Raw genomic sequence first — 144,179 nt, 5'->3', positions numbered from 1 at the left:
GTTGAAGTATTAAATATTAATATTCTTTTTCATCAATATTTCATTATAGTTGCAAACCTAGAGTGGGATAAGACAGCTGGAAAGACTGTGTGATATTTTGCATCATGAAGAACAAACGTAACTACCCTCTGGCTTCTGAATAAATAATCTCTTAAGCACTAAGTTCAAACAGACACAGAGAGAACATCCCTCTTGATCATATATGGTTAATGGCTTTTATTTCTTCTATTGGAATACTAAATTTTGGCTTCATTAAAAAAAGTCTTGTTACCTTGTACAACTTAAAATTCAAAGGTTGTCAACATAAAAAGAAAATTAAAAACTATTTAAAAAAAACTTTTTCAGAAAAACTATGAGAGCCTTTAAATTATTAATAGACAGCCTTAATAAAGTTAGATGATGGACTGCTGCAGAGAAATGTATGTAAAATGTCATTCACATCCTGGATCAGGATGTGCATTGGGACTATTCCTGGCCAACAAGAAACAGACAGGTCTCAGCTACCTCTCAGCTGGGAGCCAAGACACTCGATAAACCAATTTAATTATCTGTGATACTGATTTAAAGATGAAGGAATGAGATATTCATTCAACTCTCACAGTCTCTGAAAACTTGACTAAAATTACACTGAAAGTTTTGCTTTGTTTTGTTTTTGTAAATATACAAACCCACAGGTTATGGGGAAATGGGATAAGAGACAAGAGCAACAAGATGCTGAAGAGTGGAAAGTTGACTTAGCAAAGCTGTTGTCGGAAAAAGCCAAGAGGCAACTCAGTTTGTACCAGTGAACACTCAGAAGGCCCGAAAGTGGTGGCAGGCCCATGGTATATAAAGTCTATACTACAGCAGGTTAGAAGAGTTTTCTTTTTAAAAGATTTAACGGATCAAGTATGCAATGTTTGACTATTTTGAGAGATTTACATAACTCAAAATAAATGTAGAATTTCCTTAGGTACAACCAATATAGGTAATTTGATGCCACGTTAAATCTAGAAAAAAATGAAATACTAATTTCACCTAGAATATGAATAGATCATCCCTAGTGGACAATTCTTGGTTTTTGTCCACCTCTGTTCATAGGTCAAGCCAGTCTTCATTTGGGGTATCATTTGTCTTCTCTTGGGACACTATTTTTCAACAGCCCTTCCTCCACACCACCAGTTCCAAATCCAACCAAGGTGTGTTGTGCTCAGGACACCAAATTCTTTGGTTGCTCTGGGCCAACCAAATTCTTCATCGCTAGAATAATCAGGAACAGTGTGAGGAAAAGACTACAAAGGGTTGGAGTCCGCCATCATGAGCTGTGATCTTGTGAAGACTGTCAGGCAGGCACGCTAACTGGGCCTCTGGGCCTTCTGCCTTTTAGATCTGGTTCTTCAGCCTTCCCTGGCATCCTATGAACTCCCTGTATCCTAATATTATCTTAATTATCCAAAATCTGTTCCTGTGGCTTACACCCAAAAGCTCTAACAGATCTGGGTAGAATTTATTCACAGAAAGTAAACTAAGGAAAAAAACAACAACTTGATTTGAACAAATTTCACACTGCATAGATTCATCAGACAGTATAGCTATATGAAACCTTAGAGTTCGTGGAGCTTAAACTTTTCTTATACATGTGAAAAAAATAAAGCTGAGATGAAGAGACTAGAACCTTTTTCCATTGTCATACAGCGGGTAAGTGGCAATACTTAGAATGAAATTGAGGTCTGCTGATATGAATACCAGTATGACTATTTGGATTGGGTTTTTTAAATTACTTTTGTTTCATTTTTACAAACCTCTAGTTCCTGGAAGTGAAGCTGCTATCCAGTAGCCCAAATGTGGTGCCTCATATGTCCAAATTAAATGATTATTGTATTCCTTGACCAGTCCCTGGCCATGATTTATCCAAGTACCTAAAAAGCAAGGTAAGTAAAAAATACCAGTTAGTTATAGTTTACATCTCTTTAGAACTGATAGGAGTTTGCTGATAGTTATGTATAGAATACTTAGCAGGATTTTTTCAAAGATTATGAAAACTGTAGCAATATATTATCATGACATAATATACATATATCATATATTACATGGTAATAGAGTACATATAATATATAAAATAAAATAATTTCAATGATATGTTATGAGTACAGGAAATAAAATCATTATAAGTAAACTAAAGATGTAGACATATTTAAGGAAATCATGACTCTCCAAATAATGTTTAAATTGTGCATATTGAGATATATCTTAAGGATGTGAAAGGTGAAATCTAATTTTGTCAATAGGTGGTTAATTATCACCTGTTCTGGGATTCTGATTAAACAGATATACTATATATTGTGTGCAAGTGTCACATATGCGATAAATCAATTCAAAAATTTTGTCATTGGAAGGTACATTAGAGACAAAGACCTTTGCCAGAAGGAACAATCAGAAATCAGGACTCAAAGCAGATATTTCTCTTTAAAGTGTTTTAAACAACTCTCTCATTCAACATATTAGGAAATTGAGACCCAAATACATTAAGTGATTTGTTCAAAATCACACTGCTGGTAAATGATTTAGAACCCAGGTCTGAGAGCTCTCAATCCAGTGATTTAGAGTAATATACTACTGGGATATGGTGATTTATAATAAGAAATATATATTTGGTCTTAGTGATGTAGGAGATATTTTGCTTTGAGTGCCGGGATCCTCGTGAGACCGAAGAATGGAAACACAGACCAAGGAGAGGTGAGGAGTTTTTTTCAAAAGAGGATAATTTATTAAAAACAAAGAATCAGAACTCCCCAGCGGGAGGGAGTCCTGAATGGGGGTGCCCAGCGTGGGGCAAAGGCTTATATCTTCTCTTGCCCGTTTGAAGAAGGGAACTGGCGCCTTCTAATGAAATTCGTCTACCAGGTTTGTTCTGTTTGCCCATCCTGAAGGAATTTGCAAAATACCCCACTCCTATTAGATCTGCTCCGTTTGTCAAGCCAAAAGGAATTTTATGTTTAATCTCAAGGCACTGTTATATTTTGTCCAGGAGGGAAGGAATAATTTCAAAACCTGAAGTTTCAGAATATGTCTGTTTTTTGTTTATTCCACCAGGGACCTCCCTGTCTACCTGAAAACATGCTAACTAACCTGTCTCAATCCAATAAGTAAATTATCTCCTTGAGATCTGTTCTAACAAAGTATTGAACTCGAGGAGAGGGTCACAAGAACCTCCAGAGGGTTTATAGCTAGTTGGTCAGAAGCACAGGTGATAAACTGGACTTGTGATTGGTGTTAGAGGAAGAACGGTGGTCTTGCGGGACTAAGCCCTTAACCTGTGGGATCTGATGCGAATTCCAGACAGGTAGTGTCTGAATTGAATTGCAGCACATCTAGCTGCTGTCGGAAAACTGCGTGGTGAGGGGTTATAGACACTGCCATATTTGATGACCAGAAATGAAGTATTGAGCATAGAATGGAAAGTTGAGTATAAAAGAAAGAGTTTTTCCTGTGGACAAAAAAGGGGCTGCTGTAATAAATCATAAATTCCTAACTGGGTAGGTCATGGTGGGTAGTCACAACCCAGGCCTATAACTTCTTCAGTGAAAGTTGTTTAAGCCAGGCTTGCCAATGGTTCTTATGCATGTAGGTTAACACACCTTTGAAATGCCAGAGGTAATACCCCCCCCAGAAGGTGTAACCACCCTCAAGAAAGCACATAATCTCTGTAATCCAATCACTGCCTTGCTTTGTCCCACCCTTATGTAATCTTCCTTACTTTCCCTCAATTTCAGATGCAAAAACTGCAAAACTGTTATTGCAAAACTGTTATTCTCTGGAGCATCTGAGATCTTGCTTCCAGTTTTGACTCAAATAAACTCTTATAAAAATTCTCTACAGGTTTGGACGTTTCTTATGTCAACAATTATTTGGCATTATACAGCAGGATTCTGAAGCCCACCCAGGACCACCCTGCAGACCTGGACCAGGTGCCAGGTGTCAGCAGGGGCTCACTGTGCCTCATCAGCTCCCCATTTCCCATTGGGTGAACTTGGGTGAGTCTTTTCATGGAATTCTGGGCCTCCTTACTTTATCTGAGCTATTTTTAGAAAATCCTCAAGGTGGATATGAGTTGAAATAAGCAGAAGTAAAATGGGTGGCTGCCTCTAATTTTGGCTTTTAATTGAATTGCTCACCGGGAGTCTGAACAAAACCTTTGTTGGTTAAAGGAGAGACTGAAATCTCTTTAGCTCTGAAAGAGAAAGAACACTTGCTTCCCTAACCCAAATAGATAATGAGGCGACAATAGTTGTTCAGATCCCCAAATTTTGAGTGGCGGAGATGGGTGCCACGAGGCGTCCAGTGTGGTAACACAGCCGATCCCAGAGAAGCTGGCAGAAGCCCTGGGGAGAAGGGCAAGATGCCCTGGAGTGGATTCACCCCGAGAAAGACAGGGGCTCATGTCTTGGAAAACATTGCGGTTCTGGCGGCAGCCGGTAAGCTCTCTCTGGCCCTCGCTTGGGTATTCTTAGGTGACTAAGAAACTTTGTGGGGTTGCCTGAGAAAAATTTCCTCTAAGCATGAAGCAGTCCTGGATGGATATTCACCTCATTTGTTTGATCTGGAGACGTACACGTAAAGGCTGGATTTACTTAGAGGTTTGTTCAGATTCTATAGATTTCGAAATTAACATGGGAAATCATCCAGGCCGACACGTCCCACGACAGTCAGCCTCCCATTTATAACTAAGATGGCCAAGATGAGGACCCTTTGATACTTCTAAATTAATCTTTTGTGTGCATAATTAGAAAAATCTGGCTATAAAATTAGACAGAATGAATGGAAAACATATTTAATTGGTGTCTCATAGCTTCAAAAAAAGGATTTGGATAAATGTAACCTGTGACGTAATTTAGGTGTCAACTGAATTCTTTGAGGTATTAAAAATGGCTGTCCTTATTTTAAAAGGGGGAATATCAGTTGGAACTTGACAGATAGAAATTGTAAATGCCTCCAGAGTAAAATTTGGATCCAACTGTTCTTTTATAAATTAGTGAGTTTTTCTTATAGCTAAAAGGTCTTTGTGTCTATCTGTATGTGTGTTTATATATATGCATGTTGTAAATGTGAGATAATTTTCTACCTCTGGATGGTATTGTTAAAATTTAAAGGCAAATGCCTTCAAGGATTGGGTATTCTAAAATTCTAAAAAAGCACTTAAGTGCACATGATTTAAGATTAATGCCTAGTAAATAAAAGCTAGTTTAAGTTTGTTGATTTAAATAAAAGACCTCTTTATTTTTCATGGGTTTTACAAAAAATAAGCCCATGTTAAAATTGACTTTGATGTCTATGAAATTTTGTTTCTAGATGTTACAAAGACAGTTTGGCAGATTTGTGAAGGTAAAGAATGCTAATTGCTTTTACTTCTTAGTTTTCATTAGAAATTGAGGCTGTGTTAGAATCTCAATATATGTAGAAATAACTTTGTGGTGTTCCAGAAGGGTGCTTGGAACATCTCAAAAGATTTGAAATTGCATGGGACTCATTTTAAAACAAGTGATGAAAAAACTTCTAGGAGATATTGTATGGGTAAACAATGGTTATAAATTAAACAGTCTGTAAATTAAACAATCGGGGTTATGGGTAGCTCAAGACAGCCACTTGGTTCTTTCCCGGCTCCCTGGCAAACCCCCCGCCCCCTTTTTTCCCCAGTTTTTGCATTTGTTCATTCATCATAGCACATTTAAGCTGGACTTATACAGATGAAAGAACTTATGAGCTGACGTTATTGAAAGGAGACATCTTACACTATTGCCAAGGTTTGATAAAGTCACTTCAAAAAAATGCCACAGTGCTAACTGCTTCCTTTCACAGCAAGCTCCCAGGAGACAAAGACTTTAAAGATCATTCATTGTCTGCCACCTGGAGATTTCATTTACTGAAAAGGACATCAAACAAACATTCCCCAATCTTGTTGGAAGCGATCTTATCAGGCTTCTAACCACAAATGGACCTCTAACCTGTCTCTGACAGTCACCTCCACTTACAACAGCCATCAAAGACTCCTCTAGGATGAGGAGCTGTCAGTTAGACAGCTCCCCCAACACGTCAACAAAGCCTGTATATCTATGGATTGATGCTTAACTCAGAAACCAATTGTTTGTCTTTACCCGTATGCTAATGATATTAGTTACAACAGTTCTTTCGGTTTTTCTAGATAGTCCAACTGTTGTGATTATTGAACAGGTATTAGGTAGATTTTAATGCTTTTTTTTTTCATGGCTTATGTAAATGTTATACTAGATGCCAAGTTTAGAAAAATGAGAAGGAAAGGAAAACTCGGATCCTGATAGTTCACAGGATAGAAATGATCCAGTGTTTCATTTGTGCAATGAAGGCCATAAGATCTGACTGTCTTCCATTTACCTGCCTGTTCCTTTTTGGGAAAATTTATACTTAACTCATATTCCATGGTTATGACACCGCCCCAGACCCAGGGGTCAATAAGACAACGTTGATACTGAGACCTCCTAGGAACGAGGCTTTCTAGTGCTTTCAGGCCACTCTATCCAACCAAAAGTTTAGTCATCAATGCACCCCTCAAATTGATTTATGATCAAATGGGCAATTATGGATAAAAAGGGGGTTCTATGGAAAGTATCCTCACAGGATGATCTGATCAGAAATTCCTAACTGGGAAGATCATGGTGGGTAGTCATGCCCCAGGCATACAATGTCTTTCATAAAAGGTTTATCTTTGCAAGTGCTTGCCTTTAAAATTTTAATAATACCATCCAGAGGTAGAAACATATAGAGAAACACAGAACAGCTGGACCCAAATTTTGTTTTGGAGGCATTTACAATTTATATCTATCAAATTGCAAATGACTTTCACCCTTTTAAAATAAGAACAGCCATACCTCAAAGAATTCAGTTGACACCTAAATGACATCATAGGTTGTTACATTTATCTAAATCCTCATTTTGAAATTTTGAGAGAGACCAATTAAATATGTTTTCTATTCATTCTGCCTAATTTTATAGCCAGATTTTTCTAATTGTGCACACAAGATTAATTTAGAAGTATCCTCATGTCAGCCATGTTAGTATTAAAGAGAGGCTGATTTTCATGGTGGGACTTCTCTGCCTGAGAGGCACGATTTCCCATGTTAATTCTGAGATATGTAGAGGCTGAACAAATTTCTAGGGAAAGCCAGCCTTTACTGCATGTGTGGACATCACCAGACGAGTCAAGTGTGGTGAATATCCTTATAGGACTGCTTCATGCTTACAGGAAATTTTCTTCAGGCAAACCCTGAAATTCTAATCACATAAGAATACCTGAGCAAGGGACAGCAAAAGCTTACCAGATGCCACCAGAACCACAACACTTTCCAAAGTATAGGCCCTTCTCTTTCTCGGGGTGAACCCATTCCAGGGTGCCCTGCCCATCTCCCTGGGGTTCCCGTCAGCTTCTCCAGGATCTGCTGTGTTACTGCACTAGACCACTCCGGGCACCCATCTCCACCACTCTGGATTTGAGGATCTGAAACAACTTGTCGCCCTGTTGGCTATTTGGGTTAGGGAAGCAAATATCCTTTTTCTTTCAGAGCTAGAGAGAGTTCAGTCTCTCATTTAACCAGCAAAGATTTCATTCAGCAATCCAATTAAAGCAATCCAATTAAAAAGCCGAAATTAGCAACCCATTTTGTTTTCTTTCCCCTGGGTTAACTCAACCCTTAATCCACCTTGAGGATTTTCTAAGAATAGCTCAAATAAAGTCATGGTCTGCTACGTAAAGCAAGGAGACCCGGAATTCCAAGAGAAACTCCCTCAAGTTCAACCGATTTGAAGCCGGGAGCCGGTGGTGCACAATGGGTCCTTGTTTGTTTCTAACACCTGGTCTTGGTCTACAGGTTGGTCCTGGGTGAGATTCTTTAGAATCCTACCAGACTGTGCCAAGGAAATGTCGGTATAAGAAACATCCACATTCGTAGACAATTTTTATGAGTTTATTTGAGCCAAACTGATGACATATGTCAGGGAGCAAGATCTCCAATGCTCTGTAGAATAACAATTTTGCAGCTTCTTACATGCATTTGAAATTAAGGAGGGAATGAAAGGAATACTACATGGAGGTGGGGAAAAGCAAGGATTGGATTATACAATAGTTAAGATTATGTGTTCTCTTGAGGTTGGTCAAGATTTAAAAAGGATGGGTCTGGAAGGGTGGTCACAAATTAGAAGGAGGAGGTCAGAAAGGGTAATCACGTATTAGAAGGGACTTGAAAGGGTGCATTTCAAAGGTTCCCTTTTTTGTCCATGCTATCTACCTTTCCAGTTACAGTGAAATCTCATTTCAAGTCTCCTCTGAGGATCGTCTACTCCCTATTCTCAGTCCACATGATTAGTTTTGGATTACATCCCCACCTTCAACATGTGATCTACTCCTAAATAAATCTGTGCATGCCACTTGCCACAAAGGTCTCTGTCCTCAGATGGAGATGCAAACTCCCTTCTACAGCTGCAGTAAATCCAAGGGCTTGTGCAATAACTACTAGGAAAATAATGTCTGTCCACTGGATTTCAACCTGGGAAGGTATAAAATTAGATCTGCTACAACCTCCTTGGTATTCTAAAAGGAAATCCGATCCCAGAAAGGTATTAACACAGAGGAAACATGAGAGAGGAAAGAAATCAAGTCCTGTGAAACTGTCTAGGCTTTGCACCATGACTCAGCCAACACAGTTCTACTCATGGCCTTTTCAATTGTAGACTGATCATTTCCTTTTTTCTTGGGAGGTGGATAACTTAAACACTCTCTCCTTATTTACATTGGAACACAAAAACAAAACTAAGAGAAGTAGAGGAGGAAAAAAGTAATTCAAGCAGCCATTCAGGAGGCTAAACTTGGTGAAAAAAATTGATATCCAAGATTTTTTTTTTTAAATAATCATTCTATTCCTTAATAATAGAGTGTTATTGGTTTTCATAAAATTAGCGTACATTCCTCAACTGCTTTAACCAAACTTTTAGATATATGTTTAAATATATACCTGTCAAAACAAAAACCCATAAGAGCAGAAACAATTTAAAAAATATTTATTCTCAAAATGTTAGGGAATATAAAAAAAAGCATAGGAATATGAGTAAATAATGCTATTTCTTAATGTAATATATTTGTGTCATCCCCCCAGCCCAAGTTGTACTACATTAATCAAATTGGAGCCAATGTGAGTGGTTGACAAAGTGCTTAAAATTCTAACTTACTGATTTAGTGCTCTACTGAAAACAAAACATTCAACTATAAATGACATTTTAATATGTTTTAATATGGCATATTAAACTTCATAGTAAAACTATAGAAATTTTACTTGGCAATTATCCCTCAATAAAGCTGAAAAAAATAACACAGAAACATATTTCTAAGACCAAATATTCAAAAGAAAAGAATTCAGAATATTTTTACCTAGATCACATACCTGTGTTCATATCAAATGTCCAGGCAGGTATGTGATCCCCTGCACTTACATCATTCGTATGCAGAAGGGGGAGAGAAACTTGAATAGAGCCATCCACCTTTAATTCTTTTCCTCCAGAATATATTTTCACACATATTGCAGCAAGAGGAGTCAATTCAATGCTTTCAAAACCTAAAAGTGAAGACAGTTTATTAAAATCTTATGTAAGACACAGGTTGTAGTTATGTATTAATGACATTAACATGGGCCTAAAATAACTAGTTCCTCTATTTCACCCAGGGCTATCCATTTTAGTATCAAATAGATACTGAATCCTCATTAAGGACTTTTACAATATAATTTCAAAATACAACATAAACAAATATAGGCTATCCTTGTGTAACAATGACAAATGTATATGAGCCTAGAGATCTAATTCTCTCAGAGTTATCTGACTTAAAGGCACTGGATTCTAATTCAATGTTTTTGAAAACCTACAAAACCAATAACCAAAAAACACCTTACTAGTATCATACCCAAATAAAGGTTCTACCATACCACATCATCAATGCAGATATGGACCTAAAACACCTGTCTCTCCTTTTCCCAAGACCATCTGTTTCAAGTATTAGACCAATAGACTCAGCTGCACTCCTTAAAGTTGCCTTACATAAAGAGCACTTGGATTCAAAATGCAATATTTAATATATAGGTTTGGCAAACAAAATCACTATGTGACATTGTTAGCTGATAAAATTACATATCAGCTATATATATATATATATATATATATATATATATATATATATATATATCTTTATGTATATTTGATTAATAACACTATATTTAAAAGAATTAATATAAACGTAGACTTCAAAATTAGTATTACTGTATTATTTAGGCTTCAAAATTTGAAAACAAGGAGAAAAGAGATGAACAGAAAAATTCATTATTTTGTTTTGACTAAGTATTCTGTTTTGACTAAATATTCTGTTTTGACTAAGGTTTTAAAAATTTGATTATACAACTTATAGTATACTTTTTTAAATATCAGGAGTTACCTATATTTTTCTGTTACTCAGGGGGAAAAAAGCAGAAAATGTCTTTGTTTTGTTTTTTAAAATATTAGCAATGCCAAATAAAGTTATAATATACACAAAACATTTATAATGAATAAAATAATGTGGTTATAGATAATGTTAAAGTTACAAATTTCCTGCAAATAATTTGATAATTTTATGTTTTCGAAGTCATTTATTAACACATTAGAAATAGTTGAATTAAGTATACTTATTACATATTATTTACTCTTTGTGGCTGAAATTTTGAATCTATGGCTTAAAATTAGAGTTTTGTTCATTCATTTAACAAATATTTACATCCCCTACTGGCACCATGCACTCGTTTAGGTCCCAAAGATACGGTGAGTACATGATCTCTTACATGTCTGCAATTTTTTCCCCATAGTCCTCATTACTATCAAAAATCCTTTTTTCCTTTCTTTACTCATTGTCAGTTTTCCCCCCATGCATGACAGAAAGTACCTCACCAGCTCTTTAAGGAAAATATGGAAAGGCAATAAAAATATGCAAAGCCACTTCTTTGAGGAGGTGATGTTTGAGCTATGGTCAAATGAGAAGGTGCCATCCATGCAAAGACTTCAGAGAAGAGCTTTCCAGGCAGAAGAAACAAATGCAAAGCCCCCAAATCAAAAGTGATCTCAAAGAGAGGGGGAGACGGAGGGGGGAGACGGAGAAAGCAGACCACAGGGCTGGAGGCAGAGAGGTGGGACCTTAGAGGCCATAGAAAGGAATTCTCATTATTGCTACTATGTCATCTGGTATTATCAGTTATCAGACTACTGGCTGACTGAAAAATTTAAATATAAGAGAATTTTCTCTTTTAAACTGCCTGGAACACAGATCATAAGATGAGCAAAGTAATGCCATACAAATTTTGCTGACTAGTATGAGTAAGTGATCCAATGTAAGCACAAATAAAGTATTATGTAATTTGTGAATTAAAATCTCTTATATAATATCAGACTATTTAGTAAAGCAAGCTGGCTTTACTGAAGTGACTGCTGTTAACCCCCACACCCCCTCACTGCAGACAGCGGCTTCAGAGATCATACGCAGCTGAAACTGCTGAGATCAACACCCTACTACTGGGGATAAGGCCAACTCAAAGAAGAAAGAAACAAGGAAGAATAGTACTAGGGAAAAAAGAGACTAAAAGACAATGAGAAGGAGTAAACCTTTATTAAAAAAATAAAGTATTTTCATATGCACAGAACTCTAGAACTGTGCAATCCAGTATAGTAGCCACCCGCAGCATGTCACCATTCAACTTTAAGTGACATTAGCAGTGTAGTTCCTCAGTCACCGGTCATGTTGCAACACCTCAATAGCCACATGTGACTAGTAGCTACCACATTGGGCAGAGCAGAAGAACTTTCCAGTTTAACAGCATTGCTCTACAATTTTTAAAATGTTAGCATTCTCAGGATAATTGGAATGTTTAATGAATAATCTCGAAAGCAGGTGGTAGAAGAACGTTAGAGGGCAGAGCATATTCTGATCCCTTTTCACTATGTGTAATGAGTCTTGTCCATAAAAACCCTCTAGTGCAGGGGTGTCCAAACTGAGGCCCGCCGGCCAACTGCGGCCCATGATCCATTGTTAATTGGCCCACAGCAAATTCCAAAAATATATTTAGTTTACTTAAATAAACCAGGTGAGGCAATATGTGCTTCACCTCGAGTGAGTGGCCCGGCTATTTGTGTATTTTACCGTATATGGCCCTTGGTAAAAAACGTTGAAAAAAGTTTGCACACCCCTGCTCTAGTGCAACAGAAGCTTCATCTGTGACAGCGTGTATTGGGACCATTCTTGTCAATGTTTTTGTTTTAAGCATCTTGTAATTTACATCTGGAAAATTTCGGCAGATGTCTTAGACTGGCTTCTTCAAGAAGCAGACCCTGAGATAAGCACCACTGAGACAGTGGAGGAGTAATATGGAAGAAAGAAGGGAAGGAAGCCAGCACAGGATGTGTTAATGAGCAGGACATCACTGTGGCAACTCCAGCTCAGTCTCACTGGACAGAATCTGGCTTAGAGTTGTCCTAGCCAAGGCAAAGAAACTGGAGTATTTACGTACTCTTACCTGTCATTGGTTGAGAGCTTGCCCCATGTGAGAGCCAAGCCTGCTTCCTGGACCAGGGAAGGCCCTTAGGCAGTCACAAATGTGTGCAGCAGGAAACAGGCTTGTACTAGAAGAGTTAGGGTCATCTTGGCTAGGGTAACTGATAGCATCAGCTATCCCAGGTTAGAAAAAACAACAAACATATCTAACCAAAACACCCATATACCCTTATTCCTCTAATTTCTGGCTGTTTCTCAAATGAAATGAACCAAAAATTTGACACAACTGAAACCATCTATTACAGATTGTGTTAGGTGACATTAAACAGTGGAGTTTCAGTTATGTTGCAGCTAATAGTAGAAATGGTGGAACAAGTATAGATGTAGAGAGAGAATATAGAGTACTTATGGCAATTCTCATAGGTGCATTGTTAAACAAAATGTAAAATTCCATCATTCCCTTGACCTTTAGATCATGACAACTTTGTATAAATGTATTAGTGCTATTCAATCTGGAATAGATGTATTTTACTCATAGAGAATACCAAATATATACGAAAAAATATTTATAATTGCTTACTCCAACCTATTAACTTTTTTATATTTAACAATTATTGATACTTCTGATCAATTTTATAAGAATGAATAGAAGGTCAAATTATAAAAAGATGTGTAAACTTCTTTAAACCAAATTTCCATTTTTAAATGTATTTTTTAATTTGCAAAGTTACACAATAATCATTACTATTTTCAATATCATTTTTACCCCTTTGGATAAAAGTATCCTGTAAATGAAATTTCCATTAATTTGAAATAATGTATGCAGAAGACTCTGGCATCATCTTACTTTCATTGAATAAAAGGGAATTAATGGCTTATAACCATTTTAATAACTAGATTTATGTTTCAATAGTGACATGTATCCTCCAAAGTTTAAATAAATGTCAAATATCTATATGTTTACCAGTATTTCATGAGAGCTTTATGTACTATTTCTTATACATATGATTATATTTTATAAAAATTAGACAATACCTGATTTATTAAGAGTAATTCCAGATGTATACAGAAAATTGTCCACTTTCAAAAATTGTTGCAGAACTGTAAGATAGCCTGTAACGTTGCTAATATGATGGTTGTCGGGTAGTTTAATTAAGGCTTTTGAAAACTGAACGCTTGGTTGAGATTTGGCATCTGGAAAAAGGAAACCTCATTATAAATAGATAAAACAAATCCATATTAAGTACAGTATCATTAGTCAGGACATTCATTATACTTTAAAGGAAGCAGTTATAACTATTTCTAAATGTTACTAACATTTCCTCACATAATGATTTTAAATTAAGAATAAAAAATTTTCCCTTTTGATAGATCACACAAGGCACCGTTAGCCTAGAGACTGCTTAATTCTGCTGCCCAGAATTTCTTCACCCTTTTTTTGAGTTTCACGTTAGGAAACCACATACTATTTGTAGCCCATATGGTTCACTTGGAATTTCATTTCTGTAACAGGAGTAGAGTTAATGGTGCATGCCAGAATGGGCTAAAACCAATCAAAAGCATCTCGTTATTCTCTTATTACACTGATTTGGTCAACAATGGGCCTTGTGACAACCACAGTTAATGAGATGCAATGTGAGTTTTGCTTGGCTTTCTAACAAAAAAAGACTTACTTTTTCCTCACTGGGTTTTATATAATCAGGTATATATCCAGGAGTTGTAAAAGCCATCTTGTGACCAAAAATGCGAGCTGGTTTAAAAACTGAGACAATATTTAAGGAGTGGATAATTGAGAAATGGAGAGAGAAAAACTAGTTCTCAATTATTTCAATGGAAGCCCTGAGCAAGCCATGTCTAAAGTTGGTCCAACTCCTATACTTATCAATTATTTGAGCAATAAATAAATAAATAAATGCCTCTTTTGGGTTTAAGTTGATTTAGAGTTGGGTTTTCAACTACTTGAAACAGAAAGTGCTTTTGCTGATATTCAGTCATATATTAGGTAGATGCAAAAGTAATTGTGATTTAAAAGGTTAAAAATAATTGCAAAAACCACAATTACCCTTGCACCAACCTAATACTTAAGTGGATTAAGTTCTCTATCAGATAACTAAACATGCATTAGTCTTCCAAATGCCAGGCACTCAATTTATGAATATTATTTAACATTAATAACTTTGAATCGACTACCCTCTATTATAACTTATGGAGTGAGAACTCAGTAGCAATATTCATATTTCTGTAATCATCGTATCTTATATAACAATTTAAGAGTCAACTCTTAAATCATTGAAATGAAAAATTATCCGACATCAGCTTTCGCTTTGGACTTTTTAAAGATGACTGATAAAGACAGAAGTAATAAATTAAAATTATTAGTATCAGTTTTTAAAGAATTACATGAGAATAAATGATAAATAGAATAATGTAAGATAATACTCAAAATCAGTGTATAGTTTACTTTTTATATATGAAACTAGAAAAATACCTGGAAGATAAATAGGTAAGGGATATAAAGAAAAACAGCACATTTATAATATATTCTTCTTACTTGGTTACGTTGTTTGGAGGCACAATCTGATACCTTCTGATAAGTTACAGATACTATCTACAACTTACACATTTAGAGTATGTGGCTTAATAATGTTGAAGCTCCAAATTTCATACAACTGAAAACATGTACAGTAAGGGAAGCATCTAGCCGAGTTTCTCAAAGGTTTTCTACATTCCTGAAGTTTCCAACTTCTCCTGCTCCTTTTATTGCAAGTATATTCACATACTTGCACTATACAAACTGAACATATGTCTGATAAAATCTTGGAAGGGAAAAATATAAACATTTTATGGGAGTTAGGAAATGAGGATATGTTAGAAACATCCATCCTTTCCTGCATGGGTTTACCAATGGGTCAACTCTCAGGGAAATAGGGCAGTAAAAGGAACTGATCTGAGAATTCAAAAGGGCTCACAGTGTTGTCATGGATACGTGCCAAGGCATGGACATCCTATCCAGACAAATGACAGCTCCCCATTGCTTTGTACAGTGGCAAAGGAGTGGCACATGGACATGCTCACACCAATCCACTTCCATATTCTAGCAGAAATTACAATTGTTTATGGGGTTTGAAGAGGCCAGTAAAAAGTAGGAATGTGTCAAAACAAATAAAACATGGAAGAGGAACTGTGGAGAATGTGATTTCACAAAGACCCCAGCTGCATAAAATGTGGCTTCTCTGCACGTACATAGTTCCTGTTGACTTTTCATCCTTCTACACACAACTTCACATCCATCCATTCTGCCACGCACCAGCAAAGTCAGCGGATCAATATTCTCCAAATACCTTAGCATTTCAAGAGTAACAGATTCTACTGCCACATTCAGTAAATTACTCCAAGAATAATCAAGCCCTAGTTTAAAGTTTTCTTCCAAATAATAGTATTAGGTTTTCTTTTTCAATACTTTAGGAATAAATAATATAGCTTCTGAAAATGAAGAGAACTTTCAAAAACAATTCTTTTTACCATGACTCTCTTATAAACTCTACTTTGAGAATTTTCTGCCTTTACCAGTTGTTCCTATTATGCTTTAGTCCTAAACATTAATTCCCCAGTCCAAAAGAAAGAAACAAAAAAGCAAATTGTTATCATTTATAGAAGTTTTATATGCAGTAAGAGTCACAAAATGCTGAGGTTTCCCTTAAGGACTAGTTCAGGGAGCTGAGGAGGTGAGGTGAGGATGAAACTACCATCTACACGGTTGGCAAAGCTGTACTGAAGGACACAGCTTGAATCAGATCCCAAATAAGGCTTCTTATATCCTTCCCCTTGGAATATACAAATTGGCCAGTATGTCTGCTGGGCAGATACATAACTGCCCAGTCTTGGGCCTTTCCCAAGATTAATGCCAGAGGCAGGAATGAAGGTGACCTGCACATTAGAGAGCCCCAAAGGGCTGAGCTGTTCTTCCACTTTCACCGACCAGTAAAGGCCCGTGAGAGATGTGATTTGGAAATAAGTTCAGATTCTCTTTCCAGTATTTCCAAAAGTCTAATGTTCTTATCTGAGGAGCTAAAATAGTAAGGGAGAGAATGATTCCCACTACACACACAAAAAAAATACTATAGCTTGATAGTGATACAAGAATCAGTTCAGATCAATTTATAGTCAGTATTAATCATCTCTGATCAATTTAGACTTTTCCCACATTATAATCAACACTGATTCATTAGTGAAGTATAGTTACATAATAACTATTTTAAGTGTTTACTTTCTGAGTAAAAAGTGTTGTACTTACCAGCCAGTTTTCCAGTAATTAAAACAGTGTCTTCAAATAGCCATATATTTGCTTGGCTTTGCGGAAACAGTGAAAGTGTAACTGATGAATATACTGTGAAATATAGCACAATTAAAATATTTTATTAAACATGGGAGGAAAACAGACAAATATAGCTCTGTTCCCACAGGTCCTAAAAAAGTGGGGAAAAGCTAACTGTAATAGAAAAAGCAATTTAAAAGCCAGGAAGGATGACTGCAAAATATGATGGAGGAAAAACAGAAGGACCACAATAAAGTGAGAAGAAAAGACTGAGCATCCTGATTGTATTTTACTAATCTTTTCTATTTCATACAGTAGTTTGCACCAAGGTGACTAACAATGCTCTCTAACTAACCCTACATGTATACGATCAAGTTAAATACTTGAATAACCTTCTGCTATATTCTCTATATAATTATTACTTCCTTCCTTTTTTTTTTTCCCTATCTTATTGGGGAAGGGGAACAGGACTTTATTGGGGAACAGTGTACTTCCAGGCCTTTTTTCCAAGTCAAGTTGTTGTCCTTTCAATCTTAGTTGTGGAGGGTGCCGTTCAGCTTCAAGTTGTTGTCCTTTCTTTCAGTCTTAGTTGTGGAGGGCGCAGCTCAGCTCCAGGTCCAGTTGCTGTTTCTAGTTGCAGGGGGCGCTGCCCACCATCCCTTGCGGGAGTCGAGGAATCGAACTGGCAACCTTGTGGTTGAAAGCCCACTGGCCCATGTATGAATTGAACCGGCAGCCTTTGAAGGTAGGAGTATGGAGCTCTAACTGCCTGAGCCACTGGGCCGGCCCTTCCTTCCTTCTTATATTAGGTTGGTGCAAAAGTAATTGTGGTTTTTGCAATTATTTTTAACCTTTTAAACCGCAATTACTTTTGTACCAACCTAATAATTTTTAAAATCTCTTTTTCTTGGCTCCATGATTCAAGGTTCTCTACATCCGCTCTTCTTAACTTCCCATGTAAGGGTGCAAAGCTCTTCTTCACACAGTATGGTTTGCCAAACAGACTCTGAGTTGGCAAATGAAGAAAATGTTTAACACACAAAATGATTCATAGGCAACCATTAGTAGTAACTCAGGACGGGGTTGAACCAACCTACAAGAGTAGGCACCTGAAATAACTGGTGGGATGAGTAAGTACAGATCACCAGAAAGACAATACTTATTTCAAGATCAGGAGCAAGAAGCTGGGACAACTGATCACCATTTTTATAAGCAAGAACAAATCAAAGAAGCTTACCAATCCTGAAAAAGAAAAATAAATTTTGAGGAGTCACCCAAAGCACAAGTTCTTATTTGGTATCACTCCTGTATGCTATATAAGTATTTAAACTTAATAGAAATAACATAATATCCCCAAAATCACTTAGGAGAGTATAAAATACATTGCGTGGGAATATTGTTAATAATTTGAGATGTTTCCAAGAGCTCTAATGGAAAAGACAGGATAAAAAGTATACAATGATGTCTGGGCAGATGTGAAACAAAATATACTTTTCTTCTACAATAGAAAAAGAGAAGTAGCTACCAACTCAAAGTGTAATTTTGGTTCACAATACATTAACATTTAGACCGATTAAGGGATTTATTAGCTTGGAGAGGAGGTGACAGGTAGTAGCTTGAACCTGGAGATAATTCTAATTAGGGCATTAGCCCCATATTTGGATACTTTCTTGGTTTCAGGTAGCTTAAAAGCGGCAGCTTTTTAACGCTATTACACCAGGTGAATCATTCTGAACCTCACTAAAACTTACATTCAGATTTCCCTTCACTTAAAAAAAAAGTTTCTGATTATAAAAGAGATGTCTATCACTACAGAAAAATTGAGAAATACAGAAAAGGATAAGAAGAAAATGATGGTCATCACAATAGCAACACTGAGACAACCACTATTAATAATTTAACATAGCTCTTCCTAGATTTTCCTGTGATTTTTTTTTAAAATAGGGAGTATATTATTGTATACAGAATATTTTTACCCTGATTTTTCACTTAAGACAATATCATAAGCATTTCTGTCCCTCAATAGGAACTTTTTGAACATTTTTATGGTCACATATTTCATTCCTTGAAGTATCAAGATTTACTTAACCGCTACACTAATACTGCATATTTCGGTTGTTTCCATTTTCACTATTTGTACAAAAATAATATTTGAATCAACATCCTTGTGCACATTCTGTCAACTTTACTTTTATGTCTGTTTTTAGGATAGATTCCACACAGTGGAATACTCGGTCAAAGAATAGAAAGATTTTGAAGACACTGACATACATATTTCAAAATTGTTATCCAGATAATTTTGCTGATTTGTACTTCCACCAACAGTGTTTGACAATTCTGGTTATACCTCACTCGGTCAATATTCAGTATGTTCATTTCTTTAAAACTTTTCTAATATGGAAAATCTAAGGAATGTGTATTTCTTCAGCGTACAAATATTAGACTATTAGGAGACAAAACATTTTGTCACATTTACTAATCATTGATATTTCCTGTTTTGAAAATTGCTAGGTCCTGATTTTGTCCATTTACCATATTTAGGCAGGGCCTTGGTGTTTTCTTACTGATTTGTATGAGTTCTTTGCATATTAAGGATATCGCCCCTTACTGCTTCATATTTTTCCTATCTTCACATTTTATTTTAACTTATTTTTGATGTACAGCTGTTTGTTTTTAAATACAGTCAAATCTACCTTTTATGACATCTTTCATTGATTTTAAGTTTAAACAGATCATCCTGGTAAAAATCAGATCATTTATTATTTTCTTATTTTTAATATGATTTGATTTTCCACACTTGAACTCTGAGCAATATATTTTGGAATATGGATCCAAATGAATTTACTCTAAATAGTTAACCAGCCTTTTCCAACGATTTATAATGGTACTTTATCATAGATTACATTTTTAATACATACAGGTACTAATATCTGATTTGTACCACAGTACAATATCATATAGTTTTAATTTTGTAGCTATTAATATTTTAGTAGCTAAATAATATTTAAGTTATCTGGAATGGCAAATTGTCTCTAGTAAATCTTTTAAAACAAGATTCTCAGGTATTTTTACACATTTTTTCTTCTTTTTTTTTTTTTTTAAATTTGGGCCTATTTACATTCATAAATTATTTTGCCAAGTTTTTTAAAAACACCTTAAACTTTTAAATTAATTTGGGAAGAACTGAAATTTTTACAGTATTCAGGCTAAGAAGAAGTATAATGTTTTCCAGTTATCTGGGGTTTTAATTTATTTGGGTTTTCTTTAGGTCTCTCAGTAATATTTGGTGGTTGTATTTTCCCCACACAGTTATTTGACATTTTCTTTTCAGGTTTCCCTGCATATTTCTTGTTCTTGTTGTTGTTGAGAGGGATCTCTTTTTATTATTTTTCATAACTAGTCATTACTTCTGGTACATAAAAACATGTATTTATTAATGCTACTTTTGCAATCAGTAACTGTTGAAATTCCATTATTACTGTCCACTAGGAGCACAACCCCAACATCGTAGCTGGGCTCCATGAATCCTTTTTGCCCCTGTGTTGGCCCATTCATTACATATGCTGCTAAGTAAATTCAGTTTCCAAACAGCTTACACTCATTTTGCTCAAGAATCTACAATAACTGCCTTATTATTCAGCACATACATCTAAACTTTTTGTCTCATCTTTCAAGAACATCTTTTCATCATGTGACCCCACTCCACCTGGCCCACCCTGCATCTCTCTCCATCTGTTGGGCCCCTCAATGCCACCTGCAGATAAGCTTTGGTCTTGCTCAGGATTCCTTCAAGCCTTTGTAAAAGGAAACCTCATATTGACTTCACATAGATAGTTTCATTTTCAGCTTACCATAGTAAGCGATTCCCAAAGCTGAGGAAAAAAAAACAAACAAAAACATTTACATGTAGTGAAGGCAAAACACTGCTTAAGTACTTACTTGGCATTCTTCCGGTCTTCCAAGGCAGAGGTGTCAACACATAGCCATCTTTGTAAGCAATAATGGTTAAGCTGAGTCCTAATTTATAGGGTACTCTTATCAACACTGCTCCATTGTTTTTAGTTACTGTGGAATTTGTCTTCGTGTAGTTTACAAACACTTCTACAACTGCTTGACTCAGGTACTGGCGACTGATGATGTCATTCACCTGGACTTTCAGCATAAACACAGACACTGAAAGAGAAAAAAGCCAGACATGGCGCTGTTATATGTTAGATCCTAGAGTACATGTCACTGTACTTTAAAGTGCCATGCAGACATCTGAATAACAATACAAAACTTTTGATAAATTTAGGAAATACATATGTATGGACAGATTGATAGAAAGCAGTGTGAAAACATTCCAAAGTCATTATTCTTCCTAAAACTAAATAAATTTGAATTTGTTATTAATAAGGCATGGTATAACTACTCCATTTTTTCTCCTGCCGACTACAAGAAGAAAGGAAAGCCATGAATAACAGAATGACAGATGTTCTCTCTTCAGGAAAATACATTTTTACTTTGTCTCACTACTTTTAAGCCAGCAAGTTATATAGATTTAACACTAGTGTTAACTTTAATTTTGACTAAATCAGAATTCAGTCAAAGTTCTTAGAATAATAAGCCATGTAACCAAATCCATTAGTGCATGGCTAGCTTCTTCATTTTATTCTGTTGTATGGAAAGCATGGGGTGCTTTTCAGTTTCAATATACAAAATATCGAACAAAAATCTTTCTCTAAAATATCAAAAAGTATTATCCACTAAATACATAAGAAAACACATTGACATAATAAATTAAGAAAAATGAGGAGTTAAAGCTTCTTTCTATCTAAACCTCCAGTCTACTCTTTGAGTACAAATCTTGACAATATGTTCATGGATTTACCAGTGATAATGCCTAGCTTTAATAAAAAAAACTCTTATCATCATGGAAATGCCTTCACAATGCCTGTATTACAACATCTTTGCCAAAGATGCCTTCCCTTCCAATAAAAATGGGCTTTGGAGTCAGTCAAGGACCATCTCTGCCACTCCCTAGATCTGTGACCTTGTTAAGTTATTCACCTAATTGAGAGCACAGTGACTACTTTTCAAAGTAAATAAAATGAAATGATGCAAATAGTGTGCTCAGCACAGTGTTTGGTTGTCATTTGATATTATTATTAATATATCATATCAGTTCAGCTCATTACTATGATTTCATTCTAAAGTAAATTAAAATGTTTGTAAGCATTTAAAATCAAAACATGAAAAGGAGCTGGGATAAATATATGTTCCTGGTGCCAAGCATTGTATGTATGTTTGTTATAAAAAAAAACAAAACCCTCAACACATCTTTGTAAAATATGGAATATCAAGTCCATTTTACTGATGAAGAAATGAGAATTCAGACAGGTAATGCAAACTGCCCGTCTCACAGATATCAAGAGGTTGTGTCAGCCGTCAAGTGTCCCTATAAATGACTCCAAACCGATCTTTACACCATGTTAGTGAGTCTTGGGGGAACACTACCAAAATTAATTCAAGGAATGTATGATTGCAATCATCACCGAGAACTTAAATTCTTATATAACAATATCAATTAAAAACGAGGCAAAAGGGTTCCCATACACACAGGCAAATGCCAAACCAAGGCTTCAAACTCAAATGGAAATATAACTCTTGGGTAAAAAAATAAAAGTTTGTAATATATATGACATGATGGACTCCTAAACCAAATGTACTTGAGTAGGTCTGCTTACGTAGTACAGAAAATGATTTGTGTAGAGGATAAGTTGCTGCTGCTCAATTCAAAATAGTTCCCCCAGTCTCCTGTCCTTAATTCCCTAGACAGAATTTATTGAGCCACTGGCATAAAGCATCGAACTAATGTGGACCTGACAGATTTTGTTAGGACCTCAAAGTGTGAATTAAGATACACAGAGGCTAATTGACAATGAAAAACAAACAAACAAACCACAACGAAAGAAAGAAAGAAAGAAAGAAAGAAAGAAAGAAAGAAAGAAAGAAAGAAAGAAAGAAAGAAAGAAAGAAAGAAAGAAAGAAAGAAAGAAAGAAAGAAAGAAAAAAGATACACAGAGGCTAACCATTGCTGGAGATGAACCATGTTAGAAAGTCTATGAGGTCCAACCCTTTAGGCTTTCCAGCATTTCCCTGGTCCTTCTCTTTCCAGAAGCTGGGTTGTGCAGCCCACCTGCTGATATGTGAGCTATATCATAATCCCTCCCAAAAGTCCCTTTATTTCTTGTAGCCAGACTTGGATTCTGTTGCTTGATTCCAAAGCAAGCACTTAAATGATATAGGGTACAACTGTAAATCAGGGTATTTTATATGCTACGTTTTTAGAAGAGAAGGCAAAGTATGGAAGGATAATGCTATGTACCAAAAATATGATAAACCATATGAGATGAAGATTGCACATAACGAAAAGATAAGGGAGTTAGGATTTCCTATTCAAATTTAATGATGGCCTTATTCAAACTAAGTGTACTTACAATGGCTCCTTCAACAGCATGTTCAGTGATGGAAACTCAATAGAGAACTTTTATTCATTCATTTGCTGCAAAGACTAATTTCAGAAATTCTCAGACCGTTTGGATTTGTGGACGAATTCCAATGTGTAGTAAGATCTTAGGCTAAATTCGTTTTTTAAAAAAACTGCACATTCCACTTGTTTCATCCTGGTAAGAGTACAGTTGCCAAAATAAGACACACTAAAACCTCCTGACATTCTGAAGCTGGATTTGACTCATAAAATGTTTTCTAAAACATTTTCTAATCCAGAATGGATGATTTTATTTTTTCACATATAATAATGTTAATAAATTTGATGAGGAAATGAATATCAAATTCAGAAAAAACAATTTGCAAAGGTCAAATCTTGGCTACCAAAATTAGACTCCCTCTCTGAGGAGATCCCCTATCTCTGTTCTCTAGCTTGCCTTACAGACTTAGGACATACTGAAGGCCTGACCCGGAGCGTCTTCTCTAGCTCAGACTGGAAAAAACTATTGATGGTCATGTGATACACTTACCAGGACCAGGGCTAGAACTTTTACACAACACAACAATGAAATTGTCCAGTTTCATCCTAATACAAACCTGCAAGACATTTCTCCTGTTTTAAGGCAAGGAAATTAAGGCTAAATTGCACAGTAAGGATATCAGTAGGATTGACAGACGGATTCATCTGACTCCAAGTCCCCAGCATTTCAGTCCACACATCTATCATTGAAAAGCTGTAGGAATTTGGTTTGCATCATAATTTACTAGTTTACTTACTTCCTCCCAACCAGTCTGAGGAGGAAGTGCATTTCGCTGACCCTAAGAGCCTCCCACCCCCCATCCCTCAGCCTGGTTTCTGTGGCCCCAACACAAGTACCAGCAAAAACTGTATTAAAAACAAAACAAAAACAAAAACTTGGCTGAAAGCCTGGCCAAAACAATTAAACAGAGACAAGCGACTCTTTTCCCTTCAAATAAAAGGAAAAGTTATAAAGAACTACCTGCCCAAGATTTAAAATAGGATGCTTCTGACTTTTGTGATGGCAACAGTTTCACCAGACAAACAAAGCTGGTAGCCAGAAGCAACATATATCCATAACAATCCCCCCCCCCACTAGTGCTCTTCTCCAACAAAAGTACGTTAGCATTTAGATTGGGCAGATTCTGTGATTAAACATATGATTTTCAACCAGAGGGGCTTTTATCTCCATAATCTACCTACTCTTTTCCATTGTATTTTCAGCTTTCCACACACATATTATTTTCTCTGTCACTTAATTATAACCATTATGCTTTGCCCATGTAATCTTCTTTTCAATATGTCATCACTGCTTTAAAAGTGGTTTAATATCATGATTTGAACTGCACCCTTAAAAAACATATAATCTAAATGTTGAGAGAAATAAGTAAAAATAAAATACACATCAGTGAGCAAGGTCCTGAAGTTGCTGGTAAGATTTAACTATTTAGCACATAATTACAAGTGCTGTGAAGTAGTGAGAATTAATAAAATTCAAAAGGTAATAATAAATAGGTATAAAGAAATGTTCTTGACAAAGTTTACAGAACCAACACGATATTATGGTTTTGCCATAGATCTACAGAGGTAACTCAAAATCCAGAAAGGGTTAAAAAAATTACCGCTATTTATTTCGGCAACATTTAGCGCTTGAAGTCAGGTGGGCTGATAAATTACAATCCCATTTCTTTTCAAGAGAATTTGACATCATATTATTATGTAGCTCCCATTATGTGGATTTCAGCTGTGCCCATGGAAAAATCACCTTATTTTCAGATTTCTCCTGTACGAAAACTAGCCTTCTTTCCTTTCATGTTTCAAGCATCTACAATAATTTCATTTCATATACAAATCTTTTCCTCTCTAGGAATACAATGCTAAAAATATACTAGGTATATAAAGCTTTTATAAACAGATCAGAGATCCAATTTTTAAAAAATACAATATTTTAACCATGAAATATATTTTTTAAAAACTTGATTGACGTCTATGCGTTCTAATGAGAACTGGAAAAAAAATGAAGAGTACAAAAAGAAAGCACAGTCGGTAACCACAAGATTGCCATGGGGATATGAAAGCCAATTTGGGGAATGTAATCAATAATGTTGTAAAGATTTTGTAGGGTATCCTATGGACAGTTGTCTCATTAGGGAGACCACCTCGGGGATGATGTAGATGCCTGATCACTGCACTATACAGCTGAAGCTGAAGCTGAACAATAATGAATGTCAACTACAATTTTATATATATAACTATATATATATATATATATAGTTATATATAGTTATATATAGTTATATATAGTTATATATAGTTACAAGAAGCGGAGTACAGCATTAGGAATAGAGACAGTGGAAATGTAATGGCTGTGTTCGATATCAGATGGGTAGTGGATGGGGGAGGGGGAGTTGTCACTGTGTGAGGGATATAAATGATAAATGTCTAACTAGTACATTGTTTTGTGCACCTGAAACTAATAAAAAAAAGTTTAAAAAAAAGAATAAGAAAAAGTACAAAAATATAGTGGAATGAAATAGTTGGTTGGTAAAATTAGAAATATTCACCTATATTAATTCACCGAACAAATGTTTACTGACTGCCTATTTTTGGGCAGCTCTGCACTAGCTAGATATTGGGGATACAAACATTAATAAGACACAGTCTTGCCTTGAGAAGTTTATACTGAGGAAACATGTGAAAAAACAGTACTGCACAATTATCTGATACTACCATAAAAGAGGTTTCAAAAGAAACAGTATTGAAACACAGACAAGAACTTTCTATAGTACCTAATATAGTCTTCTATGAAGTTATGTAGAAATTAATTCAGAATCAAAATATGTAACAATTCCTATAATAAGTCTCAATCTCAAAGAGAGATACCGGCACTCCCATGTTCAGTGAAGTTAAGTGAATAGCTAAGATATGGAAACAACCTAAATGTCCATCAGTCTATGAACGAACAAAAAAAAATATGTTGCACATACAATGGAATATTATTCAGCCTGAAAAAAGGAAATCCTGACATTTGCAACAACATGGATGTACTTGGAGGACATTATGCTAAGTATGGTAAGCCAGACACAGAAAGACAAATAATATATGATCTCACTTAGATGTGGAATTTAAAATAGTCAAACTCATAGAAGCAGACAGTAGAATGGTGGTTGCCAGGGGTTGGGGGAGGAGGAAATGGGGAGATGATGGTCAAAGGTAATGACGTTTGTTATACAAGCTGAATAAGTACTAGAGATCTACTATACAGCACAGTGCCTATTGCTAACAATGCTATATTATCTTCTTAAAATTTCCTAACAGGGTAGATCTTAGTTTAAGTGTTCTTACCACAAAATAAAACATAAGAGGGACAGGAGGAAACTTTGGGAGGTGATGGATATGTCTATGGCTTTGATGGTGGTGGACATTTCACAGGTATATACTTATCTCCAAACTCATCAAGTTAAATACGTTAAATATGTACAGGTTTTTACATGTCAATCATATGTTAATAAAGTAGTTTTTTAAAAAAATAAGTATTGAAAATGTGGATTTAATGAAGGTATGACAATTAAGTTCATGAACTCATCCTAGAAAAAGTGCTACATATCTCATTGCTGAATATCACCTTTGAAGTACTCCCCTTGAGAAGCTATGCACCGACGCCAGTGCCTAGTCACCCTTCAAAGCAATTTTGGAACTCTTTTTCTGGAATGACCATCAAAGCTGTCGTATTACACCTTTTATGTCCTGAATGTCATAAAAATGTCTTCCTTTCATTATTTCCTTTATCTTCGGGTAAAGAAAGAAGTCATTGGAGGCCAGATCAGGTAGGTAGGGAGGGTATTCCAATATACTTATTTGTTTACTGGCTAAAAACTCCTTTGTCTAATTCAAGCACAGACAATGCTGTGTGGCTGGTGAATTGGCGTGATGCAAGAGCCATGAGTTGTTGGCAAAAAGTTCAGGTCGTTTTCATCTACATTTTTCACGCAGCCTTTTCAGCACTTCCAAATAGTAAATTTGGTTAACTGTTTGTCCAGTTGGTACAAATTCATAATGCATAATCCCTCTGATCTCAAAAAAGGTTAGCAACATCGTTTTGACTTTTAATTTGGACTGATGGAACTTTTTTGGTCGTGGAGAAGTGGTTGATAGCCATTGTGCACTTTGACGCTTTTCTTTCAGGGTTGTATTGGTACGCCCATGTTTCATCACCAGTGATAACAAGGCCCAAAATATTGTCTTGCCTCCTGAAAAGGTCTTGGTAAATTTCAACTCTCCTTTTCTTTTGTGCATCAGTGAGCTCCTTCAGGACCATTTTTGCACACACCTTTCTCATGCCAAGATTTTCAGTTCAGATTTTCCTAACTATTTCTCTATTGATGTTTACTTGGTCTGCTGTGCTTCTCACAGTCAGGCAACAATTTTGATGCACTATTTCGACGAATTTTTGCAATGTTTTCATCAGTTCTGCTCATTACTGGCCACAATGACCTCTCTTCATCAGTGACATGTTCTCTCTCCTCAGAAAAAGGTTTAGTCCATTTGTACACTGCTGTTTTCTTCATGGCATTATCTCCAAAAACTTGGATTAACATGTCCCTGATTTCACTTCCACTCTTGCCAAGTTTAACAAGAAATTTAATGTTTGTTCATTGCTCTCATTCAAGCTCAGACATTCTCATGATGGTACACAAAAACACACAACAATAATGATGTGTGGCACTGCCACACATCGACATGAACACAGCTGTGAGACACTGATATACCAAAGTTACGAAACCTAACCAAGCTGTTTGTACAGTGCTGCCAATGTAAATGCATGCTGGCAAGTTCTCAAACTTAATTGTCTGACCTCGCAGGATTTCCACAGAAGCCAGCTGAACTTATAGCCAGCTTTTTAGCCCCAAATATTCAGTGAAATTTTGAGCTTAATCCGACCGTTGCCAGTGAGAAAAATTTTATATTATTACAACAATCACAACAAATAAACATTAAAATTATTTTGCTTTAGGAAGTTCATACAGCTTTTCCTTCTTTTTCTTAAGAATATTTAACTTGGAAATTTTGACTAGCGAATACAGAAGTAGCAAAACTTCATAAACACAATGCAACCGTATTACAGCAAAGATTAATTTAAAAATTTACTTAGACTATTACAAAACAATGTTAACAAAGTTGTCTTACAATTCTTTCTCAGTACAATTTCCTTATTTAATTGGAAGGAGGGCGGAAAGTTTAGAAAAGGGTGAGGACAACAAAGAAGCTTATAAAAAGAAAGGACCATGTTATTCTGCATTCTGTAAAGCAGAGTGAAAAGGGCTTCAACAGTTTAATCTTTACAGCATTTCAAACATGGACACACTACCTCCTTCTTTCAAAGGAACAAAAGAGTGCTGAATTAAAGGAAAAAGACTTAGTAAAATAGAAAAGCCTCCTTTTCATTGCTTAAGCACCAGATTGAATCCAAAATGCTGATTGGATTTGGAGTTTGAAAGAAAAAAAAATCTGTGCCTGTTTGAAACAAAACCAAATTTATTTGCAGTAAATTAATATTCATCACAAAGAAAATATCAAATCTAAGAAGACATTACAGAAATAAAATAAAGACATGATCTCCAAAGGTAAAAAATGTTATGGAGCAAACACACATTTTTTACATTAGAAATAGAGCCTAAATGCGTGTGATTCACCCAAACTCATGAAATGAATAACATAAAGAATGTGATTCACCCAAACTCATGAAATGAATAAAATAAAAAGAATCCTTGTAACGTAAGAATGAGCACATTGCAAACCACTCAGTAGGGAACAAATGAGAGAGCTGAGCCATTAGTATTTAGTCTCAGTTCCTGTTTGCATACCCAAAAGGTTCTTTTCCTCAATGGAAAATAGTATATCAGATTCAAGCTCCTAAAATATATTGTCCAAGCTCACTCCTGATTTTTACCATTTCTTCCCAATTTTTTATCCTGCCTTAGAATCACAATTATTCATCCACTCACTCACAAATTCATTCAACATTCATTTATAAGTACTCTATATAAGTAGGCACTTATTGTGGAGTGACGGAAGAACCCAGTGAGGAAAAGTTAAGGATCACTTTTTTACTTATGTGTTTGAAAAATCATTGGTCCTGGCTGCCATGGGACTACTGGGCACCTAACTCACACTGAGGTGGAAGACCCGGCTCCTCTATGGAGGCAAGATTGGAACTGATTTGGAGAAGGGATGTGGGCAAAGGATAGGCCCTGAAACCCAGAATTCAATCACTGATACTCATCCTTAAGATTCAGCTCAGAAATCAACTCCATACTGAGGTCTTCTCTGGGTCACCCCACCCAGTTCCAGGACACAGTACCCAGGTATGCTGAGGGATGACAGGCAGTGCTGTTCCTCTTCCTTTGTACTGATCACTCAACTCTGAGTTATCAGGGTCATGTTTGGCATCACAGATTAAAAAAGAAAAGACTGAAAGAAGTAAGATTTTCTCTGAGAGAACTCAGCAAAATTTTAAAGACTGAGGAAAGAACAATGACGTTAAGAAGAATATGTGAAGACGCTGCCAAAAATAGAAATAAGTGATCTGAGAAAATGTGAGAAGCAGATATTCCTCCTTGGAAAGACGGGAATTTAGCAATTCGTCCAGGAAGCATGTGATGATAGACACCACCCTCCTCCCTCGAGAATGTCCTTGTGTGCTGACGTGCCCCACCGTGTCCCTGAGCTCACTCCCTCCTATGTCCTCACACCTTCTGATCCACGTCGGCCCCTTGCGCTGCTGCCTTGAGCATGCCAGGCATGCTCCCACCTCTGGGTCTTTGTACAAGCTGTTCTTTTCTGTCTAGCATTCTCTTCCCCCAGATATCCAAAGAGCGTATTCCCTCACCTCCCTAAAGTCTTTGTCAAAATTACACTTCTCATAACTCCTACCTGACCAGTCCCCCTAACCCTGTTTCAGCGGTCCTAAGACAACTTTCAAGTTCATTAATTCACCGGAAGGACTCACACTGGCAGGTCATACTCACAACTAAGATTTATTACAGCACAGGATGAAGAATAAATGCACCAGCCAATTCCAGAGAGGTCAGGCACGGGCTTCCAAGTCCTTCTCTGCCAGAACTGCACAGGACACAAGTTCTCTCTTAGCTGTGAGCTGCAGGGACATATACAAAGTGTCTCTTTGCAGGGAAGGCCAATAGAGTCTTAGGGTCCAAGGCTGGAAGGGTGGTGCTGGTCATGTAGATACATTCCTATTAGGTAACCAAGTATGGTAGCCGGACCCCACCATAGGTACACCAGGTATGTATCATGAATTTGTTAAACATCTCTGACAGGCTGGAACAGCGAGTCCCATTGCTTGGGCGTATACAACATCATTCATCAGTAAAATAAGGAACATTGCAAGGGCCACATTCCCAGGAGCTGGCCAAGGGGCAATCATGGTTCCAGCCTCTCCTAGCAACTTGCAAGGATCGAGCAATCAAACCCTCTGTGTTACCATGCCCCTCACATCCTATTTTTTCCATAACTACCTTCTTTATGCATACATAATTTACTCATTATGTTCATTTTCTGTTTCCTCTACTAGAATGTTAGTATGAGGTCATACTTTTTCATTTTATTTACTGCTGTACCCTTATTTTTGAATGAATGGTTGAATGAATCAATGAATTCATTACTCTGATATTATTGAGACCACTGGCGTAGAACCACTTAATAATTGCCAGGGAGGATGCAAATATATATAATAAAATGAGGTAGATAAGTCTTGAAGTGGAGGGTGGGACAAGAAGATGCGTAAGCAACTATTTCTGTGCAGAAAACACTTGTGAATTATGTATTTTAAGAATACAAATTCTTTGATTCTTCACCACTTCTTCCTTCAGTTACTTCTGCAACAGACAACATTCATTCTTGCAATGTTGAGAAAGAACTTCAAAAAGCAAGATTTAGGGCAACCACTGTTGCTTTTCCTTCGAAAAGCAATTACATATATGAAGATTGAGTTCCTCCAAAAATTACCCAACTTTAAATAACTGATTGGAAAAATACTCTGTGGATGGATATATCACCAAAATCGGAGTTGGCAATAAAAATGGAAACAAGTATGTGACAACAAGAATAATGCTACAAGGGAAAAAGTCTTATGTTGGAAAATAATTAAAGACATTTTAAAATGTAAACTTGTTGTAAAATCTATTGCACACAGACTTAGGTTTCTTAATAAGTTGCTATTTGAAAGGAGTAATCCATGAGGAATCTTCGAGTAGTACATGTTTTCCCCTTGATGTTCAAGCATATTGATGATGGTGTATGAGAGAAACAAGGAGACCATTGGAGAACCATCACTGAATGTTCCCTCTCATGAATGTAACAAGGGAAATTAGGTTAGGTGTTAGCCAGGGTACAACACCCCCTTGGGGGATGAATTAAGTATGGATTATGCGAATTGGACACAAAGTCTCTAGCCTCTTTTGCAACTTAATGACTCACTGTCCTTATGTATTCCCAATTTAGCATAATTGATGGACGAGTCTGGAGAACACTGCCATCCATGCTAAAAGGAGAATCAAGCTATTGCTACTTATGTAATTAACATCCTGAAAAGGATTTGGTGTAGCAAACTGAAAATGTCCCCCAAAAATTATTCTGCCAAAATATTTTCCACCAAGTTTCTAGAAAGCATGTAATATCCCCAAACAGCAAATAACAGCAAAGTGTGATTAATATTTTGAGCTGCACAACTCTAAGCCAGGGGACTTCAGTTAAGAGAAAACTCATTGCTGGAGTTACTGTTAACACATTTCTCCAGAATGGGCTAATTTAAGGTAGGGTCAACTCTACCAACTGGGATGGCCAGCAGCCTCCACGCCTTGCCAAGACCTGTCCAGCACGGCCCAAAGACCATCGTCATCTCTGAGCCTAGTCCTCTCTATCCTGCAGCAGGGAGGTTTTCCTTAGCATTGCTTGTACAATGCATTCAAATTTCAAAAACATCTCAGAACGGAAGAATATGGTACTGTAAAGTACTTTCAGTGTAGTGCTTTGAATCGAGTTAAGTGCTTTTTTTTAAAGTACTTATTTTTAGTGGTTTCACATTTTTATGCTGCCAAGAAACAGTGTGACTAGTGTTTTCTGTTAGAATGTATAGAGAGGCTTAGCAAATGAATACCTAAAGCCAATGACATAATCGACCACAACTTAGTAAACAAATCCTTTGAAGTACCTAAAATAGAGAACATCAAAAGCCCAAGATTTGGGGCCACAGTTCCCAAACTGTGCTTGAAGCCATCAAAAGTCACACAACAAACACACAGGGGTGCCAGAAGATATTTTAAATTTTCGTGCACACACAATGATGCTAACATCTGTTGGGTCACCATACAAACTCAGAGTCCATAATTCAATGTACTACATTCAAATGAATGATATTACACATTTCTGAAGTTGGGGGTGTTCAGTGATTGCTTTGATAAAGAGCAAACACTGCATGAAAACGAATGTTGAACAGGACATGAGGATGGCAGTGTTCATTCTCATTCCAAGGTCTGAGAAGTTGTGCAGTGTCTAATATACAAATACATCCCATTAAGTAATTAGCAAATATGTATTATTATTATTATTATTATTTAAATGATTACTAAGTTGCTAGAAGTTGTTAAATTGTTTGGTCACAAAAAAATTACTGAGACGCTAAATGGACTGTGAACCAAGAGAGTTTAGGAACTTGTGTGTTTGGGCAGTCATTTTATGGTACACACTTTTATTAAGCACCTGCTATATGCAAGATCTGTATTAGTCCTTGTGAGAGATACAAATAAATTAGTTGTTTTCAAATATGGGGGTGCCAAAACAATGTATACACATGACTTATATTCATCTTTATTATTGGTATATATTGAGTATTACTATTTTAATACAGTTTTTTTTCCTTTCTTAAAATGTATATACATTTTTTTGGCACCTTCTGTACATGTGTAAAAGAGTCAAATGGAAAGGTGATAGTACCAAGAAACACGCATACAAAGCATTTGAGATTCAGCGAACTGTATGATTAAATTATTCTGGGTAACAATATTACTCAAGAAACTAATCATATGTGAACTTTTATTGTACATCTTTCTAAAAATCACTTTATTGTCTGTAAAAATATTTCGGAAACAATTTTTCTTTGAAAAAAACTCATTTAGTATTGTAAACACACGTATCTACTTAATTATTTTTGAATGCATGACTGATTGCTTGAATAAACAAAGAAATTAAATATTAAACAAAAATTATACAAAACTTTGAGGTTACCAATTTGCACAATATTTTATTATTGTTACCTTTTCCAGTATGCTCAATTCTCTTGGCCTAGTACAGCAGTTCTCAACCCTGTGTAGACATTAAAATCATTTGGGGAACTTTTGCTATATTCCCAGTTCTCACTTCAGCCCAACTGTGTCAGAATCATTGCAGATAGGGTCCAAGGAATTGCATTTTTAAAAGACAGGTCCTAGATGATTCTAATGCACAGCCAAGGTTGAGAACTATTGACCTATGATAAAAAAATGAGTAAGTATATCCTGAAAGGGGTAGGGATATGACCCGAAGTCATCCTCTTTAGTTCAATTGTTCTGTTTCTATTAATATAAAATAATTTAAAGTACTTACCTTTGATTGAAATGGGCATGTACATTTATTCCATGGCTTGCCTTGGTTCCTCTGTTGCATACCCTTAGAGGCACAAGCACGCAGAGAAACAGAGATGCAGGATACTGATGAGAAAGAAAGCTAACCGTGATGGTTACATCTACAGATAGCTATTATTAGCTTGTTTGCTTTTTTAATCACTGATGTCGGCCATTTTCTAATCATTTATTTCTGTGTTCTTCTCATATTCAAACTACCTGGTTAATTCAGGGTTTGGCGTCACTCAATATTTTTCATTAGTTTTTTTAATGTTCTATATAGAAAATTTAGAAAATACAAAAAAATAGAGGAAAATAACTATTTCCTAATCCAATTTCTCAGAAGTTATTTGCCCCCCATCCCAGTACCTTTAAAAGCATACTAAGGGAAAGCAATGGATTTATAAAATTAAGATCATACGTGTATACGTATATAACTGTGTATATGTTTATATAAATAAGCATGAAATAAAGTATGAAAAAACTCACCAAATTGTTAACATAGACTGTATTTGTTGGGTCATGGGGGTGAGGAATACCATTTGACTTGCTGTGGTGTATACAGTGAGCATGACTTATTGGTAGAAAGAAAAAAAAAGCCAATAAAAAATGTCATATGTCATATGTGTTTTTCAGTTAAGATTATATAGTGAATATGTATCCATGATATTAGTCTTCAATATTAACATATTTCATAACTGAAAAACATTCTATGAATTGTTATTCATTTAACTCGTAATGTATGTTTGTTTCGTCATTTCTAATGATTTAAACAAAAATCCATGTATACATATCTTCATTTGAATTTTCAATCACTATTTCCTTGGAAGAAGAAATAATAAGTCACAGGTATAAACTGTTTAAAGCTTCTTGATATCGATTACACTAAAATGCTTTCCCGAAGTGATACCAATTTATACTATAAACAGGAGAGTATTCATGTTTTTATTTTACTGTAGTCAATATATCAATATGACTGCTCCTGTCTCCCCAGGGAGTTAATATGAAAAAATATATATTCAGTAAAGTTTTGAAATAATTCTATTTTCCTTTAACTTTACTTTTCATTCCACCATTGTTATTTTCTTTTCCTTCACGTCCTCTTGATAGGTTGAGAGATCCTCTTACAAAGAAAACTAAATACACAAACAATAGCCTGACAAAGAGCCCAACACATACCATTTTATTGCTTTGGGACTGCATTGGTAAATTCATAGACTTCATTCACAGAAAAATAAAGTGGAAAGGACTTAATAAAATATCCATTCTTCCCATTACAAAGGCTTTCTCTCTTTGTTCTTTCCACATGCAAAGAATGTTTAAATCAATGAAGAGAAAATGGAACTTATTTAGAACATGCCAGACACATACTTCAGCATGTCTTTTAGAAGGCGCTTGAAACCTACTGTCAGCATTTCATTTAAGCAGGATAAGACCCATGTGTAGTGAGTGGTTAGATTTAAATGGAATGAGTCCCAGCATTTCCTCCAATGCTTCTCTGACACCTTAGTAAAATGCAGCATTTTCCCTGTAATTAGACATCTAAAAGGAATACTGACCAGTAAATAGAAATTCAGGTGCTACCAGTAAATAGAAATTCACGTGCCTAAAGCATTAATTAGCACAGCATGAATAGCACAGCATGATGGGACACATGCAGTCTAGTATTAGCAGGTAGCCAACATATTGACAGGCCTGGGAATTTTAAGCAAAATGAATCATTAATTTATTTTTTCAGTGAAAAAAAACACACATGAATTAAAACATCTTAAGAAACAAAGCAGATATGACCATGCATATGCAGTACACATTTTATAAAAAGGAAAGGCTGATAGGTAATATCACAATATTTTTTAAAATTCAGATATAGATTAAATTTACTTAAATATACATTTATTGCATACTGACCAGACAAAAGGTAAAGTGCCAGGTCCAGTGGGAGTATATATCATAACTTCTATTTATTCAATACCTTTTCTGTGTCAGAAACTACGCTCCGCTAAATTTTTATGTATGTTATTATAGTTAATATTACCCAGTTTCTAGGCTGAAGTCATTCCAAATCTAGTGGGAAAGGCATACAAAAATGATACGAACGAATTATTATGGATATATAGAAAAGGGAAATATGAATTCTAAATGAAGGAATGTGGGACATTTCCAAGTAGGAATTAATTGAGGCTGATGTAGAGAGTAGATACATTTTAAAATTCAGAGTAGAGGCAAGGACACTTCAGGAAGAAGGAACAGCATGAGAAAGGCTACCAGGATTAAAAGGGGGAAAAAAGGAAATAAATGCCATATTAAGAGAATGACAGACATTTGTAGCAAGAAAGAAAAAAAAATCTGTTAACAGTGGGAGATGATTGAATTTCATTCCACTGTTTATGTAATGAAAGGTTGAGCAGTGTGTGACCAGACCTTTTAAGAGAGGTATAAAAATTTGTAAAATGCACCTGGAGAGTGAGCAAGTAAAAGTATCTATTGAAATAGTTTAGGATCAAGTAAAGAAAGTCAAAATTAGAAGAGAGGCAATGCCAAAGAAAGATTAGAAGCAAAAACATTTAGGATTTGGAAACTGACATGATATTGACATTGTGGGAAATTTAAAACAATGTGAGATTTTTGATCTTCAATGACTAGGAGAATAGAAATAATAGTCTTTCATTTAACAATTATTTATGGAGCGCCTGATAATTGTTGATCAAGGTGATAGGCACTGACAGTCTGCCAAATAGACCAAGATCACCATAGTCCCTATGCTGGACTGGAAAGACTAGGCTGCAGAGAAATCAACAGGCTATTTGAACTGACAGCCAAGAGTGCTTCCCTACATCAAGTGCTATAGAAATCCAGAGTGGGGACCCCAAGGCAGGTCTGGAGGGTCCAGAACTCCTGATAGAGTTGAAAGTTAAGCTGATACCAGAAAGCTCCTCTCACCGTACGTAGACAAGCCAAAGCTATTCAGACAGGAAAGAATTCTAGGCAGCGTGAACAAAAATGCTGAGACCAAAGATGGCAGAGGGGGGGAACTGCAGACAGGAGAGACTAATTATAGCACAAAATGGGAAGAAGGAGACTGAGAAGAACGAGTGGAATCTGAACAGAGGTACCCATTATAGTAGACTTACCTACTGTCCTTCTGGAAAGAAACATAAATTAAATAAGCTGTCAAAGTTAGTCCATCCTGGTAGTTCTATGATATAACTCAGTTGAAAAGATCTCCCCTCTTTATATCAGCAATTCTTTAATCTTTAATCTCTGTGAATCTGTTGAATCTATGGTCTCTCTTCACCTCCACCCCAACAAAAAATTGTGTATACCCACAAACATACAAAAATTTTGCATGTAATTCATGGGTTGGGAGGTGCGGTCAAAGATTCCCATAAACGAGGGTTTCTAAATTTTGTTGAGAACAACAGAATGTTAGGTGCTTTGCTTTTTTTTTCTTTTCTTTTCTTTTCTTTTTTTTTCTTTTTTTTTTTTTTAACAAGAATGATTGTCCTAACTATCACTGTCAATTTCAAAAATGAGTTTTAACTTTTTGGGTTAACATGGGTCATTTTTCCAGAGACTGTATCGTCTATTTGAAGAGCCAAACAGCCAGGGTCCCAATGCTAGCTCTGTCTCTTACTACCTATGTGATTGTGGCAAGTTACACAGCCAATCTGTGCCTGAAATTAATCTATGAAATGAGAACAATAACAGCACCTAATTAATAGATATACCTCATAAGGTTACTTTATAATGTAATAATAAACCGTGCTTAGAATAGCTCCTGGCTCCAAGTACTAGTAATGTTTGGTATTATAATTCCATATTTGAAACTATGAGTATTTCTTTAGCTTTGAACATAAGTCTCTGATATTTTTGAATTTACCAAGACCTGCTTAGAAAAATTAGCACATATTACTCTTCCCAATTAGTAATGGGGACGCAGGAGTCAAAGAGAAACTTGCTCAAGGTCTCACTGCTAAAACGTAGTGAAGACAGTGTGTTGCCCATTTGAAAACTTTCCTCTTTTTTAAGTAAAAAAACTGAGGCATCCAATGACGTGACATCACTTATTATGGAGGATTCTAGAACATCAAATGGACTTGTATGTAATTCCTTTCCCTATATCAAACAATGCCAAAAGCTGCATAGAGGCAAATTTATTGAGGAACCAGATGCGTTGCTTTTTTTCCATCCCCAAATGTGAATATAAGTTTCTCTGATGAAGCTATACAGTAACACAATTTCTGAAGCAGTCAACTGTAAATAAAAACAAATTAAACATGTAAGAATAAATTCTCACACTCCTAAGGCAGACTGCTCTATAACCATAAGTAGCCACAGGAACAGGCTTTAAACATGCTTAATCAATGTAGGATTGTTCTATAGCCTCAGAACCACAGAATTAGTTTGAAACTTGTTTAATCAATCAATCATTGACTAATTGCCTCACTGAACCATCTTCTGTAAGGCAACCAATCAATGACCAACACTCCCGAGCATCAGCCAATCATAAATGGACTCATTCCAATGATGGTGTGTCTGTGTGTCAACCAAATAGCAAGTCTCAGCTAAGAAGCCAGTTTCTACTGCTAATGTCATCCCACCAACACCTCTGAAAGTCCCCCAATCACTGAACTCAACACTTCCCCAAAACTCTGTAGGGTCAGTTTCCAGCTCTGCTGAGAAAAAAATGTCTGATCTGCATAGCTCTCCCTGTCAATAAATTCAGCATTTTGTTTTTTTCAGCTATCAAATGGTGGTCTCATCCTTTGATACAAAGCATGTTATTTCAGGCCTTAGCAGATACTGAACACAATATTTCCTATATTAATAATTTTCCTAACATTCTTCCAAGTCTAGTACTGCATCCTTCACACCAGTACTAGGAATGACATGGCATCATTTTCCTTATGGATGGTTTTTATATTGAATGCTTTGAAAACAACATTTCATAAATAAAACAATTTAAGAGAATAGAATACACGTTTTAAATAAAAATAATGATGCACTAAATACAAATAACTAAATATTGAATAAAAAGTATAGGTGATTTTTAAATTTTCTAATATTTCTTAGAGCTTATTGAGAACAAAAAAGATATAACTATATACAAGCTTTGAAGGATTTTTTTTAAAGACAAATTATTTCATTTTAAGCTTCTATATCACACCTTACACATAAATAAATTCCATATAAATGACATACTTTAATATGAACAGAAAACTTTAGAATTAAACACAGGTTTTTTTATTTGTTTGTTTGTTTTTTTAATCACATCAGGTTAGGGAAGGAATTCTTAAACCAGATTCATAAATGTGATGATTAATAAATTTTGCCACATTAAGATATAAAAAATAGTTTCCACAAAAGTCTCTAAAAAAACAACGTTAAGAGATAAGTCAGACACTGGGGAAAAAAAATCTGCAGAACATATAAACTACAAAGATTACTATTTAGAATATATAAAGAACTAAAAAAATCAACACGGAAAAAAAACACACCCCAGAGAAAAACAGACAATGCATATAAAAAGACAACTCACAGAAAAGGAAAGAAGAAGAGGAAAAGCATGAAAACAATGTTGGGCACTGTGGGGGAGGAAAAAAAATTGTAAAATAAAATAATTTTCCCTCTTTCCCTTAGAAAGCTCTTCTAGATATTTATCCGAAGAAATCCAAAACACTAAGTTCAAAGGACAATTGCACCCCTATGTTCATTGCAGCATGATTTACAATAGCCAATATATAAAAGCAACCTAATAGATGAATGGATAAAGAAGATGTAGTGCATATATATACAATGGAATATTACTTAGCCATAAAAAAGAATGAAATCTTGTCATTTGCAGCAACATGGCTGGACCTAGAGGGTATTATTCCTAAGTGAAATAAATCAGACAGAGACAGACAAATACCATATGATTCCACTTATATGCGGAATCTGAAAAACAAACAAACAAAACAAAAATAAACTCATAGATACAGAGAACAAATTGATGGTTGCCAGATGGGAGGGCGGTTGGGAGGGATGGCTGAAAAAGGGGAAGAGATTAAGATGCACCAATTGCCACATACAAAAACAGACACAGGGATGTAATGTACAACATAGGGAATATAGTCAATATTGAAATAACTAAGTATGATGTCAGATGAGTACAAGACTTATCAGGGTGATAACTCTACAGGTTACATAAATGTCTAATCAATATGTTGTACACTTGAAAATAACATAATATTGAATGCTAACTGTTGTAGCAAATAAAAAAAAATAATAGAAAGTTCTTTTGGCTGGGCTAATGATCAAAATGGCAAAAGGCAGAATAATAGGAGAAAATCGAGGAGTTGCCAAAACATGATGCTGAATGAAAAAAAAAAATCAAACTGTATAATATGAATGTATATATATTGCAGTTTTTTAAACAGGAATTTCAGGATAGTAATTGATTCTGGGTAATGAGGGTAAGAGATGAGATTAGGGCTTGATTCTATCTTTAATTTTTATTTCTTAAAAAAGAGAGAAACCTGACAACAAATAAAGAAAAAAAGCTAATATTTGATTAATTTCAGTGATGAATACCTGGGTGTCCATTACATATAGACTGTATTTCTACATGTTTAGAATGTTTCATAAGATAAAATTTTGAAAATAAAAACAGAAGTGGGAGGAGTGAATACATGAATAAATATAAAAATACAAATCAAAAGTTTAGTTTCTACTTCCTGCTTTAGGTTTCACCAGCTAGCTTCCCATTTAGAGACAACTGGCAAAAAGAAAAAAGAAAAAATTCTCCTTATTCCTTTCCAGCCACCTCCTTTTATGTAGGCTCTAAAACTGTGGTGATCAAAAACAGGTAATTAAGCCATAAACAGTCAGGAAATAGCCTCTTATTAACTGAGTTTGTCTCTCCTGCCCTGGTGTTCCCACAGCACTTTGAAACTTTAATAGGCATAATATGATATCTTCCTATACTCTGCTAAATTATATTTTATCTATATATGTTTATGTTCTCTCCACCAATAAATATTAGGTATCTTGAGAGCAGAAAACTTGCTCTTCAAAGTTCCTTCAAAAAGTCAGAGACTCCACATGGTAAAGCTTACCTGCACTTGCTATACTGAATTTGAGTGTTATACTATACACCCATCTCTCCATTTGATTGTTTGAATAATTTTCCATTTTTGAATTTCTGTATATCATATTTAATTTTTAATGATGAGACTTTACAGACTAAGATATTGCCACCTCTACAGTAAAAATTTCAAATTCTTTTTCTAATGACAAAGCCTTGAGAGAACAGCATAAGCAGCTTTAGGTTAAGCCCTGAGTGATAGAGGTCAAGTCTTATATTCAGCCAGCCATCAATTTAGACACAGATGCCTCATTAGCCTTCACCACACTTGTCAATCAATTCCACCTAACCAATCAAGAAGCAAACATTTATCCCTCGATCTAACCTTTCAGAAAGCTATTACTGTGAACCCAGTACAAGTCCAGGGTTGAGACTGCCTTCCTGCCACTTGGCAGGCTCTGGAAGTATAGAGCAACAAAGATCAGTCTGACATGGCTGAATCCTTTGTTTTCAGTTACATTTGAAATGGATTAAAAAAAAAAAAATCCTAATCTACTTGCTCCAATTGATTTTTGCCCTATGAGCTTTCTAAACCTTCATGTGTTCTGTTTAATTTTTTACTTTAATTTGAATACAACCTATATCATGACTAAGAATTTTTAGTAAACTCCTGATGAATTCTATTTGGCCTTTATAATTCATGACTTTCTCCTGCTTCCTACTTAGAGAAATAAGAATGGCAAATAGTTTCTGAACACTTTCCTCTTAATATGTAGTTTATAATTTTACTCCATTCTTTCATCCCATCTTTTAATGAAAACTCCTTAGTGTTGTTTTGCTTGTAAATATTGTTAACATTAGAAAATTTTAAGCTGGTTAGATGCTAACCATCATGCCAATTTGAGAATTCAAATGACCTCGAATTTCACAGAACACAATCCTCTAGAACTAATCAATATATTCATCAATTAGCTGCCTCCATTAGGATGTGAATGCCCTTTGCTGTGGAGTAGTAACCACAATACTAGAGAGAAACAATTTACTGCACTTCTGAGGTATGTATTAAAAAATAAATAAGATTTCATTGCTATGCAGCAGAATTCTTTCCTAAAGAGAGTGCTACAAGACACACCATTTTAATGGATAAATAATACTTGCCAGCACAATGCCAAGGCTAGCAACAAGAAAGAAGGAAAGCTGCAAAACATTCTTGTTTTTTCCACAGAGAAGAAACACTATCTTTATAATATGAAGTTTTCCAAAAGGACCACAGCCAATATTCATTGGCTTATTTTTATGCTGACAATATTCTAGCTCATGTTAAGATTTTCTGGACAAAATAATAATAATAATAATAATAATAATAAACTGTTTGAATTCAGCCTTAAGAGCCAATTTGCTTTCTCAGCAAAACAAAAGGAATCAATATAATAGTGAAAACTTGGAGCTCACAGATGAATACCTCACTCTGATTCTTGGCTTTCAAATATATTTTACTTGCTTTAGATAATGTTCCAAAGACAATGTTGTTTCTAGGTTGTCTTAAAAGAAAAACAGTACTTTGATTCCAGGAGATGTTTTAATACTTCTTACTACTGAAACTTTTATGTACTTTTAGAGTCAATTTACAGGAAATACAACAAAACAATAAAAACAAATCCAGCCTCATTTACTAGAAAGTTGTAAACCTGGTGTGTTACCTTTTCTCTCATTACCTACTCAGCCATTAGTAACCTAATATCATAGAACATAAATCAGGACAGAATAGTCGCACTTCTGAAATACTTAATTTACTAAAAATTATCTCTAATAATAACAGTAAATTAAGTTCTAGTATTTCATATACATTAACTTACCAACAATTCTGCATGGTAAGTCCCATTTTCTCTACATCAGAGAAAGTTTAGTGTGCCCAAGAGCACACCTAAGAAGAGACAGAGCAGATTTTGAACTCCAGTTGCCTAAACTCCAAAGCCCCATGTTCTAGCCACCAAATCAATCACCCTAGAATGGTGAAGACATCAACCACAGAAGCACGTGTAAGCGCACAGAAACTGAAACCTCGGTTCTGACCTGACCAACCATACCTGGGCTCTGCTTCCTTTTACAACCCCATCCCACAGCCCCCTCCTCCCACTCCAGGGCAGCCACACTGGCCTTTCATGTCTAATGCACCAAGGCCTGACCTCTCCAACATTACAATCATGAACTAACATTCAGCTAGTCACTGAATTTTTTAAAATGCCAAGAAAAGAAGATAATGATTGGCCTCATTTATTTATTATGCTGTTTGTGGCAAAGAGAACTTCTATTTGATAATTACTGAAGATTGATTAACTAATTGTTTGCAATGGAGATTTAGAAATTTGTTTTTATAAGTCAGAGGCCCTAAAGAAGTATTTTGAAGACAGAAAAAAATTCCTGTTTAGAATCCTAAGGATATCTAATTTAGTACCGTGAATTGAGAGGAAAATGAAGGTGAGAAAAGGAGGGGAGCGGGAGCGAGAGGCATGAGATTATCATCATGGACCAAAAAGTGACAAAACTCAGTGCTAATAAGAGACAGAAAAATAAATGTAGACATGCAAAGAAACAAAAATATAGAAAAGGGAAAGAAAAATGACTCTAAAAAGTGCTCCGGGTTTAAGAATTGTACTTTGATCTATTAGTATCATGATTGATTGACAGTGCTCAATTTTAAAGCATCACATAGCAGTATTCATCTTCCAATTCATTTTAATGCCATCAGCATTTGCCCAAATTCATAAATTTAAGAACAGTTTTTAATTAACACAAATTTTGGAGTACCTACTATGTGTCTAGCACTGTGATAAGCATGAGGACTAAATACATAAACAACACAAGATACTTAGTTCCTTAGATATTTCTCTTAATATATATATAATCATAATGTGTTATGAATCAACATTATGTATTTATTGAGCACTTACTGAGTGTTAGGCATTCTGGAATGTAAATTGGGTGAATATACCTATTCATTCTGAAGGGATTCAGACACGCATGAGAGACACAAAATAAACACACCAGAAACAATTAGAGACTAATTTAAAACAACATATTATCAAGTATTAAATCACCAAATAGAGATTATAAGTGATCTAGTAAAAGAAAAATAATTGTGGACTAGAAAAGCTTCATGAAGAAAGTAGAGCTAAGGTGGTTTCTTGCTGGAGTTAGGAATAGATAGAGGGAGGGCAGTTCCAATGGGTAGAGAAAAGTCTCTACAGATTTAAAATTTGCTTTGACTTGGACTTAGTTTAGGAAATAACATATGGAGCAAGTTAAGCTTTTGGGTTTAATAGAAATCCAACCGGAATTTGCTGCGGCAAAAATGGAAATTTATCAACTCATGAAATACAAGGGACAGTTGTACAAGCAAACCACAGGGATGACAATTATCCTACTGGATCTTGGGTATGACTGGAACCAGGAACTCCATCTCCGTGTACTGGCTTCATCCTTTGTGTTCAAAGGCTATTGGCTCTTTCCACGTGGTGGGGAGCAAGGCTGATAACAACTCTCATGTTTTATATCTTACCATTTCCACCATCAAATATGGATGGATTAGGGTGGCATAAGTAAAAAACAGGGCAAAAGAGGTACCAGATAGATAATTCTAAGTATGTCCACCATAAAAGTTACATGTTAAGAGCTGACCAATGGGAAACGATGCAAGATTGGTAGGAAGTGACCAAAGAACAAAATAAATTGAAAGCCTGGCAGAACCTCTGGTTATGGAGAGTAATGTAGCTAAAACGCTATCTTTCTACAAAACTCAGTCTTACCACAAGTTGGTGGACAAGTAATATAAGTAAAATGTTATTTGCACAAATATCACAACAAAGTGAAACCTTAAGAATTTGCCACATACAGTCTACAAAATTCATTTATTCATTCATTACTTGAAGATCTGTACCTTTTCCTCATTTTTATATATAGTTCCTTAAAAAGTTGTAGGTAATTGTTTTATTATTTCAAAAAAAGTTACTTTCCCACAGAAAATTTCACCCAGATCTTAAGAGAGGCATGCAGAAGGGGATGCCTGTCTTAAGATCTGGGTAGGGATGAAAAGTCAAGATGCATACAATTACCTTTCAATTGTTTCAGCAATACCCCATGTGTATCTGTGTGTGTGTGTGTGTGTGTGTGTGTGTGTGTATGTGTGTACAGACAGTGAGAGAGATAAAGCAAATAAAAACATTTAACACTACTGCATCTTGGTGGAGGATATATGAATGTTTGTTATACTACTTCAATTTTTCAGTATGTTTCATTATAAAAAGTTGGAGAGAAGTACAAGCCTGACAGAAGAGTTCAACTTTTAATGACAACATGAAAGCTTAAGCAAAGAAAGCAGTGTTTCAGGAAGATGCATGCAGTAAGGATGTGCTTTGAGTGAGAGGAGGGAAAAAAATAGGGAGACCTGATAGATTAGTGTAACAGTCCAAACAGACGGAGTGGGGGCCTGGAGAGAGAAAGGGGCTATGAAAATAAAACAGAAGGAATGAACACTAAAGACAGTGTAATGGATACTTAAAAGAACCCAGTGAGTGACAGGTGAGTGTGGGAGAGAGAGAAGATAGAATCAATGATGACCGCAGGTTTTTTTAGGTCAGATGATTAGAGAAAGGATAGAAATAGATAACATCTAAAATGGGAGCAGATCTATTGGGTTAAGGCAATACCTTTCATTAAATAGATTTATATGTGTAAATACAGTTCACATTCTGAATGGTGGTATGTGTGATTTAATCTCCTCATTAGTCTCTGAGAGCCCAGAAGACAACATACCCCACAAGTACCATGAGAGGCAAACATACTGGGACTGGAGCCCGAGGGAGAAGAGCCATTGTCAGTCCATATGCTCCCTCTGTTAAGCCACCTGTTTCAGTGTCTCAGTTCCTCTAGCCTAGGAGATTTAACGAATTTCAGAGTTTAAAAAAAAAAAAAAGTGCAAAAACTACATGACAGGGTGTTTTAAGTTGGAAAGAGCAAACTGATTCTATCCACAATACCTCAATGTACACAGCTTAAAGTGAAGGTGATACTCTTTTTCATGCTTTGGTCATTTTCAGCTAAATGGCCTCTTGCTATGAGTACATCTCTAGATTAACCTTAACGGAGAAAAACTTCATAAATACATACCATTTCTATTAGTTTTCATAAACTTTCTGATTTTGCAGAAAACCAGGCAACTGCTATGTGCTATTACATATTTTAGAAGTCTCAAGATGGTGCAACCACGATCATTAACAAGATATATTTAAAATCACTCACTGCCATGTGGTGGGGTGTGGAAATGAAATCTGGGGTCACTAAAAGGGAAAGAAGAGAAGCCAAGTTGTTTTCATGATAGACTGGGGAAATGGCCAGCAGGCTGGCACAGATGGCTATGGGGGGAAGAGGTTACAGAAGACATCGAGACACAACTGGTCTGTGTTGTCTTCATTTTGAGGACTGGTAGTATGTTAAGAAAACAGCATAATTTGGTCAAGGTTATGTATCATGCTGTTTTAATGGCACAGGAAAATATTTCTGCTATTGTCAACGTAAAGGCAAAAAGTACCAATTCATTTACTAGCTCACAGTAGATCTAAATTGGTAGAAATGGGGCTTATGTTTGAATACTGAACTCAATTCCTTTATTTAAGAAAGGAGGGTGCATCATCAGTCTGGTGTCTTCAAGAAATATGGGCACTATGGGAGAAACTAAATTATTTTTTATCTTTTCTAACAATATGGAATGATGAGCCATAAAAGTAAGAAATACAAAGAATTCTAGAGAATACTTAAGCTAAAGTGGAATATATTGCTATCACAGAAAGAAATGGAAAAAATAGCTCTAAATCAAAAATTTTTTAAAAATTATTTCCTTCTGCTTTTCCACATCACTTTGCAACTCACTTTAAGTGTGCTTTCTTCCAGGAAACAGGCCAAATTACTTCCCTCCAAACCCATGTTTCCACAGAATCCTATATACCCCTCTAATATTGCACTGATCATACTCATATCATATGCAATAATCTCTGTATCTATGTCCATACTGGGTGTTCTCTGCAATAGTGATGATAAAGTGCCTGGCAAATAGCAGATACTCGATGAGTTTTGTTTAAAAAAAGAAAAAATGAATGGAATAAGTCACTGTAGGACTCTTGTATGTTATCTCTAGCCCCATAAATACGCCAACATATGTTGTGTTAAATTTGAATAAATACCAGTTCCTCTTTCCTGCCTAAAGCAGGCATCACTCTTGATCCAAAACCTGTGTACTCTGGCCACTTCACTCCAAAAGTCCTACAGCCTTTACACCACGTAATATCCTTTTTATATATACACTCTCTAGAGAAGCCAGCTCAAGCTTGGGATGAAAGAAGATATTCAATTGCACAAATATTTATCTATGTGGAGCATTCATTTATTCATTCAATAAATATTATATAGGAATTCAGCCCCAAGCAAAATAATTATTGCGCCTGGCCTCACTTGGTTTCCTATCTAAAGACAAACACGCAAATATGGAACAGGTGCCTAGCTACAGATCAATTACATACCTTCAACAAGTAGGAGGTGCTTAGGAGAGTACTATCTCGGATTGGAAAGTCGAAGACAACCTATATAAAAGAAGTTGCATGTAAACTAAGATCCTAAGTTTGGATGCAATTAACTAGGTGAATGGGGGATGGGGAGGGTGTGTGTGTGTGTGTGTGTGTGTGTGTGTGTGTGTGTGTGTTCTGGATCAACTGCTGCAAGCAGAGACATCTGTGTAAATGCCCTAAGGTACAAAACCTGTCACATTCAAGGTAAGAGCACTGGTCCACAGTGATGAAAAGTGGGAGAAGCTGGAGCTGAGACTGGAGTGGTGAATTATGCAAAGCCGTACAGGTCATGTTAAGACGTTCAACTTGGTTCTCAGTGTCATGGGAAGCCAGATCAGATTTTTACTTAAAAATAAAATCATCATTGTTGGGGTAGGTAGATAATCCCCATGGTTGCTTTGGGGAGTATGGATTTTAAAGTTAGGACTGATAACCTGACTACAGCATAAGAGTAATGTGAGCTAGAGCAGGGGCTCTGAAGATGGAGAAAAACTAACAGGAGGAATACTCATGAGATAGACTTGATGTGGTTTGGTGATTGAATAGATGGAGAGGAGGTAGAGGAAGTGGCAAGGACAGCACCCTCAGCTCTCCATTGTTGAAAAGTGGGGCAGTTTATTGGTTTTCAATAACAATAAGGGAGGAGATTTTTTTTATACTGGAAGGGGTGGTGGAAAATCAAGGCTCCAGTTTTAAACATGCTTAAACTGAGATACCTGTGATATTGCCATCATAAAGATGTCAAAATAACTGGTGGATAAATTTAGGAGCGAGCTCGGAGGAGTCTTAGTACATAGATGGTACTTAAAGCAACCAGAGTGGATGAGATCACCTCCTGAAAGAGGACAGTGAGAAAAGTCAGGGGATGTTAAATTAAATGGAAAAAACAAACTATTTTTTTTAATTAAAGTTTATTGGAGTGACAATTGTTAGTAAAGTTACATAGATTTCAGGTGTATAATTCTGTATTACATCATCTATAAATCCCATTGTGTGTTCACCACCCAGAGTCAGTTCTCCTTCCATCACCATATATTTGATCCCCTTTACCCTCATCTACCACCCTCCTCCCCACTTACCCTCTGGTAACTACTAAACTATTGTCTATGTCTATGAGTTTTTGTTTCTCATAATAAACTTTTTTCTACTGTAAAGTTTTAGAATATAAAGGTATTTTAATGACCTATAGATTACAGTATCAAACATTTCATGGTTATAATATTAAGTATATGTTTTAAATATAACTATTGCAAAGCAAATTATTCAAGAGTTACAGGCTTGATACTGTATTATTGGTAAGGAATATTGGTAGAAAATAAAGAGCAGTAAATTGCGTCACTATATTTTCATTGGTCTTTATCATACCTATCTCTAAGCTGCTGGATCCATGAGGGGCACCACATATAGTAACTGCATATAGCGTTCTGGTCAGTGAGCCAGTCCATATATCAGGAAACACAATGGCCACAGTAAGACTTAGACTTGCCAAGGGTGCCTAAGTCTTTTTTACCTCCATGTCTTTGTTCCATGCTGTTCTTTGAAGCCTCAGCTTTCCAAGTCTCAACACATGCTATCCTTTATCTTTGGAACATCAGAATGTGTTGAAATACAAATTTCTCCATTGGGATTTTCAAATGAAAGAAAAACTGCAATATAAAGCTATTTCGCAAAACAAATTCTTCACTCTGCTATTCGCTCTTCCAATGTAATCAGTTATGAGTGAAACCAAGAGAGGTGTGACTCAAAAAGGTAAGGAAAATATGGGTTTCGCTGAGTTTAGAAATTATATTAATTCCGAAAGCCTGGAAGAGGACTGGCAATGAAAATAGCAAATTCAAAGGTGGATTTAAATTGCTGTAGGCTAAAATTACTATTCTGACCCCCAAAGTGTTTAAACACCAAAGGTTAAGACTTGTTTCAGCAGGTGGGGGAAGGCTTACGTTTTTATAAATGCATTCTTTGGGAATTAATAACAACTAGGGTAGGCCCTTATCTGCTAAGACTGACTGAGTTTATAATCAGACCTGGAAGGATTAAATAACTCACAAAGTCATCAGAGCCCTTATTAAGATTATTAACTTAATCTCAGTGACCCTATCCTTCAGTGGACTAGCCAAGGGGCAGAGTTTCTGGGTTGACTGCCAAAGACTTCTGAATAGAGGGTCTTTTCAGGTGTAAGGTTTCCCTCCAGTTTTTCATATAACGAAAGTTGGACATAAAACAATTCAAAATCATGTGATTTATCAAAAGGTATTGGTTTGTGTATTGATGGCCATTTTATAAACAGAATGAAAAAGGCAAAGGATGAAAGAACTGACCAAGGTGCATATTAAGCAATCAGTTCTTTTAAGGGTTGCCTTCTGGCAGGATTGGTTATGTTATTGTCGCGCTTACTCATTTTACCCATTACATGTGCACAATAACAGAAACACTTCACATGTTAAGAAAACACAAAAATGTTACTTGAGTCTGAATGTTACCTTTGTTCTTTTCTTATTGAGTCTACTTACAAAGGCCTAATTAACCGAAGCAGGTTTTATCAACCATTTGGTGGGGGTCAAGGATTCCTTTGAAAATCTTACAGATGCTCTAAACACTAGATAATTGCAGATTGTATCATTAATTTCAGGGTGCTCATGCATCCCCTACACCCTCCACTGGCTCCCTAGAACCTCTGCTGTAGAAGGTACAAGACACAAAGAGTCCCTTAAACATACGGGGGAGAAAAAGATTTACTACTTGTGTGTACTTTCCTCCCACACAAACTTACTTGACCCTCTCTGATACTTGTCACAGTAGGTTATTATAACTCTCTTTTTCTCATGAGCCTCCAAAAACTTTACCTCCTTCACTTTTACATCCTATATTTATTAAGCTTTATTGATTCCCCGCCATTAGAAATACCAGGATATAGAAGCAATTTAAAAATACACCTCTTTTAACTCTTCTGATTGACAAACTTGAATAAGCTGGTATAGAAAGTTTAGATTATAAAAAAGCTCACTCATCATAGTTAAATTTGCTGTGAATGAAATTATCAAATTATCCTCCTTAAATAACAGTTTTATCAGACGTTGTAACTACCACATTTCTTTTATGATGTGGATGTGTTCTAGTTTACATCACACACTTTTCAAATGCTGCCAGAACAAAGCACTTAAGAGGTCATTTCTATCTCATTCTAGTTCCAAGAGCCTATAATTCCAAAAAGTCTTATTATAGTCTGTGAAGTGAAAACTTTTGTTTAATCATTACATATTTTAATGGATATTAGGCATTACTTCATTATAAATAGCATTAGAAGATCAGATTAGTTGTTTCATACATTACTATAGAAATATTTTTCTTGCATATGATAACAAATGAAAGTTAAACTCTGATTAATATTTTTCAAAAATTGCAATTTTGAGGCAGTATTAAATAACAGCTTTTCTGCTAAAATTCCAGAATCTAATAGCACTTTGTAAAGTGTACTTTGGGAAGTACTTATTTTATGAAGATAAGTTATTTGTCTTTAAATGCAAATATCTGGAATATACCGATCATTTAAAAATAAATGAGTAGATATATTTTGTAACTTCAGGTATACAAATTGAATTAATCATAATTCATGATTCATGACACACTTATTGATCCATGCGTGGTTCATTTTACTTAGAAAAATAGTTAAATAAATCCTACTATGCCCATTATTCTCGGTGACACTTTTCCCCTTACACAAAAAGTATGGCCTCCCATTTTACAGTAAATGGATATTCTCTTGGTAATCTTGTCTCAGTCACCCAGCCATTTATAAACAAACCATACTCATGCAAATATGAAAGAACATTAGTAGCACGTTTAAAGTTTTCGAGAAACATAATCTAACTATATAGAGGCACACTTGACAGCTTAAATTCTATTCTTTCCAAAAACACAGGGGAGTAAGCAATGGTGAGATAGGTATCAAAATCCAGTAAATCACAAAATCCAGGACCTTCGAAGCTGCTATTCAACTCCTGGTTATAGTTAACTCCTTAGGAAAAACAGTTCATCCATCTACCCATCCTGTATCTGTCACATTCCTGTTACGAAAAGGAGTAAGTAGGTAGGAATAAAACCAGGGACACTGGTTTTATTTTATTTTAGAAAGGCCACAGGATATAGAATTCTATAACATCCCTGGAGCACTTGCCCCAGAGGTATGTCAGGGAGCTCATGGCATGAACCCAGGGTTGAGAGTGGACATTTCTCCCAGCTTCCAATTGGTCACCTGCAGTCCAACTAACATTTAGGTCCACAGATATGAACTGCTATTGGCTTAGCTATCTAAATGCTCTAAATTTCAGCAGGGATAGCAAGTGAATTAAAGCTATGTGGTTTGTAAATAATATTTCTTTACTGAACAGGAACAAAAATAAACAAAGTACAAGAACAAATAATACTGGCAAATGTTTATTTTACTTTTAAATTATTTCCTAAATTGTAACGATATAGAAACATACTTGAGAAAAAGAGTACATTAAATAGAAATTGAAGTCTCACTCTCATAAGTAAATTAATTTTAAATCTTCATTTCTGTGACGACATAGAACCTTAATGTGGACAGCTTAACAGGCATTATTATCAACTCAAGTTTTCAGAGACGTGTACTACGTTACTGAGGCATTTTACAGTCTTGGTTCAGTAGGTCACTGAGGCTGATTTGACATGTTAGTAATGATTACCATTTCCTTGACACCCTCTACCCTACATGAAACGGCACTCAGAATCACTCATTCATTTCAGGCCCAAGTAAACTGGCCTTTATACTCACAGACATCATGAACATGTATTTAAGACTACTGCCTAGTCCTGATGACATAGACAGTCATAAAAGAAAAAGAACTTAGGCACAGAATCTGATATGTCTTGGACATATGGATCATGCTTACAAAAAAGGCCAATTAAACAGACATCTTCAAACAGAATCTTCAAAGCAAACAGAAGCTGTTTTCTTAAGCTTATGATGTACTTTACTACAGCACACAGCTTTCATAGTTTTAGAATTTTCCAGGTAAACACTCCAAAGCACACTTTTTACCAATAGTAGATGGAAATATTATATCCATTTCCTAGTTAAAGCAATTTGGACAAAAGGAAATTTTAAGACATATTACACTATGCCAAGTGAATGAATGATAATACTGCAGCTAACCTAGTTAGACAGAACATTGAAAGAGAATCAAGTTCAATATTTATATACTTTGGGGGAAGAGTTTTGTTTCAGAAAAATATTTGGTAGTTTCTGTTCAGTCACATTAAGAATATTGAAAAATCACCACTAAAACAAATTGGACTCAAATTTAACACAATGGCATGTGTTTTCCAACCTGTAATCAACACCAAGAAATAGCTCCCTTTGGTTATTAAAATCCTGGAAAGAAATTATAATTACCCCATAGGGGAATATGGCCTTCAAAACATGAGTACTTTATATATAACACTAGATTTCTAATTCCACTTTTCCTATTGATTTTCAAATTCCTTGAAGAACAACAAAAAGCAGATAAATAAATGCTTTCGTGGATGGAAGATTTCAATCAGGTTTGTTTAAATTATTTGTGTTCTGAGAAAAGCAATATAGTTTTTCATACAATATGTCCAAACATAAAGTATGCTGTAATAATCTATATCAAATTTCATTAATGTAAATGAAGTTTTATTAAGTGAGGTAGGTTCCAGGTATATAGAACATAAAAAATATTTTTTTAACTTCAAAAGTGTACCACTTGGCCCACTAATTCCACTCCTCCAAAACGCAACTCCAATACCACTCCAGAGATATGAAGACATGTCCACACAAAGATTTGTACAAGAATATAGCAGTTCCATTTACAATACCTAAAACTGGAAGCAACCCAAATATCCATCAACAGAAAAAGTGATAAACCAAACACAATGGTAATTTATACAATGAAAATACTACTCAGCAGTAAAAAGGAATAAACTATTGAACAGGCAACATCAATGAAACCTATGGAAATTAGAATGAGCTAAAGAAGCTAGACACAAAAAGAGTACGTGCCATATGATTTCATCTTATGAAGTTCTAGAAAATTCAAAATTAATCTATGATGATAACAATCAGAAAAGTAGTTGTCTCTGGATAAGAGGCAGAAATTGCCTGGGAAGGAAGCACGAGGGAACTTTCTAGGGTGATGTAAATGTTTTTTATCTTGACGGGGTGATGGTTACACAGTTATATCCATTTGTCAAAATAGTACAGTTAAGATATGTACATTTAAATGTATGTACATTTTACCTTAAAAAAAAAAAAAAAAGAAGCCCGCATTGTGAAAATGGGTGGAGGTTTGAGTGAAATAATTACAGCAGAATTTGATCGTTGTTAAAGCTGGGTGATGGGTATTGGCTTTTTAAAAATAATTCTATTTACTTTCTATATATTTGACATTTTCCAAAATAAAAAGTTTAAATTATGTATCAGTGAAATATGCAATCAAAAAATTTTATGCTATGAAAATACACCTCTCAAAAGCTTTCTCTATATGCAGAAGATACTAAAATCCAGGGAGATCCCCTGTGTCTGTGCTTCACACAGAAAATTTGAAATGGAGCTCATTATTTTCTCCAGCTCCCCTCACCCCCCCCCAGCATACCTCCCATCTAATGGCCCATCTGAGTGAATATGATATGCTTGTCTCAGCTACCACCAGCCCCCAAATTAATTCTTCCCTGGCCACTCAAATATTTATTTCTAACAAACTTTGGTACAGATGGAGAAATCAGAGCTGCTGCATACACTGGAGAAAATAATTGACTTGATAGATCTCATTAGTCTTTATTCTCACTACCCTCTGAAGATGGTGTTTTGTAATTTAATGAGAAAATGTAAATAAACCGTTTTTAAATCCTGATTTTTTAAATCTCATATTCAACTTTTTCTTAACCTCAGGGTTTTTCTTTTATTTCTCAGCAATACAAAGAGACATAAATTTTCAGAATAATAAAATAAAAAGAATAGTAACCAATATCAATGTCTCTACTATGAACTGATATGCTCAGCATGTACCAGTTCCAAGTGTGTCTTATTAGTTTTCAAGATTTTGCCTGAGAAAAGCCATATAGTTTTTCACACAATATGTCCAAAGAATCAGAAGCACTATACCCAGGCAAAGAAAGAATGAACTCAGGCTCAATCACACCTGTTTAAAGATACGTTAATACCCTCTTAGGTGATAAGAGGATGATAAGTACATTTGAATAAAGAATCTTCCTGACAGAACCTAATAATTGGATTCTGGTATTGGTATCAATCAATTCTCTATAGTCAACATAAGATAAACAATGAAATTAGCTAATACTAAAGATCTAAAATTTATATGCTTTATAACCTCTACTTACAAATATTTCTACCTAACATTTCTATATTTTGTATATACCCCCTACCAGATTCCAATGAAGAATTTCACAAGATGTTATATAACAAATACTCAGAAAGTGAAAGTGATCCTTGATGCCCGCATTTAGTTCTTTCTTTCTTTCTTTCTCTCTCTCTCTCTCTCTCTCTCTCTCTCTCTCTCTCTCTTTCTTTCTTTCTTTCTTTCTTTCTTTCTTTCTTTCATTCAACAAACCTATGCATGCCTATGCATACCAGGTACTTTTCTAGGTACTAGAAACATGATAATTTAATATAATAGTGAACAAAACAAAATTTATGCCCTCATAGAGCTTATACTCCAGTAAGGGGAGACAGGCTTATAAGAAGGGCTGAGAATACTAAGTGCCATGGAGGAGAATCACTAAGAAAGGGTATACAGATGGCTAATTTCATATAGCTGGTCAGGAAAGGGCTACCCTGGTAGTGAGCAAACCTGAAGGATGTGAAATACCAGAATTCCAGGCAGAGAAAATGGCAAAGGTCAGAGCTGTGGGAGATGGCACGGGGAGGGGCAGACAGGGGATCTGGGCCTTTCCAGGCCATTTCCAGGATCTGGGCATCTCCTGTGAGAGAGATGGGAAGCAATGGGAGAACTGTGAGCAAGAAGGTCCTATTTAATGTTTTTAAAAAGATTGCTAGTTGTGTAAGGAGAATAGACAGCAGAGGAAGAAAGGTTAAAGCAGGAAGACCAGTTCAATCTAGAGATCACAATGCACTCAGAGAAATACGTTAACTTCATTTGTTTATAGCTTGTGCTTCATTATATGACTTGATATTCCAATAATTAAAACAGCAATTACTTGCTTGTTCTCTTGTTTACCATGGGCTTGGGGAGCTAGAGTTTTTAAGGGAAAGCAAGAGTCATCACATGTTACTTTTCAGGCTCTAGGCTGAACTATTGGATAGTGGTTCCCTTTTCTCAATCAGTCGAATAGGTAAATAAGACAAAAACTGCTAGTTTCCCAAACAATCACCGTTTTCAAAAACATTACCTCACAAATATCAGGAAACAAATATTTTATTGTGCACACTGTATACAAAAGATTTCATATTATTGTTGTTATTCATAACCCTCATCACAATGTATCTATATTACAGTAGTCAAAGCCATTTAACTAATGTTCCTGAAAGATAAATCGAAATAAAAATATACTGCAAACTATAAAATCCATCAGTACTCTCTGACTTCTGTTTTGTATTTAATTTATGGAATCCCTGTCATATTGAAGACAGGCTCTCAATTACTCTCCTATCTTTAACTTCTTTAAGTTTAGCAATAGCAGCCTCGCCCAAACCATGCTGTTAGCACTAGGTAGGAAAACCACCACACACTCACTGCATACCTTTCAGGACTTGTAGCCACACTTGAGTGTTATTAATTGCTTGAAGAGGGTGTCAGAAACACATGCTTTCCTGCACACTTTGGTGATTTCATTCTTTGCTCAGAGCACTCTGACAAATTAAATCATCCTGGCTGTGTTTGAATCACAGCTGGGATGCCTGAGTATTGCTCTCCGATGATGAGCAAGCAGTACAAAATAAGATGCTGATTCCACTCTTTAAAATCTCATTTTCAGCATCTTGTATAATGTTACTAGGCAGGATTTTAAAACAAAAATAAATGTTATAATATAATTCACTCTGTTTTTGCAGGAATGTAAGCCCTTTGCCAACAAATCAATGTTTTTTTGGTTTTTTTTTTCTTTCCAAATAGCAGGTGGCATCTACAGTAGGGAAGGGAACTGGGGTTGGGTGGGGGTGGGGAGAGGCTATTAAAATGGATAATCCAGCTTTTTGCTTACCCGTGGGATTTTAAAGGGGGTAGAATGAGGCAGGAACTGAGGGGCCCTTACAGCTCCATATACTATAGTGTATTTCCTCACACCCTCAGTGAAGTGTCAAGAAACAAGTAAGGAGATTCCCCTTTCTGGGGGCCGGCTTTGCTGTACTAAGATCACCACGGACTTTATCTTGTCTGTCCCCTCTCCTTTCCCCTTTCTTCAGTTACAAACTCCTATTTTCATTTTGTTTTGTTACATCTTATTATACAGACATTCAAGGCATTCTTGCAAACTGCATTAAAACCTTCCCAAGATAATAAGAGGTAGAAACAAATAATAAACCATTTCTTTCTCCATGTCTAAATTTAAATATTGCAGGCAGGCGGGGTGAAATGATGAAAAGGAGTGTGTGGGTGTCTATTGCAAGATTTTTCAGTCTCTAGGAGAGAAAAGGATAAAGAACCGAATACTGAAGGGATTTGAGAACCGAGTGTGTGTGTGTGTGCAGTCAGGGCAGAGGGAAGAATTCAGGCAGGGGGGGGGAGAAGAAAAGGATCAATCGAGGCAGTCACTCCCCGCCACCCCTTCCGTACCCTCCCCACCCCATTGCAGTGTTTTGTGCTTCCCAGAAGGCTCTTCACCCACGGGGCAGATTCCTGAAACCAAAGCAGAGCCCGAGTACTGGACAGGGAGATTGGAGAGACTGGGGAGCTGGAGATGGGTAGGGATAGGCGATGGGAAACAATCCGGCTAGGGAAGGGACAAGGAAGCCAGCGATGCTAAATGAGATCCCCAGCCGACACCGACAGGCAGGGAGGGCCAGGCTGCTGGACCTACCTGGAACGGCGACGGTGGAGGATGCCCCGGGCACCTCTGGCCTCTCCTCCTCAGCCTCCTCTCGCTGCCGTTGCTGCTGCTGCTGTTGCTGCTGGATGAGGCTGAGATCGGAGCGGCTGAGCTCGGCTCTGGCGGCCGCGGGGACCAGCCGCGCCTTCAGCAGCACCGCGGCCAGGCCAAGGAGCAGGGTGCAAGGGACGCGCCGGCTGAGCCTCGCCATGGCCGAGAGCCAGAGGGCCGCGGCGGCATATTGCGGGGCCCCGGGCGGCGGCGGGCGCCAGGGCTGCGGGCTCCGGCAGCGCCCGCTCGCTCCTTCTAGTGTTGTCTGCCTCGCACAACCTCCCCAGCAGGAGGAGGAGATCGGGAGGCGGAGGGGAAGCAGGAGGTGGGGGAGGAAGACGTGAGCATCCTCGCGCACGTGATGCGCGGGGCGGGGCGGGGCGATCCGGGAGCCCTGGGCCGCCGCTCTGCGGTCACCTGCGGCCCCGCTGCTCCGGCGGGATGCGCTCCGAGCTGTGCGGGGTGGTGGCTGGCCTCCCATGATGAACGAGAAAGGAGAGCCTTTCTGGGGGCTGGTAGACCTTCGTATCCTCCAGCCCCTACTGACGCCCCGGGAAATTTTGCAGAAAGTGGAATACAATTACCCCCACCTAATCCTAAAGTAGAAGCGAAGGTGATACATTGATTACCTCCTACAGCACTTAACGCAGCACCAGAGGATCAAAAAGCCAGGGACTCTTAACCACGCAGGCTTCGCCGCATCACGGCCATCACTGATTAGCTAGAAATTAAACTGCAGCTCTCCAGGCTTTTACTAAACTTCCTTTTTTTTTATGCTCGTGGGAATTTCTTTCTGTATTATAAAATATTGTAAATTACATTTTGTCTAATTGTAGCCCACACTTAATTGTTCAAAAAATATTATACTAAATGAGTACCAGGAGTTTACTCTGTGCTAGCATTTAGTCAGGTGTTTGGAAGAAGAAAGATACAGCCCGTGTATCCTAGGAGCTCACTGCCTGTTAGGACAGAGGAACATGAAAGCAAATTATAATCCAGTGTGGTGGTTGCCACTGGAGAAACACTGCAAAGTGCAGAGGTTGCAATGAATTGGAAGAAATTAACTATGTGGCATATGGAAGGAGGTTATGCAATCCTGGGGGAGGTGGGGTTTATAGAAGAATAAGAGTTCCACACAGAGATGGGAGTAACCAGGTGGACTGAAAAGAGCCGTGTGTGTGTGTGTGTGTGTGTGTGTGTGTGTGTGTGTGTGTGTCTGTCTGTCTGTCTACGTGTGCACAAAGCCCAGAGGTGTTTAACAGGACAGTGTGCTTCATGTGAAGAATGATTGTGACAGAGCCAACAGTGTTTTATATTGAAAAGTGGAGATCAGGCCATTAAAAACATAATAGCAAACACTATAGTGGTACCTCAGTTTTCGAACGTCTCTGTTGACGAACATTTAGGTTTACGGACGCTGTAAATTTTATGGATCTATGGTATCATTAGATAGTAAAATTCACGCTAAATTTGCTGTTTTAGGGGTTGACTTTAAAGGTCTGAAACTGATTAATCCATTTTTGCATTACTTTCTATGGGGAAACCACGCCTCGGTTTTCAAACATTTCAGAACTTGGTCTTCTGGAACAGATTATGTTCAAAAACCGAGGTACCACTGTACTTACTATGTGCCAGGCACTGTTCAAGTGATTTACGTATAACTCCTATAATAATCTTGGATGCTCTATCAGGAAATTTACATTTACACTACTAGTGATTATGAAGTAGTGAAATCAATTAATCAAGAGCGGTGCTACCAGTCTGCATTTTAGAAGGATTATGTTGCTATCAGCAGAGAGGATGGATTATAGAAGGATAGATCCGAGGAGAGGAGACAGTGTTTGCCAAAGCCCTTGTGGAGATGCCAGAAGCTTGTGAGACTGAAAAGGAGAGGAGAGGAGTGGGAGATTCTTTATTTAGAGCAAGAATCAACAGAAATGGTTGACTATTTGGGTGGAGAAGGGAGGAGAGAGATGGGTATGGCTAGTATACCCAAATTGCCAGACTGATCCTGGGTGGCTGCTTATGACATCATCAAGATTATTAAATAATAATACTGACTGCAGAATAGGCGATAAGCCATGGTTTGTCCAGTTGTAATCTCTTTGTTTTTGGTGTGCTCCTGGAACATCTCACAGGACAATGTAAATGGGATATGTGACATCACAACATCATTTACCATCATAGTTGATTCAGCTGATTTGACTGAGCGGACAGTCTCTTTCTACCCTCACCATTCTTATGTATGTTCCTCCCAATGTTTCCAACTTGCTGGAAAAGAACAAACTTCTCAGTAGTAGAAAATTATTCTTTGATGAAGAGTATGAAAACAGTGCCTATATAACCACAAATTAAAACAATTAACAGGCATTGTTCGGACATTATCATGTTATATCCTCAGAGCAATCCTACAAATTAGCTTTCATTATCTTATTTAACAAATGGAAACATTGAAGATCAGAGAGGTTACCGACTTGCCCTAGGATACACTAATTATGTATAACATGTAACTTTACCTTTCTGCATTGTTCGGAACTTTTACCATGAGCTTGTACTGCTTTTTTTTTAGTGATTTTAGACCCAATAAACTATGTGGGTACAGAATCATTTGGAAAATAAATGCCAAAGTGAGGCCCCTACATTGAGTACCGTTGTTCTGTTATGGCTTTTCCTCACCTGTGTGAGCAGAAGCTAGTGAGAGGAAGCTGAATACGGAGATCTGTGTCATCAAGCTGTTTTTGTTGCATTTTCTTCCAACTTACACCTCCCTACTCCTGGAGAGAACAAAGAAATGGAAATGACTCCAACAGCCTGACTGGCAGATCCAGAGGAAAGGAATACTGCCAGGATTTCTGTCATCCTGCCTTATGGTGGCCAAGTAATCATTGATATATTAGAAGCTGATCTTCTGGAGGCAAGCCACTGATTTTATGGCCTCCCATAGAGGGTGGACATCAAATCCTTCAATACTATGGACAGTCGAAAGAGATTTCTGTCAGTCAAAATGGTTTTTAGATGATATTTAAATGCTCCATTATTCATATATCTTATGCTTAATTTCTGTGCAATATACAAAAGCTATCAGATAATGACGCAATCAGGATCAGTGGATCAAAAATGTTGGTCAGAGACATAAAAGTCAACATACCTTAAATATATTTTAAACTGCTTATTTTACCTTAAATGAGTAAATGTCCATTCACTTACTAGTCTTTTGATGTAGTTCCAAGACATATTTTTTTTTTACTCTCTAACCACATCCTAGGGTTTGAAGTCATAAACCACAATTATAACGCACCTCTATGATTTGCAGTTTTAGTTTAAGTGGAGAAGTTCTTTGAAGACATTGACAAGCAATTTGAGTCCCAAATTCTTATTTTCAATTTTCCCCATATTTTTACAATTTTCTAACCCAATTAGTATTAAACTTAGTTTTCATAGAAAACCCTACTTTTCTTTTTCAAATGTATGTTTCATCTATACCTTATAATACATAGAACTGGCAAAAACAAATTTGTGAACACTCACAACTGACTTTCAGCACGCACATAAACAAACTGGTGGGGGCAAAACCAAGCAGACATTCAGGAAGGGGTGTCCTGCTAAGTGCATGTGCCTTAGTGGCAGTCAGTGTAATTTACAAAGGAATGGAAGAGGCTCCAGGAAGTTATTTTCAAGTTCATAATCCATGATACTGTTCATGCTTAATACAATGTAATCATTAATATTACATTGCACTTCATTTTTATAAAATGAAGCACTTCGTTTTTATAAAAATACGACAAGAACCATCAGAAAGTAAAGTATAAAACATACATGTATTATAGAATTGTTCTTCACTTAAGATCGATCAGCACCTCCCCATTGCTCTTAGCAGAAAGTCCAAAATCCCTAACCAGACTTACATCTTTTACACTCTACCACTCACTGCCCAAGCTCATCTTTTAATGAGAGAGCGAGAGAGAGAGACAGAGACAGAGACAGAGACAGAGAGACAGAGAGATCTTTTATTCCCTTGAACTAGATTTATTTGGGTTGCCCCTAGAGCTACCTTCACATATTGAGTTCTTCTGCCTGGAACTTGACTTCCTCACCCCTTTAACTGGCAAACTCCCATAAAGCCTGAACAGCTAGCTTAGACATTACTTCCTCCAGTATACATTTTCTGACACCCTGAGCTTTGATTAGGTGCCCCTGCTATCAGCTTGCATGACATCTCCTATTTCCCCGTAGCACTCTATTATTTAAAATGGGTATTGACTTGCCTGTACCCTAAATAGTGTAGATTCCACAAGTGCCAGAGTCATCATGTTCACAGCTGCCTACACTCCTATGACAGTGTCTAACATTGATTGATTACTTGGTTAATTAAATCAATAAATCAATTTTTAAGAAGCAGAAGTGCTGCTTCTAGAGGAGGGCCCTAGAATCAGACTGCTCTGATATCCACCACTCACAGCTATGTGATTTACACAAGACTCTAGACCTCAGTTTTTTCACCTGTGTAGTGGGAGAAATCATAGCACCTAAAGGAGGCAACCAAATGAGATACTGTAAAATACTTAAGAGTTCTTCGCTATAGAAACTGTTCAGTAAATGTCAGCTATGACTTCTTTTGTTAATAATGTCATATATGGTAATTCTGTTTTACTTACATATATTTTATAATATATATACAATTTCATGCCATATATAGTTGATTCTTTTTTTTTTTTTTTTGGTAGTTATGGTTTATAAAGTCACTTTAAACACTGAATTAGCAAATACTGAACCATTGCTCCTAGGAAGAACATATAGGTTCTAATGAGCCTCTTGCAACATTTTCATCAACCCATCAATACATAACCGTACTTTAAAACACATATTTCTGTGTATAGACACCTTATTTATTTTATATTGTTGTTTCACTAATATTGAGCTCACAGCCAACTGCACTATAAGTCATATCTATAAGACGCTTACATATTTAACACATGTATCTGTAAGGCACACCACAGCCTTCTCGGGCTTAGGAACACTATACAGCACTTCAGCACTATTAAATTGGGTCACTTTAAACAATAAAATCACCAGTGAAAAGTACAAAACTAAAGAAAAAAAATAAAACACACAAAAACTGGCCTTAAATAGACCACACAAAGAACACATGTATCTCAAACGTGAGCCGAAAGAAGGAAGAGCATCATCTTGCTTGAACTCAGCTGGGGATGTGCATGTTGGCAACTCAAATTTTTCACTGAACATTTCTGGGGATAACTGTGAAAGTACTGATTTGAGGCTTACAAATATATTTTAGGCAATAGGCAAATTAAGAAGCATGGAAGCACAAATAATGAGGATCAACTGTATGTGTGTGTGTGTGTGTGTGTGTGTGTGTGTATGTATACATATAATGTCTATATTATATATGATATGTATTCCTTTAGCTGGAAGTAAGAAAGATTGGATAATTATAGGAAAGCCAAATAATTCTGGGACAAAATATGAATGCTATCAAGAATTAAGAAAAGAAGCTACCATTGCAGTTCCAGGCTCCAGGCCTGCCCCAGCATCCACTGGCCTCCAAAGCCCTAGACACCTTCAGACCCAGACTCCAGGCCTGCCTCTGCAGCCCCTGTGGCCTTACACTCCAGGCCCACCCTCACACCAGGCCAGCACCCACAGATCCAGGCTCCAGTGGACCCAGGGCCCAAGACTGCCTCCATGGACTCAGGCTCCCAGGCCATTCCCCACCACCATCCATCAACACCTGAAAATTAAACAGTGTGATACACCACATTAACAAAATGAAGGATAAATATATGATCATCTCAGTAGGTGTAAAAAAGCATTTGACAAAATTCCACACCATTTCATAATTAAGAAAAAAACTCTCAACAAATTAGATATTAAAGGAATGTACCTCAACATAAAGGCTATATACGACAAGCCCACAGCTAACATCACACTCAATGGTGAAAGTTGAAAGCTTTTCTTCTAAAATCAGGAAGAAGACAAAGATGCCCACTTTCATCACTTCTATTAAATATAGTACTGGAAGTCCCAGCCAAAGCAATTCGGCAAAAAAGTATAATAAAAAAGCATCCAAATTAGAGATAAAGAAGAAAAATTGTCTGTTGTAGATGGCATTGATCTTAGATATAGAAAATCTTGACTCCACCAAAACTTAGAATTAATCAATAAATTAAGTAAAATTGCAGGATACAAAATAAACATACAAAAATTAGTTGTTTTTACATACTAACAATGAATTATGTGAAAAAAGAAGTTAAGGAAAAAATCCCACTTAAAATAGCATTAAAAAAACAAAACAAACAAACAAACAAAAACCTTTGGAATAAATTTAACCAAATGGGAAAGATTTGTACAATGAAAACTATAAAACATTGATGGAAGAAATTAAAGAAGACATAAATAGATAGAGAAATATCCCTTGTTCATGGATGAGAAGAATCAATATTGTTAAAATGTCCATACTACCCAAAGCTATCTATAGATTCAATGCAATCCCTATCAAAATTCCAATGGCATTGTTCACAAAAATAGAAAAAGTAAATCCTAACATTCATATAAAACCACAAAAGAATGTGAATAGCCAAAGCAATCTTGAGCAAAAAGAACAAAGCTGGAGATATGACACTACCTGATTTCAAAATATACTCCAAAGTCCTAGTAGTTAAAACAGCATTATACTGGTATAAAAACAGATATATAAACTAATGGAACAGAAGAGGGAGCCCAGAAATAAATCCACACATTTATGGTCAGTTGACCTTTGGAAGCCACTGAAGATCCGCAAGTTTCTTGTGAATTTTATATCAGCAGACCATTGCCATCTTGGTCTAAAAAGGACAGAGTACAAAAGTGAAAAAGCATATTGTATTGGACCCACAAAATTTTACCAGTACTCAGCTGCAAACATGTGCTAAATTCCATGGGGGGAAAGACGATCCAGTGTGGAGTCATGAGTCACAGAGAATTACAGACTTGGGAACCAAATGGAGTTTGCTTGGGATCAGTGACTTTTTTCCTTCTTTGAACAAGAATGTCTATAATTATCATATGCCTGTCCCACCATGTTATGGAGCAGATAACTTGTTTCTTTAGTTTCATAGCTCCATGTATTGAGAGGAATTGTACCCCAGGATGGTTCATAATCCAAACCTTACCCATACCTAATTTAGATAATTTAGATGATGAGATTTAGGTGTTCAAGCTGATGAGGTAAAACCCTTCTAATTTGTGGTTTTCAGGAGTTTGACCATGATGTGCCCAGTTAATGTTTTTTTGTGACTGTCCTGTTTGGGGTTCATTGAGCTTCCAAAATTATAGGGTGCTTTTTAAAATTAAATTTGGAAGCATTTTGGCTTCCAATATTTTATCTGACACATTTTCTCTCTGTAAGACTCCATGTATACCTAGTTAGATTGTCCCACGGGTCATTGAAACTGTTCATTTATTTATTTTTTAATCTTATTTATTTTTGCCCTCTGTGCTTCACTTTGGATGAATTCTATTCATCTATCTAACACAATTCTTTTTTTGTTACCTTTTTTCAGATAACTAACACTCCTAAGAATTCAGACGTCTAGAGAAATATGTCACCTCAATGAGGTCATCCTTTTTGTGCATTATTGCTTGTGTGTGTGATTAAAAAACAAAATAAAAACAACATCGTAGAAGGAAAATATAGTCTATACACAAAAGTGGCACAACATACTCGTTTATTGTACAGTCACAAGTTACACATTGGAAACTAAAGAGAACACTGTACCAGTTTTCACAAATTCAAATCAAGTTAGCAAATGACAAATTTTAGAACACACTCATTTTATGTCTCACCCAATGTGGGTGATCACAAGAGAAGGTAAATAAAGAAAATTACTTTCTATGTTACTTAGGTAGCAAACTAATTTGATATACACAGGTTCCAACTTACTTTAAGAGATTTCAAAGTGTTTCAGAACTAATAGGGAATAGTTCATGTCCAGCCTGAAATAAAATGTAGAATGGACCTTTTAGGGGTAAATAACTTCATTTGTATTTCCACAACAGAATCATTCCTCCTGCTAACGAAAATATTAATAAATCTCCATCTATATTAGTTTTACTAAATTAATGACTTTGAAATTATCTGTATTTGGTTATATTGCACTTGAGAACAATGACAACAAAAATTAAAGATTTAGTACCTCTCCCAAGAAGTTCATTATGCATCAGAAATTACAATGAAATACAAGCATATATGCATGCTCCACGTCGTTAGGTTCATCATTCAAACTAACTACCAACAGGTTAAAAGGGATACTCTCCAAAACACTGAGTGTTACGTCATTTCATTCATCATTTTTGATCCTATATTCAATTTTCAAACTTTATATATATTTTTTCTTATTTATCAAACTACCACATATACAAGCTATCCAAGAGTACAAACAAGATGACACTGAGATAGGCAATGGTCATGCACAGGTATTCCAAGAATGACTTATTCTTCACCACACTCGGCACTATATTCCACAACATGGGAACATCTATCAACTTACAAATTCTGTTTGCCTTATAAAAACCAGTGGATCTCTCATATACTATAATTTTGCCACATAAACCTCTTTTTTAGGGTAATGGTTCACTATTAATCTTTCACAGCCCTCTTAAAGAAGCCAGTATAGTCTCTTTTACTAACATTTAAATTTCCTCTTTACATAAATATAAAGTATTAATAAGAATTTACTATGAATAAGTAGTTTTCATTACACAGGTAGAATTGTGGCACTAATATTTTGATTAATTGCTTTATACTTCAAAATTATTAAGAACTTAATCAGAATTATAATAATAATTACAAGAGAAAGGTAAAGGGAAGAATATCTCTCACATAAATGTGTTTCAAAATATCAATTCTGAAATAAATGCCTATATAAGAAATCAACAATCGTATCAATATTTCTTACCAATATCAAATGCTTTAAATATTCTCTACCTCACTCATGTGTATTTAAACTGAATCAGATTATAAAAATTTTATACTCAAAATGGATTTTAATTCTCATAAATCAAACAGTATTTAAAATATTTGAAAATTAAAATAGTTTCCATAGGATTATTTTTTTGACATTTTAACCAAATATATTCACATGCTACTTTAGGGTAAAAAGAATCCCAAAATTTTCCCAAACATTTTTGTCAAAAAGTAGGCTTTTAAATTATACTGCTACCATATTTTTTAGAGGTATAAACTTTCATTTTTTCAAAGAAAATACTATTGCCTAAGATTACAATTCATAAAGGCAATTTAAAACAGCATGTTAATTGCCAATAACATCTTTCAATCTCCTATATAAGATGATAAGGCCATAGAAAGAATAGATTGTGCAAAAGCAAATACAAACTTTTTTTTCCAAAGAGTGAATTTCTATCCAATATATATTTTCAAGAATGATTGCTATTAGGTGGGAAAACAGGTAGGGTGAAAGTTGTTACAGAACAACTTAATGACTGTCTGGTGGCAGGCCCTAGGATAAAAATACTTTTTTCTTTAAAAAAATTTATTGGTAATAAAAATACTTATTGTGTATGACTAAGATCTCTTAAGCTACTAATAAAATCTATATTACAAAATCTATTAATTTTGAAATTCACTAAAGTTAAATATAGGTTCTTGTCAATGTTCTATCTTGTATAACTCACCTACATGTGCCTTTATTTTATGATTATAGCCACTTGTGTAGGGAATTATAACACAAGACATGGCAAGATAAATTTCAGTTATTTTTAACATGTAAAAAAAATATTCAATTATTTAAGGGAAATACTCATCACTGTCTAATGAAGACAGTAGTTAAAAAGCTATTAAACCCTCAAAATCTAATGCATAACATGATGCAATTGCACAAAAATAGGTATAATTAAGTCATCCCCAGGTTTTGAGGAACTGTGAATAAATTTTCTAGAGGAATATGTGATTTATCACCCTACAGACATATAAAACTACAACTTGCCACCTGTGCAGCTTTTATTAAAAAAATTGTAGAAAATTTATAATAAACCCAAGAAAGTTTTGAAAGGTTTCCAGTAACTTGAATTGATTATAAAAGTACCTTTTAGAAGTCATTTTGATAGCTGAGACTGGTTTTACACATTACACCTTGCTCAAAATGAGGTAATATCCATTGAGTATGAGTAGCATCAGGTTATTGCGAGAAGTAAACCAGTGAGCTACTTTAAGGATTTTAATTCCAAGCATTTCCCATGGGGCTGAGGGGTTGGGTGCAGGTTGCTATAAGTTGTAAAGATCCCTCACTGATCTTGACCTGTTCTCAGTAACAGTTTTGGAAATATAAGAAAAAATACATATATAGGAGGAAAATAAATTAATCCCAACTAAAAACTCTTGCTCTAATTTAAGAACATACTATTACTAAGCAACTCCATCAAAGAACTACCAACATGGTTTTTAAATTTGAATGCTTTTTTTTTTTTTTTGTATTGTAAATGGCCAGATGAATACCATGGGATAAATGTACTTTGGAAATGATTTCCAACTCTATCTGGCTTTAGGCATCATGATATTTAGCTGAAATAAAGCTATTACACAAAAAAGGCACTCTTGATTATAAAACTAATTTTTAGTATAGGTTGGCTTAAAGGATTTGAAATACAACTGACACAAATTGAAATGTAACAAAATGGATTGTAGATTAAATATGAAAGAAATTTAACCACATGTATCCAATTTTCATATTAAAACAAAATACTGTACCTATGCAATTATTGGGAGAATTTTGATGGGGTCAAGTTGTTTTTTGTTTGTTTGTTTTTTAAGTTTACCAGAAAGTAGTATTAAAATCTAAGTTCATGCAATTATAAAGTCTTTAGTAGCTTGAAAACTCAATTGTAGTGTGTAATGTGTATTAGCATTAAGTACCTGTACAAAAGAAGTGGATGCTAAGGTCCAGAATTGGATTGCTTTAGAATAATAACAACAACAAGTAACAAAATCCAACATTCAAACCAGAAATAGTAATTGTAGGAGGTACTATTTTACATAAAGTGGTAACTCAAGCACTACCTGTCTTATGTACACTGAAGAACTAACACTTGAAATTTTTATAATTTAAATATCTAAAAACACACGTCAGTGAACGTGTATGAAATGTATGCCTGAATTTATTTATAATGAAACGGTTGACAAATATTGCTCTCATTTTGTGGTTAATACCAATGGGCACCATCAGCAGTAAAGTCTTGGAATTGGATTCCTCATGAAGGGAACTGAAATCTATAATGACCTTGGTAATTCTAATGGGTCAGGATATAGCATAACTTAAAGAAACAAACAAAAAAAAATCACAGTTAAGTTTCTGAATTTCCTTCACCATTTTCATGAGGTTGAAGCTGTTCCCTTTCTTGTTCTTCTTGAGGTGGCCGAACACGTTTAAAAAAGCCCATCTGTCAGTTGAAGAAAAACTCACATTATTGCCACATCAATGAAGAATATTAAAAGTATTCTAAGTGAGTATGCTATCACCAAGAAAATTTAAATGGCAATTACAATTTTTCTTCCTTCAAATAATACATAACGCTTATCATGCATCGTTATTAAAGATCCTTTTCCTCCTTCCCTGCCTTCTTTTCCATCCTCCTTCTTTCCCTCCCTCTTTCCATCTTTTCTTCTGTTTCTCCCCTTCCTCCCTCTCTTCCTAAGTCCATTACTTACCCTGTACATCACAAACACCAAAACAGCCAGTAACAACAATCCTGCCAGAACTGCTAAAATGATCACCCACACAGGCACAGGCATGGGTGCTGGCTGAATGCCCCAGGTGACATTAGTGGTAACCTGCCAGGGGAGAAAAAGGTTTTGAGTTTTAAAATAGTTCACTGACTTATTCAACAACTACCTGAATGTCTACTATATTTTATTTTAATGGTATTCATATCATTTTCTTTTCCTGTGTATGATAATCTATGATTATATATATCTGGTATCAAAGCAGGCACATATCTGCATAAAACTCTCAGTAACAGGTGAACATCTGGTCACCTCTGAAATGATTTTTAGATAATCCAATCCAGTTTATGATGTGTTGGTCCCATTTTTAATCCTCAAATTAAAGACCTTTAAAATGCCTTCACTTCTTCCAAAATTTCCCCCCTAAAATTTAGTATATACTAAGAATCTCTTACATAGGCCAAGATGCTAAAGTAAAAGGTCTACCTTTAATAATTCTGGGGTAGGGGAGTAAAATAATATTATTAAACTAAGTTATAACCCTATCAAATAACTCTTAGTTACTTTAAATTATCAAAATAGTATAACTGCCATTATTTAAAATAAAATAAAAATATCTATAGCATTAAACTGAGTGTGCTTATTCCACTTCTCCAAATCAATAACTTACTAATGTAGAGTTGAAGATGTCCTCAATTGGAAGGTTCTTATAAGGAAACTCGATGACATTAAATGAAGCAGACGACTTCAAAGAGTATGAATGATTCTGGTTTTCCTTCTGTATGGAAGTAACAATTAAATGATTTCCTAGATATCATACTTTTTTAATTTCTTTGAAAAAAAGGATAAGTTTGCTAAAGGCTGCATCTGTCCACTTACATTCATAAAGGTCTCGGTCCACAGCAGAGACTTTACATACAAGATTGCACTCTTTCCTCTGTCTAGTCGCCCAACCTGGCAGACAATCTTCAAGCATTCAGCAATTCCACAACCCTGTCAAAACAAGGTATATGTTTACAAGAAAAGGTCATTCTATCATCTTGTTAACGTTTGAAAATCAGACATTTTAGTCATTTCATGTGATGGCCAGAGATGTTTAAAATGTACAATATTAGGCTCTAGGAATAATTTGTTATAGAAGGATAATATCTATAATATTAAAAGATTTATTTTTATGGTTAGAACTCAACATTCTTCTGAGAATCTATCGCTAGATTCTCAAAATTCTGGGCAAACCCAGACAATGATTTTAGTAAGACATGAAAATCACACCACAATACCCCTGTGGGAAAGAAAATGAAACAGAGTGAATCTTTAACAGTTATTCCATGTCACACCTGTAAAAATCAAGTGGCATGATGATGGTCTTTGCTACATTCAGGGTTTTTATCAGTGACTTGAAGGCAGGCAGCCAAAGGTAACATATATTTCCATCTTCTAGGTGCTGGCCAAAATGCATTAGACATGTCAGATGCGTACACCTTGCAACAATGCTATCTAGTAAATGGTGCCTCCAGTTGATGACTAGGAATAGAAGCGACCTTTCTTGACCTGACAAAAGGCATCTAGGAAAAATCCATAGCTAACATCATATTCAATGGTGAAAGAATGAATGCTTTCCCTCTAAGATCAAGAACAAAATAAAGTTGCCGACTTACTATACTTCTTTCAACATTGTTTAGAAGGTTCTAGCCAGTGCAATTAAACAAGAAAAAAATATTAAATAAATGCTGTCTCTATTCACAGATGACAGGATCTTACATCTACAAAACTCTAAAGAATCCACAATAAAACTATTAGAGCTAAAAAAACAAGCATAGAAAAGGTGCGGAATACAAGATTAATATACAAATATGAGTTGTATTTCTATACACTAGCACTGAAAACAATCTGAAAATGAAATTAAATAATCAATTTAAATTAATTCAAAATTAAGAAACCTATTTAAAACAGCATCAAAAAGAATAAAATACATAGAAATAATTTAACCAAGGAAGTGTGAAACTTGTAGAATGAAAATTATAAAATATTTTTGGAAGAAATTAGAGACTTAAATAAACAGAAGATATCTAATGTTCAAGAACTGAAAGACTTAATATTAAGATGGCAACACTCAAATTGATAAACAGGTCCAGCATAATCTCTATCAAAATTCCAACTATCTTTTTTGTAGAATGGACAAGTGATCCTAAAATTCATGTGATATTTTATATGAATATAAATTTGTAAGGGAACCCAAATAGCCGAAACATCTTGAAAAAGAAGAAAATGTTGGAGGAGATGGAGTTCCCAATTTGCAAACTAACTGCAGAACTACAATATTCAAACAATTTGGTATTGGCATAAGGATACATGCATAGATCAGTGGAATAGAACTGGAAGCCCAGAAATGAACCCATACATTTCTGGTCAATTCATTTTCAACAAGGCTGCCAAGACCATTCAACAGGGAGAGACAGTCTTTTCAACAAATGATGCTGGAACAACCAGATAGCCACATGCAAAAGAATGAATCTGGGCCCCTACTTCACACCACATTAAAAAAATTAAGTTAATATGGATCAGAAATGCAAATCTAAGAGTGAAAAGTATGAAACTTAGAAAACCAGAAAACTGGTCAAGCATGATGCTCAGGTTTTGGACAGAGAATGGAGTTGCAATTCACTAAAATGTGGAACATTGTAGAAAGAGCAGAGTTGGGAAAACTCAAGGGTATGTTCTTAGAATTAAGTTTAAGAATCCTACCATGTTTCCCCAAAAATAAGACCTAGCCAGACAATCAGCTATAAATGTGTCTTTTGGATCAAAAATTAATATAAGATCCGATATTTATTATAATATAATATATTATATTATATTATAATTTCATACCTGGTAAAATTATATTATTATATTATATTATATTATATTACATTACATTACATTATATTATATTATTATATTATATTAGATTAGATCCGATCTTATAGTAAAATAAGACTGGGTCTTATATTAATTTTTGCTCCAAAAGATGCATTAGAGATGATTGTCTGGCTAGGTCTTATTTTCAGGGAAACATGGTATTACATACTTAAGAGGAGTTCCAATAGAAGTTTGGAAAATATAAACCAAAGCCATCAACACAGACGTGGTATTTACAGCCACCACAGTGAGTAAGATCATCTAGTGCAGCCTGTCTGACAGAACATCATACTGATGGAATCATCAGTATGGACGTATCCACCCTTCTCAAAATAGTCGCCACTAGTCACATGTGACTATTGAATACCTGAAATGTGGCTGGTGTCTACAATACTGGACAGCATAGATCTAAGGAATGAATGCTGGTGGAGCAGATGAGAAATTGGAGCCCTGAGCCCTGGAATCCTCTATAGTGGTTAAAGGTTTGGAAGTGAAGACTAAGAACAAGTAGCCAGTTGTGGTAGAACCAGTAGGTGGAGAACCAGAAGAGAACAGTGTCCTAGAAGTGAATGAAGAGTGTTTCACAAAGGAGGAAAGATTTACTGTGCCAAAAGTCACTGAGCAGTTGAACTGATGAGAATTTGGTGATGTGAAAGTAACTGGTGATTGCTAAGGAACATAATAAACACTATACCAAAGTTCTCTGTTAGTTGATGGTTTGCAAAATTTCAAAATCTTAACTGAGAAGCAACTTTTTAACAATATTGTTATTATATAGGCCAACTCAGCAAAAGTTAAACATAATGCTAATTTTTCTTGTAATGTATTTTTGTTGAGGCCTTCTGGGTTTTTCCTGCAGTACTGTACTAAAGCCTCAAGGATTAGGGTGAGGCCAAGAAACAGGTCAGATGAAGGAGTGTAGTCACACCAAAAAGTTGGAACATAAAATATTTTTTTAGCAATCTACAAAAATAGATCATTTGAAGAAAATCTGGCATTAATGTGACAAGAAACAAGGAAAGTAATAAGACTGAATGGTATAAAAATATATGTAGTTCTTTCAAGCACAGCTGTTGTTATTTTTGAAATGTTCTTTGGCATCAGTTCTATAATCACATATTTTTAAATGTTTAAAGTGCTTGTTGTCAAAATGGCGCTTACCAAAGTGTGAATGTCTCCTTCACTCTGGGTGAGATCCCGCTTAGTGACGAGATGGTTCCGGTCCCCTTGCCCAGCAATTGTGTCATTCTTTTCAGTTGTTTGTGAATTTGAGACCTACGGTTACATTCATACACATGATAAATAATAATGGAAAACATTTTACATTGACATTTCAGCATAAACTGTGATGTGTAATTAATACATAGTGACTGAAAATTTGGTATAACAGAAAATTCACTACTTAATATATTCGGTGAAATGCACAGAAAATAGAATCCTTAATATGTAGAAAAAAGTTACCTTTGCCTAGCCATGATTTTTCTCTCCTTGCATAGCCTAGAGGGGAAACTGACAAAACATACTGAAAGAGCCTGAAATTTCAGTGTACATCTGTAAGAAATGTCAGTCATGAGTATGTATTTTTTGTTTTCTTAACTTTCCTTAGTCCAAATAGTGCAATAGCTTCTTATTCAAACTCATGTGCTAGGACGGAGATGACTATACTCAAAAGTATACAGAATTCCATAAAATAGCATTTTTCTAGGTCATGTAAGTTAAGAGAACCATCATTAAAATGTTTAATCCTATCCCAAGGACAAAAATTTCAAGGATACCCTAGACACAATATTACATGTGGATAAATCACAATGTGATGGAACCAAAGTCAATCTGGGTCACTTAAGAATATCTTCTAAGGCTCACTAAGCACCACATAAAGCTACGGTTCACTGGGCCTTCATAGAATTTGTACTTACTCAATATACAAATAAACAATTTAATCCTTAGTGTGCTGATTATAAACTATTTTTACAGAATGGGTTTGTGGATTAAAATAGTTGTTTTATTTCATGTATTTCTTTTGTAGGTTTAGGGAAAAAAGCAATAAAATATTATCCTAATGAAAAACTGCTACTAAGCACATTACCTTAATTCTCAAAGGGTTGATCTCCATGTCTGAAGTGCAGTTCATTGGCCCATCGATATCATATTGGAGGATGTATAACAAAGTGTTATTGTTATATTTGTAAGGCCACTGAAGATTCAGCATTGCCTTGCTGAATGAACTTGGACCATTGTTTCTCAGCTAATGAGGAAAAGAAAATGTAAATGCTTTCGGCAAAAATCTATTCTATAATCTTTCCCCTACATCAACTTTAGGAATCATTAGCAACAAGATTTGAAACAGCAGACTAATAACCATAGTTATTACAATATTACAACATGACTGTTATTATGCAAAAGAGATCAAACTCAACTTTTTCCTCTAGTGTGTAGGACAGTATGTGTCAGGATGAAAATAAACCAAAAAGGAAAATACAAAAAAATTATTGACAAAAGATGGCACAGAAAATTTTCTTTCGGCAGAAACAAAATTTTGAAGATCTGCTATAGGCATTTTCGATTTTTAGTCAGAACTGCAAAATGTCCATGTGGAAGTACTCAATGACCTATTGCTTTATTAAAGTAGAACTAGTTGGTTTTAAACAACAATTTGTATAAACTGCTTTCTTTAACCACTTGAAGCTACCTGTCTAATAAAAACAAATTTAAGAATAATAGGGAAAAAAATTCAAGGAAATCTCTGGTATACTTCAACTATGCAGAATTTACATAAAACTTAAACAGACTTATTTTTTAAAGGAGCTTATCTCTTTGTTGGCTCTCTATCAGGAATCAGTTAAATCCAACAGCCACAAACCTCATAGATGTGCTGAATAACTGGCCCAACGTCTTCTTCTGTCTCAGGGTTCTCCTTGTGCTCCCAATTTGGAATCGGAAGAAAGATATGATCAGGACTTGAGACTCTAAATAATGACCAAAAAAAACCTACCATGAATATCAAAATGATACGGTCAATTTATTTTTAAGAATACCCTGTATCGAAATGAATAAAATCGGAACTAATAAAAAAAAAATCACTACATATTTAAAACAAAACATATATATGTATGTGTACACACACACACACACACACACACACACACACACACACACACACAATACTTAGTTGAATCTAATGTAACAGGTGAATTGATGTCAATTTGTGTAAAAGTTCAGTACACTTATTTTGTGCTTGCCACTGGCTTGTCTGGTTTATATCCAAAAAATATTTGGGGCTTTCGAATACACACCTAGGACCTTCTTTCTTCAGAAGTTACAGCTCCAGCAGTAAAATCACCACTAAACGTGGAGTGCTTACTATCCAAAAAAAGCTAGAGGGCCTAGTAGTTACTTTAAAAATGTAACTACTTTATAAAGTAGCTTAAATCATGAGAATGAGATACTCAACTCGGTAATCATACTGACCCTCTTATCTCAACAGCAGCTAAAACAGCAAGGTCAACTCTGTAAGATACAACTGGGCTTACTTTGTCAAAAAGATTGGAGCTGAAAAAGAAAAAAGATATATTTAGGACTGAATTGTGCATACTGATCATCAAAATCATAGAGAGGCAAATGGAGTGACACTAAAAATGAACAAATTAAAAGCAACAAAGAAATGAAAAATACGTAAATCAAAATAATTATTTTCATAGCATTTAATTCCAAGATAATGAACAAGTTCTACTTCTTAACAGGTTTTTGTCTCACAAACTCGAATTGACAATAAAATTATTCTTATGTTATAAATATTGATTTTGAAAAGTGGTATAATCAAGTACTTAAATTTTAGTCTATTTTATTCCATAATATCTAAAATATATCACATAATATATTTATACCAAATAATATTTCCTCAATGTTATTATAAATTGAAAAAGTTCTGTTTATACCTCTGGATTTGTAAATCAAATTTCACAGAAGTATCCATCTCTGATTGCTGGTGCACACTGAAACGGAGACCAGCTAAGAGCTGAAGAAGGAAGAAAAGATGGTAATTAAGAGTTAGTTAAAACAGTGTCTAATTAGTGAAAATTCAAATCTAATGTCCAAATAAAAAAGAATGTTCTAAAACAGGGTTTTTCTGAGCTTACAATAAAACTGAAAGTACTCTAACAAAAATTATTAAATCTGTTCTTCCATTAAATCTCTTTAATTTACAATACCTGGGCCAATCCATAATGGAGCCTATTTAACAAGTTATTAATTATATCCCCTTGTAATTATTATCTTCCTGAAAACTACAGAAGTAAATGTTTGTTGAGCCAATGAAAGCACAATAATCACACAATGATTTGATTATAGGAAGCTAATAACTGAACTTGTGCTAACGGAGCCAGAAGGAAGAAACGGCTTTCTGACAAGAGTAACAGAACTTCAAAAGAAGGCATGTGTAGGGCCAGAACCAGAATTTCTCCATACTGCTCATAACTCGATCAACACCAACCATTTTAACTTCTGCAGGTGGAAAATTGTTAAAATGAACTGAGCTACGAGATAAGAGATAGTAAATTTCTTGGGGAACATATATGACACATAAAAAGGTATTTCCGAGAAACTTCACCAAACTGCCTCCCACTTTACAAAGACTGGAGCTGGACATTTGAAATAATCTGGAATTATCTGTGCTGAATAAGCTGTGAGAGGGAAAGCTAGAGAGAATGAGAAAATGAAAAAATAAAGACCATGTTCACTTGCTAATGAAACATTGTGTTAAATATATGTGAAAAAATGGAATTCAGGGTACTTTGGTCAAGCCCTCTTACCGAAGAGCTCACACATCTAGAAATAATGAGTTTTAATGGAAAATATACGTCAAGAAATACGTTATATTTAATTTTTATTCGAAATATATTTGATATATAACATTGTGTAAATTTAAGGTATACAACATGTTGATTTGACACATTTATATAAATTGTAATATGATTGCAGTGATAGTTAGCACCTCCATCATATCACATAATTATTTCTCTTTTGTGGTTGAAATACTTAAGCTCTAGTCTCTTAGCAAGTTTGATGATTATAATACAATATCATTGTGTGTAATCACTATGCTGAGAAGTAGATCTCTAGGACTTATTTACTAATTAGTTATAAGTTTGTGACCTTTACCAACATCTAATAAGAGAGATGTTGTTTAAGGGTAAATATGGAATATTTAGCCCCAGATTATCACAGATCTTCAAACTCCAATGTCTGAGTCTACTGAAAAAGTAACACAAAATATAGTGCCAGTGTTCCTTGACACTAGGAATTCTGCAAAGTGTATTTTGTTTACTTTTTAGAGGATTTGGGAAGCTCCCCGTTGAGTACTTCTTCTCAAGCTCCTGGGCTACCTTCTCCACTAGCTGAAGGGGAGCCTGATTCAATCAGGGTGCTCTTTGACCATGTTTCGGACAACCATATAGATTTCAAGTTAATGAGAGAATTCTATCTCACCTAAGAATGACAGTATTTGTCAGGGCAGCTTCGAGGATTCATTAAAACATTGGTTTAAAATATCCAAGTTATAATTTCAGTCCTTAGTTTAAACCATGTTCTCATCCATTTACCAAAGTGAAGGCAGCTGAAGTGAAGTGAAGACCAGCTTACTGAATACAGTGTAATAGCACAACCCATTATTTTAGTATTTTAGTCAAAACTAAATAAAACTCCGCTAATCACTGCACTCTAAATCAAAACCAATTTAAAGACACTATTTTGAAGTATTTATTTAAAAAATTACCATGGACAAACCCACAGAAAATTGTGCTATTTTCTTTAGAAGAAAAAAATATCCATTTAATTAAAATGGCTTACTTGAGTTCCAGCCTTCATTGGGTTTCCAAGGTCACATACCACCTGGCGGGTTTGGTTTTCTGTCTTAAATGCACAGGAAAGCCTTGCTAAGGCCTTTGATAGAAAAAGAAAAAGATTTGAAAGGAAAATAAATTAATGACCACAAAAAAAAGCAGAAGCCATACGACTATAAGTTCCCAGACAATACTATGCATTTGGATATTTAATTTTCTTGTTTTACAAAGCAAATACATCTATCTGAGCAAATGGGGAGTAAGGAAAAAGTCAGAATTGTGTATAATGCCACATATGAATGTAAAAGTATTTCTGAAAGATCCCTTGAGTACTTAGATACATAACCATATTACCTCTGACAAATTATCTGATGAAAAGGCTTAGACACTTTATCTGTCTGACCTCATTTCAGGCACTTAGCTAGCAATTCTAAACATGTCCTATCAATGCATTATGCAAAGTATTAAGCTTGAAAGGAATTATGTAAGATAGGAACTCTACTGTCTAGCAATTTAGCCTTGGGTAGAATGGCTAAGCTTGCACTACACTAAAGAGGGGAGCAGCTCATAAATGTTAACAAGATCTATGAGTGTATTTCGATTTTTAAAGAGGCAGTTTGCTTACTTCACTGTTGCGGACAACCCCAATGAAATCAGCCTGCGGGGGGATGGAAACAATGAGCTCAGCTTCATAGGCTCCTTCTCCTTGGTTCTGAGCCTTAACAATCAATGTCAGAGGGTTGTCGTCCCCAACATAGATCTTCTTCTGATCTCTACAAGTTAATACAAATCTGGACAATGAAAAAGACTGCATGGGGAGAAAATGACTGCTCAAAGAAACAAGAGATAAATATACAGATGACAAGTTCAACAGTGTCTCAAGATATTTTAAGACTACTTCACAGCTCAACAGAAAACTGGAAATAGCCCGGTGGGTACAAATCCAGTGCTTCTCTAAGTAAAAGGAAACAGTGATGCCATTTGTATATCACTATCACTCATTACTACTACTGAAGAAATTTTATATTTCTTTGTATGTATTTACTAATTCTCTGATCTTTTTCCAAAAAGTTGAATTAATCATGTCATGATTCTCACAATATCCTTAATAATTAACTTATGTATCATATAAATGGTAATCAGACTTCCTTAGTTAAGGGTATATTAATAATAAAAGGTATCTTTAAGAGGATATAATATTACTTTATACCACTAGTTAATGCTGAATGGGAATAGATCTGTTAATCTAGACAACTAGTGAAAATATAGTGCCTATTTTTTAAAGCTCAATATTGACAGATTTACTATTATATAAATCATGAATTATCTTCTAATATAACTGATTCTCATTAAAATATACAATTACTTTGAATAGAAAAATGTGCTCTTTCATTTAAATTTCTTATTATACTATTTATTATTTGCAGAAAACTTACCTATCTACAGAAACTTCCAGTTTGGGTTTACAGACATTGTCTTCACCACAGTCAAGTAGTATATGAGCCTAGAAAAAAATAAATTATTTTTCCTACATGAAAAAAACACCAATACAGGTCACATATATAGTTACATCAATATATATATGAAGTATGTGAATATACATATGCACACATACATATATTTATATAAATTAATCAGCCTATTTGCATACCTGAATGAAAAGGGATCATGGTTACTTACTTTTAAATAGGCCAGTGAATAGTCAATGTAAAGGAAGAAAAAGATTCAAAGATTCATAGGATAATTTGTTGAAGTCCAGAATGTGACTTTATTTGGAGATACGGTTTTTAAACAGGTAATTAAGTTAAAATGGCATCATTAGGGTGGGCCCTAACACAATATAACTGGTGCTTTTCAAGGACATTGAGACACAGACACACACAGAGGGAAGACCACATGAAGGTACATGGAGAACATGGATGGTCATCTACAAGCCAAGGAGAGAGGCTTCGATGAAACCAACTCTGCAGACACCTTGATCTCGGACTTCAAGCTTCCAGAACTAGGAGAAAATAAATTTCTATTGTTTAAGCCACCCATTCTGCGGTACTTTGTTATGACAGTCCTGGTAAACTAATACAGGTATGTCATTAAAATTAATTTCACCTGTTTGCTATCTTTAAAAAAACGTTGCTGAGCAACAAATTTAAAATTACAAATATGGCTCACATTATATTTCTGTTGGATAGCAGAATTCTATAGAGAGAGTGCAGTAATCAAGTTTGTAACATGACCAGTGAAATGAAGGACCCATTTTAAAGAGAAGTAAATAATAAGAACGGTGGGTGGGTAATTAACATAGAAATTAGGGTAAATAATAAAGCTCAGAATGCAAAAGGAAAGATGCCTAAAAGTAAATAATGTTATTGTTGAAACAAATGTAGGACACAAAGGAAAAAAACAATTCAAATAATGAACAATAGCAGGAGGAAGAAAATAAGGAAGCCAAATATTACTAAAGTTAATATTTCCCTCAAAGGGTTTCAAAAATTAGCCTACTTACTTGATTAGCTGGTTTTAAAACTGTTTTGGTATTAAAGAAATTGGTGATTTCAGTAAGTTAATCAAAAGTAATGGTAATGCTAATAAATGATTTCCCAAAAATATAAAACTATAAAGAGAAATTAATTATAATCGCTGTATCAAAACACATAATGTGAACGGACAAGTAACAACATTTTTATAAAGTATAAAATAAATGACAGACCCTAAGAGGCTCAGATGTTCGTTACTAAATTATTAATCAACATAATATTGTAGATCTACTAAAAATAAAAATATAAAGAGTATCAACTAACACAGAACTATGTTTATAAGTTTTATATTAACGGGTAGTCGAAAGTGGGACATACATTATGATTATTCATGTGCAAAATAAAATATAAAATAAATTGTTAAAATTACAAAGACTTTAAAAAACGTTTTCATTTGCCTTATACTGTTACCATATATAGTCTTCTCATATTACATAAAAAGGTATTTATGAGATCATAGAAAGTTAGACAAAGAAATAGACTAAATTAGGGTAAAGCATTCTACAAGAGAAGAAATATTAATCTAAAAATATGAGCATGTAATAAAAAAGAAGTGGAAGAAAAAGGAAATACAATCATAATATTTGAATATATGGGTTTTATACAAGATTTTCTAAAAAATATATATATTTTTTATAAAATTTTATATTGCTTTATTTGCTTTTATAAAACATGATTTATGTGTTACAAATATGCATATATGTGTATATATACTATTTTTACAATTAAAATGTAAATCAAAGATAACATAGATATAAAACTTGTTTAGCAAAATACTATGTAAATAAATTGGTGTTTTGTTGTTTTCCTTGAGTTATCCAACTGTTTTATGTATATGAAATGTGACCCTGTCCTTCTCTCCATATCACTAAGTTCTAAGTGGCTTTAAATAAATCTGACCTGAAAATCCAGATTCCTTCCCCTCTGACTCCTTTGATTAAAAAACCCAACATTATAAAAGCAATCCCTTATGGTACTTTAAAATATGAATTGTAAGGCCACAAAAAAGATTACAGTATAAAAGTAATGATAAACTAAGGAAGAACAGTACCTGTCGACTAACGTTGGCAGGCGTGAACTGGTTAAGGATGGGTTGCAAGCCTGTTGCATCAGCAGCTGTTCTATAATCCAACCGATACTCCATAAAAATAGTAATCGGCGTGAGTTTATCTCGAAATTCAGATTCATCCTAGAAATGGAAAAGCTTCGAATTATTTATGACATCATATTATCTGGACAAATACCTATGTGCACAATACAAAGCCATCTGTATTCATCTCTTTATTCAATTCTACTGAAGCTCTCTGAGAAACCACTTATATAAGAATAGAGTATCCAAAAAGATTACCATTATTCAGTGACAACTCTTAATCATTTTTTTGTTTTATAATATTTGATTCACATAAAAATATACAAGGCACGTTAATAAATTAAGCACTCAAATGCACACCCATTATAACAAACATTACTGATATCGCTTAAGCTACCCATGTGCAATCCTTTCTCTTTTCATCCCCCTGCCTTCCTTCTCTGAGGTAACCACTATTCTGAATTTTAAGTTCACCATTCCCTTCCTTGCTTTCAGCAGTTTTATTATAGTCTCTAAACAATATGTTCTTCAGCTTGCTTTTCTTGTTTGTTTATTTAAAAGGGAGATCTTATATATTCTTGTGATTTGCTTTCTGTTCAACATTCTTAACATTCATCCATGCTGTTTGCATGTAGCTGGGGTTAATTTTTACTGGTGAGTAATATTTCATCATATGATAAATCCACAATTTATTTATCCATTCCATCAAAGTTTACTTAGATTGTTTTGGGCTTTAGTTTTTGCTATTACACAAAACACGTTATAATGATTATTCTTCTATATAATGGCAAGTAGTTTGTCATCTCTATAATACCATATTATTTTTCAAAGTCTTCATAACAATTTATACTACCATTGGCAATGTAAAAGAATTCTCTTTAATCCACATCTTCACCAACTGACAGGTATTCCCAGATTTTGTTTGAATGTAAGATGGTATTTCTTCAGTTATAACCTCGGGTATTTGTCCTGTTTGTTTAAATCATGAAGTTATTGATTCAAAAGCTTTTTCCACACTTAAGTAAAATGGTTATGTTTTTTCTTTTTTTTTTTAGTCTATTCATGTATTTAGTCTATTCATGTATTTTTAATGTTTACTCACCCTAGGAAAAATCTAAGTTGGTCTATTTGTTTTATCTGTTTTATAAACTGCTGAAATTTAGTTTGCTTATACTTGTTTTAGCAATTTTACATCTATATCTTTGTTTAAGACCAGCACGAAATTCTCCTTATTTGTACTATCCTTGACTAGTCTGGGTATCAATTATACCAGCTCATAGAATGAGTTGGAAATAATTTATCTTTTTCTATTCTTTCAAGGAATAGAAATATTCAAATGTCTCATTCTTGATGTTTTGGTAGATATCGCCTATAAAACCATCTGGGCCTTGTGTTTCCTTTGTGTAGAGATTTTTAACTGACAATTCAATTTTTTAAATGGTTTGTATAGTTAAATAAATTATTCAGGTTTTCTATTTCCTTTTATGTCAGCTGTGTTTTTCTAAGAATTTCCTTATTTTGTCTAAGTCTCCTTATGTCTTAGTACAAGGTTATTTCTAATATTCTATTATTTTATTCTTTCTTGTATCTGTAGCTTTCAATGCCTAACTTTGTAGTTTTTTTTTTCCTTCATTTTTTTTCTTACTCTTACATTTAAGATAAATAGCATTTAAGGTATAAATTTACTCTTACACTCTGCTTCTGTGACATCCTACACATTTTGGCATATAGTATTTTTATTAAAATTTACTTCTAACTAAATTTCCATTATGATCTTTTAAAAAATATTTTTATTAAAATATAGCTAACATACAATATTATATTAGTTTCAACATAGTTATTCAACATTTATATACCTAAAGAAGTGATCACCATGGTAAGTCCAACAACCATCTGACATTGTACTATGCTATCACAATATTATTGACTATATTGCCTATGCTGTACATTACATCCCCATCACTTATATGTTTTATACCTGGAAATTTGAACCTCTTATTCCCCTTCACCTTCCCCCGCCTTTTTTAAATTTTTCAAGTACAGTTAAAATTCGATATTATTGTGTATTAATTTCAGGTGTACAGCATTAGTGGTCAGACATTTGTATAATTTAAGAAGTGCTCCCCCTGACTAGTCTAGTACTCACCTGGCACTATACCTAGTTATTACCATATTATTAACAATATTCTCTGTGCTTTACTTTACATGCCCATGACTATTTTGTAACTACCAATTTGTACTTCTCAATCTCTTCACCTTTATCAACCAACCCCCTAACCTCCCTCTCACCTGGCAACTTCAGCTTGTTTCCTGCATCTATGAGTCTGTTTCTGTTTTGTTTGTTCATTTATTTTGTTCTTTAGATTCCATACTTAAGTAGAATCATATGGTATTTGTCTTTCTCTGTCTGACTTATTTCACTTAGCAAAATACCTTCCAGGTCCATCCATGTAGTCACATCATTATGATCTTTTTTTGATTCGTAAGTTATTTAAAATCACAATTCCTAATTCCCAATTAATTTTTTTGTTATTGATCTCTAAAAATTTCACAATATCGATTTTCTATGATTCCAATTTTTTAAGAAGTTGTTTAGACTTCCTTTATGACCTATATATGGTCAATTTTTATATTGTCTAATTGTTGGGCACTAAGTTCTATATAGGTCCGTTAAACCGAACTTACTAATTATGCTGCATCTTCTAATCTTTTTATGTCTTCTTTTTAAAAACTGCATGGCTTATTTCTTTAAATATTTTATATAAATTTATATTCTGTACCTGAGAATTCCAACATCTCAAGCCTTTGAGGTCTAATACTTGTTTGTTGTTTTTTCTAACAGCTTGTGTTTAGTGTTGTTTTTTTTAATGGATTCGTATTTGATTGAACTTAACCTGTGGAAATCATGGGGTCCTTACTACACTGTTAAAGAGAGGCTCTGCATTTACTCTTGCTGGAGTTGGTGTACTTTTGTCCTGGAAACATGTGAGCCTCTTGCAAGTGTCTGGGCCTAATGCAGGAGGTTCAGACACCTGGCTTACAGAAGGCCCCAGGTGAGCATGAAGCCCTGTGCTGGTGTCTGCGATCACAGCTCACCCTTTCCCCGGCTCCATCCTACCCCAGAAACCCTGGCTCACACAACTGCTTACAACTTACCAGTCAGTTTTTGGCAATGAGTTTTTTTGTTTTTTTTTAATGGACTGCTTATTTGGGGGACCCTGGGAATTTCTTTTTACTGTCCTTGAGAGTCTAGCAGTATTTAACAAATTCATTTGTTGTAATTTATTCAGCAGCATTATCATGCAAAGGATATTTGGAATATCCAGTCTACCAGGAGTAGAAGTCGATTTCTCAGGTCTGACATTTTAAAAAGCCACACTACCTCAAGTGTATTCTTCTGTGTTTTCTTTTTGACTTCATACCCAAAATGTAAAGAAAGTAAAAATCATTTGGATGAAAAGAAAATATAATGAGTAAAAAGAAAAGATAATGGAGCAGAAAAGCATCTCTTACCCGCAGATATGCTATCAGTTCCTCACACTGCATCTGTCCCCCTCTTGAAATGGTCATATTCTTGGAGTGACCAGGGGACCTGTTATGGAGAAACAGTGCTCGTCGAATTGCTCCTTTTTGCTTGAGTTTATCCAAAAGAAGCTCCACCTGGAAGTCTATACAAACCAAAGGATTTATAACCAACATAACCTTTATGGACACCTATCTGTCCCAAATGTCTGTATTTCATGTAAATATAGTCTGTATTCTATTTACATGAAATACAGAAATGTCTGTATTTCATGTAAATAAAGAAGTAATTTGCTTCTAATTCATTGAAAATGTCTACACATTGTAGTAAGACCACAACATATTAATTCTGAATAAATATGTAATAATTAATTAACCCAACTATCTCCAAAGTAATGCCATATTAATTCAGACAACAGATAAGGATGGTAGTAAAACAACTATGAGATAGAGGAGAAATGTCTTCTTTTAATTTAAGCTGAGAGGAGGAAGTACAGAGCTTGAAATATATGTAAATTAAGACTTCCACCATTAATGCATGTAGCAGGACTCTCGCTGATTTTGATGAAGAAATGTTTACTAATATACACCCATACCATTCACACTATGATGAAGGAACAGTTCACATCCCTCAGCACGCCTACTCCTACTTAAGCTTCCGTATCAAACTGTCAGATGAATACACGTCCCTCAGGAAGCAAGTGACCATATATAGTCGCTTGGGTCAAGAATCATCTTAAAATGAACATGCAGCCAATAGTCGGAAGCACAGCTGTTAGGATGACTGCTTCTAAGATTCAGGTCATTAAGTAGTTTCTTCAAAGGAGGTGAGAGGGCAGATCTCTAAAACCACAGATCTCTTCCCAGATTTCTCTAAATGTTAAACTTCATGTCAAATTTGGGTGAAAACCCAGGGTTATTTTGCTTTCAGTTCTGTTCCACCCACCCACCCTGCCCTCCATGCTCTTGCCTCGGGCCTCTTGAAAGTGCCATTTTCTCTGTGCTTAATACTCCTCTACACATCCCCTAGCTCTTTTCCTTCAGAAAAGTTTTCTCCCAGTAACGCCTTGCTACCCTATGAGAACTTTCATGTACGAAAACACCCCTAACAGATTCAGTCCTCTTCCCCTGCTTTATTATTACTCCAGAGCACTTGTCACTAACATACTGACAAATCTTGGCAACAATTGCTTAACTCTCCTATCTGGCTCTGAGGACCACATAAACCATGTTTTGAAAGTGAAGAGTTAAGTTGGAGTTTGCTGTGTGGGTAAAATTTAGTTGTCAAAACTTTTTCTCCTACTTCTCACTATTTCTAAATCACCTCAACTCCAGAGATTGCTGGGGACTTCTCTAAGACATAAAATATAAACTTCTCAGTAGATCATCTACTTACAAATGATACTTCTCTCCCCTCGAGCTCATTTATTTCACATTGGTCACTACTTAACTTTCTGAAGATCATATTTACCATTTACTGGGCTATTATATTCACAATGTAAATAAATAAATGTATTATTTCTGAATTGGATTAAGAGTTTCCAAACAAAGAAATTATGTTGCAAATTTTAAATGTCTTTAAACATAAGCATTTAAATAAAAACAGTAACGACAACTATTTGAGAAACTATTCAAACATCCTAAAAGCTTGTTTTAAGTGCCGTGTAAGCAGGATCATTAAAATAACAGAATTTTTCTATAGAACACTTACTAAGTTTCCTGGGAAGTGTTCCTTTGCCATCTGCCTTTAAGCAGAACCTGACGTTAAAACTGTAGGAAAATAAAAATATACATAAATCCTATAATTCAGTTTAGTCGTATTTTGAAATATCACCCAAATCTCAAATTTCAAGTATATAGTTTACACTGTGAAACTTTGTATCTTTTGTCATGTCTTCATATTATTTTTTAAATATGAAACTACAAAAAATAATCTAATTCATTCTTCAGTGATTTAAGCACATTTCCTTTCATAGTACCTTGATGAGGAAAAAAAAAGAAAAGAAAAAGAATTTCCTAACTACCTCTCAAGTTTATAGAACCTGTTGATAAATCTAAATAAGGGAAATGACAGTCCAGATTTAAAATAATGTCTCATTTAATAAAAAGCCCCACCAAAGCTTCCTTTAATTAGCAAACTCCCATAGAACAGTGTTTTTCAGTTTATTTTTGAAGTAAAATTTCCCCAGATTCCATTCATTCTACCCTTCATATATAAGTTCTCTGATTTTTCTGTGGGTGCGGGGGACAGGAACAGTGCTTCCCAAAGTGGGGTGCTCATAGCAATGTTCACAGCATATGGATCAAGATTTTTCATGATTGATTTTATATTTATTTTAACGTGTACAAGAAAGATACCGGTTTCTCCCTTATATTTAAAAATGTTTTAAAACAAAACATGAGTGAACTTAAACAAAAAAATCTTAAGGAAATTTTTAAAATGCATATAAAATGAAAATATAGCAAAAATTATACAATATAGCAAAGAGTAGCATAAAAACAATGGAGACTTGGACTAGAGAGGAATTCAGATATTAAATTTACAAAAATATATTTTACTTTAGAAACTAGTAAAGGAACAAGTAGAAGACCAGTATATACAAACAACATAATATTTTTCATACAGATATTAAATCTGAAAAAGATCCTGTCTTTTAAAAATTAAAATGTTCATGAGCCTGTTTAGAATTAAGTGTAAATAAGTTCTGAGATTTTATTAGCTTTTCCTTCTTTATGATTATAATTCATTGAGCATGCATCACTTAAAAAAATTTTATACTACTTTTTAGCATATTTCTAAAGTCTTCTACATATCTTCTTTGGAACTATATTTCTATAATCCAACATATGACAAAGAAATAGACTATCAACATAGAAACTGCTTTAGCAACAAATATTTCAGCCCCCCACCTTCATTTTCAATTATTTTTATAATAATTGAACCAATAATAACTATTATTAAACAAATACTCATACCAGGAAACTTTAAGATCTGTCCCAGGCAGTGGGCAAGTTTTATTGTCTTGATTTAAAATGCTAGGGTATACTTCAAGGCCAGCATTTACGGTGATAACTGGTCTGGCCCTGGTAAAATTGAAAATAAAAATGAATAAAACAAAAAAGAAAAGAAAGAAAAAAAGTTACTTAAAATGTTAGACTGATACAAGCATTTTAGGTTCACATTCACTGCATACACAGTGCAATGGTTACTGAAGCATTGTTTACAATAGCACAAAGAACAGAAACAACCTAAACTGTCCTAGTTTGCCCAGGACTGCCCTGATTTTAGCATGAAAGTTCCATGACCGGGTAAATCCCTCAGTTCCAGGCAAACTAGGACAATTAGCCAGCCTATCTGAATTCAGTCCATTAAAGCAGAACGGTTAAACAAGTCATGGGATATCTACCTAATGCAATGCAACACAGAGGGGAAAACGAGTGCCGTAAATCCATCTGTGTTAATACGATGGTCTCTAAGATACATCCAAGGTACAATTTAAGTATGACAGGGAAAAATACACAATGTGCAAAGGATGCGTGTACACGTGCGCATGCACACACACACACCCACAATTTTTTACTGCATATTTCTGGTAGGATACACTAGTCACTTATGTGAGAAGTATATTTTTTATTGAATGGATTTTTTATATTATTTGGATTTTTACTGCATATATGTATTACTTCATTAATAGCAATTAAAAAAACTGAAACAATAAATTGAAACAATTAGTTTTCCAAAGTTCAGAGGCACAGGTTTACAAGTTTAAGCTCTGGATGAAAATACAGTAGGTTCAGGCCTGTGAGCCTGTCTCAATCATGATAAATCCTGGAATCTGTATGGACATACGTATGCTGCCGCCTTAAGGGCCCCAGTGAAGCTGAGCCCACTACAAACTCCATTACACAGCAGCAATGTTAGTTCTCCTGCCGGATGAACATGGTCCACAGTAGAATACACATCTTAATCTACTTGGGATGCCAGATGATAGTCTAAGGCATGAGTAATCGATGAAATACAGAGAATAACTGGGAATATGTAGAAAGCTGGGAACTATAGAAATGTGCATTTACACATTGCTCTAATAAAAATATTTATTTTAGAAGTCATTACATACTGCCTTTGTGGTCACAGAAATCTGTGGCACAAACACCATGTTAATTTCGTGTCTCTCAGAGGAAAATGTAAATTCCTATAATTTTTAGAGAGATTTAAAATTCAGGAGAATATCCTGGACATAATTTAAAGGACAAAGAGGCAAAATTCTGAATGCTTTTCTTAAATAAAAAATCTACAGTGTCCCCTACTTTGGGATCTCCTTGAATAAACAATAGTTATCTGCAACAAATCTTAAATAGGAAGAACAAACAAATTGTATTACTTCAAGAAACTTAAGCTGAAATTCAAACACTGATACTTAACTATGAAATTTTCAAATGATTTATAATACTCCTATATTACAGGATACGGAAACACGCTCACCTGTATAACACAGCTCTATCTACACCAAAGGCTCCTACAATTAAGTCTTAAAAGAGAGTAGGAAAAAAATGTTAATAATATTAACATTATGGTTTTTTAAATTCACATAGCATTCTATGAAACTCTCAGTGCATAAGATAAAGATTTAGACATAGTTTCAAAACTATTCATTAAGTGGTTATAACATAACATCTAAAAGACTGAAATATGAACACTGTGAATAAGCTATCATCAATGGCAAACACTCATCATAAAACTAGTCTTTCATTCAGGTAGACAAGAATCTTTCTAATGGATTCTTCACAAAAATCAGGAAGTATATCCCCAAACACACATACCCACAAAGGAAAAAGTTTTATAGATTCCCATGGATTACATTTTTCATCTTATTTATTTTATTTAAAAGCAAAAAAACAAAAAGCACATTACATGTACTTAGAATGGATGCAAATAGCATTCAAATCAACAAAAACAGAATGTATTACTTTTTATATATAATTGGTAAAACTGGTTCACAATTAGGAAAAAAAAATGAAATCCAAGCTCTACATCGCAATATACTCAAGCTAAATTTGAGTAAACCCTTTCAAGGCAGAAAAGCACATGAAAAACCATAAAGACAGGTAGATTAGCTTACATAAAAATTAAGAACTTCTTAATGTCCAAAAAGCAAGTGTGACAAACTGAGAAATATGTATGAGTTAAAGAGTTAGTAGCCTCACTATTTAAGGCACTGCCATAAGAAAAAAAAAAAAAAAAAAGAATGAAAGAAAAAAAAAAGTCTCAATAGATACAGAGAAAGAAACGAAAAGGAAATGCACAACAGTAAATATATATATATATATATATATATATATATATATGCAAATAAAAATGCTTACCCTCAATAATAATCAGAAACTACAAATTAAAACAAATAACATTTTCCACCTATCATATAAAGTTATTTTAAAAGAAACAAAAGATGACAGCCAGTTGGGCACAAATGTGGGAAAATGATCAGTCACTTACTACTAGCGAGTGCTTAAAAAGTGGCGAAACGTTCTTTTGGACAGAGTGGGACTATCATTTGACAATGTGTATCAACAGACTTAAAAAAAAGTGATTATTTTTGACATAGCTATTCTAGAATTTTTCCCTAAGAAAATAATCAGAGGTATGCACCAGAATTATATACAAGGATATACATGCCCTAAATAAGGTTAAGTAAGATATGATACAGCCATTTGATAAAATGGGAAATATAAAATTCATGTTTTTGAAGAATAATTAATAACATGGAGAAACATTTTATGCTATTAACAGTGCATAAAGCATAATTCTATTTTGTTAAAAATGTGTATGAATGCATTGGAAAAATGACTGAAAAATAAGTTTTGCTGTATTTTCTAAAAGTTCTATAGCTATATTGCATTTATAACAAAAATATTCTTGAAATAACACTAACATAGACAAGAATTAATTTCATGTCTTATTTCCAAAAACACTTGACCATACTTGAATATTGAGCTCACATTCATTGTTTCAACAACAAAGGTAGTCTAAGTTTTCTACATTATATTTCATTTAAAGAATAGACCCATTATGACCCTAGATCCATTATAATACTCTAAAGTATATAAGAGCCAGAAAAAGACTTCATGCTTTGTATTGGCTCAAACCAGTGGGCACCTGGGGCAAATTATCTTTCCCAGTCTCTTTTCTCATCCAGAAAATGGTATAATAATGAGCTGAGCTAGATGGTATTCTTCACAAGCCTTACCGAGATAATTAAATTAAATAATGTAGTTTTTAAAAATCACAATGATTAGTCTAGTCCACAAAAACGTTAGGTCATTAAAAACAAAATAAACAAACAAACAAAAAATACGGCTGACATTCAAAAACTTAGAATGAGCATTTAGCTTTAGTTTATAGCTTCTATGATATTTTTCTCTGACATTTCATCACAGACTTTAAGACAATAAAAGAAACTCAGAGCATGTGCTTCATACTGGAAGCTCCTAGGAAATAGAGCTGTCTTTATTTCATATCCCTTAAACAACCGTAAGGGCTTGAACAATACTTGAAACATTGAATTGAAATAATTTATAACATAAATGAAGAGCGCAGTAACTAATACTATTTGCTATCAGGACTGAAAAATCTAAGAGGCTCTATGCATTTTTAGGACAGCACCTGGATATCCATTTTTGTCTATATCTGTGGCTCCTTTCATTGAATAGCCAAAGCTGGGTGGCATGCTCTGAGCAGCCCACTTCCCTTCAAGGATCTGAGATGGTACCGCATTCAAGCCTGTTGATCTTCCATTGAAAATATAAACAATTCCTTTTTTATCTTCACCCCCATATGGAGCAGCAATTGCAATATCTGTAGGGAAAAAGGAGGAGCGGGAGGGGAAAGAGATGAAGAGAAGTAAGAAGAGGGAGAAGCGGAAGGAGGAGGAAGGAAGAAGGAAAGGGGAAGGATGGAGAGAAGGAAGTCTTAGTCATTATTTATGTGAAGATCTTAATATTTATGCACCCATTCATCAAAAGATAAATATTGATTCAAAGTTCAGTATCACACTCTTTATACAATTCAACAATCTAATTCAAGGAAATTCAAGTGAAACTATATGGAAATGACATTAATTTGGAGCCAGATATTCTGGGCCTGACCTTGCACAAATCAGTTAACCTGTCTGGACCTCAAATACGTCATCTTTAAAATGGAGGGGAGAGTGACATGTCAAAAGATTCACCTAAGGTTCATTCTAGCTCTCGACAGTCTAGTTAATTTAGTTGGGCATGGTTTTGGGGTTTTTTTGAAGTAGAAGTCAATCTGGCTCAGAAACTTTAAAGTTATGATTTCGTACTGATCTTGCTCAACTTATATTGAAATAACATAAACAAAAAGTTTGAACTTCTCTAAAAAGAACCAAAACCAAAAACATCAAATTGTCATTATGACCTTTCCTAACTAAATATTTTACAAATACGTCACTTCCCTTGATCTGTGCTGGTAATACCCTAGACAACGCATTCTCATCCTTTGCCGAAAACAGCCTAAGTGGCCTCCTACTTCTACTCTTGCTCCTATAATCCATTCTCCTCAAAACTGTCAAATGTAAATATCATGCCACCTTCCTTCTACAAATCCTTCAATTATTTCCCAAAGCTTTAAATGCTAGTGGCTTGTCCATTTATTCCTGCGTCCCCCCACACCTCTAATTCTAACCCTCACTCACTCTTCTTACCAATCCTGGCCTTTTTCTCTTTCTTAAACAGGCAGAGCTAGTTCCTATCTCTGGGTTTCCACTTGCTGTTCCCTTCTGCCTTAACAGCTCTTGCTCCAGAGATTTCCAAAGTTTGCTCCTTCTGTTTGTCCAAATCATAGATCGAATGCCATCTTGTCAGAGAGGTCTTCCATGGCCACTCTATGAGGCAATGCACCTCACTTCTCAACCACATTTTCCATCTAGGCAGTCAATCACCTTACCTTGCCTTTCTTTGTTTTAAATCCACAGCCTTATTACTCTCTGAATTTCCCCCATTATGTGTTTACTTTCTGGCTTCTCCACAAAACATAAGCTTCATGAGAACAAGGACGTATCCATCTTACCTGTGACAATCCCTAGGTACCAGCCCTTCTAAATAAACTGCCTATTTCCTTAATATACCCAGTCTCTTTCAGCCTGCTCAATGCCACCTTCTCTGAGATATCAAAGACACCTTGATCATTCATCTTTTATATAAGACCATTATATCCAAGAATATCCCAAACACTGCGATGATTGCATTCTAGTGTTTACTTGTTTACATAAAAGTAGCCCATATTGATGCTAAATCCCGTAGGGACATGGATGGACTCTAATTTGTTCTGTCATTTTGGCACCTACCATAGTGCGTGGCTTACAGTACTAAGAATTTGTTACCCTTAAAAAAAAGTGGTATTTAAATTATGTAAGAGTCCTTTTCTTATCCTTTTTCAAGTTTCGAAAGCTAAGCATAACTTCTGAATTGACCTATGTATTAAGAAAGTACTAAAATATAATTTCCCAACAGATGATGGCTTAGTGTTGAGAGATCGTGTAATAAAAATGATCTTTAGTTTTTCTAAACCTTTCATAATTTTATAGATTCTAATCATCTTCTCTCTTGGCTGGTATCTGTTAGTCTGGAGAATCCTTTTTCATGCAATTGATTTCTTCCTTTCATCATTTTAGTTCCTCTTTTCTGTTTTCTTTCCTCTGCTTTTCTGCAAGGATATTGACAAAAACTGCATATAACTGTGGAACACAACTGTAATGTTTTGTTTTCAGTATCCCTCTTGATGATATCTAGGATTTTTCTGGCGGGTGTGGGTGGAAAGGGAGGAATATAGGAACAAGAGCATAGCAAAGGGCTAATGTCATCAGGTCTAAACAAAGAGAAGACCCAGGTTATAACTGATAGTTCATTTCATATATATAAACTGCATATACATGGAAACTATAAATATATATATACACATACGTAAACTACGAGTGTGTATCTACAAACATAAATACAGCTCAGATCATTTTCCACTAAAGACAATATTGTTCACTAGTTGGGATAATAAGACCCCATGAGAAACCCTGGGAGAACAAAAATTATCCTTTATGGTATGTATCTCTAAAAGTAAAATCTCTCTGTAAAACAGTGGTGAGACTTCAATATTTTGTAGCTGTTTTTGTTTATAATTCTTGTGTTCATAGATATTACATTTTAATAAAAACATAAAAAGCAGGCTGTGACTTTGGCCAGATCATTATAATAAGAAAGTGTTCTTTAAAGTGGCTGGAATATCCCCCAGACAAGCAAACACGCAGTCTCTCCCAGAAAACCTGGATATAGACTCTCAGCTCTAGCCAAGAACTCATTCAATTTACTCAAGGTAGAACCTCAAATTAGGCTCTATGTTTTCTAGGTAGTTCTGGTGTGGTCTGTTCTATAGCATTCTTTTCAAGTTCTATTTTGAACTTGACACCAGAGTTCCATTTGATTTATGTTAAGTTCTCTTAATAGTAAAAATCTTTAAGACTATTTTAGGAAGCAAAATGTCCCTTTGAGTAGTTTTTCACCACCACTGAAGACTTCTAGGGTTCATTTTAGAGATGATACTTCCAGTGCATGACATAAAATCCCCACAAGGCAGGAGTGGAGTCTTGAGGCCCAACCAAAGTTTTCCTTTTCCACTACTACTTGGGAGATATGAGTTATCTGCATTTTTTAAGTTTTCTTCTTAATTTACAAATTTCTTTAAATTTTCAGGGGCATATCCCTATACATTGTTGATTATATGAACAAATCAATAGTCGATTCGTAATTTCTAGAAAGGTTTGTTAATAGTATTCTTTTAAAAAGAAATCTTGGTAATTTTTATTTTTTTATTGGGGAATATTGGGGAACAGTGTGTCTTTCCAGGGCCCATCAGCTCCAAGTCGTTGCCCTTCAATCTAGTTGTGGAGGGCGCATGTCAGCTCCAAGTCCAGTTGCCGTTTTTCAATCTTAGTTGCGGGGGCACAGCCCACCATCCCATGCGGGAATTGAACCAGCAACCTTGTTGTTAAGAGCTCTTGCTCTAACCAACTGAGCCATCCAGCTGCCCAAAATCTTGGTAATTTTTAATCTATATTTCATTTGACAGTAAAAGCCAACTTTGTTTTTAAAAATATCTACAGTTATTAATTAAATTATTAAATGGGACTATTATAAAACAATGAGCTTATACCTTTTACTTGCCCCATGAAGGGAGATATAACCTCCCTCAGAATATTTTGGACAGTTGCAACAAAGTTGTCTCTTTAAAAATATAAATAGCAAATCATACATTTGAGGTATGCATTATTCAGCATTGCCTGGACAACTCGCCGGGAGCATTTTCTACACTTGCATCCAAATGGACAGTAGAGGGCACTGCCGCTTAGCAGGAGACACACAAAATCACCAGCTCACATTGGGCTCCATACCAATGCAAGTGCCTATCAGAAATTAACCATTCCAACACCCTAATTTGAGGCTGCATGAGTAATAACTCATGAGAATCACTTTTTGAAAATTTTGCTCTGATTTTTTAAGGAAAAAAAAAAGCAACCTGTCGTTTAACCTAGTTGTGTCACTCACTGTCACTCACATCCTTCTTTCCAGGAAGGGGGCTTACTCATGAGAATACAGGACTTTTCCAGGAGGACACAGAAAATCAGGGACCCATAGTTGCTGGACTTTGATCTTACCGTTGAAGCCATCCTGGTCCAGATCTCCCAGAGGTGCTATGGCACTGCCGAACCTCGCAAAGACCTCAAACCCATTCAGTTTGGTCGTCTGGAAGTCTCCCGAAGCTCTTTGCAGAGACACTGAGACCTGCCCCACCTCTTGGAGTTTGCCATCAGAACCACGATCCATGAAGAGAGGTGCTCCAATAAACACATCTGCATAACTAAAAGAACAGAATATTTTTCTTTTTCACCAAAGTAAGATCAAATTCTATCTGACTACTAATAATCGCTTTCTGAATAAATTCCATTCCCTCTTTCCACATCTCTCATAACCACACTGAAGCATAAAATGATCATTTCAAATTCAAATGCTCTTTCAACTCTTAAGAAACGATGAATAATTCACAAAATTACTTTATTCCTTCATATTATAAAAGCTATTGAAAGAAATTATGACAAACATAGAGGTTTTCTAGTATTTGTGATTAGGTTGCTCCAAATTGGTTCCCTAACAGAAAAATTAGCAGGAAATAGACAGAGACACAGAAGAAGAAATGTTTAGTTTTGGTAAAGCGTTCATAAACACGAGAGGAAAACTGTTTCTGGAAACATTTTTTCAAACTTACTCATCCCCATTAATGTCAGTGGCAGCGACAGAAAATCCAAAATATGCAGCCATCTGGATAACAAGATGAAAATGAAATGTTTACATTTCATTCAACTGGTTTAACTATTAATATTTGTAGTATATTTACCAAATAGAAAGGGTTATTTTTTTTTTCTCTGCATATAGTGCTTCAGTCTAAAATTCTTCTCTTTTGTTTATTTTACCAACACAATGACAATCAGGTAATGAAGCTTGTTTATATTCCTAGATGTATGGGCAACATACCTCATGTATATCATTTCAGTGACTACAACACATGCCATTTAAGTTCAAGTACAATCAATGCTCCTTCCCAAACCTAACCTATTATCTCCCTTCCTCTCCACTACCCAAAGTATACCAGACACAGACACACTATCAGAAAGACATATAGTCACAGACAAACATTTTAGTTGACTCCAAGAAGTTATAAATGGATGTCTATGCAGCAAAGACAGTAATTATTAATAGGTCATTATTGGCTCTCCCTACGTGAAATTATTACAACTCTAAAGAAATTACTCTTTGGAAAGACATGTAATGGAGTTCATTTTTGTCTCTCATCTCAATTGATTACATGCCAGTGGTTTTGGAATTACACACAGTACAAATGTGTTTGCGTTTATCATGGACTTATTATGCAGAGGGAGAAGAAAGTCCTCTCCCCACCACCGGAGACTGTTGGCCATCAGACAGAGCAGCCTGGCTGGAAATACATGTGAAAAAAGGAAAGTTCTGAAGAAAACCCAACATGCAAAGCAAAACTAGAAGAGAAGACAAATTAAAGATGAACTAAGGTGAAGAATGAATCAACAAACCAAATAATGTAAAGTTAGCAAAACTTCCAAATTTTTTTTTTATTATTAGTTAAGATACAAGAAGGGAATGATAAGGGAGATTCCTATGTTATCTATTTTGGATTGATACAGTGTAACTGAGAAAATGAAAGACATGGTCTGTATTCAATGACAAGATCAGAGCATGGGCAATAAAGTGTATTGTATTTGGGGTATCATGTTGATGTGATGACTAGAATTTAACAGAATACTATTCTTGGGACTTATTCTCTCAGGGTATTTGGCCTGAAAGTGTAAAGACAGGATGGCATTTACTGAAATAACTTCTGTCCTGGGCACTATGATTTAAATGTTTTCATTTGACTCTCACCACAACCCCATGAGGAAGTTACGAGTATCCCTATTTTTATACATGAGCCACCGGATTTACAGTGGTAAATCCCAGGTCCAATGTAACAAGACTGAGTATGAAGAGCCTAGGTCTGTCCTAATGCAAAGCCCAAGTTTTCCCCCACAGAAGGGCTGAGGAGGAATAAAGAAAGCATTATGGACTGCATACACCATGATCCAGAGACATACAAGGGCTCAACAGGAGAAGCTGTTTGACGTGAAGAAGTCACAACAGCACAAAGGGATAATCACCCCGCCTCAACCCCAAGGGCCTGTTAACTGCACACCATTCACGTGGTGCATCAACCTTGACTGATGCACAAATGGAAAGAGGTTGCTGGAGACTTTAGGTCCGTTCCTCATCCTATCAGTCCTCTCACAAAGCCCAACCATCTCAGCTGAACAAGTGGCCTGAATCCCAGATCTGCAAACCAGATGTTTTTTTCTCTACCTACTGTTTAACTGTTCCTTTATCATTACCGACTTATTTAACTCTCTGAGACATACAATACAATATATAAAATTGTAGAGAATGTCTAGTCCTTAAAACTATGTTTTAACTGAAGAATGTTTTATTTCATGTAGTACAAATGAAGTTTATTTGTACCATCTATAATACACACATCTATGCCATGCTCTGTTTTGTAGCTTATAAAATTAAAAGGCACAGGTCATTCCTTAACGGCAAAGTTAATGTCATCAGCAAAGGAAAAGCAAGTTTTTGGTTCTGTGTGTATGCAATTTGATTTTGTATTTCCTTAAGAAAACCAAATAAGCCATAATTTGAAATTACAAAAGTCTTTACTTAAACAAATTACTTTGGTTAAAATAAAGATGAAATATTTAGAGCTTATTTTATATCTATAATACTGAATATTACACCAATATTTATTATATACTGAATAGTAAACCATTATAATATTGCCAAGAAAAGTTTTAAGATATTAGCAAATGCTGATGTTAAAATGTTAAGTAAAAAAACATTTTAAAAGCATACCTGCTCACCAGTAAAATTGTATAAGGAGGACATGTTTTTTCCATCATAAATATAAACCTGTGCAGGAAAAATGAAAGTATATGAAATGTAGGAAAATATAAGGTAACCCAGAGATTTTTCAAAAAATACTTTTTAACTTTCCTACCATTCCCAAAGTCCTTGCTGCTCTTGGAACTCCCGAAACAAAGTCTGAAAATAAAAAAAACTTAATTACTCATTTTAAGACCAATATTAGAAACTGCAGGGGAAAGTGGGTATGCCAGAAAGCTTTGCATTGTTGTTTTTTTCAGTAGACAGTAAGAGATTTTTAAAAATTAGTATTCCATAATGAATGATCCCAGAATTTTTTAACCACAAAGTCAAATATTAGAAACAGAAATTCTTAAGGACCCTCCAATAAATGCATGTGCCCTCAACCCATTTGTAATCTTGTTAAAAAGAGAATAGATAAGATAAAATGACCTAAGAATGAAGAAAAACTACATTTACAGTAATGGAAAGTAATACAGAGCAAACGGAAATAGGGTAGAAGTAGCAGTGGCACAGAGATGTGATCAAAATCAGGTAAAGTCTATGATTCCTGGATTGAGCTCTGAGGGAAGATGGATGGATAGAGAGAGGACGGGGTAACAACCTCACCCACAGAGCCCAGAAGAAGGTTACAAATTATACCTAAAGGAAAGAGAAACTAAACCTCTCCAAGAGAACAGTATCAGCAGAAAGCAAGGAGGAAGAAGCTGAAGAAATAGTTGATGTGCTGGGGCTGGAAAGGATCAGATGGGGAAGAGACTGTGGCCCCCAGCACAGGCTCCATGTCAGCTGCTGCTTGAGGAAGTTTAACACAGACACAGTTCACCTCAATGTACTACCATCTCCCTTGCTTCTCCTGTTATATTCCAATACAATGGTTCCAAAACTCGTTTAACTGCTGAAAATTGTCAATGCTACTTGTTCAAATGCTTAGCTTAAAATTTAAAAAAAATGATTAAATATAGTTCAAGCGCATCATACCATCTATGCCATCACCATTGAAATCTCCGACAGCCACCGAGTAACCTAAAAAGGCAACCAAAGGTGAAACGCCATCAGGACAGGACCGGTTATCTCCAGCCTACTTGCTGACTAAGCTTTCCTTGACAACATCTTCAAGTAATTCCTTTAAGCAATATTTTATGCTCTAGGAGTGACAGATTCGTATATGTATAACACATGCATCTTAAAGGAACTAATTGAGTTAAATACTCAAATACCATAAAATTTCTATTAAAAATTTTAAGATTATATTATCACCTTTACAAAGGAGTCAGTTAAAAACATGATAATTTGTAATTGATCATAAAGTAGCAACATATAACAGATTTTATCAATCAGCATAGTACTATTTCTGTCACGTGTACTTGGTTTAATGAGTGAATGAAATTTAAAAAGAGAGAAAAGTGAACAAATCCTAAAGACCAAAACTGTAGTTTAACAGTGAATAATAAAAGTTCGAGTCAGATTGCGTGGGTTTGAATCTCAGAACAGCAAGTTATAAGTAAGTGATGTCAGGCAAGTCATTTTGCCTCTCTGTACTTGAGTTCCTTTTATATAAAATGGGAATAACAGTACACTTTCACAGACTTCTTGGGAGGGTTAAATGATTTAATACAAATAAAGCACTTAGAACAATACCCAGAATATAGTAAGCATATCATAAATGTTATTATTATTATCCTTGTATAAATAATCCTGCTCTTAAATTTCAGTTACTAAAAAGTACACATTAACAATTTGAAATTTTATGTCCCTTATATTTAAAAGAAAAAAATCTTAGTATATATCACATAAAAGATTTTCCTACTTAAGGCAGCATATGCAAATACAGGACAAATCCACCTCAGCTCCAGAAAATGAAATCTATATTTCGGTTTTACCTACCCAAATAACTGTCATCAAAAACAGCTTGTGCAGTCCGAGTTGCTAACTGGTTATTGTACTTGATGCTGTAAACCTTGGGGTCATACTTAGATACAATTTCTGCCACTTGATCCGAAATGAGTTGACCTGAAAAATATATATAAAATAAATGATAACTTTCTAATGGGAACTTTATGATGTAGATGATGGATGGCACCTTCATGAAAGAAAATAGCATTAGATGTTACTATTTTTAATTATTAGCCTTAAATAATTCTTTATAACACTAAATCTCAAATTTGATAATATTTTTTAAGTCACAATTATGTCTATCCAAGCTAGTACTTAAAATTAGTCTCTGCTAATAAACAAATATTTATGAATACAGAATTTGTCTTAATTCACTAAAAAAGTCAATGTTAAACAAATGGAATAATAATATTAAGGGCTGTTTGAGAATGAGAATCACAAAATCTATTTTTGGTTCCCATAGATGCCGATCAGACACTTCCCTCCTCTCCACTGAATGACATACCTGGCATTAAAGAAGAAAAAGAAATCCATATTTTATATCTAACTAGAAAGTATTAATATTTATTTTCTCATATGCAATTAGAACTATTTTTTCATTGAAAAACTGTAAAATTCAACTATAATTTTCCTAGATCGTTTCATTTTCCAATAGACATGTAACTCATAGAAATTCAAACTTTACAGTTTTAGTTAGTACGTCACTCATACTGATCCCAGTCTTTGCTTGATTTTTCTTTTTGTCATTCTTTTCCCATCCCTTTTAACTTCTCAGATATACCTATTTCTCATTCCTTCTTTTTGCCTTCCATTCTATTTTCCTTTAGCAAATCTCTTCCTTTAATTCCTTTCTAAAAAGCAAAAGCATGGGTTTTCCTACAAAGAAGCTAGTAAGGAAAGCATAGTATAGAATACAGAAGTAAAATTCAGCATCAGAAAGTACTTGCAAATCAATATAGTCATAGGTTTTCCAGCTCTTCCAAATACTGACAATACTTGAATATCAAAATGCCAATAAACGAGGGTACTGACTTTGTAAGTAGCAGAAAATAAAAATGTGAATATATGGACTAAATAATTGTGTGTATCTAATGATAAATGAAACAAAGTAAGCAAACAAGCAGATTTAGTTACATTATTTTTAAACAGTCAGCAAATAATGATCTGCTATATGTTTGTTCAAATGGTAATTTTAATAGGCCTTCCTGAATGACTGTTACCTTTACAAGAATCATCAATGCCAGTTTAATTATATTCTTTTGAAACTTAATAACATATTCTGTTTTAAACTCCCCAAACACAAAGAAGTCATTGTTGATGTCAGTGATTAATGAGAAAACCATTTAAATATTCTAATAAGCATATTCAAAACACTTTTAAAACCATGAGTTTTCAGAATGCCACAATTTACCTATTACATATCAGTTCCACATACTTCCTAATGCTTACATCATGTTCCTTAGAATAGAGATGGAGAAGTACATATGACAAATAATAAAAATAAATTATTTTAAATACTTTTAAATTTACTTTTAAAATATTCAGATTATTTTCTACTAGGAGTATATACATATATTATATAACATAATGTTATATTAAGATATATAATGATATATATAACATTATATATTTATATATATTATGTTAAAGTCCTTTTTTTAAAATACTGTGTAACAGGTAGTGATTATACAACTAAATTGCATTTTCCCATTTATTTCTTTAAAATAATTTGAAAAACCTCATAGGCACGTTCTAAGACAGATGAGTCTGAAACACAGTCATTACTGGGTAACTTAAATGACATTAACCTACCTTGCCAATAAAAGCTACCAGGACCACCAAGAAGTACTCTGTCAGCCTAGATTAAATGAAACAACAAAAAAGCATATATTTAAACATAGCTTTAAAAACTGAAAGCAATGTAATGAACATAAAAGCTACATATACGTGCATATATATGAATATAACATATACATATATATTAAAGCAAACAAAATCATAAATCTCAAACTCATTTCAGTTTCAATAATTTTCATTGCAACTTTTCTAAAATACAACACAATAAAATAAAATAAAATAAAATAAAATTCAATAAGGAAAGTTATAATATATTCATTTAATATATGGAAATATATAAACATATAAATACACATATAGATTGGGTGGATCTTGGCTGCTTCACAAACTTGGTATGAAGTACTTACTGCAAAGTATTACTGAGTTACATTAAGGAAAAAAGTAGCTCCTTAATATTGTATATTACATTTGTGGCTACATAGGCAAACTTGCTTTCAAACAAACATTAAAAATTTTTCATCTAAAGGAAAACTTTCAGTGTCTTACAGATCTAAACTGGAGTGAAGTTAGAAGGTAAAATTTTCAGGGTATATTATTTATACAAATTACACTTGATTAGCATTTCTTATATCTGTAACAAACTCTAAGTATCTAAATCAAGGTATTTAGTGTTTGAGCAGAGCAGTTAGGAAATTTTTTCTCTAGGAAATTATTTCCCCCTTCAAATTTTCTTATAGCCCTTTCAACTTTCAACAATCTCCTGCCCTGGCTATGTAAAAGATACTTCTAAGTTGTCTGCTTTGACACTTTTTTCCTAGAAATTAGTTGATGAAAGTGAATAGTTAATTTAGCAACGACTATTCACCATATGAGAATATTTCTGGGGTTACAGTTGTACAGACATAGGTACAGAAAACATGGATACATTTTTAAAATACATCTATTTGAAAATATATCATGTAAGTTGAAGCCTATTTATTAATATAGTTTATCTGTTTTGCTTCCTTAAATTTTGAATTTTGAGTAAATTTTGAATTATGAATAACAAATTGAGTAAATTAAAATCAATTACTTAGTAAATAGAGCTAGCTATAATTCAGTACCTAGTCTAGAAAAAAATTAATAAAATACAAATTAAAAAAATAAGAAAGTGTTTTATTAGTTTTACTGAATCATATGATGATAGTTCTATTGTTTCAATAAATGTAAGGCACTCTTTGCTCACATTTTCTGAGATAGCCATATTAAACTTTCTTAGGAAGCTCTGCTTTCAATCAGCCAACATATTTTTGAGATTTTTCTAGGAGTAATTAACATTCTCAATTTGATATTCATAATGTTCACATATCCCACCAAAAAATAGTCACACGTACAAAAAAGTTAAGAAAATTTTCCTTTGAAAATATAAATGGAATTCTTTTTTTAGAGAAATAAAAACTACCAACTCTAGAAAGCATATAAGCTTAGTGAAAAATACAGAGTCCTGAATATATTTATTATAATAACTAAGATGTTTCAGCTTCACCTGGTGGCTATAGGCATGTAATAGCTGGCAAACATTCATGTTTCTCAGCTTTTATGTAATTAAACTTTAACTTTGCAAAACAGCTACCAGTGATAGCTTTTGTGAAAAAACAATTTCAATCAAAACCAGAAAACCTGAATGTTCTAGAAATTTACCTAACTTGGAAATTCAATACTAAGTCATAGCTACTGTATCACCTACTGAGGAGATTTTCTACTGTCCTCCATTCCCATTTTGATGTCAATTTCAAATAAGCAATGTCTACTAGGGAGAGAATGATATAAGGCAAAGAATATTAAAATGCACGGGTCATTTTTATTGGCTGTTTTCATAAAACAGGTAATAGTTATAGAGAAGCTCAAGTATGACCAATTAATTTTTAACCGTGATTTAGGTAAGGCAGGTCTGAATCTCATTCAGTCTTAAATGAGAACTTACTTTAGTAAAATCAATGCTGAATCCTCCTTGACAAAATCCCTGTCCATCAGCATCAATATTTTCTAAAATAAAAAGATTGGAAATATACACAAACCCAACAAACAAACAAATAACACAAAACGAAACAAGAGAAAAATCTGGTATCACTGTAATCATAAGGTAATGTACTAGCTTCTGGGAGGGTTCATTCACTCAGGCATTCAATGAGTTATTATTACATTCTAACATAATTAGTATCAGCACCATTTTCTTAGATATGGTAACAGAAAGAAATTAATGTACCTGGACCAATCACCAGGGAACACAAAGATCACCTAAGATAGCAGATTTCAAATTTCTTATTTTAACCACAGACAACAGCAAGATTATATTTTATATCACAGCCCACACAACCTAACACACACACATTATGTGTGTATAACAGATATATCAATAAAACAATTTCACAAAACAATATCACTATTATTATGCATAATGCACTCCAATACTTTCTATTTTATTATATTTAATTCCAGTTTTTAAAAAAATTACTGTTATGACCCACTATTTTGCTTTCATAAAACAATGATGAGTGGTGATCGGCAAGTTAAAAGCTCCAATCTGAAATCCTATCTCATACTATTATTACCCTACAGTTGGTACGTCTTTTCACTAGTACAGAGATACATATATTCTTAATACATACATGTCCCAAGCACATTTTATAGCTAACAACAGCAAACAAATATCTATAAAAAACAAAGTTCAGAATTTCAGGAGATGGCTAGACCCTAGCTTAACGTTCTGTGAAGAACAAAATATAAAACTGTGCTCACAACACGTACTGGGGTCTAATAAAAGTGAACGTCTTTAAACATGCCACTTTCAAGTATTTTCCAAATGATAATAGACTCAATAGTTTTATTTTTTGGTAGTTACATCTTTTTGTAGTTCTCACAAAAGGGGATGATTTCTGGATAATTAATCAATTAATTTAAATTAACTTTAAAATCACGAGTAATATTGTACTGAGAATAGAGGAAACAATGAACCTAAGACTCTCCCTTGTTTTATTCTGAAGATAACAAGAAACAATGAAAAATGCCACTCTTCAGTTATTAGGGAATTCTTATTGCTAATGTCACAATATATAAATAATCATACTATAGTATTACTGTATTTGCCCCAAATACAGGAACCAAAAGTATCTATTTTTAGTCATTAGGACCATTTCCCAAAATTCTTGTCAAATACTCCCATCAAAAATTTTGAACCTATTTTAACAACTTGGGAACTGCCCCAAGATTACACACTTAATAACCAAATGTAGAATTTTTTTTAAAGAAAACAGCCTCAAGAGTGTAATGTTACCCCAATGTAAATTTTTCTAACCAAATGGGACTGGGAAAACATGGGTCTGGGGTTTCCAGTGTCTAGTGAATTCATACCAAGGAATTCTGCTCTGACCTCAAACCAGCCTTTTATTTCCTTTATTTGAGTTGCATCTAGGGAACTATTTCAGGCTATTTATAAAGACATCCTTTTTTGATTATCACACTGTACAATTATCTGCTTTACTTGGATTCCCAGAACATGTAACTAGAGAACATGACTATCCTTTACAATTTTCTTAACTGGTACATATTAAACTGAGTGTTTATGCAAATGTAAAGAATGTTTCAGTGAAGGCTTTTGTTTTTATTTCTATGAACAATCAATGTTTCTCCCATTTTAACGCCTGACAATATTATAAATAATATTATTGAGTATGACAGTAAGAGCAGCTAATGTTTATTAAGCACTTACTGTAAGCAAGGTACTATACTAAAGCATTTTCCTTGGCATTATCCTTTTAAATCTTTACAGCAATCCTGAGAGATACTATTATTATTCACAAATGAGTAAGAAAGAATCTTTTACAGATAAGGAAACTAAGGCTTAAGAAAATTAAGTAACCTGACCATGGTCAACCAGCTAATAAATAAGAGAGCTTGGTACTGAGCCCAGGCATTTCTATACCAGGAAGGTGCACTGCCTCAAATCGACAACGTTATTTGTAATTCCCCGAGTAATGATCAATGGGAAAGAAAAGCCAACTAGAAATCAAAACTGAGAAATATCTATGTACAAATAATATTATCATCAGAAAGTCGACAGAAGGAACAAAACACTCAGTCTGACACAGACTTGAAAGAGTATTTAAGTCATATGATTTGTGGCTCAGGCACTTTTAGAACAGAAAGACATTTGGTCTATTGTGCAATGCCAAGAATAGTCATAGACACAGTTATAAAAAGCCAAAAGCAAATGTAATCAGTAATAAGGTAAGCTGTTTACAGACAGTGAAGTTCCATGCCCAGGGGGGCCACATAGGTCATGTTAAAAACAAAAGCAAACAAATAACAAAAGACCCCACTAATTCCCACCACCAAAACAAGCAAAGTTATCAAGAGGTTAGCAATGTAGCCACACAAAGCTTCTATTCCCATGGGAAATCAATCATTGGTTTGCATAATTTATTGAAGTAGGAAGAAGATACAAATCGCTAACATTGTACCTCAGAAGCCCTTTGTCCAAAACCGTTTTACCAATGGTGAGACAGAAACCCAGTGTGGTTACGTGCATAGGCAGGTTGCTGGAAGAATGTAAGTAGAACCCAAGTGTCAGATACCTGCACGTGAGCAGGTTGCCCCTTGTAATTGGGGTCTGCAGGTAGCTTACTATTCCAAAAGTTGAGTGGAAAAACGCGTACAACGATCAAGGAACACAGACAGTGAGATTTATTAGGAAGAAAGACATTCACTGTGCTTTTTTGAGGTTATTCTTTGTGCTTTTTCTAAGATTTGAGGTTTTATTATTTAGGTCAAGGATCAGCAACATTTTTCTGTAAAAAAGCCAAAGAGTAAATATTTTAGGCTTAGGGATTATACCGTCTCTGTGACAACTGCTCAACTCTCCCTTTATAGACAACATGTAAACAAATGGGTGTGGCTGTGTTCCAATAAAACTTTATTTACAAAATGAAGCTTATAAGCCACAGTTTGCTGACCTGATTTGGATGTTAAACACTATAAAATAGGGTTTAATAAGATTTTATAATTTCTGTGCCTAAAACAAATAAAAATGAAAGTATTATGTAACAGATGCATCATGCAAATATTGCCCTAATCCTTTAAATACAAGTTGAGAAAATAACTGTTCATTACTGAAGAGGCAAAAATGACAAAAACTACTAGCCTAACATGGCCACATATCCACAAGGGATCACCAATAGAATGTTTGTTTTCAGAAGGGTTCCATGTACTCTTATACATCAGGAATTGCCCAAATCTGTACTCGTGAAAGCAGGAAGTAGTTTTTGTAGAAAAGCTGCTTAATACAGTGGCAATTGAAACTGAAAATATTTTCTATTGTTAGTACTACAGAAGAAATATTCCTTCGGCATAAGACAGACCTGGTTCAAATCCTCATCAGACCATTCACTACCATAAGACATAAGAAAAAAACTACTTCAACTGTCTGAATCTCAGGTCCCAAATCTATCATATTAACATAAGGGTGATTTTCTGTGTGTGTCCGTTATGTGAATGATACATTACAAGCCTGGCACATGAGCGTTAACTCACTCTTCATAACTATAAAATTGTCTTTTCACTATGGGAACATTTTTGCAATACAGAAATTAAAAACACTAATTCAGTCCTCGCATTTCCACACACCACAAAGACAACAGCACTATGATCAAAATATCAACATAAAGGTGGTGATACAGACGGCATCAAGTACTGAGGATAAAGCAGCCAATTGCTCTGTCCTGTGTAAGGTATGCTTTCTGGCCTATCCTAATAAACACTGTGGTTCTGGGAGGTATCATTCTTTTGATATTTACCACTCACCTACAACAAGTCGGATCCAGGTGGTAGGCAGAGAAATAAGGGTTTAATGAAATTATTTGCAGTTTCTTGGAGGTTCAACTGCTTACAATTTTGAGGACTGAGTAGTTCCTTTCACCGGGTGTCATAAGTTGTTAAACATGGGTGGAAAAAAAGAATCTAGCATTAAGAATCTTACATGTGCTTAATCTGGTGACCAGAGGAACATAAAAAGTAATGGCCTAAAAAGTACTCTAGATATAAACACCATACCACATTTCAATAAGTTATTTTTATGTTTCCAGTATAAAGAGGATTGAGAGTGGTGGCCAGTTTAACAAAGGTGGGAAGGCAAAAGGATTTGAATCTCCAAGGGAAAAGCAGATGTAGAGAGTTCAGAAAAGCATAACCAAAATTATAGGTGCTCAAAATCATCTTTGGTCACAATATCAATTTCATTTGACATTTCAAATAATATTAGAGAACAGTGTGAGATCTTTTGGACCAACAAAGCGAGTAAGCTTGATAACAAAATGACAAAGAAACTGATAAAAACAGGAAATTCAGACATACTTCCAAGCTTAATATTTTGCCTTCCTATGTAAACTCTGGACCTTTAAGATGTTTTTTCTTTTTAATTTTTAACATCGTTATTAATTTAAAGCTGTAGTTCTCAAACTTTAGTCTCCATTAGAATTGCCTTGTAGAATTTGTTAAAACTGCAGGTACTCAGGCCTGACCTTGACCTACTGAGTCAGAATCTCTAACATCTCTGCTAGAGAAGATTAATGGAGCAACTGTTAACTAATAGTGACCAGAAATACAAGTTTCCAAAATCACATTTAATTATTACTAACCAAGGAAGGTGAAAAGTAGTTGTTAGGAAGATAAGATAAGCCTCTTCATTTCACATTTGTAACTTCTTTACATTAATAGTGTTGTTTTCATTTTGCCACATTCAAACATTACAAGATGTCTAAAAATTTTCACACACACACACACACACACACACACATTTTGAACAAACTAGGCTTGCCAACCCTGTTCTGAAAAGCTGGCACAACGTCCTATACATACTTGATCTGCATGGAGCATACTCAACAGTCTTTGTTCCATCCTGAAGAAAGCATGTTCCAACAGGCTCTCTCTCCTGTTTCATTTCAGTCCTCCAATGGTACAGGGGGGCACAGGCCTGAAATAAAAGGGGATAATCCATGACATAAAAATTCTCTCAAAAGATTTGTGTTTCAGAGAATCTATACTAACTCACAGAGATACAGATTTGAGGATTTGAAGATTATGACATGTTATATTTACCGCCAGGGGACAGGATAGGAGCAGCTAGGTAGAAGGTGTAGACAGAGAAGATGGGGCCCAGAACAGAGCCCAGGGACACCTCAACATTTAGAAACTGAGTAGAAGAGGAGCCATTAAAGGAGATTGCAAAGGAGCAGCCAGCAAGATGGGAGAAAACCAGAAAAGTACAGCGTCCCAAAAGCCAAGGGAAGAACCACACTTCAAAAAGAATGAGTCAGCTGACTTTGTTGAATGGTGCTGAGGGGGCAAAAAAAAGTAAGAATAAGTACCAGTGGATTTCAGTGACCTGAAAGTCAAGGGTGACCTTGGCCGTGTCTATTTGAGACTGACTGGAGTGGGTGCGAAGAGAATGTGAAGTGAAGAAGTGGAGTTGGTTACTACGGGAAACATTTTCTAAAAATTTTTGAAAAGAGGAGCAAAGAAATGGGGTCATAACAGAGGAGAGGATGAGGCAAAGAGAAGGTTGCTGTATTTTTAAAAGGAGGAAGCACTAGAGCATTTGATTAATCAAAGGCACACTGTTCCTAAACAGGGCTGGATAGAAACAAACTGAGGGGAACTATCAAGTGAGGTGGAAGAAATGAAACTGTAGGAATGAAGGTGGGAAGTAGCAGAAGCCAAGTCTGTGAAGAGCAAGAGAGATGGTTTTCTTAGATGGGGTATCAGAGCTATGGTATCTTATTATACACTGTGCCCCCACGCACACAGTTTTACTATCAGATTTTAAAAATAAAACTTCTTGTGTTTTCACATAAATTGACTAAACTCATCTATGAGTAAATATTCAAAAGACTTACCAAAATTTTATCCTGCTTAGACCTCACAGATGCTCCAAACCACTGGTGAGACTTAAACTCCAATGGATCATCCTTGGCATAATTTCTATTGCCTAAAAAATATATCGTGAGGGGTGAGAAACAAAATATGTATGCTTTAGTATAACAGATTATTCCAATCCAGCCAAGTTTATGAATAGTGTGCCTTTGATTAATCAAATATCACACTGGCTATTTATCTCATATACTTTATATACATGCAGGACTGTCAACTAATCAGAAAAATAAAATAAAGACTTAGAAATGTTTCAGGGTTGTTACCGTATTAACCCCATAAGTTATCATAATCAGATGGGAAAAAGTAATAGTGAGTGAAGTTTTCCAGTTGCTAAATTGTAGGATAATTAACTATTAAACAAATACTTAGGATAACCTACTGCACTTCCAGTAGTTCTTTCTGTGGCATAATGAAATTTATGAAAATAAAAGGCTATAAAACATCTCTGTAGAACACTAGTAGTAAAAGACTGAGACGGTGCCAGTGACAGTGTAACACAAGAGTTCAGGAGACATGATTTGGCTCGTAGGAAAAAGAATTAGATTTGGCACATTACATATAACCACTTATTTTTCAGGCTACATTACTGAGAAAATTATTCTGAAAGTACCAGATATTCATGTAAAGCACTGTAAGTAAAAGAAAGGAAGAAAGGAAGAAAGGAAGAAAGGAAGAAAGGAAGAAAGGAAGAAAGGAAGAAAGGAAGAAAGGAAGAAAGGAAGAAAGGAAGAAAGGAAGAAAGGAAGAAAGGAAGAAAGGAAGAAAGAAAGAAAGAAAGAAAGAAAGAAAGAAAGAAAGAAAGAAAGAAAGAAAGAAAGAAAGAGGTAAGAATCTTTTCCATGGAAAAGCTGATCAGGTCAAGGAAAATAATTACAGAAATATATGCATAAAGTATTTTGATTAGGAGAGACTATTTTTAAAGTTTAGTTTGTTCCTCTTAAAATTTATAATAATCATTTGTTATAAACATATATTTCAATAACTATATTAGACAAATACAGCAGAAAAGTGTCAATTTTAAGAATGCCAGCCAACATGTAAATATCATCAAAAGGTTTGGTTAACTCTGTTTTCTAAATCTCACTATCTAAGCTAGTGCTTATGGTTATTCAATTCTATTTTAAAACCTTAACATCAACTGAAGTTATGAATAATTAATGAGAAGTTCGATAATGCCTGGTGTCTTATAGGCAAAGTGAAGGGTATAACCTTGTTCATTGTAATCTTCTTTTAACTTCCTTTTTTGGAAAAAAAAAAAAAAAATTAATGTGTCAATCTCCAAAGGTCTCTCTCTGTAGTCTATACAACACTGTTCTTCTCATCAGTGGTCACGGAGGTGCCATTTTATAAGTAAAAGGAAGGAAGAGAAGTGGAACTAGCTACTACAAGCCCTTTACGGTGAAAACCAAGATTCCCCAACAATGGTTGGCTTGCCTCTGAAGCTTATGTTCACCATACTGTCCCCACTGGAAACAATACACATCTGTGACCTACAGATCACTACTTACTCCACGCACTCCCTTATATTTCCTATACTCCCAAAGTTAGGTTCAACCCACATCACTAGGTCTTGCCCATAAGTTAAGAGCAGAAGTGGCAGGTATCATTTACAGTTCAAGACAATCAAGAGTGGATACGAGTTAACTAACCATCATGGAAATGCAAATCAAAACCACAAGAAGATATCATCTCACATCAGTTAGGATGGCTATTTATCAAAAAGAAAAAGATAGTGTTGGCAAGGATATGGAGAAAAGGGAATCCTTGTATACTGTTGGTGGGAATGTAAATTGATACAGTCACTATGGAAAAGAATGTAGAGGTTACTCAAGAAACTAAACATACAGCTATTGCATGCTTCAGCAATCCCTCTTCTGGATATATATCCCAAGGAAATAAAATCATCTCGAAGGGACATCTGTATTTTTGTGTTCACTGAAGCATTATTCCCAATACCCAAGACATAGAATCAACCTAAATGTATATCGATGGATGAATAAAAAAATAAAATGCGGTATATACATGCAATGGAATATTATTCAGCCATAAAAAAGGAAATCCTGCCAACTGAGACAACATGGATGAATTTGGAGGACGTTAAGTGAAATAAGCGTGGCACAGAAAGACAATACTTCATTATATCACTTATATGTGTAATCTAAAATAGTCAACTCATTAAAAAACAAACAAACAAACACAAGTGCATATGAGTTTTCCATGTTTTCTCACTCTCATTCGTGAGGCTAGAGGAATAGATGGTGAAATCTTGATGGAAGCAGCCTCAGTTCAAGTTTCTAAACCACAAGAACAGCCAAATAACCTACATTGCATGATGACATGAGTAAGAAAGAATCTTTTTTTAAAGTGAGGAAGATTTGGGGATTTGTTTGTTAGAAAAAGCATGCTTTGCTGAAGCATAACCTAGCACAGCTTGAGTAATATATATTCTAAAAATACAATGCTATTTCCAAAAAGGCCTGGCCTACAACTACAAAGAAGCTTAGCCCCTGGAAGAATTGGATTCAATTAATAGTTTTTCAATGATTTTAACCATACAATTTATGGTTACAAGTTATTTAATAGGATTTTTTGTTGTTGTTATCATTCCATTGTTATTATTCTCTTACTGTGTTGATGGCTTTTTATTCTATTCCTTTCTACAAAAGAAATGAAGGTATTCCCCCCCCACCCCCCTTCCATTAGTGAAGCAGGAGAAACTCAGTTTGACTGAGAAAGAAAGAGATCGTGCTTGGATAGGTTCACTTCCACTCATTGTCCCTTGAGACCACAGCATCATGATAAACTCAGGTAATCTTAGCCTGAGGGAATTAAGTTTATGAGCTGATTAATGTATTTGAACAAAAAGGGCAACATCCTCACAACTGCTACCTCCTGCTTTTGCTTTCATTTAAAAAAAAAAAAAAAAAAAAAGAAGCAGCCTTTTCGGCAAGACCCTAAAGATGTCCAAGCAGAAGCAAAACATTTCTACACTGAAGGAAATCTTAGATTGAACAGAAATACAGTATCAGCGAGGTTCAAATTAAAGCTCCATATATTTTCTTATAATCTAAAACTTCCAATTTCAAAATCAAATGATGCAGAACAAACATCACTATATTTTTGCTAATACAAGTATTCCTGCCTACCAGACACCTGATATAGATTTCTTAATGATGTCACTAAACACAAAAAAAGCAGAGAAATTGTCAAGATTGACAGAAAATAATGACAAAGTAACCAATGCAAGATGTGACTGCAGATTGAATCTGTGTCCAAAGATTATTAAGTTACAAAAGACTTAGGATAACTGTGGAAATTTAAATTTAGACTGTATAGTAGACAATACAACATAGTACTGTAATAATGACACATTTCTAGTCTGCAATGATAGTGTTTTGTTGTGTAAGGGAAAGTCCTAGTTCTTAGAAGATGTATGCTAAAGTATTAGGAGTAAAGTTTCACAATGTCTGCAACAATGGGTGAATCTAGGTGAAGGGTATACTGCTGTTCATTTTATTACAATTTCAATTTTTTTACAAGTTTGAAATTTTTCCAAAAAAAAGTACAGCAATCAACACTACTGTATGTACTATAAGGCCAATAACAGGCTATCTTCTACTTCTCTTTATTTGAGTTTGAATTCTTTATTGTATTTACTGATTACAAAAGATTACAAAACAAGTTAAAATATATAAAATATATAAAAATACATAAATACAGCCATATGTAAAGACAAATCTAAATACCACAATGCCACCATAAAGAAAGAACCTCTGCTAACATTTTAGTATCTATCCTTAAGACTTGTTTCATGAGCACATGCATATCCTTTTATATGTAACATAGATACTTTAAGCCAATATTTTAAAAACATTCAAGTTATTATTATACATAAATGTATGTACCCTTTTTCCATGTAACAATATGTCAATAAAGGTAGACCTACAGCATCATTTTCATTGTTTTGTAGTACATCATGATACAGCCATATGGCTGTTTATTTAATCAACCCCCTGTATCTCCTTCAGTTTCAAATTTAGGAATATTTCTATTTTGATTTAAGAAACTGACGTATTCTCTCTCAGAGTCGCATCTACTTCCTCTTCCATTATAACAAGAAGCTCAGCCTAAGGCTACTGGGTCTGAACCATGGGCTCATTGCTAAATTAAGGTACTAAACCCTCTATAAAATAGTATGTAATATAGAATATTATTCTAATAGATAAATATTTACCAAGCCTTCAAGATACACGTATTTTTATATGTAACAGTTCCTTTACCCTCAGTCCAAAGTTCCTGAACAAGTCATGTTCATTCCCAACTGCAGGCCTTCGAACCTGGAAAACCTCATTCCTTCCATTCTTGATTCAAATCCTACCTGAAAATTCCATTCTTTCCATTCGTCATTCAAACCCTCACTCTTTCCATTCTTGATTCAAACTCTACCTGAAAATTCAGTTCTAGTTGTCCACTCATGACCCTAACGCATGATGAAATGTGAGTTTGCCCCTGAAGGAAATATCTAACTCATGGGACAATTATGGTGGTGTGAAGGTAGAGGAATGTGTAATGAGTCATGGGGAAGGGGTGGCATGGTGTAAGACAGGGAATGCTTTCTGGCCCAAGAAAAAAATCCTATGCAAAGAAACAAAAGAGTAGCTATCCTTGGATTTTTTCGAGAATTGTGAGTTATTCACTGTGACTAGAGAGAAGCGTCAGGAGGGAATTAAGAGCTTTTATGCCATGCTAAGAATGAGCTTCACGTTGTTTCTGAATTGCCCTTTACGCTAAGCAATTGTTCTTTAATTATATTCCGGAAAGGTTGAAGAGACGTTTCCTCTTCATAAAATGCCATCCAGTTCTCTTCCCACCACTTTAAAAAACTGCCTTCATGATAGTTTTTTCTCCCTGAACAAATAGACTTTTCTCTAAATTTGCATGTGATGGTACAGGCTTCTGCTGTGCACTATGAAACAGCATATGCTTCTCGTGGCTATCGTGGTCTATTTCCTATTTTTAAAAAGGATTGAAAACATCCCCTGCCATAATAATTATGGATATCTGCTTTTGTGGACATCAAGTTTAATTTAAGTTAGAAAATGTCACGGAAGATACGTACAAATTATACATATCTTTTTGGTTTTACTTTCATCAAGTATTGTGGAGCACAAAAATCCATAGTTCTTTCCATGTAGCAAGCTATTTACCAACAGTCTTTAATGAAAATGAAGAAGCACCAGTCAAAAGCGATAAAACATGAGTCACCATGGCTCTTTTTGATAGGGAAAAACAAAAACAAAAAACAGGTACATTTGAAAACCCTAGAGCTTTACTAAAACTTAGATATGCCCCAAAACAATAGCCATGTCTTAAAACACCAGGTGATTAAATGTGTTTTCAATTACATCACCACACAAATCAAATATATTTGGATATAATGCACTGGCAAACATCAGAACTCAATCAACAGTCTTAAAAAAAAAAAAAAAAGGTGTATTACCCATTGCTTTGAATGCCTTCAGCTTTGACAGGTTCATACATAACCTCAAATTATCATATTTTCAAGAATTTTGCTCAACAGGAAGTTCTTTTTTTACCATTCAGAACTTTTTTTCCAGAAACCAAGTCTTAAAATACTTGACTTAACGTCAGGCAGAAGTTTCACTTAGAGGAAATGTGAATAGAGGTGGGTGGGGAGAAAGAAAAGGAAAGCCTACTTTCCAAACTGACAAGAAGTTCATTCATGACCTGGCTGAAACTGGCAGCTAATCCCAGGCAATGAGTGAAGTAAATATTTTGAGTCTTAGCCCTGAAGTCACCATTTCGAATTATGCTGGAACTCCACAGTCTGCTTGGACCATGTCACTGACCTTGAAAGAGAAAGACCTTGAAAGAGAGAGCGGATACAGACAACTGCAGAAATTCCAGAGTTAGAGGAAAGGCTTCCTCAGGAACAGTCAGGAAAGAACAAAGATTTCTATCCATACTTCTGTAAAACACCTTGGAATATTAGCTTCGATCTTCTAAATGAATTAAAGAGAAAAAGGGCATTTCACACAATGCTAAAAATGAGAAGAAATGCCCCATATTATATAAATTAACATAATACTATCCTATCACTTTAAAAAATACGCAGAAGAGAATGTTGCTAGAGAAACTTGAAGTTAATTAGCAAGTAAATCACTAGAGACTTGAAGTTTTAATATCTATTTTTGTTGGCTTTTAATTTTGTCAATTGGACTTTATCAAGCTCGCATGATTGAAAACTTCGGTACAAAAACCTATTGAGCAAAGCAAACTGTCATAGCTTTAGACTATGCCACCTGAGTAGTAGCCCATTCTTCTCATTTCTCATTTCCTCAAGAGTGTTTCAAAAGACATTGTTGAACATTCAACTTGCTGGAGAATTACAGGGATGCTTATTTTTAAGACAAAATTACCTTATCACCCTAAAGCTAAATTTTTTGTTTCTTCTTTTCATGCCTAAAGAATATCTTTTGAAGCAAGAAGATTATGTCATCTTTTTTAAAAAGGCCAAAGTCAAGAAGAATCCCAAAGCATTAAAAAAGCAAGACGCTACACTTCTATTAGGAAGTTACCTGTGTTTTTAATCATTTGGTTTCTGTCCATTACTATATGACTCTATGAATAATGAAATAGCTTAGGTCCTCAGAGAGCTTATTTTATGCCCCCTCCCAAAGTGTCTATTACCACAATGTAACGTACAGCATGGTGACTACAGTTAATAATACTGTATTGCATATCTGAAAGCTGCTGAGTAGATCTTAAAAGTTCACATCACACACAAAAAAAAAATGTAATTATGTATGGTGATGGATATGTTTTTCAAAGTGGGAGAAAAACTGGTGTGGATATGTATCCGTTAATCTTCACATACAAATTAGGAGCTTCCATATCCCCTCTTAATTAACTTTATGTCTACATTTCATCTCCCACACATAAAGGAGTTTTAATTTATAATATTCACAAACATATAAATTAAGCAAGCTCCTCCTAACGAATTTCAGTATATGTGCTGCCGAAGGGAGCACCTCCTAACAAATTTTATAAGCTTTATCTTTCCTATTTCTCTGTGTCTTATAGTCAAACTATTACAGGAGAATATTGTAAAAAATAATCCATTAAAAAATCAAAATTCTAGATATTACTGAAAAAAAAAGGAGTAAATAATTTACTTGACTTAATAAAAAAGTTTCTTAATTTAAGCAACTGTGATAGACAATAAGTAGTAGTTAGATATTAGTATTAATGAAAGGATGATTTACCTTATAAACTTCAAAGTGTCTTTAAATAGTTCTAGAAGTATAACTGTATTGACTTAAAATGACAAGAGACAAAGGTCTCTAAATCTGAATTGTTTGGAGTTACAGGCTACTGAGAAACTAATCCTTTGTGAATATAAAAATTGGTTCTAAAATCATAATCTTTGAACATGAGAAATTGTTACTAATTTACATAGAACTGCCCAGAAACATCTTTTACATAAAATTAGATATAATTGTTCTCCAAAAGCAAACCAGAAGAGTCAGAAAAGCAGAGCCAGCAGAAAACATGAAGCTTGTTACACTGGCATCGGTATTTATTTATTGAGTTATCTCTACCACAGGGAACAGAGAATCAAAATCTCCCTCTCCTTCCATGAGCAAGTCTGATGGTTCTGCTGGAGCCAACACAAAGAATACAGGCTCTTTGAAAACACCCACTGCTTTCTCAATGCTGGTTTGTTTCCTCCTAGTGATGAGAAGAAACTGATCCTGAAAGCATCTAACATTTTAAAACAAAAACCCTTTACTGAAGATTTTTTTTAAGAAAACCAAGTCAATGCTAAGTCTTAAAATAATGGGTATGAGTCAGGTCTAAGTAGCCAAGGAAGGAGACGGGCTTTAAAGAACCATATGAATTTAGTTTGGGTAAAATATTTAACATGTTAAAATACCAACTAACTGCAGAAGTGTTAGTCAACTAGGAATAAATTGGATTAACTGATTTCTAGGTAGACTACCAGCTCTGTAACTGTATCATTCTGAATAACGGGATGACAGATTGTATCTGGAAAACAGTTTCATTAAAAAGAAAAAAAAACAAACAAATAATTCCCCAGTATAGTATGAATTTATTTTCTAGTAACAAGGGATGGGGGACTTTTCCTCTGGGTTTTTAAGTTTTTAATTTGCAGGACTGTCACAACTGTAGAGATATCCAGATACAACTATGGAAGACCGAAAATTCACCAACAGGACAAAGACAAACTTGAGAGGCTGTTTTTGAATGTGCCTGACTGTTTTAATTGCAGTGAGTTGGGAATTATATGGCACAGAGGCTAGAGAGCAGCTAAACATTTTCTACTATTAAATACAAAGCGTTGTAATATCTTGAAAATACTCCACAGCATTTTTCTTGACGAGAGAACCGGCATGGCCAGGGTTTGCCCACAGCCTACAGACAAAGCCCTTCTGGGAACAAGTGGTAAGCAGGGGAGTAATGTGACTTCTTACCTTGTCTAAGACAGATATTGTCAGTGAGAGGTCACTGTCGTTCACTGAATTTGGAATATAAACATAGGAGCTTCTCCTTTTTTTAGGGGGCATATGTAACAATCATGGAGGCAAGCCTGTATTTCTAAACAAAGAGACTCTGCAGAGGTCAGGTGTTGCCCGTTCTCCCGCCTTGGTGCAGAGCATCAGTCCATCTTCTCGGAAAGACTTAGTATTAAGAAAACTGGGCAACAGTCAGTTTGTTAGTAACATCTGCTTCCCAGAAAAGGAAAGCATGTTGCAAGGACAGGATTTTCCCAAATGTGTCCCTTATGTCTGCAAACCAAGATAGCATCCATTTAAGAATATCCACAATTATCTTTCTTTCCTTTTTTTATAATTATTCACCTCCCCACAGCTGTAGTATGGGCATGATAAACATAATCCTTTCTTCATTTGTACACAGTTTCACTGTTTTTACCAAGTACCTTCATAGACATTATCTCATTTGACAACCCTGAGAAGGAGATATTATGCTTATGTGACAAATGGGAAAAACTGAGCTGGCAAACTTAAGTCATTTGCTCAAGGTCACATTTAATGAGTGCCAGCGCCTGAATCTGAGCCTACATCTTCTAAGTCTAATTTACATTCCTCATAACCACAGAGCCAAAGCAAGAAGAATAAAAGCGGAACACGGACTGCTTACATTATAAGCACAGTTCTTGCCCTAAAGTGGCTTGCAGTATAACCAATATTAAATAACAAAATACATACAAGGGCACTGTGGTAACAAACTAATGCCCCTCCCAACCCATCTGCTACCTAAAGATGTCCAAATCCGAATCCCCAGAAATTGACATGTGAATGAATGGGTGACCTTACATGGCAAAAGGGACTTAAATGAAGGGCCTTGAAATGCAGAATACTCTAGATTATCTAGGTGTGTCCAATGTAATCACAGCAAGGAGGCAGAAGAGTTAGTAGTGTCTGATGATGGATGTAGCCTAAAAAAGACTGGGCTAGCCATTGCTGGGTTCTAAGACAGAAAAAGGGGCCACAGGCCAAGGAATGTGAGTGGCCTTTTTAGAAGCTGGAAAAGGCATGAAAGCAGATTCTTCCCAGAGCCCTCAGAAGGAATGCAGCACTGCAGACACCATGATTTTAGCCCAGTGAGAACCATTTTGGACAGAACTGAAGATAATAAATTTGTGTTGTTTTTAAACCACCAAGTTGACAGTAACTTGTTACAACAGCAGTAAGAAACTAATTCATGCACGAAGACAAACTTCAAATAACAGATCTCCCCTTGCCTACCACATGAATATTCTCAATATTATTTTGCATCCCAACATAATACAGTTGGGAATATTTTTACTTCCTAAAATACATAGATCATTAATCTTCAAACTAAATAATATGTTAATCTTTAAATTCTACTTTTCCACATCCACATTCACATAAACTCAGTTCATTTTCTACATGCCAGTCATCGTAGTGTAAAACAAACAAATTATATCCGAAAATGATCTTTTCATCTTCACTAATTCCACAATTCTTCAAAGGTCATATGAGCCTGTCAATTTCGGGAAACATCAGTTTTCAGCCATTATACAGACCTTGGTTAAACCTACAAATTGGGTGGAGTCACTAGATGAAAGGGTTTAAAAATCCAAGAGGGCAACTACTACATATATATCGTAATATTGTAATCTCTATACACGCAAGTAAAATAACACAATAGGTTTTCCTTTTTACATCCCAGGTGTGGCTTTGTTTACATATTATGTCAAGAAAATCAGCAGGAAAAACAAAAATAAAGAAGACAAGCAAGAGTCAATAGCTGGAAAGAAAATTAATAGAGAGTTTGTTCCGGATCTAAATTTCACAAATCCAAGAGATAACAAATTTTATTTTATTTTTTTTCCCCCCTTCTCTTTTTTCACCAAGACAACAAACTTTAGAATGAGGTTTCCTTTTGTTCCTGCAGGCTCACTAATGTATAAATACACAATAAAAAAAATAATAATAAAAGCAGCAAGTAAGCATGCCATGTTGGATGGAATTTTCTACTAAATTAAACTTTTCATCACAGAACCCCACATTTCCCCTTAACTGTTTAAAAGACATGTCTACAATATTTTGAAGCTATCCTGATGACAGTATTATAATTTATATAATTCTACCAAAACTAATGACTGGGAAAAATTAATAGACTATACACTGGAAGTGTTATTTTCTCAGTAATGTTCATGTCAGATCAACTTAGCATGGCAAGGAACCAAACACGCAACATCTAACCCCTGAGCTCTAGATCCTTTTATTTTTAATATAAAGCTCTATGCATGTTATGCTTTATGATGAATTTATTTTGTTAGACAGCTAGTTCAGAGTATCTTTTAAAAATTAACTTAGAACCTTCCTCAGCTTACTTCCAGCTTCATTTCTTACCGTCTTCTCAACACCTCACCGCCCTCACCATCCACACATACACCTTATACACTAAGTCCTCACTTAACATCAATAGGTTCTGTGACTACATGAAATGACATATAACGAAATCAGTTTTACCATAAGCTAATTGATATAAATAAGAGTTAAATTCCTACAGCATTTCATCAGTGTTAAAATGAAACAATGTTGAATAAAATGACATTATTCAAGGACCTGCTGTACTTACATATAGACACATATATGTGGGTCACATGGAATTACTTGATTTTCATTCATAAACATCTTTCACTAATCTGTGAAAAAACTTTCCTCTACCTGGACCCCTCTTCCACATCTGATGAACTCCATCTCATTTTTCATTAGCTAGCTCAAATGTCACCAGCTGATCTGGGAAGCTTTCCTCAAAAGCCCCAGGCAAAGTTAGATACTTTCCGTTATACCTTCTTTATTTTGGTATAAATCTATGTGTCTCTATAGCTCAGAATTAAAGTGAAATAAGTTTAGATAGGTTTTCCAAACATATTTTTCAAATCATCCCTTCTCTCCTGCTACCCAAAATCATGTCCTGGAGCAGGTAGGAAAGCACATTAAAAGTAACTATCTTTCTTCTTTAAGAGCTAAGAAACTAAGCATTATGCTACCTAAAAACCAAAACCCAAACTTTCTTCTTCAGCAGTTGCTACATGTCTTAATTCATGTGACAAGCCACAATGAAATGGCCTTCTAATAAATTATACACTGTCTAATAACCAGGTGCATCTTTAGTAAACACTGAAAGTAAAATTAGTCCATGAATTATTCATCAATAATAGATACACACTGTATTCATAAAGGATGTTTTCTTTCTATTACCTGGTTTTCCAACCAAAAAGAGAAAAAGGCACCCTATTATTCCTCTTCAGTTTTTTCTTTTAAAGGACTCCAAATTTTAGTTCCCTATACAAGCTTATAATCTATCATTCCTTAGCTGTGTGAGATAAGAGGCTTTTCCTAACTTTTAAAGGCATAAGACTTAGATTCAGCCAGTCAGGTTCTACCTTAAAAGCTTTGAGTCTCTAGCAAGTGATGCAGAGAGTCTGGAATGGGTAAGAAATTGTCGATGCCCCACACTTAGCAACAGCAATTCCAGCAGCAGTAAAACCCAGCACTAACAATTCCTCTCTCTTTTAGCTTCTCTTGGTTCTGCCCATTTCACAGAAAACTGGTCAGGTACCAATATACTTCCAGTAAATTCCTGTCTAGCTAAATTTAGCCAGTGTCTATTTTTATTCCTTTTCACTAAGAACCCAACACCTGCATGTAATACACACACACACAACCTACCATATGCTAGACATTTCTCCATACACTAGCACACAATGGTGAGCAGAAATAAATTTGCTCCCTGTTTTGGAGCGCTTACAATCTAGTCAGGAAAACAAACATATCATAGGATAAGCAGAAAAATAAAGAAAACCCAACATAAATTACAGCAGCTTAATGAAGAAAAAGAGCTGTACACAGTGCACTAAAACTGTCTGCAGAGTAGAACCTGACCAAAAAGGAAGAGGAGGGAAATGGGAAAGGACTATTCATAATATTTAACAACAAGCATTTAAAAGCACCTTACTGTACAAATTTTTATTGTGATTCTGGGGCTAACTGAGGTTTTGGTTTTTGTTTTTAAAAAGCAATGGATAAAGTCACTATTTGTATTTTTTCTAAAAAGAAACAGCCCAAGAAACAAATGATCTGAAGGTATTTCATACAGTTACACACTTCAAATGTTGACCCAATAACAATCAAAGGGGCTTCTCGGGGCTCAATTAAACGTTCAGACTCACAAAACTATGAAAGGCTACTAGTAGCACCACTCTATTTACAAGGTGTAGGACAGAACGAGACAGACATATCTCCTTGATAAGAGCCCTATGTGAAAGTCCTGTGCAGCAGGACACAGCTCTCCAGAGTTCCTCTCTGTCTCACCAGATGACCGCTCAGATATGAAAAAACAAGATCAGGTAGGTGCAGGACCAACCCTGGCTTCAAAGCCTCATGCCCCATAGGAACGTACGGTACGTCTTGTAATGACTCTATAGCTCTAGCTTTCAGAGTTCTTGCAAAGAACATGCCAGTGATAAGAGTCACTGCACTCAGGGAACCCCAAAGCTACAGCATCCCCATCAGGTACCTACCACATCATATAAATCAGAGCTAACTTGTATAAACTAATTTTTAAATTTTTATTTCTCAAAAAAAAAAAGGATAGAAGCCTTTTAAACATTAAAGTCTCTTCTGGACTCAAAAACACAATAAAGTAAAGCAGATCAACTGACTAATTTAAACTCTTCATCTTCACTTCAGGAGTATAGGATAGAATGTGGAAAGGTAGGTAACTTTCCCAGGATAACACTGGAAAAATGAGAGCCTGGATTTGAACCCAAGTCTGCCTGACTCTAAGGCCTATTTCCTTTTCATGATACCATGATGTAGAGCAAATATGGAGTGAGCAAAGAAAAAAACAGTCAAAGGACAAAGGCCGCAAGAGTATCAAGAAGGTTAGGAGAGGGCCGGCCTGGTGGCTCAGGTGGTTGGAGCACTGTGCTCCTACCGCCTAGGTCGTCGGTTCGATTTCCACAAGGGACAGTGAGCTGCGCCCTCTACAGCTAAGATTGCGAACAATGGCTCTCCCTAGAGCTGGGCTGCCGTGAGTTGCCATGGGCTGCTGTATGCTGCTGTGGGCTGCCATGAACGGCCAATGGACAGCGTGAGTAGCCAGTGAGAGCTACCCTGAGCCGCTGTGAGCGGCTGACCGACAACCAATCGCCTCAGCTTGGGGGGTGGACAAGGCTCATAATACCAGCATGGGTCAGGGAGCTGTGTCCTACACAACTAGACTGAGAAATGACAGCTTGAACCAGAGTGGGGGGTGTGGGGGAGGCAGATGAAGGGGGGAAAAAAAAAGGTTAGGAGAAATAAGAGGACAACAGTTTCCAACAAAGAGCAGAGACTTCAAATAAGAAAGGAATGGACAATGTGATGAACTGTGAAAGAGATCTTAAATAAGATGAGGGATCAGAATTGTCCACTAAAGTAGGTGGCCACTAGCGATTTCAGTGAGGGCCATTGTTGGGTTGGGGTTAGGTGGCTGCCAGACTAAAATAGATAAAGAAATAGATAAACTTGGGAAGTAATGAAGAGAAGCATAGCATGCAATATCCTGGAAGTGAAGAAAAGGAGAAAGGAAAATGACTAAGAGAAGACATGTTCCAGAGAAAGCTGTTCTGATTAATTTTTCAGGTAAAAAAAAATTTAAGCATGTTTGCAAGTTAAAAAAAAAAGGAAAGGACAAATGTACAACAGGAACATAAAGATAAATGAAGGAACAGGCAGTGTCCCCGAGAAGGGAGTAAATCATAACAATATAACAGCTTATATTTATGGAGCGATTGCAATGTGCCTGTCCCTGTACTAGTAAGCACTTCACATGTCTTAACAGATAATCAGCTCATTTGGTTTAAGGCATACCTATGGAGCAGGTCTGATGGTGGTAACCTGTGAAAGGTAAACTGCGGGTAAATGGCAGGGCCAGGGTTTGAGCAATAGGCAGTTTAGCTCTAGAAACCACACTTACCCATTTAGCTACAATCTTTCTTGGGAGAGATATATCTCAAGACTAAGATAAGGGAAAGAAAGAGAGAAAAGCCACTCTCTTGAGATAATGGAAAAGATAAAAGACAGCTGTGGTGCAGAGAGTTTGTGTGTTTGCGTTAAGATGGGGTAAGGGTTCCTAGGAACACAGGTGTGAGGCAAGTTCTGGTGGACGCTGTAAGTTTTAAGCATTTCCTCCATAAAGTCAAGACGCAATCTAATGGTGCTATTTCTAGAAAATACATTCTCAAGACTAGAATATTGGAATCTATATTGTACTCTTTTTTTAAATTCAAACAGAATTTAGATAAAAATTCTAATGTAAGAAATGGAATCTTAATTTGTATCTTCTTTTCATAAGAGAAGTCTAAGAAGTTATACAAAATAGTTACAAAATAGCATAAGCAAGGACACAAGAGAACAGAACAACAACAAAAAAATATATATATATATATATATGTACATGTATAACTAAAGGACTTTATTTCTTCACCATAGAAAAATCTTCTATCATTCATTCATTCATTCATTCATTCATTCATTCATTCATTCATGCATGCATTCACCTATTCAATTTATTGGGCACTACTTGTGCCAGGCACAGGGTATTGTCTAGGCCCAGGGATTTTGTAAATCAACAAAACAGATGAAAAACTATCCTCCTGGAACATATATCCTATTTGAGAAAGAAACATTAACTAAAACTAAATAACATACAGCAGTGTGATTACTGTAGTGAAAAATAAAACAGAGAAGAGGATGGAGGCACAAAGTGGGAAAGACAGAACTGCAGTTTTTAATAAGATAGTCACAGCATTACTGAGATGACTTTTGAGTCATTTCAAAGGTGGTGGCGGAGGTGGGACCCAATGTACATCTGGGGGAACAATGATCCAGGCAGAGCAAAGGTGAGGTGGGAATGTGCCCTCTGTGTTTAAAAGCCACTGCAAAGAGACCCAATGAGGCTGGGAGAGAGTGAAGGACGGGAGAATAGTAGATGAAGGTAAAGACAGAAATAGTGGGCTGGAATATTCAGAGTGCTCTCGGTCTCGGATGGGAGGATATTAGTGGAATGTGAGCTGGAATGTTATAATTTGAGTATTTTAAATGGATCCCTCTGGCTGCTGTAGAGAGCAAACAATCAGTGGGTATGCAGGGCAGAGGTAAAAAGAACAGGTGAGCCAGCTCTCTTCAGCTGCCCCTCAGGTCTCCTCTTCGCTGTTCTCCACCCTGCTCTTTGCCTAGGATGCTGACCAGTATGAACTCAGGGGCTGCCGTGCCTGTGGGCTTCCACTGGATTTAGCCAGTGGGGAGCAGGTACAGAGGGTCAGAAGGAGGAAGGAGAGTGAGATCAGGGTTCTATTCCCATGCTCCTCCCTCTCGGTCCTTCAGCTGGCTACTGCCCTCTGACAAAAGCCGCAGCTCCTTCCCCTAGTCCTCTTGTGGATTCCGATCTGTGAGACCCTACACAATCTTTTGTAAATAGTACTTTTACTAAAAACTCCTCAAAATATCCCAGTTTAAGTGTTCCATCTCTTTCCTGGCAGTACTCTTAACTAATTCAGGAGTCTAGGGCAACAGTCCAGGTGAGAGACAATGGTGGCTTGGATCAGGATGTTAGCAGCGGAATGACAAGAAGCAGTTAGATTTTGACTTGCCAACAGATTTAAGGTCAAACATGACCCCAGATTTTCTCCTAAACAACCAAAAGGACAGAGTGCTGTCAACTGAGATTCATTTTTTAAATTCACAAATCAATAGAAGATAAGTGCAAATACATTAAAAGAAGCTCACAGGAAAAGGAATACTGTGGCTTACAAATACAAAGACACAGTCTTACTGTTAATTAAAGGGATGCATATTAATAAAACAATATAATAATACTATAACAATACAAAACTGACAAAGATAAAATAATATGGTGATAAACGTTACTGGCATGGGCGTCAGAAAATATAATTACAGAAGTGTAAACTTTTGTGAAGAATAATTTGCAGTATCTATCAAAACTTTAAATATACAAATACGTTGATCTAAAAATCTCCTGCTAGGACTTTATCCTACAGACATACTCACACATTTGCACAAATACCTGTGCAAAAGCTTTTCACAGCAGTGTTTATAATAATAAATAGACTGGAAACAACTTAAGTGTCCATCAATAGGAAATACAGTAAAGTAAATTGGGCTACATATACAATAGAATACTATCAGTGATATGCAAAGAGTAAGGTAAATATGTTGATATGGAAAGATCTACAAGAGATTTATATTGTGAGGTATGGGGTAGGGATGGGGTGAGTCAGGTGCCTAACAGTATATTTAGTATATTCCTATTTGTGAGTTGCCTTTTTTTTTTTTTTTTTGTAAGAGTAACAAAACTCGAGAAGGAACAAAGAAATTGTTTAGAGTAATTGCCTCTGAAAAGGCTGATGTGAGAAAGTCCTATTTTTCATTGTATACCTTTTCGAACTGTTTGTAAATTTTTCTACCAAGGGTATATATTACTTTTTCAATAAACAAAATATTATATAAAGCTAAATTTCAAAAAAGACCAGCAATAAATTATCTTGCACTGCACAAAAATCTATGGTGCTGGATACAGAAATTTATCTAAGCAATTGAACCTATCAAAACTGGATTACAGTTTCATCTTATTAGCATTCATATTTTGTTAGAAGATATAAATGCCCTGACCCATCGTATTCTGTACCACAGGTATTTCTCAACTTGTGGTAAACATGAGCCTTGGGGTTTTCCAAATATCAGCCATATATGGAAGACACAACAGGGCTTAATGTAGATGGTTTTAAATGGAAAAAAATAAACATGTGACCTGATTCCTATTAAAAGCTGACTAACACTCATTATGGCACTGGTCACAATGTCAAATGGAATAGTCCGGTCATAATTCCTGTTTCACTGACATCATAATTTCCAGAATGAATAGATTTTAGAACTAGTAGGAAGTAAAAATATGGAAAAAGGTTAATTTTCTTCTGACTTAAAATATTCTATCAAAGCCAGCAAACCAGAATCATTTAAAACAAAACAAAACCGTAAAACTATTATACCAGAAAAACGTCATACTATTTCTTTGAGGATTCTCTAAGCTTTCACAAATATACATACATATCTCAATATACAGATGTGTATAGGATTATATATATTTTATATCACTGATGTATTTTGCTGTGTATAACATGTACTTTTTTGCCCAAGTTTGTGAGGGAAAAATAAGGATGTGCATTATATATGGGTAGTACTAATTCCATATCTATATACATGTTTTTAATTCTTTTATTTATTCCGATGAGTGTAACTCTAGAAATCAATAACAATATCTGTATGCAAAATAATACCCTGGAATACGATAATCGGTTTTGTAGAACTTACAACGAACTTGCAACAATGAAGAATTCTTGGCCTTCTATGATACATAAATATCACAATTTTTTTACGGGTACATAACATTTCTTGTACCTTGTATCTGTTCTTGTGTTTTGTAGTTACTTGCTATATAAAATGTCTTGTATCATAATATATTAAAAAATAAATCCTAAAATTCCTTTATTATACAAAAAACAAGGACCTAAATGAAAACAAATAAAAATTTGAATTAAAAAATTAAAACAAAAGGTATTTTTCCCTGAAAGATTGGGCCAAAAACATGGGTGTGTATTACACACATGAGCGCATTATACATAGCAAAATACAGTAAGTTATTTCTTGTTTCCCATTTTCCTTATGTAATTTTTCTCCTTACTAGCATAATTCTGACACTAAAATTTGTCTCTATAAATAAAATTTTAATGTTATCAGAACCATACTACATAACATTCCCAATAAATTTTGGATAAGAATTTTTTTTAAGTCAATCAGATCTACTGGAATGTGAAAGATTCCTCAACTGGTTTTGGTAGCACAATCCCAAGCTTAGGTATATTCATAATTAGAGAGATGATCTTCTACAGTTGCCAATGAGTCACGCTTCAGTTTTGCCAACAGAGAAAGGACAAAAGGCCTTGCTGTATGTATCTCTGAGCTCCCTCTTCTCAGACGATGTGCAAAAACATTTCATTAGATTTTCCCCAGATTTCTGCATATTGACACCATCAGTTTAAAGTTGAAGACATCCAAAGCAATGAAAATGCAATGTATTTTTAATGCTTTTATATGCCACAAAACTGCAGGAAAAAAAAAACATATAATAAATCATTTGTGTATAACTTTCTCAGGAGATCTGAAGCGCTTATTATATATGTTATTTACTAAATGTTTATATTTAAGCTAAAGCTTTCAAATATTAAGTGATACTAAAAAAATCAAATGACTTAGGAAAAGGGACCACTGCATCAACATTTACCTGTTGCATCAAATTCAATTGGCTGGCACCCACGGTGGGAAGACCAATCACACTTGAGGACTTGCCCTCCTTCCACAATCCCAGGCTGGGTAGTGTTTGCTTTGGGTGCTCCCACCAGAAGAAACATCCTGCTAAAATACAAAAGGCAAAATAAGACTTTAAATGGCAGCAAGCATCAACAATATCTTACAATTTAGGAAAAACAATCATTTTCTTGATATTATCCACAAATTTTTTTTTAACTATTCACTGAGGGCATAATCTTCATTATTCATTGGGTGCTCTCTTACATACATTATTCAATATAGTTTATTCAGCCTAGTAATATATTATAAGGCAACTTCAGGGTTACATGTCATTTAAAAATTTATACTGGACAAATTTAAATATGTATAGACTATATGTCAATTATATCTCATTACAGCTACTGAAAAAAGGTACACTGGCTAGAGTCAGGAAAGTTTTGTTTTGATTGTGTGTGTGTGTGTGTGTGTATGGTTTGCTATCCACTTTCTATACCTTGAATGATGAATGAAAAATAATTATTCTAAATAAATTATTCTAAAGCATGATAGTTCTAAATATTATTATTTTTCCATTTGGAAAACTTATCTTGGTATAGTACTGTACTTCAATTTTTTTTTGAAATAGTGAGTAACAAATTTCTTTTCAGAAAATTAATATAAGCAATCCCATGTCAAATAGGATCACTATTCAATTTCTTATCAGGGTAAAATTCAGGAAGATAAAATAATCAGGAGTTCAATTTTTAAGTAAAAGAGATCTTTTCTTTAGTTCTTCACTATTTTGGATAAAAACAGGGCTTTATAATAGTTTCACAAGTCCAGTGACCAAAAGTAACCTCAGAGGGTGATCTGATTATAAATTCCTAACTGGGCAGGTCATGGTGGGTAGTCACACCCTGGGTATATAACTTCTTTAACAAAAGGTTTATCTTTGCCTTAAGCAAAACCTGTCCATTGTCTTTGTGTATCTAGGTTAACACACCTTGGAAACGCCTCTTTTCAGACCCCACAGATGTGAAACCACCCTCAAGAGAGCACACAATCTTGTTAACTATACTGTAATCCAATCTCAGCCTTGCTTTCTCCCCCTTCATGTAATCTTCTTTATGTTCCCTCCTGAATTCAAAATGCATAAAAGAAATTGCCAACTGCCATTCTAGGAAGCATTTTAGTCTGTTGAGATCTTGCTTCCAGGAGGAGTATCCTCTGTTTGGCTCAAATAAATATAAAAATTCTCTATAGGCTAGGACATTCTTATGTCTAATAGTCTTAAATATGGAATGCAATCATTTTAAATTTTGTCAATTTCAATTATTTTATTTCACATGGGTGGTATCTCCCAAATTATGTTCATAGACTGTTTAGGAGCTGGTTGCATGAATTGCTGTGTTACAGGAAATCTGCTCTCTGACACAAATCTGAAAACTCCATACTCAAAATGCGGACAAAACTCCCAATCAAACCACACCCTATTTCATAAAGCTTTATGCAGTCATATTTGGCATCAGTAAAACACCAATGCTGGCAATCTCTCATCACAGCCAAATGACTCTGGGTAAGAAAGCAACTTAGTTTTCATTTAACAAGAACCTTTTATAAGAAAAAAACTTAGGCTATGAATAAGACAGCCTTCACCCCTGTGAATAACAGAGTAACTCAGTGTCATCACACCCTCCTTTTCTACAGCAGAGATGGCTAACAGCTTAATTTTGTGTGTATGTATATGAAGTTTTTCATTTTAATGGGTAAAAAAATTGACCACAAAATTTCCCCTCTTCATCTGAATTAACTGATTTTTGGTGCACAATGGTGAAAAAGAACATTTCAGACAAGTGTACTTGTCAGGGTCTATACCTGAAAAGGAGTAGGGACATTCTTGCCATAGTCCTAATAAGCGTAATACAAGCACAGGTATACATATGACTTTAGTGATGTGGGAAACGGTCATGTTCCAGCTCAGGACAGGAGAGCTGGTTCTCAGAATTTGCCTAAAAGTCTAGAAGCAAACTTCACTTCTGGACTGTCATCACATAACACGTTATACAACCTTTTATAACTTTTTGTCAAAGCTATTCTTCCCACTTTACAATAAATTACTTCCTTGAATGTGGGGAACTCTAATTCATCTTTGTACCTGCTACCTAATAATCACTCCAGAAAAGCTTTTTTTTAAACTGACAGCTGAGCAGCAAGTGAATTTGATAGCTTTAGGTCTTAAACTTAACATAGTCATATATAAATAAGCCATTTCCATTATTCCCTACCCCCTAGCATGCAGAAATCATCTCCTATTAAACATCCAATTATTTAAATTATCTGTAAAATAATTTTCTTTATTTTCGATTTCAGATCTTTTCTTTCCTTGGCCCTATAAGGCAGAGAAGGCAGAGAAGTTATTAGGGGACTGAGTTCTGAATGAGAACTGCGTTTTTTTGGCAGCACATAGCTTGAGTTCCTTGGATAAGACCAAGAACAAGGCTGCTGCTTTTCATCAGATCATTTGCACATTATAGGCATGAAATGATGGTAATTAGATGTATAATGTAAGTAAGTGTTTATTAAGTTTTCCTAAGCATACCTTCATGTGCGGTCTTGCACATTGGTGAAATACTACAGAAATGGTAGACTAATATAAGAGGAATGTGTGAGCACTGTCAGTTCCTAAGTGCTAAGTTAATGAGGGAATAGATGTTGAGGAACAGAGTTCTTTGTCTAAAATATCAACATGTTATTTAAGTTACTTTTAAGGGTATTATAGAAAATTTTTAAAAGAGAAAAGCCTGCTAATGTTTTGGGAGGGTGAATTTTATGTCTTTTTTTTTTTTTTTTTTTTTTTTTTTTGCCACAATAACAACAAACAAAGCCTGAAGCACTTTATAAAAAAATGAAATAATTGTTCATTGAAGTTAAACTAAGAATGTCTAGTGAATATCTACAACAGCTTAATTAGGATAAGAGAAGTGACAGACCAGAAAAAAATATTTGCAATACAAGCAGCACTGTCTGACACACAGTTTGGGACTGAATGCTACAAATCATTATATAAATCAATTGTGAAAGTCATTTTAAATCTCTGAATCTCAGTTTCCTCTTCCACGGAGGAATAGAGATAACCATGCCCACTGTAGTTACCTAAAAAATAAATTTTCTGAAGATGGAATAGTATGAATAGCTTTTCCACATAAACAGACAAAAGCAAACTCAGAGAAATCTGTAAATATTATAGAAATACAAGATGACTGCATCGGAACTAAAATTAACAATTAATAAAATACTCCCTAATAAAGTAGGAAATTTGGAAGTTAAAATCTGTTTTTAAAAGGGGCTTTTCTTTCCTTGGTTCTCTTGAAGGGCTATTAACTAACTCAAATGCAAGAACTCAAGGAGAAAAAAAGAAAAAGAAGGGTAGGAAATAGTTGGCTTGCAACATTTCCTGACAATGGTGAAAAGCTGGGGAAGATACACAGGATTAGTTGAGGCTAACAGAGATTTCACTGGTTAGCAGAGAAATTCTGACGCTCAGCAACTTAGTTTCTTTGCCGGCAACTTTCTCCTGACAGACTCCAAAACGTTTGCCCAAGAACAATATCAGGATCCCCATCCTCACCATTCTTTTTAAATGACTTGAGACATTTCCAATAAATGACTTGGAAAATTAAAGTGTACATATATGAGCAGTCTGTTAATATCAAGCCTGGAAATTCTAAAAGATAAAAGGCAAAGTGTATGATCGGTGTGTGTGTGTGGGGGGGGGGGGGGGAGACAGAGGAAGGGAAGGGGAGGGGCAGAATGATGGAGGGCAAGAGAGGGAAGGAGAGACAGACAAGAAGGTAAGTGAAACCAACCAAGAGGATGGCCTTCAAATACCCTTCCTATCGAAAATGTACTTTAAGGGCAGTTACTTCAGGGAATGTGACCTTGACTACCAAGGAGAGGCAACCAGCCAAACAATGACAAGTGCATTTTTTAAACCCTCCAAATGAACTAAATTATTTGGCTGCTTTCAGTACTGACTTCTCTCTCCAAGATAAAGCATATTTACTATGTTTGGCTGACTCTGGGTTGACCAATGAGACTTCACCAAACGGAACTTCTGAAACATTATCATATACATATATAAAAAGAAATGTGCGTAAAATTTTAACACTGAATGTTGTTTCAGAGCTGTAATTTCAGCCTTAGACTTGCTTTTCATTTTTAAAAAATGCTACAGTCAACATTTTTATGATGTAAAACAGACACAGTAACTATAAATTCTATAAATTTTCCCTTCTCTTTTATAATGTCCTATAAATATTGGGCCTTAATCAGGAGTAATCTACATAGTATTTGCTCTCTAAATAATAAGGCTAGAGTTTATGGATGTATATTATTTACGACAAGAAAAAAAGAACCAATACAGCAACACTAAAGTTCATGAAAATAAGCCAGCACCATTTCATAAAGAGTTGTGAAGATAGTTGCAATGATGATGGGAGAAATGGGACATGAATTTTTAAAAGACTGGGACAGACTGAAAGGGGCTTTCATTCAGATTTAGCAGTTTGGGTTTTCTCTCTGGTCAGGGGATCACTGCTGAGGAAATTTTAGCAGCAGAATACCAGGATCAAAAGGATGTTTCAGAGCAGTCAAGATGACAGAGTAGGTAAGTGCTGTGCTTACCTTCTCTCACGATCACATCAAAATTACAACTAAACCACAGAACAACCATCATTGAGAATCGCCTTAAGTCTACCTGAACCAAAACCCTACAGCTAAGGACATACAGAAGTAACCTCGAGACTGGTCAGGAGGGGCAGAGAATGGGGAACAACTGGTCCCACACTACACGTGAGCATTAAAAGTCAGGAGGGATATCTCGGCTGTGGAAGCTCCGCCCTGAGGAGCGAGAGGTACCAGCCCCACATTAGGCTCCCCAGTGCCAAGGAGAGAAATCTCCATAACTCCTGGCTGTGAAAACCAGCAGATTGTGGCTGAGTGAGACGAGGGTTGCTGCACTCCCAGATGCTCCTCTTAAAGGGCCCATGCACAGACTTCCTTGCTGACTGACTAACTTTCTGAGCTTCAGCTCTGGGGCAGCAGCTCAAAAGGCATCAGGGACATACAGGGAGGAACTGAGTTGTTTGGCTTCAGGACGAGGGATGGATGGGAAGCTTTCTTCCAGACAGAGGAGCTAGCGGAAATCATTCTTTGTTGAGCCCTACCCTCCTGCAATGAACAAGCAGGCAGCTGCCATATCTGAGTCTCCATTTACCTGGCTAACACTATTTGTATGCCCTGCCCAGAATGATTCCTGAAGACCCCACCACACGCAACATTCAGGCACACCTAAGCTGCTTGTAGTGCCTTTTTCGTATAAACAGCTTGTCTTGGCTCATGGTACAGACTTTACTAAAATTTCTCAAAGGTTCCCAAAATGCAAACAAGCAACATCCGACATCAGTGTGTCCCATACCCCAAGCCCGGCATTAGCAACAGCTGGCCCCAGTTCACGGTTTGGCTTCTCAAGGTTACTCCAAGCCCAGCGTGGGTAGCAGCCATCTGCAGATTGCTTTGTGGCTCATTCCATGTGGCTCCAGGTAGAGCACAGGTTTGCTAGGGCCCTTCCAAGAAGACCCCAGGACTGACATGCCCAGTTGCCAGCTTGAGACCCAGCAAGAGCATCACCTGGCCACCTTCCAGGATGACACCCCCAAAGGGCATACTGGGTAGGCACCAGGGCCCTGATAAAGCAAATGCTGCTCTGCAGGTTTAGCCCCTGCACAACAGTTCTTCCACTGTAATCACAGCCAGTCCTCACAACCAATCAGCCCAAGATCAATCCCTCCCATTTACTTGCAAACAGCAACCACAACTACAACAGGAGGGCATGCACAATCCACACAAGGGACACACCTGGTCAGGTGACCAGGAAGAGGGTGTCACTGAACCCCACAGTACACCTACTACATAAGGCCACTTTACTAAGACCAGGAGACATAGCAGCCCTACCTAATACATAGAAACAAATACAGCGGTACCTCAGTTTTCAAATGTCTCTGTTGACAAGCATTTCGGTTTACGAATGCCATAAATTTTATGGATCTATGGTATCATTAGGTAGTAAAATTCATGCTAACTTCACAATTTTGGGGGTTGATTTTAAAGGTCTGGAATAAATTAATCCATTTTGCATTACTTTCTATGGGGAAACTGTGCCTTGGTTTTTGAACGTTTCAGAACTCGAACGCTCTTCTGGAATGGATTACGTTGGAAAACCGAGGTACCTCTGTACAGGGAGGCAGACAAAATGGCAAGACAAAGAAACATGTCCCAAATGAAAGACCAAAACAAAGCTCCAGAGAAAGAACTAAACAAAACGGAGACAAGCAATCTACCAGATGCAGAGTTCAAAACACTGGTTATAAGGATGCTCAATGATCTCAGGGACAACTTCAACAAAGAGATACGAAACATAAAAATAAAGATAGAAAACATAAAAAGAACCAGTCAGAAATGAAGAATATAATAACTGAAATGAAGACTACATTATAGAGAATCAACAGAATATATGAAGCAGAAGACTGAATCAGTGATTTAGAAAATAAGGTAGCAGAAAACACCCAAACATAACAGCCAAAAGAAAAAAGAATCCAAAAAAAATGAGGAAAGTTTAAGGGGCCTCTGGGACATCAAGCATACCAATATTCATATCATAGGGGTACCAAAAGGAGAAGACAGAGAGCAATGAATTGAAAACCTATTTGAAGAAATAATGACAGAAACTTCCCAAACCTGGCGAAGGAAATAAATACACAAACCCAGGAAATTCAGAGACACCCAAACAAGATGAACCCAAAGAGGCCCACACCAAAACCTATTGCAATTAATATGCCTGAAGCTAAAGACAAAGAAAGAATCACAAAGCAGCAAGAGAAAAGTAATTAGTTACCTACAGGGGAGCTCCCATAAGACTATCAGCTGATTTCTCAACAGAAACTTTGCAGGCCAGAAGGGACTGGCAGGCAATAATTCAGCGACGAAAGGCAAGGACCTACAACCAAGCTTACTCTACCCAGCAAAGCTACCATTTAAAATTGAAGGGCAGATGAAGAGCTTCCCAGACAAGAAAAAGCTAAATGAGTTCATCAACACAAAACCAGTACAGTGGTACCTTGGTTTTCAAACGTCTCCATTGATGAACATTTCAGTTTATGAATGCCATAAATTTTATGGATCTATGGTATCATTAGATAGTAAAATTCATGCTAAATTTGCAGTTTTAGGGGTTGGTTTTAAAGGTCTGGAATGAATTGATCTATTTTGCATTACTTTCTATGCGGAAACCGTGCCTCGGTTTTCAAAATGGATTACGTTCGACAACTAAGGTATCACTATATTAGAAGGAATCTTAGAGGGACTTCTTTAAGATGAAAAAAAAAAATAATAATGAAATGGCAATAACTATGTATCTATCAATAATTACCTTAAAATGTTAATCGATTAAATGCTCCAATCAAAAGTCACAGGATGACTGAATAAGAAAATAAGACCCTTACATATGCTGCCTACAAGAGACTCACTTCAGATTGAAAGACACACACAGACTGAAAGTAAAGGGATGGGAAAAAGATATTTCATGAAAATGGAAATGAAAAAAAAAAAAATCTGGGATAGCAATACTATACCACACGAAATAGGCTTTAAAACAAAGGCTATAACAAGAGACAAAGAAGGACCCAGTATTTCCACTTCTCAGTATTTATCCAAAGAAACCCAAAATGCTACTTTGAGGGGACATGTGCATCCATATGTTCACTTCAGCATTATTTACTGTATCCAAGATATGGAGGCAGCCTGGGTGTTTGTTAATGGATGAATGGATAAAGAGAAGGTGGTACATATACACAATGGAATATTGCTTGGCCATGGAAGTTCATGGGTTCTCGCCATCTGAGGTGGCATGGATGGACCCAGAGGGAATTTTGCTAAGTGAAGTATGTCAAACAGTGAAAGACAGATATAATATGATTTCACTGATATATGGAATCTAAAGAAAATGAACAAACAAACAAAACAGAAACAAACTCATAGATATAGAGAACATTTTGATGGTTGCCAGACAGGAGTTGGCTTGTGGTCGGGTGAAAAAGGAGGAGGCAGTAAGAAGTACAAATTGGTTGTTACAAAGTAGGTATGGGGATGTAGGTTATAGCATAAGGAATTTAGTCAATAATATTGTAATAACTATGTATGGTGTCAGATGGGTACTAGATATATTGGGATGAAAAATGGGAGGAGGGTTGGGGGACAGGGCAAAAAAGGTGAAGGCATTAAGTACAAATTGGTAGTTACAAAATAGTCATGGGGATGTAAAGCATAGGAAATATAGTCAATAATATGATAATAACTATATATAGCATCAGGTGGTAAGTGGATTAGTCAGGGGGATCACTTCTTAAGTTATATAAATGTCTAACCATTATGCTGTACACCTGAAATGAATGTAAAATAATATTAAACGTCAAAAACAAAAGATGTTTCACAAAGATAAAACTATTAGAAACATGTGAGATGTTTTGCAGGTTTAAGAGCCAAATGATGGGCAAGGGGTAAGGATCTAAGTGCCACACCACACTTGCGATGACTGGGCTGAAAAAGAGCAGTCATAGAAGTGGAAAGCAGCGATGAAAGCAAGAAACATTAACAAGAAAGAATTTCTAGGACTTTCTGCCTGGTGACTAATCACTGACTAATATTAGGGGAGTGCAGTTATAATGACAAAGAAAAATAGAAAATGAGAGGGAGGAATACGACATTATTCCCAGCATGACAGAAAATGATGGCACCGTTAATAGAAACAGAGGTGCAACTGACATGTCTTGGTAAAAAAGAGTTCAGTTTTAGGCACAATAAGGTAAGATTGGGTTATTCAAGGAGAAATGATCCACAGGCTATTGGAGTATGATGTCAGAACTCAACTTTTAGATCTAAGATGCAGTCAGGACAGCAGTTTTATTTTAAAAGCTCACCAGGTGTTGCAAACAGGAAGTTAGGATTGAGAACCTCTGAATATTCTAGTGACCTCCGGTGACCAGGGCACACTCACCCACACTTTGTCTCTGGGGTATAGGAACTTGAAGTAACTGTAATTGAGGCTCCATTAGCGTTTAATAGGAGAAAAGGCAAGAATTCTAATCCAGTGTTCCGTAGTATAGCATTATTTAAAAATAAATATATATGTAAAATGAGAACTATATATAACTTGTAGTTGAAGAATAAATAAGAAAATTGTTCAATGATTTTCTTGAAATTTTAAAATTTGAATATAAAAATGAAATGGAATTTGAATTCCATACCGTATGTTTTTTAATACCACCTTGCCCCCTACCCCACACTAACCCACTCAAACAACTAAAGACTGCAAACTTTTCTGGCCTCTGTTTCCTCATCTCTGAGAATGAGTTTATCTGCTTCCAGAATTCCCATGCTGGTTTGTGCTATAGAGTGAAAGGAGACATCATAAGTAAAAGTGCTTTGCAAATTATAAAACATCATTATTATAATTAAATGTAAAATATCATGATTATAATTAAACCTAGGGTGCAATTTTTAATTTTTCCACAAGAAAAAACATGACTTTACTTCTTGGCCTGTATATAATCTGTATATTTTATATAAGTATGGCAATATGGCCACCATAAATTAATGCATACAGGAAAAAAATATGGAAGGCTAATTTCTTAATTTTTCATAATTTTTAAATCACTACATTTGTGACTTTTTACTTCATACCTAAGACTTATTTTTAGAGGGATTTTCTTAAAGAGTCACCTTAATATTTGATAGTGCTTATTTTTCCTTCTTTGTAATAAACATTAATTCATTATTTTTCAGAATATGGAAATAATTCAATAACAATTTTCTATAACAAGAAAAATTGACATAAAACAATTCTACAGCTTGCCAAAAGTATTTAGACAGCTATAGAAACAGGAAGCAGAGGAGACTTTATTACCCTGCTTCCTCATTAATCCAGACAATCTCCCTTCAGAAGAAAGGAATCTTTAATTAGCAAACCCTTTTTTTTTTTATTGTGTGGATTTTTTTTCCTTTGGAAGTTTATGATCACACCAAATAAATTACAACAATAAATGCAGCTGGTAGTATTATAAACGGCATCCCATGTACTTTGGATTCCAACTCTTGTTAAATTTAAAAGTGCCTTTTTATAAAATTGAGCATAGCTTTGCATTAATCTTTGTTAAATCTGAAAAGCTCAATAAGTACAAACCTTTTATATATATATATTTTGTTTTTAAAAAATCTCAAAGTTGATTTCTATTTTTTAAGTTAGGCTATACCTGGAGCTCACTAGTCTATCAGTAACAAAGTTGCTGATGAAGATTTCAAAATATTATATGAAACCAAACCAAGTTCAATTTTACCTTACCTTTGAAGGCCCATGTGGGAGGTCATACAAACCTGTGAGGTCATAGTATATCCAATGACTACAATGACTAGTCAAAATCTTGTAATACAAAATAGCAACTATCTCATGCCAACAGTTCAACATTACTGCATTTTCCGCAGTTTAAGTTTATCATCTTGTATCTTTATACTACACTCAGAGGGTTGATACAGAATTAAAAGAAACATTTGCAAAACACTCCATCAACTTCAAAGTATAGAGTGCTAATTTGCTAATTTAAGTACTAACTCTTGACAAAAAACAATATATATTTTCAAAATTCTTAGAATTTCTGTACAAATTAAATCTAAAAGAGCACCCTTGGGGAAACTAAAATCTTCTGTACCATAAAAGCATACACTTAAAAATATCTGGAAACAAAAAATTTTTAAATGACAGATAGTGTTGACAAAATGATTAAATCAAATGAGAAGGCAGTAAACGTTGCCAAAAGTTAATGATTATTTTTATCATTTCGGAAAATCTGTGCTCAGGTCTCTTAGAAAGTATTTTAACTGGAAACAACAAACTAAATTGAGTTCACTACATAAAAGCAATGTCTAGTTTCCACTAACTGCTTCCAACCTATTTACTGCTGCAACTGTTACCAAAATGAATGACATTCAGCAACATCTAGAAAAACAATAAGAATAAATCCTGCTGACTGTTCTAACTGTCATGGAAAAGTATTTAGATCATCCTCAAACTAGGCACGTACGAATCAGAAAAAATGGTTCTAAGTACTGAACATCAAAATCATTATCCCTTTCCCCAAAAAAACAATACTTCAAAATATAAAGAACATTTAAACAAAAATATGTTTCTAAGAACTTAGAAAGAACTAAGGGCAGGTCTCCCTCTTGAAAAGAAAATTTAAACATCAGAAGACATCCATTGAACACTTATTAAATAGGTATTTCTAACGCTAATACGGGGGTGGGGTGGCGAGAATGATGTCAACGTTCGGTAAAGTCAGAGACAACTTTTAGTCCAATAACGACAATTACTCTATTACAAATCCTGACGGTCTTTGCACGCGAAACGTTGACAATTTGAAAACATAACTGAATTCTTAAATACTGCAGTATTCAAATGACCTGTAGTGAGTGAACACGCAGCAAACACCCTTGTTCTTTCTAAACAATGACCTAAATAATGAATCACTATAAAAAGAATAATTGACACATTCAATTCATCTGTTCACCGTCACATGTGCAAAGGTCTGACCGTCGCAGAGATAAGACACTAGGTCAGTACGGTCACTTTAGTCATCAGAATGTCTGGAAATGGAGTAAATGAGGAGAAACAGAATCAGCCAGGAAGGCGGAAAGAGTGGGGGAGGGCTTGTTTAGGGAGAGCGAAAAGGACGGGTGTTTAAGTCTGAAGCAGAAAACAACTACAGAGAAGGCTAACTGGTACCGGAGAAAAAGAAGTTTGGAGATGAAACAGACCACATCGCGGACACTGGCAGCGGCGGCGCGCAGTCCGGCCGCACCAGCCTTTGTTGATTTCTCGCTTCCCCGGAGTTTTAAGCACAGGTCTGCTTCAACGCTCTCCCTCTCAGGAGAGGAGGAGGAAACTGGGTGGTGGGTGCTGCAGGGTTCATCTCCCCAAATATTTCATCCACCCAAAACCAAAACCACCCCCATGGGGTCGGGGGTGGGGGAGGACGGGCAGACAGACAGATGCCAGGATCGCTCCCAGAAATCTCTCTCCCTGGGGAAACGCAGTGTGGGTGAGCGCTGGGAGGGAGGGGGCCGACCCCCCTCCCCCGCTTCCAAGTGCGGCCACTTACGAAGACGCGCTGGGCACGAAGAAATCCACCGCGAAGCCGAAGTAACTTCCCTCGGGGCCGGAGTACTCGGCGGGACTGTCCACGTCCAGGTTGAAGGCGCCGCAAAAAGGCAGCAGGAATCCGGGAAGAAGGAACAGGAGGCGACGGAGGTGAAGCAGCAGCCATCGCGGCAGCGGAGAAGCCATCGCCGAAGTGCGCGCAGGGCGCCGAGCCCGGAGCCGCGGCCACCACTCCCGGAGCGCACGGAGTCCGTGGCCCGCCGCCTGCGCGCGCCGAGACTTGCCTGCCGCTCGCTTCCCCGCGAGTCCGGGACAGCTCCGGGGCGGGGGGGGCCGGAGGGCTGAGCCGCGGGGAAGTGGAGCTCGCGGCGCGCGGGGCGGGGGGCAGCAGCGCGGGAGGCCCCTCACCTCCCTGGGGCTCGGGACTGCCGGGGTGAGCGCCGCACCGCCCGCCTGAGTGCTGCGGCGGCAGGGGGAGGAGGCAGAGGAGGAGGAGGAGCCGGCCCGGGAAGCCGAGCCGCTGTGCGGGAGGAAGTGGAGGAGGAGAATAGTCCTCTATTGGGACGAGCCCTATCGCACTTCCGTGAGCGCTGTCGCCTCCTGTCCCGAGAGCGGGGAGTCTGTACCCAGGCCGCCCCAGACCCTCATAGCCCCCGTGGGCGGCAGCGCTCTTGGACAAAGGCCTCAGACCCACACTGAGAGCGGGAGGGGAGGCGGCGGAGATGGGGGGGGGGGGCAAGGGGGAGGGATGATCCCTACCCGCCCGGGTCCATCGGAGTGCCAAGGGTACCCCACGTTCCCCGGTCCCGTCAGGAACTCCCGTGCGACTTTTGTTTAAAAATGAGGAATGCTTTACCCGCTTCTCGTGTTCTGCTACTTCAAAGTCTAGCATGCTCTCAGAAACGAAACTCCATAATTAGCGGTCGTTTTCCTCCCTACTCTATGCCACACACCAACACTGAACTTAATTATAAACTTCCAGAATGCTAGCACAGCCTCTTTCACGGCGAGCTGTGTTAAAGCCTTCAGTAGTCCACAAAAGGATTGGCAAGGCATTGACTAGGTAGTAATCGTTTTAAATCAAGTCACTAGTCAAAACCTCATTCCTAGTTTATTTGCTGAAGTCATATGATTTGTTATACTCCTTGATTTACAGCATTTGCATGGAAATACAATTTCAGAGTTGGAAAAAGGAATATGCACCCTTTTATTATGAAATAAGGCCCATTGGGGCATGCATGTTGTTGGCATGTTGCACCACACGCAGGGACTGAGAGACTTCCTTGAGTTCGGCAATTCTTGACCTTTTATATTCCCAAATTCCAACACCTTGCCAGGCAGATAGTAAGCAATCAATAAAATATTGAATGAATGAATGAAAATGAAATGATGAGTAAACTTGTCCAGAGAAGTAACTGTCCCATATTGTGTATCACATGCTAAAGAACTTGGTGAACAAGACTGAGAGTATTGTGTGGACCTTAAAAAGTATACGTTACTCGAACAGTAATTTCATATCGTCTTCCCAAAGTAACTATTAAAACTGTCAACCAATGGTTGTTGGCACCAATTCAATGCTAAGAGGAATCCCCGATTTGGGGTGTGGTGAAGAAGGAAACTTAATATGCAGTGGGAACAGCTCAATGTGATACACCACATCTGTGAGGATAGCAAGGCTGTGGAACACCTCAGTAGTGTTAAAGCTCAATTCTGGGGTGTGTCAGCCCTGGGGCACCGCCCTCTCCTGCTAGACTGCTCTGCTTGGCTCTTGTCTGGTAAGAGGTCTGGACTGGTGTTTCAGGGGCAGCTGGGGAAACCCAGTCTTCAGTCTTTGATGGAAAGAGAAAGTGCACTCCCAGAGCCAGAGGAGAGCTGACAGATAGAGAGAAGTCCTCACCCCTGTTCCCTGGTTGGTCCATCCTCATGTAAATGAGGACTCCAAATCCTTGCAGTTTCAGTGGTCCAAAAGGCACTCTCCTGATTGGTCAGAATGGAGCCCCTCTGATTGGTCTGTGAAGATGCTGATGGAGATATAGCTGTGCAACTCCACAACTCCGATTGTAGGAGGAAAGCCTCAGTCCTCTCGGTTGAAATACAATTCCAGGAACAATCCTTTAATGAAGTCTGGATCAGACAGCAGGAACACACTTCAGTCAGTGCAGGCTTCTCCCTGAAGTGCGTTAGAAGTCCCTATTTAAAAATGGCTGCTAGGCTCTGCTTTTAAATTTGAGCCCAGTTACCTAACAGCTCTTAATCCTGTGAAGGGATATGTATATAAAT

The 144,179-nt window shown here is 35.6% G+C and overlaps 2 protein-coding genes across 4 annotated transcripts in view; both read right to left on the bottom strand.

Moving 5' to 3' along the window:
- The window catches only part of FAM171B (family with sequence similarity 171 member B), a 66,830-nt gene extending 8,647 nt beyond the window's left edge, over positions 1-58,183 (bottom strand). Inside the window, exons 1-6 of the mRNA XM_019754501.3 lie at positions 57,786-58,183; positions 20,820-21,053; positions 16,860-16,952; positions 13,601-13,759; positions 9,444-9,614; positions 1,782-1,898 (exon numbers count right to left, since the gene is read on the bottom strand). Of these exons, the coding sequence (XP_019610060.3) occupies positions 1,782-1,898; positions 9,444-9,614; positions 13,601-13,759; positions 16,860-16,952; positions 20,820-21,053; positions 57,786-58,005 (994 nt within the window). The 5' untranslated portion in view covers positions 58,006-58,183. The remainder of the gene's footprint in view (positions 1-1,781; positions 1,899-9,443; positions 9,615-13,600; positions 13,760-16,859; positions 16,953-20,819; positions 21,054-57,785) is intronic.
- Positions 58,184-65,552: 7,369 nt separating this feature from the next.
- ITGAV (integrin subunit alpha V) lies at positions 65,553-142,355 on the bottom strand. Of its 3 annotated transcripts, XM_019754499.3 has the most exons (31): positions 141,901-142,355; positions 129,630-129,760; positions 110,648-110,739; positions 109,611-109,725; positions 104,683-104,744; positions 102,735-102,780; positions 100,914-101,039; positions 100,008-100,052; positions 99,142-99,185; positions 98,997-99,053; positions 96,793-96,845; positions 96,185-96,387; positions 92,125-92,316; positions 89,947-89,992; positions 88,440-88,547; positions 87,175-87,233; positions 85,455-85,609; positions 81,903-82,040; positions 79,754-79,821; positions 78,943-79,090; positions 78,325-78,417; positions 76,416-76,495; positions 75,949-76,029; positions 75,341-75,446; positions 74,567-74,725; positions 73,642-73,755; positions 70,459-70,572; positions 70,250-70,357; positions 69,565-69,687; positions 69,224-69,296; positions 65,553-65,837 (listed from the first exon to the last, which is right to left on the bottom strand). In XM_019754499.3, the coding sequence occupies exons 1-31, from the start codon at positions 142,083-142,085 to the stop codon at positions 65,827-65,829; spliced, it is 3,135 nt and encodes a 1,044-aa protein (XP_019610058.1). In that variant the 5' UTR covers positions 142,086-142,355; the 3' UTR covers positions 65,553-65,826. The 3 variants fall into 3 exon arrangements, with proteins under 3 accessions (XP_019610058.1, XP_019610059.1, XP_019610057.1); XM_019754500.3 differs by lacking the exon at positions 65,553-65,837 and having other exon boundaries at positions 68,997-69,296; XM_019754498.3 differs by lacking the exon at positions 65,553-65,837 and having other exon boundaries at positions 68,997-69,296; positions 129,630-129,757; positions 141,901-142,224.
- Positions 142,356-144,179: the final 1,824 nt, after the last annotated feature.

The sequence above is a fragment of the Rhinolophus sinicus genome, chromosome 17 (assembly GCF_057876585.1).
Source record: "Rhinolophus sinicus isolate RSI-liver-muscle chromosome 17, RSI-T2T, whole genome shotgun sequence".
NCBI lineage: Eukaryota > Metazoa > Chordata > Mammalia > Chiroptera > Rhinolophidae > Rhinolophus > Rhinolophus sinicus.
Note: the sequence above shows the minus strand (reverse complement) of the source record. Positions and strands in the feature narration are given on the sequence as shown.

Bases quoted from the DNA above. Each gene is read 5' to 3' on its own strand.
- ITGAV (XM_019754500.3), bottom strand. From the start codon at position 142,085: ATGGCTTCTCCGCTGCCGCGATGGCTGCTGCTTCACCTCCGTCGCCTC. The intron at 101,040-102,734 runs GTAGGTTAATGT...TATATTTTTCAG, and splicing joins TGGTAGCTTTTATTGGCAAG to GTCAACTCATTTCGGATCAA. The intron at 70,358-70,458 runs GTAAGTGGACAG...ACTTCCATACAG, and splicing joins GGACCGAGACCTTTATGAAT to AAGGAAAACCAGAATCATTC.